Source organism: Lycorma delicatula, chromosome 1 (assembly GCF_047948215.1).
Source record: "Lycorma delicatula isolate Av1 chromosome 1, ASM4794821v1, whole genome shotgun sequence".
Lineage (NCBI taxonomy): Eukaryota > Metazoa > Arthropoda > Insecta > Hemiptera > Fulgoridae > Lycorma > Lycorma delicatula.
In genome coordinates, this window is record NC_134455.1 from 285,999,346 (window position 1) to 286,143,524 (window position 144,179).

General features: G+C 31.7%; 1 protein-coding gene across 1 annotated transcript; it reads left to right on the plus strand.

Moving 5' to 3' along the window:
- The first annotated feature begins 1,486 nt into the window (after positions 1-1,486).
- slou (homeodomain transcription factor slouch) lies at positions 1,487-48,157 on the plus strand. Its single transcript, XM_075354897.1, has 2 exons — positions 1,487-2,364; positions 47,362-48,157. The coding sequence occupies exons 1-2, from the start codon at positions 1,803-1,805 to the stop codon at positions 47,853-47,855; spliced, it is 1,056 nt and encodes a 351-aa protein (XP_075211012.1). The 5' UTR covers positions 1,487-1,802; the 3' UTR covers positions 47,856-48,157.
- The last annotated feature ends 96,022 nt before the right edge of the window (positions 48,158-144,179 follow it).

Sequence of the window (144,179 nt, forward strand, 5' to 3'; positions counted from 1 at the left end):
ATATAGGATTCGTAGTTTCCGATGAATAAAATTGTTTGATTTATTTACTAATTACTCTTTGATCTCTTCTGATTACTTTTTTATTTTTTAATTTGTCCGTTTAACGATTTCCGATTTCCTTCATCCCTATATTTCAAATACCTTCAGACTTTCTTTTCCCTTTAGCTAAGTGTTCATATTTCATATCCGTACATTATTACATTCTAAACATAGAACTTGAAAAGATACATCTTCAAGTCCGTATTACTTCATAATAACTATTTCTTTCTATTAAATATTCTTGTTACTATTTCTTATTAGTAACGTTGCAACATTGCTTAATTATATTTTTTGCCTGAAAGCTAAAAAAGAAGAAATTCGGTTATATATAGCGCAAAACACAAATTAATAAGACCGTACGTAAGAAATCTTAACAATCAATTAATGGATTCTAACATTACTCTAGTGATAATATAGTGCCAAACAAAATGATGCATCAAAGCCGACTTTCACGAAGAGACCAAGTTTTTCAAACTTTAATAAAGAAATAAATATAATTTATTAATTTTAAACATCAGCCTTGCGCCTGCGTAGTTCTCTAGGTCCAAAATAATAAAAAAAATTAATAAAATTAAAATTTTCTTTAGGTTTATTAATTTGTAATTTCGTTTTCTTTCCGACTGAAAAAAGTAATTTCTCGAAGTCACTTTCACCTCATGTCTCGGATCGCTTATTGTAATTAACAAATAGATAGATAAATTTTAAATTTTAAAAATAAGTGTAAGTCTGGATGCTGTGCCACTTTAATATAATATAATCAGAAGATAACTATCGTAAAAACTGAAGTTAATGTTAAATCTACGGACGATTTTGAACCATAATTTCTCTATACGTAAGTGATGGTTATTTTAATGCACATTTCTATGCAAAGTCTCCTTCAATAAAATCGTATCATACCATTTCGTCCCCTTCATAGATAAATCGGATACGAGTAACAATTAGATTATAGCTAGCTACGAGTAGATTACTACTCATTCTTATAGTACCATCTTTTTATAAAATATATGTAAACTGAGGAAATATAAATTGGTATATTTTGTTTGTTTCAGAACACCTGCTCCAATCTGCGAGAGTTTTTGGAATTCCAAAACTTCTACGATTAACATTTTAAACTCACGACTCAAAAAATATAATATGACTGTAAAATCATCTGCAATTAGTGTTTAACTTCAAATTATACGTGAAGAAGATAAGGTAACGTGAGTAAAACAAAACTACGTCATACAAACTGTTCAGCTGCAGTATTTCGGTTTGAAAAGATTAAGAGACTTATCTTCATTGAAACAAAGTTTTCATTTTGAGTAATCGAAACTTATTATCTTTTTTCGTAAATATAAATTTGTTGCTTAGATAGTATGAAGAACCTATCGATTACACTTATTATGTAAATTTTAACGGTTTAAAAATACTACTACTAGTAAAAGGTTTTCCTTATTAATATGATCGATGTAAATTTCCATGTAAGCCAACTGAAGTTTTACTATTTAATAGCAAAATACTATTTTACATTAGTAAATATGTAAAAATTTCGACGGGTGTCACTGGCTTATAGAGACTTACTTTAATAAAAATTTATACCAAAATGACATTCAATTTTCTTTCAAATAGTTCAAACAGTTATGTGTATTGCTTTGGTGTCATTTATCATTAAAATGAAAATACGTTCTAAATGAGAACATTTATCGTTCGGTATCGTGATGAAAGTATACTCTCGGAGGGTTATGCCGAATAAAAATTTCAAAGTTTAGTCAGTGTATATCATAATGACAATGATGATGATGGAAAGACTCCTGCAGCAGGATGTAACTACATCCCGGCCGGCATCACGGTCTTCGGATTCGAGATCGCCGCGTAGTTTTATGTTTACGGGCAGTTCCAGACTGTTACACCATCCATCTTCTGCTTTTCTTAGACCGGAAGATAAAGATGAAAAGGATGAGGATTCAGCCGGTGAAAGTCCTAAACCTAAAGAGGAAACCAAACCAGAAGCTGATTCTATGGAACTCGAACAAAGGATTTCGTCGGACGACGATTTTCTTACCGTAGACGATGACGTGGGATCTCCGGTCGATCTTACGAATCGTCATCGCCTCCTTACGCGTCTTACCGACCGAATGGTCTCCAGTCCGTCCTCGGTTTCAACAGGAGAGGAACGCGACAACGACACTTCTCCTCATCGTAGACTAGCCTTCTCCGTGGAAAATATTCTTGATCCTAACAAATTTACCGGCAGAGAGAAGGAACTCATACCTAGATTTGGAACGCCGCAGTGGAGACCACATATAGATGCTGTAAATACATCATCCGATGTAATGAATCAAGCAGGTAAGTTAACGATCTTTTGATGATAAGCTAATCTACCTTTCCATTAATGGCAATAATAATTCACGGTATATTATTTTCTTAAAAACGGTTAGTTAAGTCATAATTTGTACTTGATAATATTATATTCCTTAAAACAATATTTCAAGAAATTCTACACGGTTATACGATTTCTGTAGTTTATTACGTAAAATATTAATTTTATCCTGAATATTCATTTATTCTCACTTGCTGTGGCACTGACTATTGTTATGCAAGATAAAAATGCTACGAGTATAATTACAATATTTCGAACTCCGTGATACAAGGCTACAAATATTAATTTCTCATCTATTATAGGCCTACAAAAAAGAAACTACAATAGGACATCAGCCTTTTTTCTTCACCTTTCTTTTTCTCGATTAAATAAACAAAATTGTCTACATTCTTTTTTTGTTTTACTAAAACGCAGTTAATTAAGTAATGCAACAGGGTACGTTTGTATTACCGATCTTTAAAACAATAATTGTGAAATATATAACTATAAAATTATAAACTGATATACTTATCAAAAAAATTTATTTTTCTAATTAGATAGTAAAAAAAAATAATAAATCAGATAAATTTATGAAAATTCAGAATGGTTCCTCTCATTATGCCATTATTGAGATGTCATATGATATACTTAATTCATCATGATGTTAAAATAACTAAAAATGTAGGAACACACATTTAAGTCCTTACGTGGACTTTCAGTCCTTTTATTTCGACTATTATTTTAGCCAGTTCATTAAATTGAAATTTTAATATTTATTATCGGACTAAGTGTTTATATTACGGAAACAACTTTTACAAAGGAGAAAACAATAGACCTTTTATACTTTAATTTAGTAAATTTTACAGAAAGTAACTGCTGTTATATCATTTATTCCTTTAATTTACTATAGGTTTTTAGTCTTACTGCTATGATTTAAATAAGAGTTAGTATAAATTCATCCTTTGATCGCGTTAAAAACACTCTCGGTTCAGTTATTTTTGCATATGTTATGTGTATAAACACAAAGGCTAAGTAGAAAGATTCACCAGTAAAAGTTACTCTATTTAATTTACACCTGATAATAGTTGGGTCGTTATGACCACTGGGAAATAGTAGCTCTCATTCCAGTAAGCAGTGTCTGAGGCAGAAAGGGAATAAGTAATTTTTTTATTTAAACAGGTGACAAAGTTCATTATGTATTCCGCAAAGTAAAAAACAATAAGTAGCCTTTTTGAACTACATAATTGCTACCCCTAAAAATTGAAGGATACTGTACGTACATTTTTTTTTGTTAATTTATGCCAACAAATAAAACGTAAAATTATAAGGAAGAACAGGGAAAAAAACGGATATACGAGTCTGTTATAAATTTAAAAAACAAATCTAAGTTTATCTCAGTCTTATTGAAAATAGACTAAGTAATTTTTTAAATATCATTCTTCAATATTTATTTATTCCATTAGCTTTATTTAATTTATATATTTTTAATAATTCGACTTTTTTAATCGTTGGAGTAAATTTAAACTGTCGACAAAAGCAGCAGCAGCAGGTTTTCATTGAACTATCCGGCTTTTAATGAGTATTGTAGCGTGAACACCGAGTCGCTCGGTTGTAGTAATGGTGGTGGAAGTCCAGTGTCCAATGAACGGCCTTTCTAATGGCCGTGTTGAACAGGCTATCATAAAGACCAGGCCGCTCTCAATTGCGAGGTCTATTGTACTCTTTATCCAGCACCCATTGTCTCCCGGGTTTACGCGATACAAATTACACCCGTAGGAGATATTAATGCCCTTTGGTTTTTACACCGTGGATTATTTTTATAACTAATTTTATGCCCTAAATACAATAGGTTTCTCTTTCAGCGGATTCAAGTCTATTTTCAAACACAAAGTATCTACTATAAACACCTTTCATAAATTTCGTTTAGGCTATTATTTTATAAATACTAGCCATTACAAATGTACCGGGCTAATAATGTCGCTTTTGAATTATTACCGTATCGGCTATTATTACAGCAATAAAAAAATAATTTTCTGCTCCACACCGTTTGAAGAAAAAAATGACTCATAAAATACTAAAAAACTCAGCTTATACATGTTTTATGCTTTGTTCCATTTATTCTTTTCAGTTCTTAACATTTACAGAAACAAACTAGCGGTTAGTCTCTTTTTCCTTCTTTTACAAGAATGTTGATCGATAAAAGTATTTAATAATTTAATATATTCACTAATAACATAATATTAATAATTTATTAATATTAATAAGCTTGAACCACGTTATGTTGTTTTGTCTATTATCTTGTTTGAGGAAAGAAAATCTGTTCTTAAAACTACGATTATTTAAGATCAATTAACACCGTATTTGGACATCAACACTTAACATTTTATATATTTGTTTTATACTTATTAATCGAATCATTTTTTTTTTGAACTAATAATTAACTCTATAAAAATACGATTTTTATACGAAATTCTTTGTGTATATTAGAATCGCGGAATAAGCTATTTTATTGCTAAGGAAGAAAGTTCTTTTAGAACTTATCTCCGAGTATTGGAAGTTTCAAAAAATTTAAAATCCTTATTTCTTTATACAGATTGTTCTGCCAATTTTCACTTAAAAAGATAGCGAGAACATAATTTATTCTTGGGATATCAATTCAGTTTATAAATATTTTAAGTCGGTAACTCATTTAAATCAAAGCAAAAGTAGGTGGCTCTATCATTACATTTTATTGTCATTTTTTCATTTTTCTATTTTTTTTAGAGCAGCTACAAAAATATGTTTCTGTTAGTCACTGTGTAGATTAAAAAAAAAATTATATGCTATCCCTATTGCAACTACGGAGTAAATATTTTCATTTTTAAGAATGGTGACAGAATTTATAATTTGTTATTCGTACCCTCTGTACGGTAAATTGATGGATTTGAATAATCTGGTTACCATCGGTTCATCATAACGGAACTTCGACTAAAGCCTTGTTTTCCAGTAATATTTCAAAATAAACGGACTTATTATTGAAAGAAATATATAATTTTCTAAGCAACATCAATTACAACGAGAAACGGAAAGTCCTTCAGAAGTGCTTTGAAAAATGAAACGTTTTTAAAATTGGAAATAAAAATTTTAATTTGCGAGAATATTTAATATCATTTAGTAAATCTTTATTATTAGCCCGACAGATTATTTGTCATAGCTTCAATAATATTTTATCCTCATATTTATTCTAAGGTGTACAAACGCAAAATGACAGGTGTGAAAGTTGTTGGATGTTGACTTGTTGATATAGACATAAAACTAATAGAGATCTCACGAATTCTGCGTACAAAAAATGTTATCTACCGCGTACTTTATTATGAATATTTAAAAGCTTCCATAAAAATGACAAAAAAATATCTGTCAGTATCTTCACCAAACGTATTTTTAGATATCTCTAAACAGATCCTAAATCCTTAAACTTTATTTGGAACTCTCTAAATTATTCGATCGATTTTTGGGGGTTAAATGTTTTGGTTGTAGCTCCAATTATTGCTCATATTATTGATATTCTCAGAATAAATATATCTATATTGCAAACTATCCACTATTTCATTAAGTTATATATTAATCGTAAGTTACATCGATGCAATGAGAAATATAAAAAATGGCCAAATATTGATAAAAAAAATTTCACAATTTGTCACAATAACTACTGAGAAACTTCTTGAGAAATTTCTACTCAACTATTTGAAAGTTATTCAAATTAAAAATTTTAAAATTTGTAAGTTATTCAACGGATATTTATAAAATGGAAACTCTTAGAGGGAAATTCTTCTACATTTTCATTAAGATATGTTTTCATAAGTTCTTTGTAATTATGAAAATTTCTTCCAGAGTAAAATTAATTTTAAAATAATAATAATTGTTCAGATAAATTTTCGTTCTATTTGACACAGTTTACATTTCATAAAACATTAGTTTTTATTTCCTTTATTCTTTGCCTAAAAGAATCAGTGGGCGCACGCAATCTTAATTAATAAATCTTCGCTGTCTTGACTTAATTACTTAAATAATATCTTAAAAAACCGACAGAGAATAAATTTCAAACAAGATCATATGGAATCTTATCCATTTATTTCATTTATCGTAAACAAATAAAAAATAGACTACGAATTACATTTTGTTATCTACTGATTTGACTTCAAACGCTTATTCTGAAATATAAGGTGTATTTTATTAGTGAATTATATGATTTATTTTTAATTTTAAAACTATTTGGCATGAAATTCTACATACTGAGAGATGTATATGGTACAGTAAAGTTGTTAGAGTTTATTGTAGGTATTTTTTGCGGTACAATAATATTAACATGTTCATAATAATTATCGTTATTTATTTATGCAATTAAAATGACGTAATTATAATGTTAATAATGTTATAAACACTTATTTGCTTGCAATGCATGGGAAATTAAACGTTATTGATTAAATTTACATATTTGAATGTTGTGATTCTGAAAGATGAATGTGTCATTAAGAATGAACAATGAAATTAGTTTCAATAATCGAACAAATTTCGGTTTTTACTTTGTTTCATTCACGTGGGGTTCTATACCGTTTCCACGTAATCTTTTTAATATTTGTTTAAAAAAAATACATCTGATAGTAAATACTACTGTAGTCAGCAAATTTTCATGATCTACTGATGTACCACTTATTTAATAATATAAAATATAGTCTCTGTAAAAATTGTTGTATTCCATCTGTACTAATATTATAATCCTATCTTCTCACCAATCTATTTAAAAATGAAATTAATTTTTTTTAAAGTGATATTTGATATTTCTAGTCGATGAGTTTTAAAAATATAATAATGAATTGCTATTTATTTATTTAATATCTTCATATTTATTATTGATTCATTTTTTTTTTAATGTGATCTTTAATCAATTGAAATTAGAATTAAGCGTGCATTTTGTGATTTTACAAAATTTAATATAACCAGGAGGTTATTACACTCGTATTTTCCCTTAATCCGTTCTAGCAGATGATGGGACATTTGAGTTTTATCTGCAGAGTAATACATCTAGCCATTCCTAAGGTGATTCGTACAAAGTATTTTTGTGTAGCGATCAGGATAAATATTTGCGCTTCTGTTTTTAATTAAATAATATCACATACCTGTTTATTAAAGGCCACGAATTAATCTCTTTTATATGAAGTAAATAATTGATAAATACAGATTTTAATTTACTCTGATTTTATAAGGAATTTATATTATTAATTTAGTGTAATAAAATTTAGACACGCAGAAGAACGCAACAAAGAACTATTTCACTTTTTCCCCGTATTGCTTTAGAGCAATACGTTTTCTATTTCTAGTATCTTATATCAGATCACCTTTGAGTAGCGATTTTGCCAATAACAGATAAATAGAATAGGAATAAAATATAATTTTTTCTTTAAATGTTGACTAATTTAAGATTATTTACCGGCACTAAACCCTCGGACTATATTTTTATACATAAATTTGTTATGATTATTTATACCTTTTGGAGGTCGAAAAACTGACTGTATTGGAAATAGGTTTAAAAAGTGCTGGTATTTCATGGTTACTACAAGTAATTTATTAATTTCAGAAATTTTTAGGAAAATATTATGAAAAGGTAATTATATCATTTTTAAAATACTCTTAGTAGGTTTAATTTAAACCTAAAAGATACTATTTAAGGTTTAATTTGTAAGTAGTAAGGTTTAATTTATACTCTCACCTCTGCAGTATTGTCTGAAATAAATGGTTGAAGGATAATAACTTTAAAAATAACTAGACTAAAAATATTTTGATATTTTTGTTAAGTTCACTTATTCTGCTTATTATTACTATTATTTTAATTTTTTCATAATTTAATTAAAATGGAATTTTACAAAAGAGCATGTGAAAAAGTTAAACATAAAATTAGTTTTTTTTAACCTCCTTGACCACCGTTAGATATTGCTTCAGAAGATGAGATGAACGATTTTGTAGGGTGTGTGAAAATGCCATGCCTGACCGGAATTCGAACCCGGGACCTCCGGATGAAAGGTCGTGACGCTACCACTCATAAAATTATTACTTAGGTTATAATAACATATAAATAAATTTAAAAAAGTATTTTCTGCTGGATTTTTTTTCGGTGTTCGAACGAACTTCTGATACTTCTAATATAGAGAAAAAGTCTTTTGCATATTTTAATGGTGACTTACAGCAGTGAAGTTGATTTATGCTTATTAATAATTACTTTTTAGGACTTTTTTCCAGATAAAAGATCCGCTCAAGAATTTTTCTTCTTCTGAATAATAAGTAGCATATATGTAAAAGTGTAGTTAGATATCACCATAATATCGGACCGGAGATTTTTTGCATACCTTATTACAAATACACTGAAATATTTTGTTTAATGAATTTGTATTGTTATTTTATTATTTTTTTAAGAAATGCCATAATATTTTAAACTTTTATAAATTATGTTCCAACTAATTTTTACTGTATTTGTTCAGTTGTTTTTGTGTACACAACTGGATTATTTCTTGGGAATGATAAAAAAAATAAACAGATAACATATATTACTCTTTGTTTAGATATATTTGCGTATAAATTTTAAGAATTTTATTTTGTAGAAAAGAGTTTATAGGAGTGTGTTACAATTAAGTAATTTGAAATGTATGTTGTGTTTGTGTGTATGAATTCCAAATGTTCTTTTTTTATCATATTCTTTTTCGCTTAATATATGTTAATTATTAAAAATAAGTAGCTCAATACTTTTTTCTACAATTCATTGAGAAAAAAGAAAAAAATAAGCTGGGATAAAAAATACCTACCTTACTGTTAGATATAAATACATAATAATTGAATAAGTAGTACAATTTTTGTAGGTCATTTCACATTCTTACCGTTTGATCATTTAACATATTAACACTATTTTTTTGCATTTCCAGATGTATTAATTAGATTACATTGAAAAATAGAGTCTATAAGTAAAACGACTTAAAAGTTATTTCTTATTTTCTTAACAAATAAAAATGAAAATTATAAAATGAACGGCATTCTACTTTTAATGTGAGCTAGGTTTTTGTTACAGAAATTTGTGAGTATATTAGAATTTGGGTAGTCATATGATGAGTACTTGCGTTGAATCCCCAATCATAAGTAAGTTTTTGCTCATGTATTTTAAAAATAAACGAAATTCTCATTTACGAAAATGTATATATTTGCAAAGAAAATCGATTTTTTTTAGTTACCATTGCCTTAATCTATTTTCTGGTGTATTGTAAGTGATATTTAGTAGAGTAAATCATAAAAATCCAATTCCATTAAAAAACTCAGAATATTCTTCATTATGAGTTAAAACCGCCGATCCCGTGGCGGAGTGGTAGTGTCTCGGTCTTTCATCCGAGGTCCCGGGTTTCTTTTTAAAGTGCTCTAGAATGTGTTAAGAAAATTATCATTAAGAGATTATCGTTAAACTTTTGATCCAGTATTTAATTTAAATTACAATGATCTTTTTACCGGATAATTGGCTCTTAAACATCTAAATCACCATCTAGCAAATTATTATCGCTCAAAATACCAAGCAAATCAGAATGAATATAAAAATAGAAGTAATAATATTTGATAAATATTTTAAGTAGAAATGATTAAAAGAAATTTAAAAAAATAATTATAACTATTGTCATTATTATCATCTCCTGTAATTAATCCCATCTTTTACTCTTTTGTTAGCGCTCTTCAGACACTACACAATCATATCATTATTATATCTGTAAATCTTTGGTGCTGTGTTAATTTTTTTCTTTTCTTGAGGTATAAACTATTTGCCATTCTTTTAAATTAAAAAAAAAAAAAAACAGAAATATAAGAAAACCGATTATAAGTAAAATACAATTTTATGTTTTTAGGTTTTTGTATCTTTAAAAACAAGGCTTTCAAATTTTAACGCTTGCACCTAAACGTATAATTTTAGGCTTATAAAAATAAAGTTTCTTAAGTTTTTATTTAGTTCCTATTCAAATTAAAACGGAACAATTTATAAATTAATGGTAACTTTAGCTTTTTGGTTGTAGCCTGTATCGTCTTAATTACTCAAAACTTTTAACTTCTTAATTCATATAATCTGTACCATTTCTACTTCTATCCACCTACATTTTCTGACATTAAACAAACAGAATTAATACTTTAAATAAGATATTTTCTTTTTCTTTTACATCCTTGTATGATTTAGATTCATTAATTTATTAGTCTTTTCATTAAAGAAGAAACGTAGTGCCAGATAATCAGCCGTAACAATAATTATATTTCAAGGTAGATATTTTTCTTGTTAAAAATAACATGCATAGTAGTCTATTTATCTTTAATATTTTATCAGTTTTTTTATTATTAAAACGTTCTTTAAAAATTAAAAGAGTAAGTGAATTACATTACATTTGAAACAACCGATTTTATACAGATATATAAAAACCTTTATTATTACAATATTTTACCTATTTATTTGTTTGTTTATCTATGTTTTACATTGCTTTACAATTTAAATTATAATAATTTTATAATTATTATTTATTTGGGTATACAAACAGAGAGTGGGGTAATAAAAATTAAATAAATATTTTTTTCTTTTTTTTCGTTAAATAATTTTATAAACGGGCGTAATTGATTTTTTATTTTATTAATTTATTCACGCTTACAAACACAGATTTACTGTCACTTTTAATTGTAGAGCTATTTTTTTGAGGGAAGAGAAGCGATGAATTTCATATCGTGCGAAAGATTAACCGAAATTCGAATTTAGAACTTTCAGGATGTAAGGACAAGTCTCTACAACTCCGCTACGGAGGTCGGCATTTTATTTATTTTTCTAAGCGACAACAAGCCTACGCCTAATTGCACTTGAACAATTACAATGTCTAGAAATATATGAAAAATTACAAACCTGATTCGGTATTCGAACCTTTTAAACCGAGATTTAAATTGCCGTTTCATATAAACAATGGATACATTAATTATTTATGAATATTTTTTTTCTTTATGAAATAAATATTTAGATGATTCAGAATATTTATGAATATTTCAGATTTCTAGAAAATTTACTGAAAATTCATCATATTTGCGAAAACGTTTATAAATTTCCATAAAATAATTATAAAATTATGCAGAGTAAAATAATAAGATAGCACGTAAAAAGGTAAACTTAATAAACGTACACTAAAATGGCCAAAATGTTTATTTTCGGAAAAATCTAATTTTTAAATAGTTTTTTTTTTTTTTTTTAAGGCGAACGACTTACTATTATATAAATGTTGCATGTTATATAAAAGTGCAAGTGTATTGAGCGTTATTACTGGAGTTGTCAATTTGTATGTTTACGTGGTATTGCATCTCTTCACTGGTGCTAAACAAAAAAGTAGGCCTATTTGTTATTTTTGGTAACAAGCCTGCAGTAACCTTTCTTACGAGTTTTATAATGTCTCCATTATAATGTTTCGTTCCAGTTACTCGGTATTCTTTTTATTCTTTACCTTTGCTTCATAGTGAGTTCCTTTTCAGACACAATTCTACTTTCTATTTTCTAAATTAAACTAGTGTATATAACCGTAAATAGTTTATAAGTATATATATATATATATATATATATATATATATATATATTATAGAAAGAGAGAGAAAGAGAGAGAGAGAGAGTGAGAGAGTAAGTGAGTGAGAAAGAGAGAGGTATTTGAATGTTTTAATTTTCTGAAAAGAAATGATTTAAATGTAATTTTAATTATTCTACTTTCATTTATGAAATCTATAAATTTATAAAATTTAAATTTTGAAATTGTACTTAGAATGAAAAAAATAACTGCACAAGTCAGTTATTTTAGTTACCGCAGTAACTATAAATGAATGAGAAACTCCTTTGTATTTTCAAATAATGTCAAGTTACAGGAATAACACACAAAACTGAAAAAAAAAATTGATTTTAACACATATTAATCAAAAGATTATTTTGTATATCTTTCTGAATATTAACAAATGTTTTTGGATAGGTATTTTTAAAAAGTATGAATTAATTACAGTAGACCGTATATAGAAGATGATTTTTTCATTAATTCTTATAAATTGGTTTCGAAAATACAATTCTGCTCACTCTAAAAATACAGCATGAAGATTAAGCTGAATTAAATATTATTATTATTATTATGAGAAAATATAAAGAAAATAGCAAGTGCAGTTTGAATCTACTTTTATTGATTTTCAATATTCTCAAAATATTAAGTAAATGTCTACAAAAATATAGACATTTAACATTTTTTCTGCATCGATCAGGACGCTTATTAGTCTGTTGATCTATGAAAGATTACTCTTTAATTTCTAAGAAAAAAATTGATTTAGCATTCCAAAACAAATGCAGACCTAATTTTTCTAATCATCACATCTTTTTGTGGTGTACATATAAGCATTTTATGTTAGTTTATATATTAATTTTGTTTCACGTCGCTCAAGTAGTTATGTGGTGTAAGTGAGAACGTGATGGATCCATAACTATGGACACATCAGTTCGAAACCAAATTCATATACATATATTTTTTTAACTTTTTACTTAAATATATTGATTTATTAATCAATCCTCAGTAAACATTTTAGAATTGAAATGAAAAGTATATAACATTTTATTTCACCAATAACTTCTACTTTTATATATATATATATATATATATATATATATTATTGTTATTATACAATTATTATTTATTGTAAAACTTTCTTTACAATAAGAGGTTAATAATTAATAATAAATCAATATATTTTAATTAAAAACAAAAAGTTAAAAAAAGAGATGAAGTCGGACTTGAACCTATATGCCTTCCTCTTGTAAGTTCAAATATTTCATTTATTAAAATTTTATTTGGCTATACCTCCAGAACTAATTAAAATAAGTACCACTTATGATATATCGTTGAAAAGCTCTCAGTGAGAACTTAAGAAAATAAGAAATAGGACAGTTAAGAAAACGCCGAAAATCCACATATTTTAGATTTTGGGCTTTTTTGGACACTTTGGTCCAGTCGATTGCAATCAAAAGGGGAGGTGCACAACAAGATGTTACGTCACATGTAAATCTAAAATTTTAACATTCTACGGCTGATCGTTTTTGAATTATGCGAGATACATACACGCACATACACGTACGTAGAGACGTCAAGCCGAAACAAATCAAAATTGATTCAAGGATGGTCGATAGAAATTTCCATTGAAATCTGAAAACCAAACATTTTCGCGATTACAATACCTCCTTTACTTCGTACAAGGAAGTATAAATTACTGTAACTTTAATATATTACTGCCCTGTATCAGATAGGATAATATTTTACTCAGTTGAAAAGTTATATTTATTGTAAAAGACGATTTAACCATAGTTTGCCTTTTGGTGCGTATCGTGTTATGCTTCAATGATCATTTTGCTTTGAAAAATTTGGAATATTTTAACTGTTAAAAATTTTATTTTAGTAAGGTTAAATTGCACCTGTTAATAAATAAAAAAAAATAATAATAATAATGTTTGTTTCTCTCTCGGTCTGCATTTAATATTAAAAGTTATAGGCTAGGTCTTTATTTTACAGAATATAAAATTTTGATTATCGTAGCGATAATCAAATCAAGTTTTGACCGACAAAAATATACTGTAAAAATTCAAATGATAATGGGTCCTTTCATTTTATTCCACTGTAAAAAAATAGTTTTTGTTTTCAATTTGTTATCGGGTAAAAATATTTCATTGATAGAATATTAAATCGATTAGAAATGAAGAGATATTTGTAATGTTTATTTACATTTTTTTTAGCAATAGAATAAAATTTGTTTGGGAAATCAGATGTAATAATAATAATTATTTTTAAGCGATGCAACTTACTCAAAAAATCTAGACGGAGGGAAATCTCCAAAAAATTTGCAGAAAGAGAATTTAGAGGAGAGATACAAGAAAGTTTTGAAAACAAACATATAAAAGCAGTAACACACATACACACAAACACATACACAATTCCGTAATATATATACAAACCTTACGTTAAAACCACACACACTCAAAGAAGATATAATGGAGGGAAGCTTATTGTTTTAGATTTAAATTATCCGATTATAGTTACAAAACTATTTCAACGTGTTAACCATTTATGAGTTAAGGTTTAAAAATTTATATTATTTTTACGGGTTAAACATTATAAATATTGAATTATTTAAGAGTTATGTTATATCAGATAAATATAGAAATCGGCTTTAATAATACACGTATCCTTGTTAAGTAAATTTTCTTTACTTATGTAGCTATTTAACCCATTAACGCCATTCGTTTTTTCCTAGTTAATTTTACTATGGGAAGATAGAATTTACCGAGTAATGAAGGAAAATAATCCTTCTTTGTTGTCGCAAAAAAAAGCTATGGTTGCAGGTTTTAGAAGGGGTAAGACAAAAATGTATCGTGGAGGAAGTGGGATAAAACAAAACAAGGGCGGTCGGTCGCTGGAGGTTGGAGAGGGTCTGATAATAATGATAGAAAGACTGAGTCAACAGGCGATATTGTCGTCATAGCAACCGCATCCCCTCCACTCCCCCTTAAAATAGCGGAAGTGGGGGTGTGTATGGCTTATCGACTGAACTCCCGCAAACCTTACCGTAAACACCTACTCCGCTGTACCACCCCTTTTTACTCCACGGTTACCATCATTCCTCTCTTAATAACCGCGCACTCTGCACAGCAGTTACAGGGTTGTAAGTCCGACCACTTAGATGTTACTGAGAAAACCTCGGAAGGTTCTTTATTTCTTACTATATTCTTCTCTCGTCAAGCCCGTTTAAACTTTATAATAACACATTGCTTAAGAATTAACTTACAGAGAAACTTTTGGCAGAATGTAAGATAATTAGATGACTGAAAATTTAAAGACTAAAATGTAATTTACGAAAAAAAAACTTGCCTTTTATAGTTCAACATTTTTTTGTTCTTTGGTGCACGGATATGAAAGAAATGAAGAAAGGAAATTTAATTGAAATTATTTAAATTTGGAGGATAGATCTAAAGAAGTTACCTATCGGTTTCCCTATTCTCCGAATAACTATTTATTACTTGAGGGAAGGATGTGTGATAAGGAACCTGGAGCAAATCGTAAATTTAAAAATTAAATAATCCACAAAATTTTATAAGTATTTCTGGCCGAATTACTGTATATTATGGGGAGCAATAAAATAAAATTTAATAATATTTGCAACTGACGTTGTTTGGACTTACGTTCAAATACATATATTTAGTTCAAAATAAATTATGTTACTTATATGTGTGAAATATTACTATTATTAATTATGTTGGTAAAATTAGTAGGCAGCATATTTTATAACTACTGGTAACAAAAATTCTATATTTTTTTGTATCCTACTTTTCACTGAATTTCGCTGGAAAGCTACTAAAAAAAAAAAATATTAATCTTTGTTTGTTGGTCGCATTATCTACCGGCAAGGAATAAGCTATTCGGAATCAATTTTGGTGTGGTAATGAGTTTTACCAATAAAAACGTCGTCAACAGGTAACATAATCAGGGAAATCGGAGTAAAATTACATAACAAGCTTTATCATACGTACAGAGAGAGCTGGAAAAACTTAAAACGACCTGTTTAATAAAAACTCATTAAATGATGATTATGCTTACTTGCATATTAGAAGTTCAGCTCTGTCCAACCGACATTTTATTTGAAATATTATTCGCGCTTCTCTTCAAATAATAGAGTAGCTTGTGTGAGGAAAATTCAGTTTTATAAAATATTAGGTAATATTAATCCACAATTTTACATTAAATAATAATAAAAAAAACTAAACAAAAACCGTATCGACAATGTAACATAGACACCAGCAGCTCACAATTATTTTATATATTCTTTCTATAAAAGTTATTGAAAGGATTGAATATACATGATAAATTACCTTCCTACTTAGTCCACTATTAATTACAATAGAGTAATAAATGTCTGTGTTAAATTTGCCACCCACCAAGGAGCAAAAATAACCTCCGGTGGTAAGCTAAATAAAAAAGCACTATTTTGAAGTAGCACACTGTGCACTATGTCGTGTGGGGGACCACCGAGCCAAGAGTTGTCCGACCACAAAATGAAATACCTCCTGTTTCATGCTAACAGGTCCAGGGAGGCCATGTTCATCTGTTGAGCGACGGGCCAGAGAGAAGTAGTGGATGTTATTCTCATCTCGGAGTCCGGGAATGATGGTTGCTTCCAGGTGGATCTTCTAGTGAGTACCACAATACAAGGTCCTCAGACTGAGGCGAAAGAACATGACCGGAGCGTTGGAGGGTGAAAAAGAGAGCTCTCTGCGGAGCCGTTGTTTGTCTGCGCTTGCGTGGATGGGCGATGGTGATGAAGCACGGAAACTCTTGATCTCTCTGGCTCAAAGGCACCTCCTGGTGACGTGCAATACTTAATTGTGAACCCGAACGCAGAAGTGGAGGATCGGTGAGATATGAGGTTTAGTCGGTAGGGCGCAGGTACACATAAGTTCTCTTAATAACATGTAGCGGAACCTGCTAGCGAGTCCAACATTCCGTCCGTAAAAGGAGTACCTCAAACTCATCGGAAAAAATAGAAAAGTAAATAATAATATTAATAGAAGTACTATAATCTAACAAATAACAATAAAGCTAAACCAAAATCCTCTTTTACGCTGAGCTAATATTCAGCAGCTTAAATAACCGACTGCTTAAATATGAAGTATTGTGGGTAATATAAAATTAATAAGCATAATAATGAAAATTGCACAATTATTACGATTAGAGGTTTTTAATTTAAATTAATAAAAAATTCTGTAGGATAAGAGATTTAATTACTTTTTAGATCCTCATTTAAAAAGCTATAGAGCAATATTAAGTAACTAAAATAAAGAAACCATAATATTTTCAATGACTCTATTTCTAAACATTAAGTTTGGCAAGCTTAATTTACCTGTGGGAAAGGCAATAATTGCATAAAAGAACTCGGCATACAACTTAAAAACAATTAATAAAAATATTATATTTTTAAAGAATAAATCATGCAAATGAATCATATAAAATGATCTTTTCTTTATTTGATGTTACAAAAAAAGAAATATAAGATGCAAGTTGGTGTAAATGAAATAATTATATATATAAAAATAAAGTATCATAAACTGTAAAAGGTTTACTATAATAAAACCATTTATTATTTTTAACTTAATAAATCATTAGTTAATCGGAAAAATGAGGCTTGTTTGTGCAACAGAACAGTTACACAAAGCCTTTGTATGTTGCACAATATTACATAAAATCACATAAGAATAGCACAATCACAAGAATAGCACAATCACAAGAATAGCCACAAGTCAACAATTCACATATAAATTAAAAACACAATATTCAAAATACAATAATAATAATAACAATTATACATTCAAATACAAAAAAATAATAATAGAACTTTAAATACGGTAGCTATGGAGTGATAATAAAAACACATAGGTGAAAACATACAACCCACCGGGTTGGTCTAGTGGTTAACGCGTCTTCCCAAATCAGCTGATTTGGAAGTCGAGAGTTACAGCGTTCAAGTCCTAGTAAAGCCAGTTATTTTTAGATCGTGGATACCGGTGTTCTTTGGTGGTTGGGTTTTCAATTAACCACACATCTCAGGAATGGTCGAACTGAGAATGTACAAGACTACACTTCATTTACACTCATACATATCATCCTCATTCATCCTCTGAAGAATTATCTAAACGGTAGTTACCGGAGGCTAAACAGGAAAAGAAAGAAAGGTGAAAACATACAAAATCAAAAACACGATATTACTAATACATTTCAAATAAAACAATAAGTTATAAGTAATAATCCTTAAAAAACAACAATAATTTTAAAATCATAAAAGTGAGCATTACTACCAGGTTTATAATTTCGAAGAAAGTCAAAGAACCGGCTCAATTTTTTAACTATAACCTCATGTGTCGCCTCTACTATTACTCTAAGGGTAATAATCCATCGCCACGTAATCCTCTCTAATTTTTAATGAAGATCTTCTCATCTTCCCAAAAGCTTTGCTTATCCTGGAACTCCACTGCAACACTGGTACACCGCTCAATCGGAGACACGGTGGAACCAACCGATGTCACAAATTGTCTAAAAGACCTCACTGACCTGGCCTGGTTTCGTAAGACAACATGGTAACACGTGCAGAGCTTTTCATTGGCTTTTCATTGTGCAGAGCTTTATAAAAAAAAAACCAAGTCAAAGTATGTCCTTCTATCAGATAACCTGGAAAGGTCTAATCGCCTCAACATATCCTCTCTACTGCCGTCAACAAAACAATCTCTAAACTTAAAACGCATCTAGTTCAAGAATCTATTCTGAACACCCTCAACCAGGTCAGAGGCAAAAACTCGTGTACTATTCCACACCACGGTAGAGTACTCCAAGCGACTCCTCACCAAAGATTTGTACAGCAGGTTACAAGTGGAAATATTGTTTAACCGTCCACAAATCCAAAGGACAAGACCAAGGTCCGACGTGCTTTATTGACAATCCGAGCAACATATTCGTGATAATACAATTTCGTGTCAAATAAAATCCCGAGGTCCTCAACCAATGTTTCAGCAACAATAGCGTGTGTACCAATCCTATAGCTGAAAACGGAGCTCGACGTCTTATGAGGTAAAGTCAAGTGTTTGGTCTCTCAAAAATTTAAGGGCATACAATTGCGGTTAGCTCATTCAACAACTTTGTTAATATTCAATTGTAGCAACAGGTGATCCATACTATTCTTGATCGGACAATTTATTTGGACGTCATCCGCAAACATCTGAAAATTGCACGTCAAAAGATCCCCGATATCATTTATAAAAATAATAAAAAGAAGAGGACCTAAAACAGAGGCCTTGGGACACTCCAGACTTAGCCAAGAAGGATTCCTCAGACATCTGTCCACCAAAACGCACCGAAAAACGCCAGTCACGGAGATCATTGGACAGCCAATCAGACGATCAATTCATCAATCAGACGATCAATTGGACGTCAATTCAGACGATCGCTGAAGCCGAAGCCCTTGGTCTTTGATAACAACAAGTGATGGGGCATCTTATCAAAAGCTTTGGTAAAATCAAAATATATCACATCTACTTGACCCCTATGCTCAATTGCAATAACTAATCCTGCAAAAAGGCGGTCAAATTAGAAGCTGGTGAGCGACCTTTAATAAATCCATGCTGAAATGACGATAACATCGGGACAACATGGTCATAAATATGTCCAAATAGAATCCTCTCGAAGACTTTGGAAAAGTTACCGAGAATAGAAATAGACCTGAAATTATCCAGAGAAGGGACACCAGGCTTAGGTACAGGAGTAATAACTGCGTGCTTCCATAGGGAAGGAAAAGAAGAAGATGACAAGCTCCAATTAAACAGGGAAGCCGGATTAGGAGAAACAATCTCATTTAAACCTTTGATAACGAACACAGGAATCCGATCCAAGCCGACCGCCGATCTAGCGTTAAGATTGTTTATAGAACTGGATACGACAGAAGATGAAACCTTCTTCCGCAAATTAAGCTTCTTTCCGTAGATTAAGTTTGCGTAGGAAAGTCTTAGTATACTGATTGAAAATATTCACCAAAATGCTGACATTTCAACTGAGGATCAAAAATAGTCCGTCCATCGACAATAGGGGCTGGAGTTCTCACAGAGTTAGACTTCTGTCGAGAAATATGTTTCCAAAGATTCCTCGGATTAGAGCAAAGGTCAGATTCACACTTCCGAGCCCAAACTACTCTGGCATCCGCTATTGCGTACTTAACATCTCTACGCAGCCGAGAAAATAAGAAATAATCACCTGACAGACCAGAAGGTTTAAACCTGCGATGAGCAACCTTCTTCCTTTTGAGAAGATTAACAATGTTCCTATTGAACCAAGGTGGAAATTTGGCTGACTTAGGACGAAAGGCAGGAACATGTTTATCAATCGCTGCAGTAATTATCTTCTGTAAACCCAGAACCGATTCTTCCAAATCGACGGTTAAGAGAATATTACACCAATCAGCAAACTTCACATCATCATACAACGCACGATAGTTACCACGATCTTAGCGAAAAACCTGGCCCGTTTCTGCCACATTAACGGTTGCGACTTCAAGGATCCCAATTTCAAATGGAGGATGGAACTTATCAGGGTAAACAAGAGCCTCAGCATCTCTAGCGAAAATCCTGCAGTTAGTCAAAATTAAATCCAAACTGTTATTGTTGAAGAAAGGATTCGTTGTTTCGTGTGTAAAAATGTCCAAGTTCATCATGTCAACAAAATCAAAAACCAATCGGGCCTTACATTTAGCATAAAACCCAATATTTGCAGGAAGACTTCTAGTAGACCAGCACATTCCAGATACATTAAAATCGCCCAAAATACAACTATCAAAACATAAAATATCTACGTGCCTATACAGAAAATCAAAATATTGGTCGAGGAGACTTGAAGCTAAAAGCGGAGCAACATACAACAACCAACAGATTCTTCATGCCTGCCCGAATTAGCTCAATCCACACAGCTTCAGGAAACGTCTCGAGGTCCTTCCTTCTCGTACACCTAATGCTTGACTTTACAAGAATAGCCGAACCACCACCACGCTGAAGTAAAGAAGGAGCATAATCCTGATCAGCCCGAAAAACATGGTAACAGTCTGGAAACAGATTGACATCACAGTGCTCATCACTAAGTCAAGTCTCGGTCAAGGCAACCACGTCGAAATGAAAATCAATTAAGGACGCGAAAATTTCATCCTCTTTAGTCCTCAAACCACGAATATTATGGTAGATCATACTCAATTCATCCATCGCTACCGAGCTGCAATCCATCCTCCCGTGAACCTTTTTCTACAAACACTGGATCAGGCCTCAACGGACCATAAAATGGAGCCAACAGCATACCTACAGGCCAGACTTCAGAACGAACTAAGCTGTCAAAAAACGAGTTATACGAATCATACCTAGTCTTCAGACGAATACACTTAAGATGTTGAAAGTTGTGTTTCTCAAGCAACTTGGTGATATCACCAACCCCGGTTGAAGAGTTAAACATCGAAACAAAAAGCGCTTTAGTCTTGGGCTTAACCAAATTGCAGCATACGTCGCCTTTCCCAAAAACAGCTTTTTGAGACCTCGCCCTTTTCTTAGGGGTAAACGGAGCAACGGAACCCTCAAGAAGAGACTTTACTTTGGGGCCTTTACGCTCCTCAGAGCCAACAACAGTCCAAGCAGTCTTCTTAGCCACATCATGGGAGGCTGCAGTCAAAACATCATTCACAGGGTTCGCGGATTTATTTACAATGTCAACTGTAGCAGAATTAAGCCCCTCAGCATTTTCGAAATTCACATGCGAAGTGTTTCCGGAGGATCTCACTGCATCCTGAATATACCCAGTATCAGAACTCCGCACTCGTATCTTGTTGCCATTCCTCTTAGCCACATTAACTACAGAAGTAGCATAGTGAGATGGCAAGGAGAAGTTAATATTATCCAAGAGGTAGAAAATTCGTTACCACAACTAGGTCTAACCGGATCAGAAATAAGGTTAGCAGGCAAAAGAGAAGAAGAACCAGAGGAAAGAACATCTTTGTGTAAATTTCTACCTTGAACAACCATGCCAGTCATGACTACACTTCTTATTTCGCTAATCGAAGACTATAAATCAGAATTCTCATATCGAAGACGTTTAAGTTCGAACCTTACATCATTAAGTTCAGACTGGAGGGCACGATTTATTTCTAGAATTCCTTCGTCAACAGCAGACCGCAGAGATTGAAGTAAATCCTTATCAGCAATGATACCGCTCTGCTTATAACAGCTATCACAAACCAGCTCGGGTGGATTTATTGAAAGACTCGTATCATTCATAATACATTTAACACCTTTAACAGACAGCATATCTCTCCAAATAGAATCACTAACAGTACCATTATCAGATTCAACGTTTTGTCCAGCAGAAGTGTTATCATCGATAATGACATGCTTCTTTATGCAAGAGCCACATTTAAAATTCTTGCTCTGAGAATACAATCTATTCTCCTCCGCCGAAAGTCCTAAACATTTTTGATGATACCGAATTTTGCACACCACACAACGAAAATACTTATGTTTCCCAAAGAAAATCTCATCACATGATCAACGATCTGCGGACAACGATCCGCGCTGCCCGGAATCGTGACCAACGTATGAACCAGAAAATTAAAGAAAATAAGAGGTAAAAGACTCAAAATTTACACTTCTATACTACTGTAAAATAATAGAGAAATAACAAACAAAAAAAAAAAAAATAAATAAACAAATGTAAACAAACAGATAAACAGTCCTTAGCAACCAGCAAACCATTAAAATATTGCATAGAATGTTCTTAAATACATAAGATGACACAAATAATTAATCAAAGACTAGCTACAATCCAATAGTCAGATGAAAATGAGACTAGATGGCCGAGAAAAACTAGGTTACTTAGCAGAGCTAACCTTCCAAAAATTGGTTTTCCTGCAGAACATAAAGAGCTCAGGCTTAGGCCGAGAGCTTCTGAGAGGACTCTAACCCAATCCTTGAATGGAGTGGCTTATGGGAGTATCCGACTGAACCCTAAATCGTTTAGTTAGGCACCCACTAAAATAATAATAATAATAATAACCCTTAAGACGATATATCATCATAAGATAGCAACTTCATAATGGGGGGTGTAGTAACACTAATTGTAATTGTAAAAATATAGACCAGAATAATTAAAATATTTTACTACATGCTAATTTATGTAATTCAAAACAATTATATTTCTTCGAAATCTGTGTTTAAAACACAAACGTTCACACAAAACATGAAAAGGTGGTTAGCAAAAATAATATAATATACTACTTTAAGAAAATATAAATGTGTATAAGTATTTTTTTTTTGTTATTAACAATACCATAAGTATCTTTACAACTCAGAATCTCAACAAACCGCGTACAGCGTCAAATAATGACACGTATTTCTTCTTTTTTTTCAGATATGTTGATTAATAATTATTCAGTAAATAGTTTTAAGCCGAACTTTAGGATTGGAACAAAAATTGCTTTTCCTAGAGAACATAAAGAGCTCAGGCTTAGGCCGAGAGCTTCTGAGAGGAATCTAACCCAATCCTTGAATCGAGTGACTTATGGGAGTATCCGACTGAATCCTAAACCGTTTAGTTAGGCACCAACTAAAATAAAGATTGAAGATTGATTATTAATCGAAATAACAGATTTTACTCTGAATCTATAATTCTACTTACTGAAAAAATGTTACGAAAATCGAATTGGGGATTAAAATATAACCTACATACTCGTATTTTGAAGGTTATAACTATCCTAATGTTTTGTGTGTTCGTTATTAACAGGGCTCATTTTGAAGTTAATACTTAACACTCAACAATATTTTCATACATTAAGGTTCTCTCTCAGTGTCTATGTATATGTGAGAGTGAGCGCGCGCATGTATTTTCAGTATCCATTTTAACTTAATAAATTTTCCAGTCTTCAATTTTTTTTCTGTTTAGAGTTAATAACACTGATAGAAAAAAAAATTAATGTTTCTCAAGTGTGATATCATTTATTGAATTGCATTTTGCGTACATTACAAATCTCTAAATATAATTTTTCTATCACACTTAGTTTTAAATAAATTACGCTTCAAAAATAACTAAGAAAAAATATAGTTAAAAATCTGTAAAGTTTATAATTTTGCATGAGCATACCTATGTTAGAATGATTTCGGTGATGCTTTTCTTTAATTAATGGAGCTATACCTCTATAGCTCCAAAATTAAAGTCCAACAGTAAAAATCGGCTAGCATGTTAGTATTCCATTTCTCTTTATAGCGCAGCGGCTTTCCATCACCGAAATGTCTTGGTGGAAACATTCACCGAATTCGTCACTTACGTCTCCGAGGTTGTCCGGTAAAAATCCAGATGTGAGTGGGGGAAATGTATTTTCGAAGACATATTATATCCCATAGCTCTCTATGAAGTAAGAAGTTGATTAACAATATCGTGGTAATTGTCAGATTTTTGTTTGCTGAGAAAATGTTTGCAAACGTCTTTAAATGAAGACAAATTTGCACTTTCTACATTATTTAAAATTGAGTTTTTTTCCACTCTTTGGTAACGTAATGTTTATCCTTATCTCGGCTGTCCCATTCGCGAAGAAAGCACGTGTACTTACTATAGCCTAACAAAATAGCTATAACTTTCAAATCACTACATATGTTCCAGCTATGTTCATTTTTAATTTATTTTTTTAAGAACGTCGTCTTTCATCACATCGTCTTTCATCACATCGTATATCTCTTTCAAATTAATACCGCAAGCGATTGGTATCAAAGGATATTTGTTATCGTTGTGTAACAAGACCACTTTTAAACTATACTTGGACAAATCTATGAAAAGGTTTATCAACCTGTTCTAAGTGTAACATAAGCTCATCAATATTTGTGCAATAAACCAAATTATTTTCATCAATAAAATACTGAGAAAGTTCTTTTTGTCGGCTTTGAAAGCCCGAAATTTTTGTATTTTTTTTAAAGTAAATTCCAACCTTGCAGTTTTGGTCCCAGCAGTTCAGTTTGATTTTTTAATAAATTTAAATCCCTAACCAAGTCATTTAATTCACCTTGTGATGTATGATGAGGCTTATTGGAAAATAATTCAAAATCTAAATCATTGTTGTCTTTTTCATTACTGCCTGATTCTTCATCGCTGTTTTCGAAACATACATTCACAGGTGGCTCAGGAACTCGAATAATTTCACTGTGAGGTAGAGGCCTGATTGCAGATTGCATTGAAGGATATTTTACAGTGTTAAGATTTTTCGAAATTCCAGACACACTTGATAAACAAAATGTAACAATAGGTTACATGATCCTTTGGTTCACGCCAAACCATAGGTACACCAAATGGCAAAGCCTTCCGTGTACCTTTCAACCATCCTCTTAAATATACAGAACAATTAGTGTATACTATATGAGGAGCCCACGTCTTATCCTGATCATCAATTTTACACTGAAAATACAAATGATATGCTTTTTTAATTAAAGGTGTAATGTTTTTTTATTTGATTTTACGATAAAATAACCACATACATAACAAAAGGGATCCATATCATTTACACAATTTCAAGGCATTATGACACTGCACTGTTAATAAACTTAAGACAGAATAAGACGAACAAAATTAATTCATTCCTAAATCCAATGCTTAATACACACAACACAGCTATGTTTTCAGTTACATGTTTTGACCCACACAGATATGATAAATCTTGTCCATGAAGGCTCACTCTTCAGTATTATAAATGATGTCATAATGTAATGATATGATGATATGTATGATATGTATGATATGTCATAATTTATGATATGATTTAATTTTTTGTATAGTATTGTTTATTGACAGCTTAATTGACAAATATTGACAGACTAATTATGTTAACAAAATTAAACAATAAAAAATGAGATAATAAAATACAAATACAATACGTTAAAAAATGGAAAAAATCCTTTAATTAAAATTTAAAACTTTTTCAAAAATGGTAGGTTGTAGAAAGATTCTGAGTTCATATTCATTTTCAGCATCAAAAAACAGGTTAAAATTATGTATGAGCGTGTTAGGAAACAAAAATTATGTTTATCAGTGTAATTTATTAATCTCATTTTACCGTACCAAAACCTTCCAAAAAGTAAGAAAATGTTATTTTCTTGTAAATGGTCTTCCGTAAATCTTAATTTTCCCACCTCTTCGTTTCAATATACCCAAATTTAGCTCTCAATCTAAAAAAAGCCGTATGAAAATTAGTTTCTTTAAAACATTTTACTTGTAATTTATCTTAGAGTTAAGTATGCCCCCTCAATAAATTAAAAAATTAGGATATAACTAAATTTGAAAATTACTTTATTAAATATATTTATAACTTTTTTTAAATTATACAGTTCAAAATATACAAAAATTTTCTGGGCTACGACATTAAGATTGATATATTTATTAATGTATCAATACTATGAAATTATGAATTCAATATTAATTATTCTGCTAAATAACTTTTTTTTAACTTTAAAAATGTTATTGTAAATCTAAAATATTAATGAAAGCTCAATTGGTTTATACAAAAATATCCTTATATGTCGTGTATATCTTTAAATATAAGATATATTTATATCTCTGCGAAGCCGTCGTTCGTCCGCGCTTGCGTGGATGGGCGTCGGCGATGAAGCACGGAAAGTCTGGATCCCTCTGGCCCAAAGGCACCTTCCGGGGACGTGCAATGCTTATTTATGAACCCGACCCCGGGAACGAAGGACCGGTAAGATATGAGGTTTGGTCGGTAGGGCGCAGGCACAGATACGCTCTCTTAATAACATCTAGCAGAACCTGTTAGCGAGTCCGACACTCCACTCCGCCCGTAAATGGGGTTCCTCAGACTCATCGGAAACTAAAAAAAGAAATATATATATATGTGATAAAATTACAGGATAAATGTGTGTCCTTAAAATATAGTATATTCCATTCACATATTTATTGATAAAATGATGAAAGCATTTTAAGCAACAATATTAACGTTTTTTAACTGGTTTAATATGTGCTTCTAAATACCTCCATTTTTATGGGTTTGTAAGATTGCATTACATTTAAACAGTTAAAATATCGAACCTCTTTTTCTAATTTTCAATTACGTTCTAGAAGAAGAATTACTGCTATCCTTTTTGATCCACTTTCTTATACTACTTCAGAAAACTAATGTAATTAATACAAATTTATAACATCCTCAGAAACAGTTTATTTTTAAAGAATCGAAAAGATAGTGATTGAAAGAGTCTTAACTTGAACAAAATTGTAACCATAAATAAGTTATTACGATACATAAAAAAAAAATCATGATAAGAGAACGTAGGATATAGATAAGAACAGAAAATTATTAAGCAAATGACCGCGCGATTAAATAAAATCAGATATTCGAAAATGAAAAAAATAAATGAATTTTCAATCTTTGTTTCCTTGTAAATTTTTAGTAATGTTGTTAACAGAGAGATAAACATAATATTTGAAAATTAAACATACTTTAATATAACTATCTCACTTTATTTCATTTATTTTCATTAAAATAATTACTTTTCCAGTTGTGTTTATAATAATGGATTTCTTAAGACTGCTATTTTTGATTACTCTTAGGCTCATTACTTAGTTCACAGCCTGATGTATCTAAGCAACTGATATATAGGAACCAAGAAAGTTGGTTCCTCATGAGGGCACCGGAAGTGAGTTGTAATTTCTTGTTATGTTTATTTCCTCACTTTGTGGTAGATACATTCTGTTTATCATTAAGATATGATAAAGATCTGACTTTTACTTTTGAAAAAAGTTAATTTAATAATTCGGTTTCTACAGTTGTTGAATATTTCTTAAGTAGATTAAAAATACCTTTACGAAATTATTGTCACCTTCTTGTTTTCTTCTTCGCTGGCATTTTACGCATGATATTCTGTATAAATAGAATTTTTGTACACTGCTATCATTTAAGTTAGGAAACATTCCTTATCGAACCAAGTACCTCACTTGTATTCTGTGATTCCATTAAATACAGTTTAAGTACAAATTTTAGTAACAATATACGTTTATCGACCTTATTTATTTCGTTAATTTCATGAGTATCTTTCATGCATCACTGTCTGCTTCAAGTATTTTTGGCTGATCGATCCATTTCGTCTAGGTAAAGATCAGAGAATAATTTGAGTCGTAATACTTGGAGTAAGCCTGCCTTATACTATCACCTTAATCAAAGGCGGAACAACAAAGTTTCGGTCTCCGCAAAATTTAATTTTGGGCCCCTAGAAAGAAAACCAACTTGTATTTGGTTATATTTTTATTACAATATAATAGTAATACCCTAAATGATAGAAACTGTTCACAAAAAGAGACAGTTATACAAAATATCTCCTAAAAAAAATAAACTTCTAAAAACTATATTTTTAACGCATATTAAATATATAAAATTACTAAAGTGGCGTGTAAAAATGATTAATAAGTATTATTATCTAGTTATTGTTTTAAAAGGTGAACTTTTTTTCGAGATATTAAATTTGCAAAATCTGTTATGATACCTTTTTTCCATTTCGTTAGCAGCGTTTGCTTCTATTGATAAAAGAGATTATTAAACATTAAATTATATAAATGTTTTTCTCCAGTTGAATTGTTTCAATAATTTTTATTAGATTTAGAAGAAACAATGAACTGCACAGATGAAGTCCTACGCAAGAACTATCGCATGAAAATAAACAAGAATAAAACAAAAGAAATGAAATGTAGTAGAAATAACAAAGATGGACCACTGAATGTGAAAATAGGAGGAGAAAAGATTATGGAGGTAGAAGAATTTTGTTATTTGGAAAGTAGAATTACTAAAGATGGACGAAGCAGGAGCGATATAAAATGCCGAATAGCACAAGCGAAACGAGCCTTCAGTCAGAAATATTATCTGTTTACATAAAAAATTAATGTAAACGTCAGGAAAACATTTTAGAAAGTATATGTTTGGAGTGTCGTTTTATATGGAAGTGAAACTTGGACAATCGGAGTATCTGAGAAGAAAAGATTAGAAGCTTTTGAAATGTGGTGCTATAGGAGAATGTTAAAAATCAGATGGGTGGATAAAGTGACAAATGAAGAGGTATTGCGGCAAATAGATGAATAAAGAAGCATTTGGAAAAATATAGTTAAAAGAAGAGACAGACTTATAGGCCACATACTAAGGCATCCTGGAATAGTCGCTTTAATATTGGAAGGACAGGTAGAAGGAAAAAATTGTGTAGGCAGGCCACGTTTGGAATATGTAAAACAAATTGTTAGGGATGTAGGATGTAGAGGGTATACTGAAATGAAACGACTAGCACTAGATAGGGAATCTTGGAGAGCTGCATCAAACCAGTCAAATGACTGAAGACAAAAAAAAAAAAAATTAGTTTTAATTTAGAAAAAACCTTTCCGCTGTAGCCGCAGAGACTGATAATGTTATGAATAAAAATAAAGCCGTTAGATCATCTGAAAGACTTGACGACAATGTATTATATTTAACTATTAAGAGCTCGGCAAACTTTTCATATTTTAAATTGTGAAAATTTCATCCCTCAGCATGACAGATAATATTATTAACTGAATAGGAGAGTTATTTGTTAACTCTTCTGGGTGATTTGATTGAAGCGCCTCAGCAGATTTTAAAATTTCTGCATCATTTGATTTCACTAAATTTTCAGGTAGCATGAATGAAAATAAATTTGTGATATAATTTATTCCTTTAAAACCTTTTTTGAATTTGATTAATAACTAATTCTAGAATTTCATTAAACATATTTACCCGTAAATGCCATCTATATTATCAAATCTATGATCGTTAGATAATTCGTCAAAATGTTTTTTTACTATCGTTTGTCTTTTGCAAAGAAAAGTTGGAGTGATATTTCATTTAGCTGCTCCCTGCATTGCTTCATTTTTTGCAGAAATATACATATTTCTATGTTGTTGTAAATTCTTACACGCTGTTTGTAAAGATTTTGTTGCCGTCATAAGGTCTGATTGTAATAACTGGAAAGCCAAGTTTTTTCCACTCAAAATATTTGATAAAATTACGGAGAGGTAAACAAATTAAAATCTATTCATTCTGTTTTTAAGCCGAGATGCTTCTCCTCGTTCCTCTTTTTTATCACTTTTCAAAATTAATTCAGAAAGAGCTTTCAGTATAATAATAAAAGGTAATTTGATTGCCGCAAGAGAAGTGTATCTTCTGGCCCAAAGAGTAGGATTTAACTTTTTTTAATGTAATTTGAAACTTAGTTGTAAATTTTGATATTATAACCAAGAAATGTGTAAATGTTTTCCAAAGTTGTAAAAAATTCAGAAACTTCATTACAATTTTTTTAATGATGCATTACAAGCATCATTATTAACTAAATTTAAATTACGGGATACGCAATGAATGTACAGAGCTCCAGGATGATCATTTTTAAGAAGATCCTGGGCTCAGTTGTATGCTCCAATAACGTTAAATACCACTAACGTAAAATAACGTTTGCTTTATTATATTCTTGTCCCTACATTTATTTAATTTTAGGTTACAGTTTTTCAGAAAATTTATTCTTTCTTTATATAAACCTGACGCTGATTGATCGTGAATTTTAAAAAAATTTAACCAAAAAATGTTCTCTTATTTCTGTTGTAAGTGGTTCATCTCTTTCATTTTTAATAATTATTTACAAATCTAAATATTGAACTGGAATGGTCTTATTTTGTTATATCATGAGTTGTATCTATTATAATAGCAAAAAGTTTGATGTGAATCTTACAAGACTTCCTTGTACGCCTATTAAATTGCATATACACTTTTATGTTTAAAATGAGAAGTACATAACATTTTATTCATTAATAACTTCTGATACGTTTCATATTTTTGTTTTGTTATTATAGAATTATTATTTATTGTAAAAGTTTTTTTTTTACAATCAGAGGTTAATAATTATTAATAAAACAATACATTTAAATTTAAAAAAAAAAAAAAAAGTTAAAAAAAGTTTGAAATGTGCCTGAATCACATCAGGTTTGAAGCAATGTGCCTTCCCTTTGTAAGATCCAAATATTTCATTGATTAAAATTTTATTTTGCTATAACTGTGGAACCAATGAAAATAAGTATCACCTATGATATATCGTTGAAAAGCCTTCAATGAGGGCTTATTACTGCAGTTAAGAAAAAGTCCATAATTCAATATTCTTTTTGATTTTGGGCTTTTTTTGGACACTTTTTTCTAGTCGATTGCAATCAAAAAAGCAGATGCACAACTAGATGTTACATCACACGCAAATCCAAACTTTCAACATCCTACGGCTAATCGTTTCGTTATGCAAGATACATACGTAGGTACGTACAGACGTCACGCCGAAACTAGTCAAAATGGATTCAGGAATGGTCAAAATGGATATTTCCGTTGAAATCTGAGAACCAAAATTTTTCGCAATCACAATACTTCCTTTACTTCGTACAAGGAAGTAAAAAAGGTGTATTATTGATATCAGGTATTAGAATGGTTTTCAAACGTGTTGAAGGCAATAAATAATTTAATCTTGAATTTGATGATTTAAAAATTTGGTAGTTTCATGCGATTTTTTTACAACTTGCTTCGTAATATTATCATATTTTGATAGAAGTTGTACTTGGGTCAAAAGATTTTCATTATATCCTTCTTCAATTTGTATTTAATGGGAGCTCGCTCTGTGCAAAATATGACCAAAAATATTTTTTGTCAGTGTATTTTTAATCTAATATAAATCTGACAAAATTTTAACAAAATTTTGGGCCCCCTCCCTGTGCGGTATTTTATTTCCGCCTCTGACCTCAATATACGTGCTATCTGTTTCAAATTTTTCTTCAATCGCTGCACTATTTTATTTGTATATATTTGGTATTTATTAAAATTATTTCCCTTACATTTTATTCTCTTAAAAGAATGTTTCAAATAATATTTTGGAATTAATTATTAAAATAAACTCGTGAGTCTTTTATGAAATGAAACAAGTTGGAAGTATTATGACCCCGGTAAATACTATTATTATTATTATTATTATTACTTTTAGCAATTAATTAGTCGCAAATGATATAACAAGAGGCATAAGTCACTTTCAAAAAAAGGCATAAACATTTGTAGATTATCGAGCATTTATACCAGGTTTACTCGTAAAAGTGAGGAGTAAAATTATTTACCGTTGCCCTCTTTACCGTCTTCTTCGTCTTCAATTTGTTAACCTCAGGATTCGAATGCATAAGAAACGTTATTACTTTTAAATGTAGCAACTGATAAAACCTTCCTGCATCTCAGATGCTATGAATGCATCAAAATCGTAAGAATGTTAGAAACAGAAATATCTAGAAACAGGTAGCTTAAAAACAATTTACGATACTACTTCCTAATTTGAAATAAAGTTTTGTGTATACTTACTGGCTGCGCTCAGTAGGGACACTCTTTTGCTCAAACAAAACTAGGATATTTGCAAGAAATTATTGAGGGAGTGTTAATGGAATTTCGAAGTTAAAATAGAAGTAGAACGGAATGGTTAAATGAATTAGAACCAGTAAAATGACAAATGACAAAAATAATAAAATAAATGGAACTACGAACTTTCATTATGGAAATTTATACAGAGAATTAAATAAATAACTTTTAAATAAATGAATAAGCAGAGTGTATTTATCGCATACCAACTGGTCGGTCAATTGAACAGCAATCAAGCGGCTAGCAAATTAACTAAGGCTTATTAACATGGAGTGTTTTTTAAGTTATTTCAAATATTATATTTGAAATGGCGTTATCAAAGAACAACTTTTTTATTTTTATTTTACAGTCTGTCAGTGTTTAAATTTTATCTATTTTATTTTATAAAAATATTATTTCAAATTATTATTTTGTAAGATTTCCTCAGTCTTAGAAATCTTTCTCATTCCATAACTTCATTTTACATTTTGTTGGAATTTTTCTATTTTCAAATGTACAGAGTGCCTTGGAGTAATATTTTCCTTGAAGGGTTATTTAACTTTCTCCGTTGTAAAACTTATTTACATAATATTATAAACAATTTACCGTAAGCAAAAGTAAAAGATCTTCCTTGTCATTAAATTATTTTGTTTCACATCCCTTACAGTGCCATCAAAACACCTAACTGAATAACATATGACTGTTCAATCGAAAAAAAAAAATAATAGATATATTTTATTTTAATGAAACTTAGACTCCGAATATGAAGTTAATACATTTTATAAACTTTGTCCTAGACATTTTCACTTCTTTTACCGTAGCAAATCTCCGTAAATAAAGTTAGGGAAGCTCCCTTTGTGATTACAACCCTTGCAAGATTATTTCTTTATCCCTGCGGATTATTAATTTAACCACTTTGTTCTAAATCTCATTCGGTCTTAGTTATCAAATTATTTCATTTTGATAACAAAGTCAAGGGCTGAGGGCGCCCTTTTGAAGGGCTTACCATAAGCTTTGTAAAACACAAACGCTCTTTTATAGCTTTTTCGGTTGCATGGATTAATATTGCGGTAGATTATATAATTACTATTCGAATTTCATACAACAAGTTTGATCACGGAAATGTAATAGAATATTTATAATGCGATAAGTGTTGAGTAGATGTTTACCCCTTTTATCCACTGAGGTAATACCTTACTGTGGTTCCGGAGGCTAAACAGGTAAAGGAAAGATGTTTATCCTTGATAAAATAAATAACAGCCATAAATAAAAATTCATTTATTTGTTTATTTTTCTTTTAACCTAAGATTAAATGTCACAGTTTTAATTTTCACTAAACAATTCATTATGATAAAATAGTAACCTCATCGACCGAAAGTAACTTTCATAGTTATTATTGCTCGTATCGCTAAAGTAGGTTAATATTATGTAACTGATAAACTTACTATTTGTAAAAGTCAATCTGTAAAATAGATTAACTAATCAATAATGTAAAGTAAAGTAAATAATACATGTAAAGTAAATATTTCGGTTAAAAGAAATTATAATGAAATTTTATTGACTATAAAATATAATTGTAGCCTAATCTTATTATACGGCCTGAATTTTTCAATTTTTATAAAATTTAGAAACATTGGCCAACATACGATCACAAATGTATGTTTCAATATAGGGTAAGATAAGGTAAATGATACACGAAGAGGAGCTAATATAGGTTTTAAATTTTCAATAATGAAAAATATTAAATGATTTTCTTTATTATTCACTCATGTTTTCTGTCAAAATTAATAAAAACGTTTGAATTAGTAGAGAGACTAGTAAATTAAAGAAAAGAAGTGTCTTAAGAAATCAAAGAGTTTAGCCAGAAAATCTTTCTTCTGAATTAATACCTTGTATATTAAAGACGGGAATCATTGTTCGAAACTTTGAATCACAATTTTTTTTTTTAAATTAGGTATTCTTTAGATTAGGAAAATCTGTAGTAACTTTCCATTAATTTATATGTTTGAACTGTTTGTGAAATTATTAGAAACAGTTTGCATTTATTGTTTGTTTTAGTTACTTAATGGATTATAACAGCTGCATTTTATTTAATCGTGCACTGCTAAAGGATTACATAATAGTAAAGAAACATACAAGAAATTATTTATTTAATAACAAAAAAAAAAAATGTTTCTATGATCAGCAGTAAAGTAATTGTAAGGAAAGCATTGAACGCTTCCCTCTATCTATTAATGATTGTAAACATAACTCAACTTTTTCTTTTACCTGTGAAGTAGTAAGTCTAATGCCAATTAAATTTACATAAAATTCTTAGGTAATGATACAAACTATAAAACTGATAAAGATGGCTTATCATTTCATGAATCATGAAACAAGAGAAATAACACGTAATTACTTAATAGTAAAATACAGTAACAGAATATTAAATTTGTAAAGAACGAAAACTGTAAAAAACATATTCCACAACTTTTATACTATTCTGTATAGAATATACTTTTGACAGGAAAATGTATTTGGCACATTAGTTAACTTCTGACATAGCAATTTTACACAACCTATTCTTTAAATAAAATACAAACGTTTAAGTTTATTTTAGCTTTATATCAGACATATAAAGCTTTTTGTGCGGGTGTAAGCATTGAACCAAGACAAACGAGCTATTCCTCGGGGGAGATGGGAGTGGCCTGGAAACATTTCCTTGTTGACAAGTCCCTTTTCCTAAACGAGAGGGCCGAAGAGCATTTTACACACACAAATACAACGTTAGGAATTCTCTGTGGATTTATTTTATTTCATGTCTTCAAATGCTGTTTTCCGTTGGGATATAGAAGGATATAGTCTACATAAAAACATAAGTAAGGGAGAATCAATTAATTGTATTTTATGTTGCGCTTTGGAAATAATAAATATCATAAGCAATTTTTATTTAGTTTTCTGTAACTGAAAAAGCAGCCTACAAGAACGTACGAAAATAATATCGTATTTCAGTAACGTTTCCGATTTTTAAACTATGAAAGTAGGCACAACTGGCGTACATCAGTTCAGTAATAATAGTTCTATAATAAACTACTAGGCAAACTATTACTGTAGTTCGATAATAAACATCACAAAAAGTGACGAATAAATTTTAATTAATTAATTTTGTTTTTGAATTCAGGATATATTTTCTTCGAAACTGTAGTAAACTATCAAAGGTGTCCTGAGCACTTAATCGCTTAAACCATAAATGAGCTCCTCTGCGTTGGCACTGGTGAATGAGTGCTGACCCGCTACTTACAACTAGACCGAGATAACATGTTAATCTCCATACCAAATTTCATTTTGTTCAAACAGTGCCGGCGGGCGATACCTATACTTTATTTTTCATAGTTCTATGCTTATATAAATAAACTAAACTCGTGAGGGTACTGCCTAATAATTTTAAAACGACTCATTATCACACACACAGGCAGGTTGTTTATACGACACTCTTTAGAGTAAACGGTACTTGTCCCTAAATCTGAGTGTTAATGTGTTGCTTGCATTACTACTGTTTTCCGAGCCAATTAGAAAACGTTTCATGACTTCCTCTGTCTAAAACGGGATTGAACTAAGAATAAGTATTTTAGTTACTTCAGCGTACCGGCTAACACAAAAACTGACAAATATAACACAGACTGTAGGATGTCCTCCGGTTCCCGTTACCTTGCCATCGATCAGGGACAAGAAGATTGAGCAGCACCGGGTGAGTCCTATTCAATCGGCAGTACTTTCTTCAAGCATTATCTTTTTACTGTACCTAAACGTTAAGTACTATTATCAATTCCACCTAAGCGACTTTCTTCGGCTGAACCCATGGACACTTTGGCTTTATTATTGTAACATGGACATCCAGGAGTAGACAGTACCAAAACCACTCTGATCAGATTTTAGCCCTGCTAGAACGATTTATGAGTTTTACAGTGCATGGCGCATATCTTTTGTGATGGTACTTAATTTGATGTAACTGCATAAGCAATAAATTGTTTGCCAATTATGTTATACATAGGTATAATTTATTTTTCTAGATAAACATGGCGTTATCTATCTTTTCATTCTTCTATTGTGCATTAGCCTAATCGTTATTTTATCGAAATTCTTAAAAATAGAGCCACCTTGTTTTAAATTCATTTAAAACAATTATGGCGAATAAATATAAGGTAACTCATATTTATCCGCCATAATTGCTACACTCATTAATGTAGGGAAGGCTAATAAGAAGGCGCTCCGGGGGCCCGCATCTATTGTGGTCACAGTTAGTAAAGTGGGAGTGAGCTATGCTGACCTGCTTAAGTAGGTGAAGGGTGGCCTTGGGGAAGATTTAGTGGACGACGTCCTGTCATTTAAGAAACGACGGGCTAACTCGATGGAGATCCGTGTCGAGAGGAAGAGGTGCAGCGACTTGGTACACATGTGGGAGATGCAGTGGTGGGAGAATGATCACGAGATGTGCGTACGGGGTCTTTTCTCGTCAAAGGCCTGGATTTGGATGCTACTCCCAAAGAGGTTGAGACGGCGATCAGAAGAAAGGTGGGCGCTGAGGTACCAGTCCGAGTCTAGTTTTGACGGCCTGCGTTTGGTGATTCGATGAAGGAGACGGTCATGCTCTCGAACCGCGATGCCAAGTGGCTGGCTGGAAAAGAGAGTGTGCGAGTTGGCTGGCATTCCTGCAGGATTGAGCAGAGGAAGGACGAGACTAAATGCTACAGGTGTGGGGCTTTAGCCACAAAGCGGTGTATTTTTGAGGTCCCAACCTTTGTGACTTATGTTATAATTATGGGGGCACGGAGCAAAAGTGAGTCAATGTAGTAAAACCAAGAAATGTTTAGACTACGAAAAGAGTGTGCACTGGACTAGGAGCCGAGATTGTGGCCATCGTCAGCCATGAAGTGCCTCCAGATAAACGCCAATAGTCCGGACGGTGGTTCATGATTTGGTGTAGGCCACGGCAGTTGAGGAGCATGTAAATTTTCTGTTGGTTACGAAACCGAATAAAGGATCAGTATCTTCTGGAGTCTGGTTGGAAGATATTGACAAGGACGCTTCCGTACGGAGTGTCTCAAACAAGTATGCAGTCTTGGATGTCGTGAGAGGACGAGGATTTGTGGCTGTGGGCCTGACGAAGTGCATACTTGTGAGCTGCTATATATCCCCTTATAGTGGTGACGACCGGTTTGAAGCGCTCCTAGTGGATTTGGAGAATTTGGTGCGGGGAGAGGCCGGTGATACTCACAGGTGATTCTAATGATAAATGCATTGAGCTTGGTGGAATACGGTTCACCCGCCGAGGACACGCTCTTGCCGCAGTGCTTGGAATGTTGAGCTTGACTGTCCTGAATTAGATACACTGTCTATACTAACAAATGTTGGTCGAGGGTCGGGCTCTGTGATCGACATCATGGCGGTCCTCGACATGCTCCTCCCTCTGTAAATGCCTGGGATGTACTTGACAGCGAGTTTGTCAGTGGCTATCTGGCAATCCTATTCACAACCCAGTTTGAGAGTCCGGGATGTGAACACAAGTATCACAGGTGGAGGCATCATTATTTGCTGGTTCAGTGGCTGCAAGTTTGGACGGCCTGCAGATTTGGGGAACTGAATATTTTACGACGGTGATGAGAAAAGAGAGTGATAGAATGCGAGCAAGTCTTGGCTAGACAAGGAGGAGAGTTTACTGGTAGTCCGGGGCCATTGCCTCCCTAAGAACTGAGTTCCTTGGAAGACACTGTAACACATGAGGAGGAGATGTCCTGTACAAGTCGCAGAGGTGGACTCTACGTACAGATCTGCTCTAAACGGACTATGTCCCGCAATCACAGTCGCTAAGCAAGAGGCCTGGAGTAAGTTAGTGGATGATTTGGACTTCGATCCGTGGGGGAGGGCGTATCAAGTGCTGATGAAGCGTTTTAGTAAGCCCGTTCCGGCTTTGTCCAAAAGGCAGGGATTCGGGCGATCCACAGTCCATTTCCTATCTCTGAAAAGGATCAAACTGATGTTGTTGGCCACCAGGTGAGGAGATTTTGGGGTCGATAAGCTGCAAAGGGCATTTGCAAGGACCAATATCAAGAAGACATGAGAGCGCGCATGTCGTGTCAGGTGTGTTATTGAAGGGATAGGTGGGCGCGCATCCGTGGCTGGTCCTGGAAGTCCTGAATAAAGCGTTGGGTTCTGACAGCTTTCCCAGGCCCTAGAAGGGAGGTCGACTCCTTTTTATCACAAAGGATAGATAGTAGTCCAGGAGGACCTGGACTACTTAGTTGAGTTTCTTTCCCCTCCTGGAGGCGTCAGCGTTAGTACGGGAAAGACAATACTTCCCAGGTTGATGAAAAACAAAGAGGCGGATTTGAGACCTTGGCCTCCAAGACCAAGAAGGTCAAAGTGGCTCGTAAAGTTGTTCAGGCCTCAGCGTAGCCCAGGCGCTACGCTGATGTGTTAAAGTTAAAGCGGGAAGCCAGTAAGGTGGCATAAAAGCCAAAGGTTTTATTCTTCAACAGGGTGGAGAGGGAAGACCACGAGCAAGGACCTCAAACGCGACTTTCAGGTTGCGTAACTATCCGGTTACCTTTGCGGTAACCGGAAGAAGCTTTGCATTATGGACATAAAGGAGACCAGAAAAGTGCTGCTAATGGTTGCTGATAATAAGGAGTCTGTCCGAGTCATCACGGAGTCTCCGGCTGTTAAGAAGCATGAGGTAAAGGTTGACCCCAAGCGGTTGAGAAGGCCCCGGTCATAGCATATAACATCGAGCGGAGTATCTCTGATGAGGAGGTTTTGTCGCTCATTCGAGAGCATACCGATATCGACAAGGCTTCGTTCAAGGACTAGTGTAAGTTGATACTTACAGTTAAGTTGAATATTCGAATTAGGGGGTGGTCTCCACCAGAAGTTTGTGTCGGAAAGACGAATCTTCTTGGACTTCGCATCCTGTCGCGTTAAAGAGTACCTTGACGTACAAGCTTCAAGATCAAGCTTCAGATAGTAGATGGCTAGATCCATGCTTCAAATGTTGTAGGTTCAGCCATAAGGGCAAGTTCTATAAGTATGTTTCGGTCTGCGTGCATTGTGGTGAGTAGGGTCGCAAGCATGATGACTGTTCACAGAAGAAGAAGGCTGCGTCTTGATTCAACTATAAATGATTGCGCAAAAGTCATAGACAATCGGTCAATAGTAAGGAGTGTGGTTGCAACTTGAGAACTGTTGAGATGTATTTTAACTCTCTCGATGGTAGGTTCGTTCAAAGTAATACCCAGGGAGTCTATGCAGTCCAAGTTGAGTTAGGTGAGATTGCTGATAAACGGAGCCTGGATGTTCTTCTTTAACACCCGTATGTGGTCAAGGGTGATCTGTCAAGTCTTTCATTGGAGTATATTTTTCATTGGTGATAGCAAATCATCCGTATTGTGTAGGAAGTCGATAGATAATGCCTTCATACGGCAGGTCTCTGATACGCATCACGTCGTTGTTAAGCTTGCCGTAAATGGTTTGGACCTGGTCGTTGTTAGTTCGTACTTTCAGTACAAGGATCCCACTAAACAGCACTTGAAAAGCTGAGATGGAACTATTAGGTTCATAGCGGGTCGTCCTATTTAATAACTCCTATTAATAGGAGTTGATAGGAACGCCAAATTGCTTCTTTGGTACACTGGGATAACGGACGATGGCGGCCAATTAATCGAAGGTTTCATCGCGCAGCATCAATCTGTTTTCAATGTAGCCGGAAAACTGTTTATCTTCAGCTTAAGGACAATCCTGATTAGCGTGTAGTCTTGCTTGGGGATTATCGTCGGAAGAGGACTGAGTATTTTCATAAGGTTAGGTCTTCTAAACTTGATTTCTCGCGCTCTTTTGTGCGAGAGCAGGGAAAAAAAGACCGATGGGGTATTGTTTATCGAGTACTTGGTCATAAGCGGAAAAAATACATTCTTCTATCGGCTCTCTTGACCCAGGATGGTGTTGTTATAGATAAAGATCGTGTTCTCACTCAAACGATCTGCTTGCAGATGATGGTTGGTGAGACCTAGTATCATCGATGTGTCCGCAGGGAAGTTGTAGGTTTTCGCTCTGAGAGTCTTCAGACATTACTGAGGTGGAAATCCGTCAAGAAGTTTGCAGCCTGGCTAATAATAAAGCCCCCGGATATGATGGTATCACAGTGAAACTCCTTGTTTGCACGTTGTCGGAGGTTCTAGGTCCTTTGACTAGGGTTATTAATCAATCGGCTGCTTTTCGCTAGGCATTTCCCAGCGTGTTGGAAACGTGAAATGTTGAAGTTGCTCTTCAAAGGTAGTGACAAGGATCCCACTGTAAGTTCTTCTTACCGTCCTCTGACGCTCTTGCCTGTAATAGGTAAGGTTTTCGAGAAGATCTTGTACCTCAGCATTAATAGTAGGATGACTTCTAACCATATGCTGATCGACGATCAGTATGGCTTCCACTCCGGCAAGGGCATGGAGGACGCGTTTCTTAGGGTCCTGGATTTGACTTCGGCCAGCGAGTATAATTTTGTACTCGGCTTTTTTTTTTACATATCCGGGGTGTTCAACAACTTGTGGTGGCCCTTTACCTTGTTTTAACTGAATCAGCGTGGTTTCACGCTAAATGAGATTAAAATTCCCTCGAGTTACTTCAGCGACAGAACTATCGTTCTTCGTGACGGCAGTTTGGAGGTAGGAAAGACAGTGTCTAAAATTTGTCCGCAGGGCATTGTTCTAGGTCCAATCTTCTGGGTCGTTGTGTTCGATTCTCTCATGCGATTGCGGATGCCCAGTAGCTGTCGCATCGTAGCTTATGCCGACGATGGGCTGCTGCTGGTGGAGGGCAATTTGCGTGCTGAGATAAAGCTCGGAAAGTCACAGGCATGTAAGTTATTAAGGTTGTGAATTTTTCAGCAGAAGGTGGTTTTCAGTGCGGAGAAAACCACTATGATGTTCTTGAAATGTCGTCTAACTGCAACCCGTCATAAACGGTTGTGATGGACGGCCTTGCGATTAGATATGTTACCATTCAGCAGTATCTGGGTGTTACCTTGATGAGAAGCTTCTCTTCTCAAGGAGCACCTTCAGTTTTTAGCGAATAAGGCCATTGATATCTTCTTCGGGGTCCGAAGTATCATTTATCCAACGATTGGCGGTTGAATTATTGTACCATGCGTATTCTTTACAAAGGTGTCTATGAGGCCATAATGCTGTACACTGCGCTCGTCTGGGCTCATCGTTTACAATTCCAATGTTATAGGGATATTCTTTTGCGAGCCCAGCGTCTTCTGTTGTTAGCTGTTGTCGGTGATTACAGAACTGTTTCGCCAAATCAGAGGTAGTTGCTGTGGTCGCCGGCATAAAACCCATAGATATTTTACCTACGGAAAGTAGCAAGCAGTATATTTCCAGGAAGCGAAGCCTTCTAACGTCAGGGCGTATGCGAGAAACTGAAAACCAAGGTTTTAACTCTTGGCAAGTTAAGTGGAACCATTCTTCTACTGGTCGATACACGCATGGTATTTTTCCAAGTTTTAGGCAGTTGCGAGCGATTTGTTAGGTTTCCCCCAGTCGGCATATAACTCAATCCCTTTCGCCACATAGTGCTTTTAGTAACAATTTGGCTATGTTTAGGTTGGTTGACTCCGGCTTTTATCCGGACTGTAGCGTTGATGACACTGTGGACCATGTCCTGTATGACTGTGCCCGATACGAAGCTGAACGTAACAGAGTTGTTAGAGAATTTGAGAGAGTAATCTTCTTCTTTGATCTGCTAGCCAATTTGAGGAGTCACAGAGATTGGATAATTGCGGTTGGCTTCCTCCGTTTACTCGCCCTACGCAGGACGGCCAAGTGGATTTAGTTGAGTAGGATCCCGTGTGTCTAGGAACCGCCTGGACAGTTGATTGGACGAATGTGGGCGTATTGGCGGCGAGCCACAGTAGAGTAGAATTGTGGTGATAATTTAAATTGTATAAGCTGTCGGCGGAACGGCGACTGCACTGCCGATGGCATGGGTTACAATGCAGCCGTGAGGTGTAGCGGCGTTTTGAAGAGGGTAGATTAGGATGAGAATGTGACAGTGTAGGCGGAATGACTACACTGCCAAGGGCATGGATGCCGTGCAGCCGTCAGGTGTAGCGGCATCTCGACGATAGTTAAGCAAGTGAATGTCACGCGGGACTCTGGGATGGAGCTAAGTGGGAGTAGGAGGTCTGTTCTTGTGGATCAGACTGGAGTCCATAATTTAACCTAAGTCTGGAGTATGAACTTAAGTTGTATTCAGTAAGGAAATTTAGGACTAAATTTTGTTCTTGCGACAACATTTTTGCTGGTACATTAAGTTTAAATTTTCCTCGAATTACGAGACATCACGGAATTGTCTGAATGTAAGTAGAAGTAGCCGCCGGGTTCGTGCTTCCGCGAACTCGGTTAGCTAGTTCAAACGGATATGATGTAGGACATTCAAGATGTCCGAACGAGGCCTACAGCGATGGCAAAACTGAATTAATAAACAACCAATGCAAATGTCTACCGTGGCAGTTACATCGGTGGCATCTCAACGAGGCCAGACTTATTAATATGAGATGTAAGTCATAGGGCGATATACGACTCCCGTTAAAGCCCAACAGGGCAATTAACGAGGGGGGTGGCGAGCGGAACGTCACTAGGAGGTTGGGATGTTTATTTGTTCCAGTATCTCTGGAACATTATATTATGAAATGGCTTATTATTATGAGATGTTAAACCTAATCGATCCAGTTGCACAACAGGTGGATAGTGTGACATGATAATATTTACGGTCTCCGACTGCCCAGGCCCGTTGCGGGCAGTTGTCACGTTTTTGGGCTTACCCAACCTAGTAGTTATGAGGAAGACAGCGAGAATCTCGTTAGTCTAGCAGGATTAGGGAATCTTCGGCCATGGAAGGTTTCCAGGAGGTTAGAAAGTCCAGGCGGAAGAGCAAGCCGGAGCCTGTACCGACAAGCTTCTTCAAGGATGAGTCCAGTGCGATGGATACTGGCGCACCCACCTGGGTTAAGTCGACCCCGTCAGTCGAGTCTTTCAGAAGTGTGAAGGGCAGACCTGGCAGTTCTGCTTCGCTGGCTAAAGTAGTCCAGGAGAACCTAGACTACTTGTTCAAGTTTTGTCCCTTCCCGGCGGCGTTAGTGTAGGGTCGAGGGAGACAATTCTTCCCCGTCTGGTGAAAATAAAGGAAGAGGTTTCTGCGTTAACAGAAGGTTTTAAGACCTTGGCCCCAAAGCCCAAGGAGGTTAAGGTCGTGCCCAATGTGATCCAGGCCCCAGCGCAACCCAGACGCTTCGCCGATGTGCTTAAGACCAGGCGGGAAGCCAATAAGGCAGCGAAGAAACTGGAGGTAATCTTCTTGAACAAGGCGGAGGGTTCGAAGACCACGAGCAAGGACCTCAAGCGTGACTTCAGGGTTGCCCTTCGTGACAACCGGAAGCAGCTCAAGATATAAAGGAGCCCAGCAAAGGGCTGGTAGTCGTTGCAGAAAATAAGGAGACCATCTGAGTCATCAAGGAGTCTCCTGCTGACTAAAAGCTTGAGGTCAAGGTTGACCCCAAGCGGTTAAGAAGGCTCTGTGTCAGAGTTTATGACATTGAATGGAGCCTCTCCGACGAGGAAGATTTTCGCTTATCCGAGAGCAAAACTTCGACTTGGACGAGGCCTCTTTCAAAGATAAGTGTAGGTTAGTCTTCAAGACAGGCGAGCGTGTGCCCCACTGTATCACGGAGTTTTTGAGTTTGGGGCTGGTCTCCACCAGAAGTTCGTGTCGGAAGGACGAATCTTCGTGGATTTCGCATCCTGTCGCGTCAGGGAATATCTTGACATACAGCGTTGTTTTAAGTGTTGTAGGCTCTGTAAGTAGTTCAAGCAGTTCTGTAAATTATCTCCGTTTTCAAATATACGAAACGAAATATTCACTTGATTTACATTTGCAAATACTCTTCAGATAAACTTTTAAAAACCTTTTTCGGGGTTTTTGAATTTTAATATTTTAAGGAATAAAGAAACAAATTATTTTTTACATTTTTGCCGTTTTATACTACCACTTCTGAATCAATCTTTATGAGATTTGCTAACACTGTGATAGTAATTTATGTTTGTAATTCTGATTACATATTTCACGTGCGAAGACGCGACGGGAAATCTAAAAACCAATTAGGGGGGTCCTTTATTGACTAAACTGTTGCTCAGAAGAAATTACAATACACTCAGAGGTTTTAAAAACTGAACAGGTTTTAAATTTTATTTATCATTATTCTCACAAACATGAGTTTAATAAACATAAGGGTGTCAGGGTGTCAGGGCCCCTGGCTAGACGGGAAGAGCGTGCTTCACTTGCCCTGATCGCGATGTAAAATGCAAGTAACCATTTAGCGTGTGCGAAGCCGCAACGGAAGTGATAGTTTTTATATAATGTATGTATATATAGTACGCCTATGCATAATATTTTGTGGCTCGAAAATCTCCAAAATTACTAGACCTATTTCATTGACAGTTAATTATACTGTAGTAGATTATCTGAAGTTCTGCACGAGACAATTTTATGAAGATGGGTTAAGTCGTTCTTGAGTTATTTGTAAAATTTTAGATTAGAATCAGTTCATACTGTTCCAAAAGGAAACAAAATAAAACAACAAAAAGTCGATCTTCTTGCGCTGAACTGCGCAATAGTTTTTTTTTTAATTGAAAAGTTTTAAACTATGATCTCTAAATTAATTTTAGCGTTACTAGCAAAGTAAATACTAGAAACTTTTATTAGAAGCTGGTAATTCTCCCCCCTCAAAAAATGACACTAATAAATAGCATTAAGTCTATACACAACATTCTTTGCATCTGCAAATATTATTTATTAAAAAAATATTAAATAAAATACTTCTGATAAAAACACAACTTTTAATTTCTTCTCCTATGAGCTTTTGTAATGAAATAATGTTATAAAAAGTAACAGATTAGATATTTTGGTCTAGCTGCACTTGACACGAATTATCAGTTAATATTTTCTATATTTTATAATTTAGGTAATTAAATTAAAATTTAGGTAATTAAAATTTAGAAGAAAATTATTGTTACCAAGTTAAGGAATTTTTCGTTCTAGAATATGTGGATAAATTTACATGATATTAAGTCAATAAAGCGTAATTGAAGTCATGTTAATTAATAGTTTAATAATTTTATAGTTAACCAACATCTCTGTTCAACAAAAATCTTTAATCATTTACTGAAGATTTTTCACGTATTTGTTGCCGGAGAACGATATCTATCTCATTCGCTCCTATGTAAGTTTACTCAACCCAAAGAGTTTAACACGACAGAGAATTATTCAATTTATTGAAATTAACCCTTAATACAATAAATGGAAATTAATTTTTCAGTGTTGCATTAAGGAAAAAGTGCAGTTAAATCAATGTTTTATGTTTTGCTTTAGCTGGGAATACGTTTTCAGAACGGGTAGTGGGGAACCATGGCGGCAAACACTTAAGTGACTCGGGAGTTAATTAGGTTTAATTAAGGCGAGGAAGAAGGGAAGGGGTAATTAACTGAGGACTTATCGCTGGTTGCCAACTGCTTACAACGGATTAACATCTACCGACGCAATCTCCCCTCACTACTCCCCGCTGTCTACTGCTACTTCACCAGCCATACCTGCTTTTGCTATTGCCTTTACCTGCCTACGTCTAATTTAATTTGTCTTAAAACTTCACAGTTCGTGTTAATTTAACTGTAACCTTTTATGAAAAACACGATAAACGCATGACAAAAAGTTAAGGAATAGGAATTCTGCTACGAATTCATATAGAAATCTTTATAGGCTTTTTGGATTAAAAAAAAAAAAAAAAATCATTAACTTTTACGCTTATCGCCGATGAATTACAAAAGAAATTTCGTAAACGGTACAAAACTCTTTTAAACCTAAAACATTTATAATTTTTAATAAATAATCTCATAATCAAGACTGATTTGTTTTACTTTAACATTTCAGAATCCTTTCAGAGTTTGGTTGAAAGATTATTACAATTTTCCTGTAAAGTCGATAATCGCAATTTATAAAAATGGTTGCCACTTAAAAATTTAACAGCTTAAATTAGTATTTTGTTTGTCTTTCTGGTATGTTTTAGCATAAAATATTACCAGCATTTATTTTTTTAATTTACTAAGCATTTGGCATCGTTGGTATTAATATAAATACAATTGTATAAATTAAATTTTCACTTACCAACAATTTAAAAATTGTAAATCCTAATACTATTAGAGCTGTTACTCCATCTTCAGGAATTTTCTAAAAGATGTTAATTTAAATTCAAATCAATAATCGTTTTTAAATTAAACTGTTGTGTTCGTAATAGTAGTCGCAAACATCAAACATGACGTTACTGTTTTAGTCATGTACGAATTAATTTTATTCTTGACGACCGACTATTATTTATTTATCGCTAAAAAAATATTTTAGACCATTGGTAAAATAAAAGCTGGTAATATTATTAACATTATATATCTATTTTTAAAAACACACTTAAGGATCTTAGAGCAATTTTATAATTTTATAAAAAATTAAAAGATTTAAAAAAGTAATATGTTGCTTACATCACCATATTTTCAGATATAAATGACATTTTTCGGTATGTTTTATGTACCCTTATTCTTATTATGGTTTTAAAAAATTTGTTTGACTAACTATAACTTTTTTTCTAATAAGTATGCAAAATGCCACAAATCAAAAAGGATTTGTATTTTTAAGTGATAAAATCTTATTTCTTGTAATAAATATCAGTTAAATAAGACAAATTTTAATTTTAAAGTAATATGTAGGTTTTTTCTATTAAATAATTTCTAATTCTATAAAACGTTTCTTTTTAGGGCTTCAGCACTACGGGGAATCAAGCCCGCTTGAAGAAGATGAAGTCAGCATGTCCGGAGAAGGAGCCGTTAGTGATACCAGTGAAGATCGCGACAAGAGAGCTGTTGGCGGAGGTAATGGAAAGAAATCGGGAAACAAGTCGGGTTTATCGGCTAACAGTGGCGGTAAACCTAGAAGAGCACGAACCGCTTTTACTTACGAACAACTCGTCGCTTTAGAAAACAAATTCAAAACAACGCGGTATCTTTCCGTTTGTGAGAGACTAAACTTGGCGCTCAGTCTTTCTTTAACTGAGACGCAAGTAAAGATTTGGTTTCAGAACCGCCGAACAAAATGGAAAAAACAAAACCCTGGAATGGATGTCAATAGCCCCACAGTTCCTCCTCCCGGTCCCGCAACTGCTCCTCCTTTTTTTCATCCGCTCGCGTACACTCCTCACTATCCTCCCGTTCAAACGTACCCCTATTTCCATCACTTACCGCACTCTTCGTGAAGCTCTAACATAAACTAGTTCATTTTTACGAACATCAAGAAGTAAAATGAATTTACGCATTTCTTACGTTCCGATGATAGTCTTCACTTTAAAGTGAATTTGTAAGTGATATGTGATAAACTAATGGAAAATTAATACATTCGAAGTGACATCAGTGAATGATGATTTAATGTTAAGAATAAGTGATCATTAGCATCGATTGAAAGAAGTTTTTATCGTATATAAAGAGATAAAAAACATAATTTTGTTTTTCATGTATTTAAAAAAGTTACTGGAAAAAGCAAAAACAAAAAATAGTTTAGACTTCCCTAACACGAAATCCATTCCAAATTTATATCGTTGGTATTAATTTTCAAAATTCTTGTCTATCAGTAGCCTATTTCTAAATAATTTCAAATAAAGTTGCTTAAAGCACTTAAGTAAGTAAAAGATATTTTACTTTTCAATTGCATTAAAAAATTTAATAATTCCAGTTCATAGGTTTTATTTTTCAGTGCATTTGATATAATAAACGACCTCTGTAACATAAAAAGAGATTAATTAATGATCTTGTAAGTATTTTTTTTTTTCAGAAATAATGATGCAGTAAAATTTTTCAACGTAATTTTTAGTTTTTTAATAACAATGGAAAAAATAAAGATTAGAAACATTTGTTTATTAATATCCGTAACATACACTTTATTGATAAAAATATTTGTGAAGGTAAAAAAATAACAAAAAACCTATTCTCGTTATTCACTGAGAGGTAATATTTTACTTATTTTTAAACTTACTGCCTAAAGCCAAATTCTTAAATTTTATGGATAGTTTTTAAAGTATGAAAATATATTTTTAATATATTAATGATAATATACAAAGTATTATTTATATTTGAAAAGCTTCTTTAATTTAGCTTTAAAATTGGTTAATCATACAAATGTATAACAAACTTTAGATGGTTGATCATCAATCAACTAACTTCATATGGTTACAACGTACTGTTCTTTTTTTTAATTTTAAATTGAGATAAATAAAATTATTTTGATGTAAAGCTACTAGTAGAAAATCGTTTTCTGTTGCAAACAGCAAAATATTCCTTTAATGGTTTTTCAAAAAAAAAGTTTGTAAAATACTTAATAATAAAATACTTAATGAGAAACATTTCAAAGGAGAACTTATAAAATTGCTATTAAAAATATTCATTGAATAATTAATAGTAATTATTATTAGTGTATTTCCATTTATAATTTTATTTCATACACGTAGATATGTTTTTAATTTAAATTAACTGGAAGATATTACAATAAGAGGTTATTTAATTATATTTATAATGAATAGCTATTTTAATCGATTTTAAAACTTTTGGAGTAACCCATATTGGGTTTGTCCGGCGTTCGAAAAATAAAAAACGCTTTTGTTTATATAATTTGTTTTAAAGATCCTTGTACATACGATACTACGCGGTAGTTAATCTGTTTTTCATTTCAAATTATTTTTCATTCATATAAATGTACTATTTATTTTTATTCTTTGCTTACCGGCAGCAGACTTTATAATGAAAGGATACGTTTGCCGCTCTTCATAGAGTGTGAGTCTTTAGCTGCAAGTTTTATTCTTATAAATAAAAAAAATTGTTTATAATTAGTTATTTAGTACAATATTTAATGAAACGTTGCGACTGTATTTGTGTCTCGTATAAATACAACGCGTACGGATATGTGTTGTCAGTTTCTCAGTACATTCGTAAATTTAGTTAAGTAATCCATATTATAATTAAAAAAAAAAAAAAAAATGAACATAAGTGTTTATATTCTTAAGAGAATTTACAATTTATAGTTTCTTTAAATTTAGGAAATTGCAAGAAGTTGATCTATAAAAAATGAAAAAAAAGAATATGTATGAATATTATCTAACTAATAGTTAGGAAGATAATCAGAGATGTTTGAAATTGTTTTTTGTCGTTTAATGTAGTATATATTACTTTTTAATCTTACACAGGCAGGTATTTTTTCAATCATCTTTTAATTGAAAACATCAAATTTGAACGAGAAATACTGCAAAACTATTATTTTTCACAAAATATATTTCTGACAAAAAAATCAATTTTTATTATAGTTTTATATTTAGAACTGATAAGTTAAATTTTCCAAGTTACAGTAAGTGGATAAATCTGATAAAAACGATTTATTCTTTCAAAATTAAATTTTTTTAGAGACTATCAGATAAAATGAACTGAAAGTTTTAATGTATTATATAAAATATAAAGTTAAATATTTAAAAAATGTTAACCACCGTTCTTTGTGTAAACTTAACAGGATAATTTTAATTTTCTAAAGTTTTTGTACTCTCAGAAAATCTATGTTTTTAGTTATTGTCTTTCATTGAATTTCCTTTAACAAGCTCAATTTTCCAACTCATGTTTATTTTTGAATGCATGGCTTACTGAGAAGAGTGAGGAACAAAGTGGTTTCCTTTGTCTTCTTTACTGAGCCAGACATAATACACTGTTGTCCATTAGCATGTCAATTCCATTGAAATGCGGGTAATATTCAACCCTATAAGTGAAATTTCAACTCCGTTTATTACAGGGACTGGCAGTAAAATGGATACATTGATTTAATCTCTGATTAATGTTCCTAACAACTATGATTCTTTATATAAAAGAATCACAGAAATAAGAAATTCTGTTAATTATAGTATAAATCAACAAATTAATGTACCCTTTTTGCAGGAAAGAATGTATTATACACAGTTTCTCCATTCACTAGGGGAAGAACTATATTAACGAAAATAATATGTGTATTGTTGTACTTTACTTATTCGTCTTTCAAAGTCATGTTTTAAAATAGTGTTAGCAAGCTAACATTTTTTGAAGAGAAGTTAAGATTTGTTTTAATATATAAAACTTTTAAAATAAATTATATTAGATCGTAAACTAAATTATGACATTAATTGTGTATGTAAAAGATAAATTTTAATTTATCATTTAAAAAAAAATACAATTAACAACAGTTTGTTACTTCAACCCGATGTGATCACTTATCTTTTATTATTTAAAATATACGAATAAAGCAATATTTTTACTACTGAAAGATATAATTTAAGAGTCTTACATATCATGGAGATTTTCTTTTAAATAATAATTGATTAAATTTTTTGATTGAGTTTGTTATTCTGAAGATTATTCAAAGTGAGAATCTATTATAGAATGATCGGTACAGTATTTTGATTTAAAAAAATTATCATAAAGTTTATTTTATCTTATAATATCTAAAAATGTTATTAATGGAAACCATCATTTTCAAGTTTTTGCAAAAATTAAAAAAAAAACATCCATTTTCATTATTGTGCTACGTTAATTGGTGCTGGTAGACATTAAAATTATCATTTTTGTTTTTACCATTTAATCTTGTGAAAAAAAACCTTTTAATATTATTTCAATACTTGAGATTTTTTAATGTAATATAAAAAAAGTTACCGTATGAATATGCCGACATAAAAATTGCAGCATATTATAATACAAGCGTATTACTAAAAATAATCTTACAGTGTTTATGACATAAATGTGTTATTAAAGAGCCGAGAAAAGATTCGCTAAAGTGTATATTTAAATATAATTATGTAAAAAAAAAAAAATAAATAAAATTAATGTATTATTGTTTTTATTACGTATAATTTAATGTGTTTGTTATTAAGATCGATTATTATAGTAAGCTTCAAGTGTTCATCATTATGTATATAGCTACAATGAATAGAAAATTCGATTTTAAATTGAATACTTTTTCATTTCCTTTTTAAGATAACCTTTTGTAATTCCGAAAAAAAATAGTTAGCATTTAATAAATTAATTCTACCGTGGCAAAAGCTTAAAGGCCAAAAGAAGGAAAATGACTACACACAATTAATTAATAACCCCGTTTTTTTTTTTTTTTATTAAAAAATGTACAACTTTTTAATGTTTATAATGAAGAAAAGATGTATTTAGTAAGATACATATATATATATATAAAACATTTACAAGATCCATTTAATTTTCTTAGTTCAGATTATTCAACTCAGAAAACCATATATATTTATTTGATAAATCACATCATATTTATTTGAGTAATAAATAATGTTACATTATTCAGTCAAAAAAACACATTTTTTACAATTTAATAAATGTAGGTTTATAAATTGCAGTTAATTTTTAAAAAAACTTGATTTATTTTTTATTTTAAACAGTATAAATATTATACAGAGTGATTCAAAGAAACGGGAAATTTTGAAAGTTGTGTTAGTAGCCGCGGGAGATTGGTACCACTTGATAAGTGGCGCCAGCCTCTCTAACCTAACCTGCCATTTAGTTGTCATGGATCCTTGCGATGGTGCGCAACGTGCATTTGCTATCAAAGCGTTTTACAAAAACAATGACAGTGTGGAGGGAGCGCGTAGAGAATTTCGCCGTCATTTTAATCTGGGACGGCACGGCCGTGTTCCATCAGCACATGCAATTAAAACATGGATATATAATTTTGAGGAAACTGGTTCGGCAATAAAAAAGAAACCCCAGGCCTTGAGTGAACCGTCCGTACACCACAGAATGTTCAAGCTTTACAAGATGCTGTCACACGAAGTCCACATTGGTCAATCCGTCGTCTCTCAGCATCTTTACAATTGCATAGTTCAAATGTTCGAAGAATGTTAGTGAAGGACTTGCACTTCCATCCATACAAGTTGCAGATCGTCCAGGAACTGAAACCGAACGATACAGTTGTGCGAGCACAATTCTGTAATGTAATGCTTCAGAAGATAAATGATAACGAAGAGTTTGTTCACGAGTTTGAGTTTGAGTTTGTCCACATCTGTGGATGTCAGACGAAGCGCATTTCCACCTCAGTGGATTTATTAACAAGCAAAATTTCAGATACTGGGCACAAGAAAATCCTACGCAGCTACACCAGCGTCCGTTACACAGCCAGAAAGTGACCGTGTGGTGTGCTATGCCATCTTACGGTGTTATAGGCCCTTATTTTTTTGAGGACGACAACGGTCTTGCGATTACAGTGACGTCGGCTCGTTACGTAGCCATGCTTGAAACCTTTGTTGTGGAACAACAAAAGTAATTTCCACCAATTCTTAACACAGCCTGGTTTCAACAAGACGGAGCAACGTCACATACTGCACGAATATAGATGGCAGCTGTACACCGATTGTTTGGACAACGTGTCATTTCACGAAATGGTGAAATTAGATGGCCTCCCAGATCGCCTGATCTCTCAGTTTGCGATTACTTTTTGGGGGGGTCACCTTAAAAGCAAAGTGTTCCACAGTAGACCTGCTACTGGAAGAACTGAAGGCAAAGATCCAAGAAGCAATTGCGGAAATTCCAGTCGAGATGTTACGTCAAACCATGAACAATTTAACGAAGAGACTTCGTGAGTGTTTACGTAGAAGAGGAGGTCACCTGCAAGATGTCGTCTTTAAAAAATAAACTAAAATATATATATCCTAAAATGGCAACATTTGTACAATTACATAAAATAAAATTCATTTTCTAAAAAAACATTTTTCATTAACGTTATTTAATTTTTTAAATTTCTCGTTTCTTTGAATCGTTGTATATTGACCTGTTTTCGAATATTAATTTTAAACTTGTGTGTGAGTGTTTATATCATTATAAAATATATATACACAATTTAATTAATAATAATAATAATTAAATTTAATTCTGCTCATTTTTTCTTTCTTGTAAATAGGCAACTCCGCATTTTGAATTCACTTAAAAATAAATTGTTTCAAACATATTATGAGAACAAAAATATTGATAAATACAAAGATCAAGCAATTTAACATAAAACTAAGAAAATATAATGATAAATAAAAGAAAAGCAAAAATTTCAATTGAACATCTGAACAATAACAGTTGCCAAAGTTTGCCTCCTAACCTTTCATAGATGGTTCACATTTTAGATAAAAGTCACGAGCAGGTTCTTTCCGTTGATGTATCACATTCAGTTTATGTGTAATAAACAACAAAATTTCTGGCGATTGATTTCAACTTTATTAAATAAAACAGACTATTAATATTTTGTAGAGTTCTGAAGATTATTATTATCTTATTTAAGAATAAATTTGTATTCAAGTAAATTAAAATTTAACAATATTATTCGTGTCAGTAATTTTAATTGCCGCTTAAATCAGCTAAAACTTGTAGGAAAGACTTCAGGAAAAGTCAGGTACTATCTGTTTCTGTCTCTTTTGGTAAGAACAGGTTTTCATCCTTAAAGATTGATTTTACTCCTAGAGTAAAACGGAATTGTTATGTAAAAAAGCGAAATATTTTGTTGTTACGTAGTAAATTATTACAGGATAACTCAATTACAATAAACCATTTTGTTATAGTTTTCATTTAAGGTAAAAAAGAGGTTAAAATAATACAAAATATAAAACTTTATTTCACAAATTTATAAGATTACGAAGCAAAAGTTTTTCCTGAATTTTGGCATCGAAACCGCTTGGCAATGAAAAAAGCTGCAAAGAGAGGGAGGATAATAAATTTAAAAAAAAAGTTAATTTTGTTATTATACTGTCAAAATAATAAGGATAACGTCAAAACTACGGAAAATTTTTCAAAGTATTTAATAGTTGTAAGAAAAACTATTTGTCTATTATTGTTTAACATACTACCAGAAAAAATACAAGTAATTAAACAGACGAACTGCAATTTTGAAGAAAAAGAGTTGAGTTTTTAAAATTATTATAAATTTTCATTTAGCGCATTCTTATAAATACCGGTGCTACTCATCTAATAGTTACATAAACTTTTCGAGGTAAAATTTCATATCTTTATCGATTGTGGTGGTGGAATGATGAAGATAAGTGTTAGCCTTCTGTTGTGGGAGGTCGATTGAGGTCCAGCGGAACCAGTTAACGCTAAAAACACCTCAATATACTCCCACCACGTTAATGTTTGTAGTCAATCGTCAAGAAATGCTAGTCGGAGATCCAGGCAGATCACAGCCACGTGTACACTTATTACGCTAACAAGGATGCAGCTACATAAGGAACCTCAAAGTAAGAAAGTTACAATGGATAAGTCAAGCTTCCTGTTACCAGTCAATCGCTCAATGAAGTCGTTGTTAATCAAACCGGGTGTTAAGACATGTTTAGCTGGGGGGAAGTATCAAACTAAGAAAGGAAAAGAAAAGGCACTAAGTCTAGCGGTTGGTAAGGGAAAACTGCGTGGTGAAACTGTCTCGAAAGCTATTTTAGCATTAGATAAATAATTATTTTAAATGATTAACATATTAATGTATTATCTATTTTTTATGTGACCTTATTAAATGCCTCATAAATTTACAATTTATTTTTCGTCTGATATATCTAAAGATTCAAATATTTCTTAGCACTCAATTTTTGACCTATGTGTGAATGACATTACAAAAAGTTAATATAAAACATTTCACGTTAAAAAATGCAAGTAAAATACAAAAACACATCAAGGTTATGTTAAACTTAACGTTTGTGTAAACTTTGGCCAAAAAATGTTATACTAAAAGCCGTACATACATTTTATAAAATTTTCTAGCAATTAGAAAATTAATGTGCACAAACTCCAAAATCACTACGAAAAAAATCAAAACAAAAAAACACAAATATTCATTCGGTAGCTACGTTTAATTATCTCATTGCATTCAATGGAATATAAACAATTTTATTTTTTCTTACTTAATTGTATAAGCGTGAAGATATTTTTTCCTTAGATGCCTATTTTTTAAACATCCATCCTTCAAAACGACATTTCTTTGTTTAAAATTGCTCCCGCTATTATTCTAACAATAATCTAGAAAATCTGTTAATATTTAATTAAATCAGTTCCCGAATATAAGTCATTATCTCATATCCTGGAAATATAGAATCGTTTTTTATTTGTTTAATTCAGTCTTATCTTCTAAAATTTTTATATTGAAGGTAAATCAAATGTAGTTTTGATTTTGTGATCGTACGGCATCTATTATAATGCTATGTTATTGTAAGCGCACTTAAATTTTTTAAGATAAGTGAGACGAGACTCGATCAACAATGAAAAAAATACTTACATGAAAATCTGCATATTCTTACTTCAAAAAGAAAGATTTTTACAGACAACTTAATGTAATTTACTGTTTATTTTTGTTTAATATTTTAGTGCAACCTTTGTGAAAAAAAAAAAACATTATGTTATGGATGGATTAAAAATATTTATTTTTTAAATCGGAAGAACTGGTTTTATCAATTTGTTTTAAAGATCTCGCTATGTCAGCATAGTTCAATAATTCTTTCTACGAGTATAAACATAATTCGTTCTTCACAAACTAGAGCATCGTTTGTAGATTAGGTTAAACTAAATTAGTTATCGTTTGTAGGCTTATCTTATAATTTTATTATCACTGAATTCTGCAATGTCCGAAATATTAATTTCTCTTGGTATTAGAAAAAAAAAATATATAATAGTTAAAATATATATATATAAAATGAAAATATACATAAAACTGCCTTCTTACCGCAGTCTTTCAGCCTCAGACTGCTTCGCTTACTCCAAGAACTAGATCCGCCTGCCCCGAAGATCCTTGAAAAGGGAATAGGATGCGGCGCCTCTTGGTTACGCGCGTCTCCAGAGATCGTATACTTACAATCTGGATGTCGTAAACGGGAAAGGTTTCCAGTCTGAGAGACCAATTTAACAACATGGCTAAGAATTACAATGGGTATACTTTCATCTACACAGACGGGTCTGTCCCGACTGACGGATGTGGCTGTTCTATAGTACTCCCTGACACCGAGATATTATATAAACTTAATGCCTGTTGTTCTATGTTCTTTTACGAGGCCTTTGCAATTTATTCCGCCTTGAAAGTTATAGAAACACGCAGCGATAACAGCTTCCTAGTAATTACCGACTCTAAGTATTGTTTATGTTTGTTGTTTTATATAATCCTACAAAATAGTGTTACTTTAGTCGCTAATGACTATAATTTTTGATGCGACTGTAAATAAAAGCATATATATATAATAAAATATCCTTCGCATAATATATCATTAAAATTTAAGTTTGTTGAACCAAAATAAATTCATTTTCTGTTCAAATTTTATTCGTTGACATCATTAAGATACCTCTTTAAAAGGCTTCGCCCACGCAATCTGGTTACTTAAGTTTCCGCCGCGGTCAGAGAATTTTTAGCCGGCGAGGGCTCGCTTCACTCGCCTTTTCTGTCTAGTAAGGGAGTTCTGCCCCTATATCCCCCTTTGTTCATTTAACTCACGCTTGTGACAATAATAATGACAAATAAAAAAAATTAAAGCCTGTTCAATTTTTAAAAACTGCTAGTGTATTGTAATTACTTCAGAACAACAGTTTGCTCAATATAAGACCCGAAACTTTGAATCATCTAAGAATGTGGGTTTCGAAACAGTCGGCTTCCATTTTAAAATGTTAGTTATAACTGATACCAGTACTTAGTAGGGGTAAAAATGTATTTTGCGTAACCCGACAAACACCAAAACGTGACCGAAAGGGAACCGAAAGGAAGTGACCGTTCTTCATTTCTCATATTTTTAAAAGTTTTTTAATTACTTTTGTTTTACATTTTTTAGTCAAGTTACCAGAGGAAGGTGCAGCTAGTCGCATCGAAGATTTAGTAACAAAGTCTGTGTTAGTTAAGCCGCCGCGCCTTACACCATCACACACCTTAAAAAATTGAAATTAATAATAGAAAACGAAAATAGTTTTTAGATATTTATCTAAAAAGTATTTACTTGCCCCAGTCTAGTGAATATATCGATTAGTATAGCCTGAAATTGGGAAAATCTTTGCAAAGATTGTTCAAATTATTTGCCTTTTTTCACCTCTTTCAAGATCGAATTTCGAGAAATCTAGAAATTAGTTTTCAAATATTCACAGAAAGGTTGCCCAAACCAAAAGTCAAGTTAATATTTTCATTTATTACCAAGAAATTAATATATATATATTAAGTTTCATTGTTATTACATTTTAATCCTTTGAACAAGAAATTTCAAAAAAATTCTTTCTTAGTGTGCACCTTTACCGTACAAGAACAAATTTTGATCAATTTAACTTCAGTAATTTTTGTTGGGCGTTGAATGTCAGTACGGAAAAGTTGCTTTATAAGTACAGATTACTTTTTAAATAACAGTAATATATTCGTACACATAACCGTAATGGATATGACAGTAGAATCCGCATACAGTAGTTACAACGTTAAAAGTAATAAATTATTTAGTTTCGTAACGATTGTGTTGCTACTCTAAATTTAAAAATCGTGTTATTTAAAACTATATTTCGATGGTAGATATATAAAAGTATTTTTAAATACTATTTTTACAGCTAAGTTGATGTCTGTAACTTAATAACAACGACTGCAGTCTAAAGGGATCCTTCATAGTCAGGTTTTGTAAAATTAAATACCTTACATATTCTTTATTCCATGAAGGATTAATTTTCTTAACACATGAAAATAAATGATATATGTATTAGCATATCGGGAACCATAGGTGCGGTAATATCGTTTCGTTATTATTATCAACTGTGAAGATGAGTCAATTAGATATTTTGCAAACAAAAATCAACTATTTCAAAATTTCTCACGATAAAAAAATCTGTAAATTATTACAATTTTGAAAATAGGTAATAAAATATAAAAAACAACAAGGAATATAGAAAAATAAGTAGTTTTAAATTAATATAATATAATTTTTATTGAAATATTGGGACGGGATTTGACTAATTACAAAAGGGTATAAACTCCACCCAAATGCTGACAATAATAACAAATATTATTTTGGATAAGATTTAGAAAATACATAATGGAATAACAATTGATAAATTTACTACTTCAAGTCAAAAAAATATAAATATGGCAAACACGGAACAAAAGGTAAAATAGAACTGAAAGGATGCCATTACACAAGGGTGAAATGAATGCATGTTATAGTAGTTCATACTGCACACACTTGTACTTTTTTGTCTGATATTATTACATATTCTGCATAAAAACGATAAAATAATTGCCATGCAACGTGTATTCGGAGTTATACTTTTAATATCTTTGGAATACATAGTATATAAAAGGGTATGTTTATATATATATATATATATATATATATATATATATATATATATATAATATTTACTATAATATAGTATATAATGAAAATATAAAATATATATATTTTAATTTATTTATTTTTTTGTTCAGTAACAATTACAATTAAAATTGGCTTTCCTGCAGAGCCATAAGTAAGTCTCCTGACAAAAACACGTGATAGGGAGGTCATTAAGGAACGCCCAAAATAATTAATACACAATAAATACTTGCAAGTAAACTTAAATTCCATTATGAAATTTCAAGTTCAATCATAAATCACAAAATATTAATTTCAGCACTACATAGTCCACAAAAACAAACATTAATAACAAAGAATAAAAAGAAATAAATCAAGAATAAAAGGAAAGAGTAAAAACAAAGAAATTAAAAACGATACTACTAAATTTGTTAGAATCCAAACTGTTACGCAGTCCCTAAGCCGAGTACAAGGACACGTTTCAACCGTCGGACGTCCCTGCTATTATCAAGTAAATTAATTGCAAAGTTGTTTACATGATTCTCAAGTCTCTGCAGGTATTTGTCAGGGCGCTGCCGTGCAACCTCGCGAACCGACGAGAGCTCCAGGTAATCGTGAACCCCATCATTCTGCGTGAATTATGGTGCTTCGGCAATCACCCTCACTACTTTGTTCTGGAATCGTATAATTTCCATATTACTGGTACTAGCCGTTCTCCGCAATTGTACCCTGTACGTCCAGATTGGGCGCAGAATTTTCTTATAAATTAAGATCTTGCTGGATAACGTGAGGCCTGAGTTCCTCCGTAGCAACCAATGTAGTTCCCTGTACCTTGCGCTCAGCTTTTTTCTCTTCATCCTCACGTGACACTTCCACGTCAAACGCCGATCCAGGTGAATGACGTGTCTCAACTTACCTTGATTAACCTTAACCCTCTACTTTTTCTGCCACGTGCAGACACGGTCTAATGCCATTTGTAGGTCCTGTTAGGCTAGGCCTGGGTCTTTGTTATCGGCCAGGATGGCGACGACGCAATCCTCCAGGGCTGGAATGTCTGCAGCGAGTATGTAATACAACACAGGGCCCAGCACAGAGTCCTGAGGGACACCCGAACAATCTCAAAGAATCTCGTCTTTACATTTCATCTGAGCGAAACGCCCTTCAAGATAATACCACAACACTAGAAAGTAGGGTTGAGGAAGTTGTAATTTAACTTTCAGAGCAAGCCATCTGGCTTGCTCTGCATTCCTTATCAGAGGCCTGTTGAATGTCTAACAACGCTACCTAGCATAATTTTCTCTTCTCCAGACATCCACTAATGACAGTGTGGGATTGTTCAATTGTGGAATTGCCACACCTGAAACCAAACTGGTGGTCCAAAATCATCCCCTTACTCTCCAACACTGGCTGACGCCTGTGCAGCAGTAGCTTCTCAAACAATTAGATAAGACAGGTAATAGGCCTATGGGTCTGTAAGAAGAATCATCCTGTACAGACATCGCGTATATTAGGAATCTGTTTAATGCTGTTCTGCGAACATCTTTCTTCCCAGCGGAATGAAAGGTGTCGCAGGTGGTGATGATCTTTTTACCAGGGAAGCCTGCTCCCTGGTTCCCTAGTTTCAAGATCATCACCACCTGTGACACCTTTCATTCCGCTGGGAAGAAAGATGTTCGCAGAACAGCGTTAAACAGATTCCTAATGTATGCTATGCCTTTAAGGGGTAGCATGACAAGCATTTTGCGCGTTACTAAGTCAAAGCCCGGGGCCTTCCTTAGTTGACTAATTTCAATATCTACATTGTAGAGTGTGGTTTTATCGGGAATCTGAATGGCATTGGGCTCTCAAGGAAGTCATCAGTATCTACATCGCCGGGGCCCTCTTCATCGTGGGATCAAAGCGTAACCTCTAGGTGAGAAGCAAACAGATTGACCTTCCCTTTGTCCGCCCTCGTCCATGATCCAGTACGCCTCTGTAGGGCGAAGATTGATTCTGAGGATCGCTGAGGTCACTTTGTAGCCTTCCATAAAGAGCATACATCTTCATTCAAGTGAGAAAGACTTCCTATGTACATCTAGAATGTCTCTTCTCTGATAGTCCTCAACAACCTCCTAAGCCTCCGCACCGTTCTATTAAGAAGAGTCCTGTCATCTGGCCTTCTGAAACGCTGCCAATTCCGCATTCCGCCGAAGACGCCGCTTCGAGACAATTAGTTCTGTCACTTCCCTCGGATAGGTAATGCCTCTGGCTGAGTGCAAATCTTCAGGTGTAGACAGCCATGCACTCTCCTGGATGACCGACGTCAAAGGTACGTCGCGTAACCAATATCCTCGCGGTATCGAGCAGAAACGGGTCAGTCAGTTTCTTTTCGATCCAGCCTGATAAGAAACCCAATCCGTTCGTCTCGTATAAAGAACAGATCTCTCTTTGCTTCTCGGCACCGTCGTGCTCAATGCAAGGAGAACGGGCTAATAGTCCGACGGTAGAAAACCACTAACCAGAGTGTATGCAGATGATGTACCTGAGGTGACAAAAAAGTCAAGCAAATCCGGGATCTTCGTCAGATCTTCGTGCGCACGCGCAAACACCCACACACATACACACACATGCGCGCGCGCGCGCATATATATATATATATATATGTTAGTGCGTGTAAATAATAATTAATAAATAAAATTAGAAGAATAATTCGTTATAAATGAAAAAAAATTAAAATGAATATCTTTTAAGAATCTTAAAATAATTAATTGTCATTGTATTATTTACTTTAAATTCGAATACTTTTTAAATTTATTTTAACGTTTTCATTAATCATAATTAATGACCAATAACGATTAAGTATATTATACAAATTTTTCATTAATAATTTATTATATATATACATTTTTGTTTTTGTTTTTTTTTTAATATATTTTCTTGATTTTAATTTATTTTTAATAAGATTAATCCAAAAAAATCAGTAGTTAAAGAAAATTAATAACTTCATTATATCACGTGATGCATGCATGGCACAGTGCTTTCTAGTGTCCTTTACCAAGATTTGGAACGACAGTTTTTTATTAATGTTAGTGTCAGAAGTTATCCCGTGAAAGACTGGTTCTGCTGATTATCTAAGTATTTTTTTAACTTTAAAATCTAAGTACTCTTATTCTATTAAAACAAAATTATATACAGTCCTATTCCGATTAAACCGCAAAGAAAATTTCATGTTACTTATAACAATTTACTTTACCGGTGCGTATATTATTTTCTCTACATCAGTAAATAGCAAAATATTATTACGCTTTTTATTTCTACGGCTACTAATATAAGTTTGTCTTCTTTGATTTGGGTTACTTCCGTATACATGTTATTTCTGGAATATTCTTTTATTCTCTACCACACCGTACCTTTTCTAGACACATACTTTCTCTCTTCATTAGTTCCCCATCATTTGTTAATTTGTCAACATCCTTTGTCAAAGAAGTAAAACCTCGATTAAGGTTTAGTAATAAATTCGTAGCTATTTTTCATTAAGAAACTGATATCTGTCAGTGTTAATATTTAACATAAGTAAAATAATAAAATTAATTAGTGTCATTCTTTCTTATAGATTTAAAATGAAATTTATTAAGTCCTTTGGATTATAATATTAGCAATTATTATTACTATTATTATTGTTATTCTGAAGAATATTCTTTAATTAGACTAAGACTATTTTTTTTATCTTACTGTCTTAAATATATCATCAATATAATTCTGAATTAATTAAAATTTTTAATTATTTGTCAGACATGTTAAAAATTAATTGTTTTTCTTTTTTTTATTAAAAACATCTGCTGATTGAATTAGTTTATTACATTTTTTATAGATCTTTTGTTAATACTTCCATGAAAATATTTATTTCATGTTCTAGAATTTTTAACTTTTATTTACTGCCTATCTTGCCTACCTGCCTATCTGTAATGTCTTAATTATTTAGCTCCATCACCAACAACATAATCCATTATTCCTAAAAGAATTAATGAATATCTATTAAAAAATAGAGCGTCTTTTCGTAGTAATGCAAACGAAAACTATCTTGAAATTCAATCTGATCTTTGTTCCGTTTTAGATTTAAATACAAGTAAAAGTCTACACTATAACGATTTCCACTCTAACTTGGTCGTTTGAGATCGATTTAATTGTCATTTTGTCTTAAATTGATGGGCTTTAGATTTTACCTATAAAACATAGACTAATTAAATAATTTTTACGGAAATAATACTTATGTAAATATTGTGATGACTGTTATTTTGAATTTATAAAAAAAGAAAAAACACAATATTTATTTGTTTTTCAGAGATAGTCAGATTTTGCAAAAAATCAGGTAGGTGGCTGATGCAATTGAAAGTTAATACCAGTATCTAAGGATACCTTCGCTCTTGATAAATGTTTTTGGAAAAAAAATCTGACTTTCGTATTTAATTACTGTGATACGAATTTCTCTTCAATAAAAAGAGTCTTATAGTAATAAAGTGTTTACAAGCGAGCATTTGTTGTAATATCTTTGCCATATTTTAATGTTCTAGATTATTTTTCAAATTATGTTGTTTATTAGTTAAATTCTCTAAAATATTATCTGAAAAAATTTTCATTACTTTGCACAATCATGTAAACCACTTTGCAATTAATCTACTCGATAACAGTAGATACATATACAGTATATACTCGATTTAAGGTCTACGTAACAGTTTAAGGAATCTAACACCGTCATGCTTAGTGGTGTCGTATCTAATTTCTTGTTACTTCTCTCTTTCTTTTTATTCTTTGTTATTAATGTTTTTTTGTTTTTTTTTTGTGGACTTTATGGTGCTGAAATTAATGGTTTGTGATGTATGACTGAGCTTGAAATTTCATATTGGCCTTAAGTTTACTTGCAACTATTTATTGTGTATTACATATTTTGGGGGTTCCTTAAGGACTCCCTTATCAGATGCTTTTGTCAGGAAACTTACTTATGGCTCCGCAGGAGAGCCGATTGTAATTATAATCGTTATTGAGCAAAACAAATTACTTTGCACAAAAACAGACAACAATCTAATACGATAAGTGAAATGCTGTTTATATATTTCTAATTTGAAGACATCGGATGCAAATTTTTTAATGCATGTACGATGTAATGATAATAATAATAATATTAATAATAATAATAATAATAATAATAATAATAATAATAATAATAATAATAACAATAATAATAATGTAGGCATGCATATAACCCCTTTTTAGGGACATATACTTCATCCGCAAATGTTAACAGGAAAAAATCCAACATTGGGATTGTGCATTCTCATTCTTTTTCTGAATATTTTATGTTGTAATTTTTTCAAAACATCTTCGTTATTAGAAAGAAAGAAACTTATAAATTTTAATGTGTAACCTGTAAGTCGTAATCGGATGAATAATCACAAAATTTAATATTGGGGCAAACTGCGGTAAACATTTGTTAATATAGGAAGGGTGAAAATTCTCGTGCACAATTTAACTCTCCTAATTCTTTTAGCTGAACAAGATGGTTTACTTTCAAATCTTAAACATGGTAAAATGTACATGCTGCATTATTTTTATGGTGTAGAAAATTAATCAACAATCAACCTGTATTCAAGAAGGTAAACATTTTGGAAAATGAAAGTGAGGAAGAAAACAACAATTTAAACAAATAGGTTATTTTTAACAAGTCAAACAAACGACCCAATTTCTAGATGAAACTCTCTTTATCAAAGCAAGATTTCACTTACTTTGTGTGTATTTAAAATTCTCATACCTTTAGTCATGCTAATCAGTCAACAGAAAATAACTTGATTTTAATAAGTAAACGTCAGATATAACAAACTGGTGGCTGATGCAATCGAGAGTAACTTTGTTTACAAGTTTATAATTTACTATAATTGTTAAATATACAAAAAAAAAAATCAATTTATCCTTTATTTTTAATGATCCTTACGTTTCTTAAAGAAATTAAAAAAATAAATGAATACCCCTTTTATAAATCTATCCTGCTATCGTAATTTGTGTCTACGACATATTTCAGGAACTTATTTTGATTATCAGGTTTAAATATTATCTAATCCATAATTGGTTTTATTTCTATTGACGCATTGGATATATGCAAGTTTAAAAGGATTGGATTAAAATGTTAAAACCTCTATTTGGTTGATAAAATAAAGCAATACTATTTTATAAACTAGTATGAAGTCTTAAAAATTACTTGAAACTAAACTACATTTGATTTTTTTTATGAATTTTAATGTGAATTGAAACTCCTTTAATCTTTAGAGTTCAGTCGGCTCCAGAACTATCAACATTAGAACATTGTGTACTTCCCAATGATCACCCAAAGTATGAATACTTTCAGAAATCATTTAATGTAAGTTTAGTACACCAAAATAGTTGGACCTTCTTTACATACCTATTGTTACAGTGATCTCCGCTACAAGATCAGATAATGTTTCGGTATATTACTTAATAATAATAATGCTAGGTCTTCTTTTGGTTCTACTAGGTAAATTAGAAGCGTTCTCATTAAAAGGATACGAGTAAAAATCCAAAATCCATTCTTAGATTTTTCTGTGCTGATACTCAAGTTCAGACGTCCAGCCCTTTCTTCTTGAAAAGAGTGATGAACCTTCAAACTCCATCCTCCACGGAGCGTTATACAATTTATGAACGTACCGATTGCAGATTTAAGTCTAAATGTGGGATGCCCTTTTGTCTTAATTATGACAGAATACAAAAGATGTGAAAATTGAAATAAATTACGTCCTGTTAATAACTTCTCATTTAATCCAGATTAAAATAAAAAACACCCAAGGTAGATATGCTGACCGTTCTGATGGCTGAAGAAAGAGCTGTCGAAGTTGAGTTACAGGGAACTAACAGATGATTGAACACTCTAAATTGTCTCAAGAAAATGAACACTTAGCGTGAGAAAAGAAATTAAGTTGCGAGGAGTAAAATGCCATTACGTATGAAAATAAGGATGAAAATATATATTTTTTTTGAAATAAATTTTTTTAAATTGTAAAAAAAATAGGTGATGAATCAACGATTTAGAAAATTATAGATACTTAAAAGTAACGAAGTCCAATAAAGATATTGTAAGATATGTGTGAAAGTGTGTAAAAATAAGGTAGACTCTGTCGTGAAGTGTAGCTTCTCAGTTTCAGTCTTTTACTCGGAATATCCCATGCTTGAATCCCGGGCAAACATTATTTTTCATGTACTACGAAAAATTCCATTCCACATTTCTACTCAAAAATTTTATAATTATGAGATAAATTAACCCAATATGTATATATATATATTTTTTTTTAATTTAAAATTTTTGTAAGTGGTATGAAAATAATAAGACATAATTAAATTAAAATAGCAAATGAGGCATTATATAATAGTTTAACCGTTTTCTGGATATATAAATTGTTAACTGTGAAAAACTTACCTAATAAGTTTAGATTACTTAAAAAAATTAAAAATAATACTGTTTTCAGTGATATCTATATAAAAAATAACGATAAAAATTCTATCAAATCGTAGTTTGTGATTGTTGCTAAGTAAAACAGCAATTATGCAGTTGGTGAATACTTGTACAATTGATAATTAAAAAATTTACTGTATAAGGTAGAGCTAAGTTAATTAAACATAAATTATAAAATACTAAAAACAGATGACAAGAATTCACTAAAACATAAACAATAATTTTATCGAGTACGTAACAGAATTAAAAATAAATGTTACTATCAATACTAGTAAAATATCTTTTTTGTCTGTCTGTTTGCATTTAAAATTGATACCTCACAGGGGACCATAAGTAAATTTAAGTCATGATAATCAGGTGAATAATGTTAACACATAAATAATGTTAGCACATAAGAAACAATCTTTCAATTTAAACAAATCAATATTATGTATATTCTTTACGATAATAGAAAATGTTATTTAATCTGAAAGGTATAAAACACCTCATAGTTTTCAATTACTTAAGTTCAAAGATTTTTTCACACTGCACAAAAATGTTTCATTAAAATAAATTACTTTATTCGTCTGACTAGATTAGAGGTGGCTAACAGGAGAGTAGACGATAAAGACAGAAGATGTCGACCACAAGATGAAAGTAAAAAAAACGATGATAGATGACTGAAAACTGTGAAGTCTTGAAACAGCAAGGAAGATAGCGTATAAAACATTTTGATAGCGTATAAAATGAATTTTAATAACTAGATACGCTAAAAAATTATTATTGTTTTATCTTTTTGTAGCTTTTATAACTTTATTAATACGTTAGAAATTTAAGATATTTTTATTTATTATAAAGTCTCTTTGTTGAAAGGTCAAGCAGAAATCAATAAATATAATCATAAATGTTATTTACACCCTTAGTTTTTCAGTGTTAAAGCTAAACATAATAGTATTTACTAAAATTAATATTTATCATAAGTTAATTTATCTGCTGAATTCCTTACGTCTGGAAGGTCCTGGATTGAATTCCTACCACGCTTGGCATTTTCCTTAACAAGAAAATTAATTCCTCACCGTCAAATAAAGTTACGTAGAAATAGAAACTTTACTTAAGTAAAGTTAAGTATTACATACAAATTGAAACTGAATAAATTAGTAAATACTGGTGGTTTCATAAAAAAAATTATATATAATATCGTACTGTAAACTCTATTTTCAACTGATTTAACGAAAATGTAGGATAATAAATTAGCCTAATTACAACCCAAAGTTCATTCTTATGTCTATAATCTTAAAAATCGTGAGATCAACTTTCATTAAATTCCTTCCAATTAACGCAGAAATCTAAAAGGCTAAGCAAATAATATATAAGATGTATTAGGCACAATTTTACCACGTAATAATAATAATAAATAAAAAGGATAATAAACAACTTTATTTACATAAAACAGCTAATATTTTTGTATTTAAATTCGTTCATTCATTTATTAACCGATAATATACTTAATTACATGATTTATGAGTCTAAACAGAACAATTTCACGCTACATAAAACGGAAGATAATTTTGCACAAAAAACCTTTAAGAAATAAACTAACACGAATTTGAAAGATACACGTGTACTTTCTTTTAAATAAGAACAGACGTTCACTAATAATAAATAAAAAAATATGCATTTTTAGAAAAATTAATGGCAAGTGAAATCTGTGTGTTATTCAGAAATCTCTGTTTAATAATAACAAAAAAAACATTTTTAAAGGTTGATACTTTTTTTTTATTAGAACTAATTGTGAGATTTATCGAATAAATTATTCTAAATTTATTTCGCTGTAATAAATAATGTATAATGACTGTTAACACAACATAATATGTACAATTTATGCCTGTGTATGTGCCTAGAATTTTTATAAATCCCTCTCATCTCTCTTTTTCGTGTCATATTTTGTTATTTTTACATCTAGGTAGATAGTAATAATCTTCTGAAAGTTATAATCTTGTTCTTTAATTAAGAAATGTTGTAAAAAGAGTAATTTTTTAATAGACATAAAGCAAGTTATCGTTTTTTTTTTTTTTTAGTTACTCTGCTTATTAGTTTAAAACCCCGGCAATTAACGATAAAAATTTCAGTGAGTTCATGATACAAATTTCTGCTCGTTTTGTTAGATAAAATACCAAGTTTATGTAGCTTATTCAGTGCTGCATTAAAGGAATTAATTTAATGATCAAAATGGAGTTTTGAAATAAAATTTAATCTCTATGCGGAAAGAAAGCTAAAATGAATTGGATAACAGCGTAAACAAGGTTCCCTGCTTTAAACGCTTATCTTAAACTCGCTAGTCGTTCCTCTCTGTTCCTGCTTTTCCGATGCCGGACGGAGATTTTATTGATGTAGTCAAAGTCCTTAATGGTATTCAAGGATTATAACACAATTGAATGGGGTATGTCTGCTCAGGGCCCTGCCTAAGAGCATTTTGCAAAATCAATTCCGTTGTTTTGCGATTCTCCTGTCACTTAGAAGCCCCGCCGCCCCTAATCGGATCACACCCTCCAAATTTCTCGCTCCAGAGCGTTCAAACCCCTTCGTACACTTCCAGCGCTCAGTCTACTTTCGTTCTGCTGGCCTTTACACATCATTATGCTGGGTTTCAGCATTAATGATGTTTTTTTTTTTATTAATGTTAAAACGTGATTGCAGATCAAGGCGCTTCTCTTTTAAGCCGAAAGAGTTTCTACAAAATTATTCAAACACAAAAAATAAAACGTATGTATTTACAAACTCTGAATCTAAATAAATAAAATCAAATTTATCCGTATTTATTAAATAACTAAGCTTACGTATTTTATTTGATCACTACATAATATTACTAAAGTTGTTTATTATTATTATTATTATTAACGCTATATTAATACATTATGGCTTAAATATGCACTATCAGTAGAGATGAAACAACCCCTAACTATCTACTATCTATTAATTGGTAACTATTTAATTTAATAGTTACCACTGTACGTTGAAACTGTGTATTTTGTGATAAAAATAAACAAATCCACTACAGATCTACTTTAGTTCGTAATTAACATATCTGCGATTTAAAAATAGTTAGCCGTTTTATTCATTAAGCTATAGATTACAAATAAACGAAATTAAGTTGGTTTTTAATTGCATATTTTATTATAATCGTAACTAAAAACGTATTTTACAACTTCCCTTTTTATTTATTAATTTGTTTTTCTTTCGTTCAACTTATAGTAAGGAGTAATATAAAAAAGAAAGTAAATAAAATACAGCTTGTAAAACATTTTAAAAATTTCTATTTTTTTACGATAAATACTCGTATTAATATTATTAAAAAGAAATGTAATGTATGAAGTTAAATAAACCAAAACTCTTTAAGGTAAGTATCAAAACATGGTAATGTTATGACTGGGTGGGCAGTAACCCAGTTCCAGGTAGAAAAAAAATTCAGATATAATAAAAACGAATAATTAAACTAAAATCGAGAATATAAATTACAGAAGTTGCAAAGATAGATTGATTATTACCACGGGTAAATTATATCGCACAAAAATATGAAAATGTTACTAAACAATTGTTACTTTACACTCAATCCTCTTTACGTCAAACTATCATTTAACTCCAAAACTCGCAGGAACAACTGGTCAATAATAGACGCAAACTGTAGACATTTTTAACTTTTCCCCTAATACTAGGCAAACTGTTGTAGTTTCTTACTCCAACCATATTAATTAATGCTATTACGGTGTTTTAATTGTTACATATTTTATAATAATAATAACTAATTTCCAATTAAATCAAGCATTACAAGCTTCAATTATTATTCTATTTTAATAAAAATAAATTTAGATTACTTAATAATACCATTTAGACAACATTCCAATTATTATTGGAAATTAGTTATCTCTAGAGGCAGCCTGTTTCAAAGATTACCGGCAATATAAATTAATAAATATAATAAGAACAAAAATAAAACATCAATTTAATATTAATTTAAAAGAGGCAACAAGTGGCATTCATCCTAAAATTATCATATAAGGTATTTCCCAATAAAGAAATATAGAATTCCACTCAATTAACATATTGGACCCATATTACTGTAATGGAATTCGAGCAATCAACCATTCTAATATAGAAGACAAATATCATATCATGATGATATCATCACATCAGTTGTACGTTACTTACATTGAACAACATGAAAGGCCAAAGCGATTAACATGCATCATCAAAAAACTCAAGCAATCCTTTAATAAAGTCACCAATCAATCAATCTAATAAGCATGGTAATTGGTCAATTGACAGGAAGAAGAGCTCTGGATCATCCATTTCAGATGTTTTATTCAAATAGGATCTTTTTCTCTTTTTCTCTGATATCATCAGATAATAAGTTATAGATGCAAGGAGATCATACGATCTTTTGAAATATATACTTTTTGGAAAGGGAACAACAATTTTTCCTTATTTCTAACAGACTGTACAATATTATGATCTCCTTCAGTACATTATTTTCTTAAACAGAAGTTATCCATTAATTTAAGAATGTACAATTGTCTTATAGGTAATATTTTTAACTTCCTAAATATAATATGGATGAATTTAACTCAGGCTCATTAGCAATCCACCTCAGAATACGTTTTTAGATTATAATTACTGGCTCAATAACTGATTTATATGTACCTCCTCAATATATTATTGCGTAATTGATTCTGGACTGCACAAGGGAAAACATTTTCATTATACAAAAATTATTTTCAAAAAACCACAACATTATTTTCATTTTAAAATAACATTTTCATTATATAATTTTGACATATATCTTTTAATTAATAAAACTTTTTTATACAAAACCAGTAAGATTACTAACATAATTAACATGAATTTTTCCTTGTCAATTGGCTATCTAAGATCATTCCAAGATATTTTACACTATCAACCTTAATGATAAATACACAGTTACGGAATTTTTCACCCATACAATTTACATTATAATATTTTAAATGATTACTTACATTGTCCCTAGATCTTAAATTAAATTCTATAAAATTTGTTTCTTGAACATTTAAAGTAAAAAAATTCAACGTTAACCAAGTCTTTATGTATCTGAGATCTCTGAAAATATTAATATGTAATTGCTGAATTCAAATTAATCGACAGCAGATTGCCATATCACCTACAAAGACAACCACTTCACCTTTACATTTTCCATAACAAAGATCTTTCACATATATAAGAAATACGACGTGAACAAGGACAGATCTATGTGGAACTCTATGAGTAATTTACCTGACCTACTTGGTACATTACCTAATGTAACTGACTGAATTATATTTTGCAAATATGTTGAAAACCACTACTTAACAATCCCTTAACAATATGGAAAAATTACTCTTTTTTCCATTTTTATATAGTAAAATTGAATGCTCCACCATATCAAAATTTTTTGTATATCTAAGAATAGTTCTACTACTTTCTCATTATTTGTAAACTTCATTTATATCAGAGATTAGTCTAATGATTGCCTTTTTTGAGCTACGACTTGTACGAAAACCATACTGATTTTGAATAAAAGTTTTATTTCATTCAAAAAAATATTACTTATTTTACTATTGTTTCGAGTACTTTTGTAGTTGGTGATTAGCAATTTTGTCTGTAATTAGAAATCAGCTTAAAATATCCTTTTTTTTTGGAATCGGTACAAAAACTGATTGATTTAAAACATTGGAAAAAATACTCTTATAAAATGATTCATTAAAAAGGCTAATTTTTCTGAAATCACACATATAATTTCTTTAGAGTTTTATTATTTAAACCATCAAACCCAACAGAATATTTATTAATCATTGATAATATTATTTTCTATGTTTCAAAACAATTAGTGGGTTTGGGATAAAGAGACTTTGTAGAGCTTGATATTGTAAAACTTTCATTTACTACCGATGATATAAAATTCCTATCAGCTGTGACCTGTATTTCATTATTTAATTCTCTTTTTACTTCTGAAAAACATTAATTAAAAGAATTAGGAATATCAGTATCAAGCTCACGTATTTCTCCACCTCGGCTCCAAACATTTTGTTAATTTTTTCAGAATGAAAAAATCATTTAGAAATTTATTTTTATACCTAATATAGTATTCTTTTAATCTAGTATTATAAGATTGTCTACAAGTTTTCTTATATAATTTGTTCCTCTTGCAAGTCCGATTTAGTAACATATCAGTTATCCATGGTTTATGATTAAATGTTCTGGTACTTTCATACAAACTTTGACTTCAAGTCTTATTATGTTCATTTAGTTTATTTACAAAAAATTGAAAAGCTTCATCAGCATTTTTAATCTCATATATATTTTCTCAATTTAAAAATGAAAGGGCGTCTTAATTTTTGATATTTAGATCTAACAGTTCCTTCAATATTACCTTGTTTTTTTGGATTTTTTTTAATATTATCTAACAGATTAGTTTGTTACTCTCATAACGAATAATAAGTAATATTAAACCTGAACTTTACCATAAAATTTAACATATTTATGATCAATACATGCACATGATAACGGTTAAGTAACACTATTAATATAGGAATTAAATCCATAACCTTATAGTAAACAACTATACTGAAATACATTATTTTGTTTATCAAGTAAAGTAAGATTAATGTCCCCCAACCATTATTATATTATCACTATTTTCCAAATCAGAAAACACCCTGTTTAATTCTTTAAATAAATATACATTCCGAATAACGATGGAATCTATATAAAGCAATAATAACAAATTTAAAACCATTTAAATAGAAAGGTATTAGCAGACTATTATCAAATGTCATATCAATTGATTTTGTCTAATACGTACATTGTACGGCTTGTACGGCCTTTCATTTTCATTACAACTAACATAGCTATATAACTATCAATTCTATAGTTGTTCAATTTACTTTCATTGATGCAAACTTCGGCAAAACAGTAATACCTGGAAGACAGCTAACATACGTTACATTAAAATAATTAATGAATAAATCAAAATTTTTCTTACACTTCTGAAATTCTGAGGAATTAAAGATACTTTTCCCTCACTTTCCAACATTGTACACACTACATTAAATTGTAAATGCTTTTACTGTTTTCAATAACAGGTGAACCGTCAACCTTATGAATAAAACATTTTCCATTTCTTAACCAGAAATACTTGCTTCTTTTCTCCTAGTTTGCCTTCCTTACCAAGTAACAGACATTTCGTCTTCCCGGAAATAATGATTTATTTATATATGAAGGTTCATCCATAGTTCAATTCATGTCGAGTAGAAAATCCCTTTTTAATATTTTGTTTAAAAAATTTTCCTATTATCGGTAAGGGCCTCTTGCTTCAACTTTGATTCTCAGACAATCATGCTTCAATCATCTCTTTCTTGAGATCACATTACAAAGCCTCGCTAAGTGAAACAACAATTTCTTCCGTCTTTATCAGCAGTTTGTGGAACACCATAAATCTCCGCATAATTTAAACAGGAATATTGCTCAACATCTAACAATCTATCTTTTAGTTCAATTTTTTTTTTCTTTGGGTACCTTAATTTCTTTTTCAAACTTTTCAATTTACTCATGATAAATCTTTGTTAATCGCTCTTGTTCTTCCATTATTTTGCCTTTTTTTAATTTTTCCACGACTGAATGACACCTATTAAATTATTGATTTATTTCTGTTTTTATTTTTTAATTATTTCAATAGGCCTACATTGTATACTATTGTTTCAAGGGCCGAAATTCATCGAAGACTTTCGGTACAGTACGGGAACAGTGTGTTGCCGCAACGGAGTGTCTACGAATGGATTGAAAAATTCAAAAATGGTCGCACAAGTGCTACGCACGACAAAGGAGCCGGACGACCGTTTACCGCCACAAATGAGGAAAACATTGAGCGTGCACGTGACATGGTTTTCTTAGACAGACAAGTAACTACTAATGAAGTGGCACATCGTCTGCAAATTAGTTACAGTTGTGCCTACGAAATCATCAACAACAAACTTGGGGGTCATAAAGTCTGTGCAAGATGGGTCCCAAAATAACTCTCACAGTTGTATAAACAAACGCGCTTGGACATCTGCCAAAAAACATTTTGATCCCTATGGTAACGAGCCAATCTTCTTAGACAGAATCATCACTGGTGACGAAACATGGATCCATCATTACGAGCCGAAGAGTGAACGGCAGAGTATGAAATGGAAACATTCAAATTCGCCCTGCAAAACAATGTTCAATACACCACCATCCGCAGGAAAACTGATGCTTACGGTTTTTTGGGACTCACAACGCCCAGTACTGGAACACTATGAGGAAAGAGGCATGACAATAAACAGTGCGCGTTACAGTGAGATGCTTACTGCCAATCTGAAGCCTGCAATTCGAAGCACACGCCGAGGACTGCTGTCGAAAGGTGCTTTGTTGTTGCATAACAATGCCCGTCCACATACTGCTGCTCACACTGCTGAAACGTTCCAGAAACTCAACTTTGAAATACTGGCTCATCCTCTGTATAGTCCTGATCTTGCCCCTTCTGGCTACTTCTTGTTTGGTCCACTCAAAGAGTCATTAACGGCCGTCGATTTACCTCGGACGAAACAGTGAAAGAAGCGGTGCATTCCTGGCTCGCAGCTCAACCAAAAACCTTCTTTTATGAGGGCATCAGGAAGCTTGTGCAACGATGGACCAAGTGCGTTGAAAATCAAGGGGACTTATTTGAAACATGATGTACTTTTAAGTTTCCTATTTGTATTGCAATAAAATTTATAACCACGTTGCGGATAATAATTGACTTACCCTCGTATATAAAAGAATCCATTTGTATATTATCAGAAAATTTGTTCGAAATGTTACTTTTTTTAAAACCAAAGTAATATTTTCAAACGAAAATTTTTTCAATGGTTTTTTTTTTAATAAAAAAAGTTTTAGTTAATTTGAGAATTTGTAAAATTATATGGTATAAGTGAAAATATTATTGAATTTTTGTATGTACCACACAAGATACCTTATCTTTGAAGCTGCTGCAAACTGAGTTCATTCTTCTCTACTTCTAATAATGGTTATAGATACAATAAAATATATCATTTTTGGATGATCACTATTTATTTTAGTACTTCAGTTATCGCTTATTTTTCCTGACTTTACATGTTTGATGATACATTGTGGGAAACCAAAATACGTTACGTATTATTTCAGTAGATTGGTCTAAATATTTTACTCATAGAAAAAAAGTTGTGGAATATTATCGAATCTTTAAATTTTTAAATATATTGTTGGGTTTATGGCTAACGGGATCGGATTCATTTTAGTTATACCTATTAAAAGAAAATGTTTAACTCCCCTAATGAGGGGCCCTGGTAGATTAATTTTTGATGATTCTAGATAGAAAAATTTCTTGGGCTCTTTTTCTGATTAATGCCTAGCAACCGTCAAAGACTGCCAAAAAGAGAAATATGTAACAAGTAATAAAAATTCAAAATGTTGATTTGTAGATTAATTTATAGGTTGACAAAATATTGGATATCATGTGTTCTCTTTGAAGGATAAAATGATTCAGTTAACGCTTAAATTCATTATTAATTAATATTAACATATGTTAATTTTGGTGAAACAAATCATTTTCAGTATTAATAATTAGTCTTACATTCCGAATGGTGTCCTTTTTTAATAGAAAATTTCCATTCGTTACATTTTGCTTTCTTGAGCAAAATTCAACGAAATAGATCTAACATAGTTTCTGGTTCGAGATCAAGGTAAAAGATGAATTAACAATAATAATTCTGTAGCAGAATTTTGTTCACCTTAACGTCTAAAAATTAAAATGATAAGGTCAACTAAAAGCAATATGTTCATACTCGTAAAATATTACATCATATAATTAAGTGCATAAAAAATGATAATAGTAAATTTATTCTTCTTTTAACCATACGTATGTGTAAATGTAATGTAGTTTCAGCTATTACTAAAAATATCAAACACATCGACTAATCCGTGTCGCTTAATTGATATTACCTGTTGTATTTGATTTAGACCGTTTTACTAGACTTTATTTAAACTGAAAAAGCAAAAGAAAAAATATTTGAGTCGTATATTTAGTATGCAAAATTGTGATTTATTGTTATTGTTTTTATTACTCCGATTATTATTGCTATTGTAGGGTAGACGTATGAGAATGAGAAATTGGATAATACTGAGAAAATGCAAGTGGGATACACTAGAAGTTGCGTGGAACTGGAACTGGTGTCACAGACAGACTGAATTAAAAGGTAGTGCTTATCATATAGATGAGCCGAGGCAGCGCTCGCCTGTGAAGAATCTTCAGCCCGACCGTGAAAACGGATTCTGAATTCAATCGAATTAGCTTATTTATACTGAAAAGGAGAGGAGAACTTACTCTGTCCACCCCTGGTGGAACCATCCAACCGACCAACAACCAGCCCTCATACAAGCGGTGCCCATTATATCGCGTTCAATAGCTTCATATCTCACACTCAACTCCCAATTACTTCTAATAATATAGATAGCCTTTACTTCTATTGCCTCAAGATATTTTTAAACTTAAAATAACTTCTTAAAATCTGATGTAAAATAGGGAAATTAGGAAAAACAACGCGTTAGAAATTGATAAACAAGGTTAAATTTTAATTAAAAAGCAATCGGTTCAATTAGTAATTTTTCCGTTTTTTCTTTAATTTATGGAAATTTTTTATAGAAAAACATTGTACGTAATAAGATTGTTACTTAAAAACTTTAAAAATTAATGACAATAAATATTTTGAAAGATTTTAAAGGCAGCCATCCTGTACTTTATATCATATATTGATTGTTTTCTATTGAGATCGTTTGCTATACCGGTTAATATTGCAGTTATTTCAGTTTCGATAATCTTTTTCCTTTTACCCTCTGAACAATAAATTATTATTTTTTCACTTAAGATGTTTTCCGTATGAGATATTCCTTAAAAAGTAATAAAGAACAATTATATTTCCATATTCCGTCGTATTCGTATTACACGTATAAGTATTCGTGTAGTCGTTCATCATAACCAACATTACTGGCTGTCAAACAATAACAGCAAAAAGTGTAAATACATTGCATCATTAATTAAATTATTAATGGTTTCCTTTTAATTATATTATCTATACTAGGACAGATGTCATATCAGAGGTTTATGAAAACCAATAGAGTATCAGGGATCTACCAACAGTGAAAAGTAAATAAACGAAAGTAAAAATAATGTGTACCTTTTTTACGGCTCACTATCATTCAAACTGTTTTCTCTCTGTTTTAAAAGCTCATATTTTTTCCACTAAGTGAAAATATGTGAGAAGTCAGTCAAGGTGAGCATGGTAATGTGAAGATTTTTTTTGTGAATAATTTAAAGTAAGTTCTGATATTGCACTTACTCAACATTATATACATTTCCTACTGCATGTAGTAACAAGCAACATGCATCTGTATTACCATTTAAAGAAGTAAAACATAAGATAAAGTATTTCCTGTACTGCTTGATAGGACGCTAAAAAATGTGTAAATAAGTTTTAATTTAATTGTAATTTTATCTTCAAACATAAACATTTTCTATGGAATTAAAATATCAGAAAACATCTACTTTTGTTGAATTGATTATTTTTATCCTGTATGTATAATTTAATTTTTATTATTATTATTCATTATTAAATAATTTTTATGGGTGTTCACGAGACAACAACGACTACCAAAAACGATTCCAAGAATAATAAAATTAATTAGACCATAACATGCTTTTATGGGAAAGTGAAAAGTGAATTGGTTCCCCGTTGCCTTGTTACAGAACCGTTATAACCCTGCAAATATACGCTGAACCCACTGAACTTCAGATGATATTCAACTGTTCAAGTGACATCTTCAGTTTATCACGTCAGCAATCGGATATATAATGAATTTCAGTAGTTTCAGAAAAAGAAAATCTGATTGGTGATTAATTTACTTCAGATGTGTTACAACCACAATACGATTTAAACAGATATTTTACAGCAACAAAATTATGTACTCCTATAAGAGAAACACAAAGTATTACATACATATTCTTCTCTCAGTAGGAAATATTTCTGTTCAGTAATAAGAATAATTTTTGGTTTTACAATTATCGTATCTAAAGTAGTACTGCTTAAATTACTTTTGTGAGATATTTTTTAACATTTAAAAGAATTTCAAGTTGATTTTAATCTTTAGTTATATACCGCATAAAAAGTGTAAAAATTTCACCAAATACAAAACTTTGAATCAACTGCATTTGAACCACTACGAAGGTATATTTAGTAGCAGCTGCGGTTTCTAACAGCAAATGAAAATATATTTAGCTTTCAATATTATCAGAAACCGGATGATTTACGATGCAGTATAAGATTATTTTTTAATGATAGAAAATATATACAGATATTTTTAAGGAATTTCTATAAAAAATGTCATATCTTTTATATTAATATAAAAATACGTACAGTTTAATAACGCACAGTTTAAAGTTTAAATAACAATTATTTTAAATCCTAAATATTTAATTTAAATGTATTTTATATATATATATATATATATACATCTTATATTTGCAACAGGAGATGTGTTTTGGTAGTAGGCAATTGATGTCGGTTTCATTCCAAAACACAATTCTATTCTTTAACTGGGTACTGGTTCCAAAAATCATTTATATTTCTCATTAAATAAAATACAAATTTTGTAGGGATTACGATGGTACAATTAAGTACACTTTAAAATTTTGACATTTTGGGGCCATATAATCTTTTTAAATACCGTCTAATCTTTTTGCTAGTTTGAATCTCTGTTGTAATAACGTATAAAGCATCATCAACTAGAAAGTGAAGCAACGTTTAAGCAGCAGTTTTCGCCAGTAAATATTGGAGAATGATCTATGACATTAGTAATTTGCACTCTAAACATAAACAGATGGCGACGTCTTTATCTCGCAATAATCATTTTTAAGAAAATATATTGTGTTTTATGTAACACATTATAACAGTTTTTAATTACACATTTTAAAAAACTGTCATCAATTTTCTCAAGGCACGTACAATCCTACCGCGCTAGAAGTCCAACAGAGATTACCCTTAAAAATGGAGACAGCCAGTTGCATGTTACTGGCTTTACAATGAATGTCAAGTAATTATGCCAGGAGAACACTTATTGAATCACAGCGCAATAGGTCGTGGCGAAATCCATTCCCTAGACATTAAGTGCTATGAGTATGGCATACAATTTAGCAGTAAATTTACTACATTGTGAAAAATTAAATACGAAAAGTCTGTGGGTGGCTCACCTTAATTTTAAATAAACCAAACACTGGAACATATTTTATAGGCGTTGTAATTTATGTGAAATATACTCCTAAATATTTTTTTTTAAAAAAGCAGAAAAAATTTATACAAAGCAGTAAAACACACCTTATTAAAATATTTTTTTAATAAACAAATAAATTTTTGAGTATTAAAATTAAAAACATTATTCAGATTGGTTCAAAATAATACGTTATGTAGATCGCGACAGAAGTGAGAAGGGTTGCTAATCAATGGATTAAATAAAATAAAGTTTCTAGAACGGTTCGATTACCTGGACGGATCAAGGGAAACTGTGGTAAAATCTTGTCCAGAGCAGCATCACCAATTACTTAGTTGTTTAAAAGAAAGAAGAGAAAAAATGTATATAAATATATATAGTTACAAAAAGGGTTATGTCAGTACTAATATTTAATCAATTATCAGTCAAGTAATTTATTGTTACTCAATCGTATATTTCATAAACAAGTATGAAATATTTATTATAATAATAATTGATATTATTATCATTAAACTCTATTTAGTAAACAGAGTAGATTCCCAGTTATCCAAAATAATGTTAACGAACGGATTTTGAATAACCCGGATTTACGATGTTAGAAGCAATAATATCCAAAGAAAAAAGCTAAAAAAATTAAGATATATTTTATGCAATTAAGAAAAAATAATTTTTAAAAAGAAAGCGATTTATTAAAATTTCGTTTAAAAAGATAATATATGCTAAATATAATGTTAATTAGGTTTAATATAATTACTATATAAATTATTCTAATTATTATTATTTAAATCAAATATTTTCTTTTAAATTTCTGTTTTCTCTGTTATCTTGGAGCTATTTCACGCCATCATTTAATAAACAGTACATCATAGGATGATGATCTATGACCGTTTTAACCAAACTTTACTAAGTATGAATGAGAGAAATTTTAACGCGTAACTTTTAAAGCACGGTTAAAAGGTAATTAACATATATGCCAATATGCTAATACGCTGGAAATTTTTTACTTTTAACGTATTGAACGTCTCGCTAGCTGCCACCCATCATCATCGTCTGAAGATTTTCTATCCAAATCCGGGCTCAACTTCCGCTTCTTATGTTCTTAATATGGCAGCCACTAAGTCTTGATCAATGAATTCCTGTACTTTATCGTTCTAAACTTACCTTTAATGAATGCCATCATCTTTAATATAGTCCCCCTAGGAGTTTCCTTTACTGACTTCAAATTTATTTGATTTTTATTCTATTTTCATAAAAAATTGCTTCACAATTCTTTGAATGTCACAGCAGCAATTTTCTTCAAAGATTAAGCACACCGAAAATATTTTTTCTTACGAACTTTTATCTAAAATTAACTAACAGTTCATAAGATAATGTTGTTTGAAAAAGAAAAAGGCCGTTTTGGCTTACTGTTTGAAATATAATGAATGAACGATTTTACACAAATATTTAATTCACTTATTTATTTTTCCAAAAATTGCAAAATAATTTCACAATTACTATAAAAATAATAAAAAAAGCCGAAATTAAAAATAATCATTGTAATACAATTTTTTATACGAAGAAATTTAATAACACTTAAATCGCATAAAAATTAAAATTAAAAATACAAATGTCATTGACAATGATGGAAAAAAAATACTAAACATAAGGGAGTTCTTGCTCGCAGACTAAAGCAGCCGTATTGTATTCATTAGGCTATTACTGCAATGGTACAATGTTACACTATTTAGGAATTTAAAAATATATAGTATAGTAGCAATAAAGTACGTATTAAAAAAAAACAATGTATTCCTGTACATCAAGGTAGAATGCGGTAAAGCTGTTCAATATTTTCCTTTGTTGATGAAAAAATGATTTATTATCAGAATGTTTTTCAACTAACTGTAAAATCTTTTTAATAAAAAATTAAATGAGGTTAAATTTTCCTCCAAATAAACAATATTTGTTTTGAAAAGTATTATTGGTTTCAGATTAATCAAAAAGTTAGCATTAGTCAATATTTTATGGTAAGAAGATCTATCATCAACAATCAGCATCCGATATCAATCTAATTAACTTTATTTGTGAAAAACTATAACATTTTTACTGAACTCATACAAGCACTACCTTAAAAGGAGATCCCATTTTGCAATTTATACTATATGGTAAAAGGTATATTTGGCGCCAATCAAATTTAATAGAAAGAAAGTAGTAACATTTTCTTGAAGAATATCGGAATTATTTTTTTCAGATTTTTGTATGTAACTTCCCAGATTAAGTCCCATGAATATTTATCCAAGATTCTTTATTCTAGTGCATTCATTACTTCATCGTTTTGTTACTACAAACAATCCTATCATTACTGTATTCCCTTCCTTAATAAATTGTTATTAAACAATATTATTATCATGTAGCAATTTATAATCCAGAAAATGACGTATTTTTTTTTTAGTTAACATTTGAAGAACAAACTTTTATCATTGCATTAAAACAATAAAGAGATCTCATCAAGGTAATTTTGAATTGATATGTAATAATTTAATCAGTCAGATTATTTTCATTATAAAACAGAGCTTTTTCAACAAGGTTTATAATTTGACCTTTGAAATTAGCAAAACCAAGATAACAATAAATATCAGGAACGGAAATGAATGAAATACTAAAAAAATATCATCAAATTGCAACATTTATTTTAATTTTAATACTGCTCTACCCAATTTCGAAGAAACCCTTAATGGTTTTTCTTTAAGGATTCCAATTTTGAAAGTGCGTATTTTTAACCTTGAAAATGAAACTAATTGGTGGATAAAAACAGCTTGAACTGACCTGGGGACTAAATTTTTCATTCAACTTGAATAAAAATAATAAAGGTATAGAAAGAAAATCAATAAAAATTATTGATGAAATAAGAAGAAATTACATCTCGGCTGATAATTTACGATTGAAAAGTAAATTATGCGAAATTAATACTGGACTAGAAGAATAAATAGTATGCAAAACTATAAAAAAAGTAAAAAAAAATATCATTTATGAAAAAATTCGTTTAACTGTAGGTTCAACACTGAAAGGTAAAAAGATATTCCACAAAGAAAGATGTTGTGGTCATTAGACAAGATACGGTTGAAGAAGAAGTTTGGCTGGACTAGGGCTGCCCTCTAAGGCTGCCGTCTCCAACCATTTAAGTAGTAAGATTCCAATACTACATAATTTAAGCTTTCACGTTGACATAACAAATTATTCCTGTTATTTGTCTACTGTGGATTTATTTTGTAAATATTACTTTTGTTATTAGTTTCATCTCTTCTTGGGAATATGTAACCAAAGTTCTTTTCTTCAGAGTTGGAAAATTTTACTAGTTTCTTCAGACATTTCGAATAATCCGGATTTTGTTTGAGGCAGGACTCATTAACTGGGATTCTACTGTGTGCCTCCAAGATATTAAATAGATAAAATAAGAACAGAAATTTGTACGCGATAAATGAAGATGCAGAAAATAATTTTTTCTTTTAAGCAAGAATATCATTTCCGTAATTATAACCCTATTGATCAAATAGAATTTTAATTTACAAAAATATCAATTTGAATTGCTTCTGCGCCAAACAGTGATCTGACAAATCATTTTAAACATGGAAGCTCTAAGAGATGGTATATTTTAAATAAGACTATATGTACACTTAATAAATATTTAATAATGACCAAAAATTAAAACATAACGATTTATTTCGTTTTGTATTGCAAAGTATCAAAATTAATAAAAAATTCTGACTAATAAGTTTATCTATAACCAAAGGGGGAAGAAGCCCGCACAGGGGCACTTCAACTCCATCTCAACAGTATGTTTTTTACTGACTAAACTGTATTAGATTTTGTTCGTGGAACAACTTATTTTCGTTTCTTTTTAAATGTGATATTATTTTTCTCTGTATGAATGATTGCATTTTTAGTATATTTTAATAACATGACAATAAATTTATAAATTAAAGATTGAATCGTCTATGGTTAAAATTCAAAGTTCTAAAATTCTTTATTACGTAAATTAACTTTACATCTTTCATCTTAACTTTTAACTTTTTAACTTTTAACATTTTCATCTTTCACCTTTTTAGTAATGGTAAGATTCACCTTTTTAGTAATGGTAACGTTTTAGTAAAGTAATTAATATATTTATTTGATTACGTTAGGCCTACTGGTTATCATAACATTTGAAGCTCATTTTGACGTTTTTGACGAGATTTTATTTTTGTTTTTATTTTTTTTTAAAAGAGGAGACTGTAAAATATAAAAAATGAAACCTACACTGTGCAGCACGGTTACATAGCTTCACCAAATTATAATCACGGTTTATTGTAATGAGGAGAAAAAAACACAATAAAAACTGCGTGGTTTTGCTTTTACAAACTAATAAGAATACAGTAACATAAGTCGTAAAGTCTTTATAGTCTAACTTGTTTAAAACTCAATTTAGCTTCCCGACTGAGTTTTTGCGGTGAACTGATATAAGCAAAATATAATTTCAGATTATTCTTTCTCAACGAACGCTCACGCTTTAATAAAATCCTTTCAGTAAGTTTTAACTTAATGTTAGTATATGGGTTTCCCCGAATTTTCTATTATAATATTAAATTTGAGTAAAAATAATACGTGTAAAATAAATTTAATTTTGTTTTTTAATTTAATATTTAACTGATGTGTACTCTCAAATTCATGAATTTTTTCGAATTTTTTTTTCCAATTTAGAAACTTATCGGTAATATTAAAGTAAATTAGAGTATAATTACTATTACACTCCTATTTTAAACTAAAGTAAACGGCAGTAAAATTCTTCTACTCGTTGAATTCGTTCAGTTTTTAATTTATTAAAAGAGAATAATTAGCCTAATTTAATGAGATGCAATTAGAATTAACTAAACTGAACAAAATAATACAACTTACTACATCTACAGACACAGACAACACACACACATATATAATACTGGAACTATTACATTAAAATCTGCTAATAGTAAATCAAATTACAACAACGTAATAGAATAATGGAGTAATTTTTCGTTAAGGATTTATTTAAATTACGGAAAAGGTCAAACGCCGAATTGCAAACGGGCAAACAAAATTCCTTCTTTTTTTATAATTAACAATTATAAAATAAATCAGTTTTCTGAAATTATTCAGCATTAATATAAAAAATTTATTTCTAACGTAATAATCTAGTTGACAGCGTCATATTTACTGATGAAAGAAATGCAAAAAAAATTCTTCCAGTTTTACTCCATTAATGAGAAAAAAGTCATAAATGAATATTAATGGTTGTATTATTCTATTAAGCAATAATTTTAAAAAAAAATATGTATTTTGAGAAAGATTAATAATTTTTGTAATAAAAGTAAATTAATTATTAAAATTATTGATTTTTATACAAAAAAGAAGAATTCTGATATAAAATTCATTTTGATATTGTTAAATGTTTCAGGTTACGATAACGTCTCAACGTTTCAGGCAAAACATTAACGGCGTTATCATGATCGTTGAATAAACAGTACCACAAAACAGAAGATGGTTGAGAGATCAGAATGCTAAATACTACAGCACTTTCTCTCAAAGCACTAATTAGACTGGTACAGCGAGGTGGTTATGAAGTGGCAATCGGGGACCGCTCATTGGCTAAATCATTACGGTAGCCTAGCAACCATCTACTCTGTTTTCTCCCCCATTGTTATATCTTGTTCAAGCAGCAACCTCTTCTTGTTCATGAATCCCACGAACTAGTATTCTTACCGCCATCCTTGACAAAATCTTTGTATATACCTATTAATGCTAACGTTTCTTCAAATTACGAACTCTATAACATAGACATAATCAGCTGATCATAAAAGTAAGTTACTCTACAGTAGTGTCTTTTTAAATCTAAAAAGAATCTTAGTTAAAGAAAAAAACAGTTTTTGAAATTATTTTTGATAGTAACTAAATAATATTTAGAATTACTTTAATTAAAAATATAATATTTACCGCGTGTACCCTAAAATGAATTTTTAATATATTTTCATTACGTTATCAACAAGGAATTGGGTAATAATCCTTACGCCTTAATATGTTATTTACTGTTAATAATTTTATGCATATAATTAAGCATTCTATATTATTTTTATGATAAATAATAAAATGAATTCTCTTTAGGTGAGTTAATATGTTATAATATACTTGAAATTATCTACTTTTTTAAAATGATGTTAATGGAACAGAACAGGTAACTTCAGTCATTAAATGTCAGTAAATTAGTCATATAACCCAACAACAGAGTTAATTAGACACAATAAAATAATCTGCATTATAAAATTGGTTTAAATTATAATTAATTAAGAAAATTATAAATTACTTTCATACAAAATTATAATAATAAAAATCTGTTTATAAATTTGTACATTTCATCCTAATTTCTTCTGACAGAACTGGAAGGATACAAGATTTATATTTATAAATAAAACATTTGTTCTCCATTCCTTTATGGTCTATGTTGAACTTTTAACCTCATCAAATTTACAACATAACTCTGTAATTATCATTTGTATTCCAAGCATGTATTCGTTTATAGATTTTCTCACTTTCAATCTTCTCTAACCAAATTAGATTAGTAGTATTTAACTCTCCGGCCAAGTTCGCTTTCCTTTTCAATTTTCATTTTTCTACGAACGATTTGAACAAAAATGTGGGCAGACAACAATCCATGGCTCAATCCTTATACGTTTCTCTTTATTCATCTTCTTAAGTACTTGATTCTTGTATAGAAAAATCTTCTCTAAATTCAAACCATATTTTCATCAAAATATTAAGTATTCTATTTCGACAAATGTTCTCAAATCTCTTCTTAAGATCTAAAGATTCCATGCAGGCCAGCAGCTTTACTATTATTCCTCAATCTGTTTTCAAAAATTAATCTGAGGCAAAATTGCCTGTTTTGTACCTTTTAAAATCAACTGATCTTATCTTACTACATCTTACAAAAGTATTACTCACTTCTAAACTATCCTAATTAATATTTTCTATTAACAATACTGTTAGAATGGTAGCCGTGATCGTCTTTCGATTCCTTCTCTCTTACATATAATTACAGTCTTTTAATTTCTAAAATAATTCCCCACTTCCATAAGTTATATAATAATCTGTGTAATCTACTTAGTCTTGCTGAAAGTGTTTATTTGACGTACATTATTATTCTTACTTCCCGATTTTAATTTACATCTTACAGCGAGGATTTTATGAAAATATTATCTCAAACAGAGTCTCTTATGAGATCATCTATCATCAAATAATTGTTTTTTCTCCTCTAACGGCTCATCGCAACATTTTCCTCCTTCTGTATAATTGCACTACTTATCAGCTCTTTTTTTCACGTTCAGCAGGTTTTGGTCCACACCTTTGATAGTAATATTTTTCTGTTCATTCCCTCATAATTTCTTCTGTTACCAGTATTATTTGCGATACGTCGACCTTTCTACAAGTGATATTTTCTTCTTTAACCAGCATATCTTTCCATGATAAACCATTGCTCCCTTTTTATTTCACAATTTGTATTCATTTTTCTAAAGACCTATTATATTTTGTTGTATTCAAAATATTTCTGCCTAGTAATTTTCTACATTTGACTCACGATTTCACTGTATCTTTTGCTTTCTAATAGCTTTTTATCTTTCTACTAATGTCTTATTTTCCGGTCTAGTTATTTCCTTCTTTAATTCATAAATTCTTTTTTTCCGTTTTCTACTATCAGTATCCGCTTTTCCTATCATTTACAAATTTATTTGTATCCTGTGAATTCTTCTTTTTTGTTTTACAACTTTTTTTTTGTTTACCTCCGTCCCTTTTCACTGTTATTAGTTTCTCTTCAGTCTTTAAGCCTCTTACGATATGAACGAAGTCGAGAATTAATTTTTAATTAAAGAAGCTAAAAACCATAGATGCCATCGATAGATGACAAAATCATTAAAAAATTATTATATATATTAAAAATAGTATTAAAAATGTAATTTCGTTCTTATTACAAAAATATAATAGGAATAAATTTACCCTCAATTTTCAGTTGGTTTCCCATCAGTGAAAGGAAATTGTATTTTATGCTACCTATAACAAAAAAGATCAAAAAATTAAAATTAAAAAAACTGAGTAAAAGATTTTTCTATCATTTCTTGGCTTGGAAGATATTTTATATAAAATATACTGGAACTGAAGTTGATAAAAGTTTTTCTTAAAGATCTTCTGAAAACATTAGTTATGAGAAAATTTCTGTATTAATGTTTTTTTTCTTCAATTAATTTTTATTTTTTTATTTAGAAATTTTCAATTGATATAAAGATGCCCCCTACAGAGTGGAGAGAATATGTGTAATGCGCTACGTTTTTGAAAGTGATACTTTAATTTGTAACACTGTACCAAGTCTCAACTATTACAAGTGAATATGTACGAGTACCGTTCACTCCTCGTTCCCTCTCTCTCACAAAACTATCCAAACACAGATATTATGCTTATTAGTAGGATTATTAAACATTCTTCTATTGTGGTCTAGCGGTTATGAAAATTAAATCATTTTATCTAACATAACGACGAGTAACTGAGTAACTTAATGGAAATATATATATAAATCTTACGTTGATGTATCACCAAAGTTTTCTTGTCTTCTCTAATTTTACAGCAATTGTAAGATTACTTCACCTTGAATTCTTACCTACATTTACTCTTCTCTTAAAAATAGATGAAACTACATTAGTTCAAACTGCGTTTATTGAGATTTTGTCCCCATATTAAACTCTTAATTTTAATGTCCAATATAGGTAATAATTGACATTCTAGGCAGAGACCTGAGGCATTGACCAAACCGACCTTATTTAATCGTAATTCGGTCTAGGTCAGTATTAAGTAATATGATAACGTCATATAACACTAATTGTAAAACTCAGTATATCTTCACTTTATTACTTCTTTTTGGCATTTCAGTGAACGGAATAAAACATAAAAACATTAGGCTTAAAGCTAGCTCAAAATCTAAAATTATTATTACTAAATTTTATTTCGCGATTACACAGAATTAACAAAAATACATTTTGTAATTAAAACGTTTAAAGAAGAAAGAAAAGACGATGAAGGAGAAAGCTGGAAGGGACTTTCTTGGATTGCAAGGGTTTTCAAGTCCTGTTTCTTTACGGCGTACCGATGCTAACATTAATGATAGAATCATTAGAAAAATTTCACTGTACATTCTCTCAAAAAATCTCTGTGAATAGTAAAAATATTTCTTGTTTATATGTGGTATAGAATAACAGTGTAGAGGCAAATAAAAAATTGTAAACGCCTTATTCAAAAGATAGAGCACTAAGAAAGCACTTTAAGCCACCTTAAAATGAATTGCATTTATTTTTTACTGGTTTGGGAAATTAATAAAATCTTCTTGACTTGTTAGCCGTTAACAGTGTATAATTAAAGGTAACTGTGTAGATAGTCTGGGATTAGTTAGTGAGAGTGCTGAACATTTAACCGTATAACACCATTGGCTAGACCCTTTAGCTTGAATTCTTGGCATCAGATTAACTAATATAAAAAAAAAAATAATATATCTATCGAGAAAGTTATCAAAAGATGAAGAACCAAATTTCAGAAGATATTATGCAGAATTATCTTACTACACAAGATACTATACTATACAAGATACTATACAGATTCATTTCCTGAAGAACCCGGAAGGATACTACTAAACCTCTTTATATGTTATATGCGCAAAGAAATATGAAGGTGATCAGTTTTGTAACTAGGCATAATACGTTTAGGAAGCATTTTAATATATGAACTTCGAGAGAAGATATAATATGTAAGTTGTACCAACAGTCCAATAATACAACAAGTAGCAGTAGCTGTTTACTCCTCGAATTTGATGAGCTTCAAATCAAAAATAGCTCTTTGAGCATCTTTTCAGGTACAGATTTTCATTTGATAAGCCAAATTCTCCGTTCTATTAAAGTCATAAAACTACTCCGTGATATCCATAGTGAAGAAGTAAAGTTTCAGCCTTTCATCCGGAAAATTTCGGGTTTGCATGTCGATCAGCATGGCATTTTTCAAACACATTGAAAATGTAAATGGCAATGTAAATGGCATTTTTTTAAATATTTACATTCTACAGTCTTACAAATAAGCATCTAGGCTATGAGATGAATTAATCACACAAAAACACACTTAACTATAATAGGATGAAACAGATAAAATTGCATAAAAAGGTTTTTAATTTAAGCTACCGAAATGTAAATCTGAACTGGGGTTATGTATAACGATTAGTTTTTAATATTTTCTGAAACATTTAAATCATAGAATTTTATACTTCCGTGTTTAAAACATTGTTTTTTTTTAATTTTTCGTAAATGTATCATTTACACACCCTCGTACTCTCTTACACTTGGATTTTCGTATACATACATGCATGTGCGTGTGTAGTGGTTTTACTATTATGAAGACTATAATTAGTTTTGCTTTCTTTAATTATATGTGTGAAGAAATACTGCTTTACTCAAATGAGATTTAAAAAAATGTATATTTTATAGTAGAAGTAAATTTATTTATTTTTTTATAACGTTTGAACACTTTTCTCACAATTGTTGATATTCACATTTTTTCAAGAGGTAGAAGTTAAATAGTTGTTTCAGACCTATGTCTAACACGAAAAGAACTCCTTCGCTGTTATTTCAGCCGTTTTCTTCCCCAACAAAATTTATTGCAGGAAGTGTATTTTTCTCCCACTTTATTCTCCGCAGCTACACTTCACCATTCACTCAAGAGTATTCTTCTATATTCACACATGTAGGCGTAGAATACGTACGTAAACTTCTTTTTACCTTTCTTGTGTACAGCCTTGCTCTTTTCATATCTACTTTTATCTAAACACTTGTCCTATTTATTTGAACATCGTGGAAAACAGAAAGTTTCACCTATTTATTATTATTTTTTACTTCATTTTTAATTTTATTGACGATTTGATGTAGAATTTCGTGTATTTCTGACCAAATAGACTATTGAATATCTGCTCTTATTTCACCACTTTAAAAACAAACGACTAATTAATAATACATAATAACTTAAATAATACAAGTATTTTAAATTAGTAATGGGAAATATGTGTTAGTAATACATAAATATGTTAATACACAAGAAAGTAATGTAAACCATGAAAATTATTCTGTTTTACTTTTAAGCGAATACCTTTTTACAAAAGGTTTTCAAATAATTTTCAGAAATACTTTTATTCTGACCTTAAAACTATTTTTTTTTTGTTATAAAAAATATTTGTCGTTTATAGATATGTTATTTTCATAGTACGTTTTACGCTTAATTTATACCCTCAACTGTAATTGCAAATATGTATTAGAAGTTTACAATTCATAGTAGTCCTTATTAAAAAAAATTAACATTAATTTTTTTCAAACGATAATAATAGTTGAAATTTTTAACGTTTTTAATTAATCAGATAAATTCAATATTACTTCCAAGACTTTTTTTATCTACCTCAAAAGATTGGATCATAAGTTAACAGACTACTTTATATTATTACTCTTAAACAGCACCGCTTAACTTTACATCAACAGTTTTTACGATTATTCCTACTTCAAACCGGATTCTACTGAACTATAACAGTTAGGGTATTTATTCATGCTAAACTAAACATACCATGTTTAGTTATGCTAGCAATTAAACCACTACATTGGGGTTATTAAGTGATTTTATTTTGCTTTAGCATTCTTGAATCTGTTTTAAAAGATCTTTTTAAACAATTATATAAATAAACGCAATCAATAGCCCAGACTATTGCAATCAATAGCAATCAGGTACTTGGTTTTTACGATAAATTCATCAGATATATCTCTTTTAACCTTTTTTTTCTTAAGAAGAGAGAAAACGAGCAAATGCACTTGTATAATATTTTGCGTATATTACGTATTTTATGTTTAATTTTAACTTTTTGAATCAAAATCAAATCTGTCATTTGACAGTTTGATGCTATTCTCCATTTTTTTTCAATTCTCTGCTAATTGTTTAAACTCTTTTAACACATTTATTACATCCTATATCATCACTTTTTTGTCCATTTCCGAATTTTGTCTTCTTCTACGGTCTTATCCGTTCACCCTAAAGAAAACCATCAAACCCTTAATTAAACCTGGATATCTAAATTCATGGCCCACTAATTTAGTTCGTCTCTTAATATTACACCACAAAAGTCTCTTTTTATATTCGCTTTAAGCCCTATACTTTGAATTTTTACTGATTCATCTAATTTCAACATTCTCTTTTAACAAAACCTTTCAAAGGTATTGAATGCATCTATTCTTTTACTAATACTATTTTATACTTACATATATATATTATTTCATTTTTAAAACCTATTTTGATAAAATAATTATTAAAAAAAAGATAATAATAAATAAAAAACCGACTATTAATTGTATACATCTATCTAGAATAATTATAAAAACGAACAAAGAATAGTTTTCTTTCTTATTTTCAAACAAGTTTTCTTTCTTTTCTTATACACATTTTTTTCAGGATACTGTAAGTTAGTTAGCGATGTAAAATCTAATATTACTTCTATATTTTAGTCCGATGCTAAGAAATCTTATTAACAAAGAGGAGACCATTAAATTCATCATCTCATGTAACCTATATAGGCACCCGACTACAATATAAAACGTTGAAGTAATATTAAATTTCACATCGCTGACTAACTTAATGTATCCTGAAAAAATGCCTGTAAGAAAGCTAAATATTCCAGTAATTAAATTCTCACTTTAGATAAATATTCAATTTGAGTGTATATTGATGAAATTTGATCGTTATAACAACAAAAATGGTTAAAAATAAGTTATATAGAATTGATTCTACATAACTTTGAATTTGTATTAATTAATGTTAGATTCTGTTCGTTTTTCTTAATTATTCTACGTGAGTGTACAATTAATTAGTAGTGTGTTTTTTTTTAATAATTACTTACTTAGGTCTTTTTGTTGTTTCACTATTAAATATACTAGTCATACAGAAGCGATAGTAGTACAAAGTTATTTTACTTTTTTTATTTTTTTAGAAACGCGCTATTTAAATACAGATTTGAATGTTAATGAATGATAATATACATGCATGTATATTACGATATTACATGTATATTACATGTATATTACATGCATGTATAATCACGATGAATTCTGATTCTTTTTGTTGAGCATATTTTTCGCTTATATCTCGAGAACGAAGAATTATTCTAAAAAATCAGACGAGGCAAAAGTGTTTTTTTAACGTTTAATGGAGTACTGTCTTTAACATTTGTAAATAGCGTAAATTTTAAATCTTTTTCCTCAGTGTAATTCCCCGCCTTTTAGTTAAAGCAATTTAAAATACCGATGTTACTTCCAGAACAAAGACCTGTCACCACCCAAAAGTTGGTTGTAATTGGTTTATGTGTAAAACTACAGAAGGTAACAAACAAACTTACATTAGAGTTAAATAAAATATCATTCTTTCTATGAACGTAGTCGGGTAAAAATAAGTCTAATTATTAATTAATTGCTATTAGAATAATTTTTTTACGACCCTAATTGTCTTTGGTTAATCTTAGGTTTACCAAGAGTAACTATTGTTTTAAAATAATTGATGAAAGTAGTTTCAGATTATTCAGAACCTCCATTTGACATTTAAGGTAATTTATTTTTCTTTTGAGTTTACGTTAGCTTATGAATTAATATAACCATATAAATTTAGAATCAATTCTATTACACTCATTTTTAACCATTTTTGATGTAACGATCAAATTTCATGAATATGAACTCAATTGAATAATTATCTAAAATGAAAATTTAATTATTCGAATAATCAGTTTTCTATGAAACTAATAGAATTGTGTGTGTTTTAATTAAATACTTGATTTATAGTTAAGGTATCCCAAAATATTTACTGCCAACATGATTAAATAAATAAAATTCAAAACAGTTAAAATACTTCTTTTAAACTAAATATGCAAATTATTAAATTTACAGATTTCAAAAGTCTTGCCTGAGGTAGTCTCCGTGGATTCTAGGGTATATACAAATTAATAAAAAATTTAAACTGGAAAAAACATTTTCAGTTTTCTCAAATAATCTTGGTAGTTTTCTCTTCCATATAACACGGGATTCATTCCATTTTTCTGTTTGCATTAATCGAAGCCCTCAATCTCTTTTACACTAAGATTTTAAAAATAGATTTTTGCAAATAAGTTACTAAATAATAAGCTAAAAAATTGATTATTTTATTAGCAGTTGGATGGTTGGTTAACTAGTATTTAATTATAAAAAAAAAAAATAAAATATAATTAAATTTGGATTTTTGCTAATCCATGGAGGAAAATAATTGTCGGTACTGGGAATGCAGAATAGGGTAAGAAGGTATTAACGGAGCAATGTTTCCACAGTACGTAGTTATATGTAATTAAGTTAGTAACAAAATTATGTTTAACTTAAATATTCTGTAAAAATAACTTAAAGCTATTCGTATATAAAATAAAAACTTTATATATAATGAAAAATTGTTGATAGATTTCTTGTCGCTGCTTCGCTAGTGAAATACACAATCAGAATTACAAATAGTAATGACTACCACAATGAGGTAGTCTTATATTTTTTTTTTTTTTTGTCTTCAGTCATTTGACTGGATTGATGCAGCTCTCCAAGATTCCCTATCTAGTGCTAGTCGTTTCATTTCAGTATACCCTCTACATCCTACATCCCCAACAATTTGTTTTACATACTCCAAACGTGGCCTGCCTACACAATTTTTCCCTTCTACCTGTCCTTCCAATATTAAAACGACTATTCCAGGATGCCTTAGTATGTGGCCTATAAGTCTGTCTCTTCTTTTAACTATATTCTTCCAAATGCTTCTTTCTTCATCTATTTGCCGCAATACCTCTTCATTTGTCACTTTATCCACCCATCTGATTTTTAACATTCTCCTATAGCACCACATTTCAAAAGCTTCTAATCTTTTCTTCTCAGATACTCCGATTGTCCAAGTTTCACTTCCATATAAAGCGACACTCCAAACATACACTTTCAAAAATCTTTTCCTGACATTTAAATTAATTTTTGATGTAAACAAATTATATTTCTTACTGAAGGCTCGTTTAGCTTGTGCTATTCGGCATTTTATATCGCTCCTGCTTCGTCCATCTTTAGTAATTTTACTTCCCAAATAACAAAATTCTTCTACCTCCATAATCTTTTCTCCTCCTATTTTCACATTCAGTGGTCCATCGTTGTTATTTCTACTACATTTCATTACTTTTGTTTTGTTCTTGTTTATTTTCACGCGATAGTTCTTGCGTAGGACTTCATCTATGCCGTTCATTGTTTCTTCTAAATCCTTTTTACTCTCGGCTAGAATTACTATATCATCAGCAAATCGTAGCATCTTTATCTTTTCACCTTGTACTGTTACTCCGAATCTAAATTGTTCTTTAACATCATTAACTGCTAGTTCCATGTAAAGATTAAAAAGTAACGGAGATAGGGAACATCCTTGTCGGACTCCCTTTCTTATTAGGGCTTCTTATATAACGAATTGTTATATAAGAGATCGCAAAGAAACACACGTTAAATTGTTTCATTTAGTAAAAACCTTTGATATTTTAGTTTCTTAAAGTAAGCGTTCTCTTTTTAAGATTTGGTTGCTATAATTATTATTTTTTTATATATATTATAGATATAAATAAAATTGCAGTGTTTTTAAATGAAAAATACGATTTTCAAAACCGTAAATTGAGAATGTTTTTTTTTGCATGGCGTAATTTCTTAATAAAGACAAAAAGGTAACTGAAATTTATGCAGTTTTTGCCAAAATGTAACTAAAATAATCAATCCTACGTTATGTTTTTTTCAATTTGTATATATATTTGTGTGTGTGTGTGTGTGTGTGAAATAAATATAAAACCTTCACTGGTGTCATCTTAAACAACTTGTTTAAAATATATTACTAAAACACAGCCTCTTTACAGCCTCGCGATGGATGCGTGGCAGCAAAATGGCACACCACGACTAAGAGTAGGTCTTTGTATGGATTTATATAGGACTTGGGGAGATGGTACGCCTCTAGTTCGTTTTTAAGGGCAACGGGTGCCCAAATTCTCTCCAACCACGTGAATTTAAACCAATATTTGTTTCGGTTCCGCCTGACAGGTGATGAGCTGTGCGTTTGTATGGAGGTACAGTCGACTGCCCAGCTCTTGTATTATGTTCGACTGCCCAGCTCTTGGGGAGGCTAGAACTCAAGCCACCCTGGAACTTAGAGGTCAAGGGAAAAATTGGCCACTCACAAGCGATGAGTCAATGTGGCGAGAGGCGCACTGTCGGACCTGGTGGGCGTTCCTTGATGCCGTTGCTTTGTTCAACCGGCATCAGTAATTTATCTAAGGGAAAAACTCCTACCTCGCTGCTGTGGGAAGCTACTCGAGAATTACGGCTGGCCACCAGCCAACTAAAGCTCCAAGCGCTTTAAAATGGTGGACAGGTGCTTGCTGGGATTCAGCGACCTAGGCGTGGCAGCGAATTGCGGTCTTGACGATATAAATTTATTTATTGTAGTCATATATATTTTTAGTAGTTGACATGGTGCTCTTACCCATTTAATCATGTATGACAAGTGAGCGGTTGGGACACGTAGGCCAGTAGTGTATGGCGCCGCGCTTAGGCCGATCATGCTGTTAGAAAAGCTCTAGTTGCTATTAGGACAGTGGTCACTGAACTGTTTCGTGGCTCAGTAACCGTTTGTGGCACAGACATTAGGTCTCATGCTTTAGGGCGACCGAATGAAGTGGTGGCGGGAGAAATCCCAAGCAAACCAAAATGTGAACTATTCTAGGGATTTTGAAATGTTGTTATCTTATGTTTTACGATTTCTTAGAGCGGTCCCTTTATGTTCAAATATTTTAATTACTGCTAATTTATGCAATTTGCCATAAAGCAGATGCTAATTTTATTATTTTAAGATGAATTTTTACGTTTCTGGGTTTTAGTTTTTAATTAATTCTTAATTGTCAATTTTTAAATTTATTTAATTACAATCAATATATCATATCCGGGCGATAATAACGCAAAAGCTTTTTCGCCCAGAAAACAAAAACATTAAGTTTTATAATCGTTTCTACTACCAGCATTCCGATATTTAAATCGTAAATAATAATTTAAGACTTAATAACTAATTTAAGTTGGCTTATTAAAATTAAATACAATGACACTGATAAACATAATTTTTGTTTCCTAACATGTGATACATGATTTTAATCTTTTTTTTTTGGTGCTGCAAACGAATATGAACTCAAAATTTTTCTATCACTCACCGTTTTTGAAAAATGTTAAAATTTTAATTAAAGATTTTTACTTTTAAACTGATTGTTACTTTTGTTTAACAAGTATGTCTGGAATTTCTAAAAAGTCTAAACACACTGTAAAATATCCTTCATTGCAATCTGCAATCAGGCCTGCACCTCACAGTGAAATTATTCCATTTCCTGATCCACCTGTGAATGTATGTTTCGAAAGCAGTGATGAAAAATCAGGCAGTACTGAAGAAGACAACAATGATTTTGATTTTGAATTATCTCCCAATAAGCCACATCTTATATCACAAGGTGAGTTAAATAAATGACTTGGTTAGGGATTTAAATTTATCAAAATGTCAAGCTGAACTGTTAGGATCAAGACTGCAAGGTTGGAATTAAGTTCAAAAAATTCAAAAATTTTGGGCTTTGGAAGCCGACAAAAAGAACTTTCTCAGTACTTTATTGATTAAAATAATTTGGTATATTGCACAAATATTGATGAGCTTATGTTTCACTTAGAACAAGTTCATAAACCTGAGGACTGGCGCCTTTTCATAGATTCGTCCAAGTATAGTTTAAAAGTGGTTCTACTTCACAACGGTTAGAAATATCCTTCGATACTAACCGCTCATGGTATTAATTTTAAAGAGACATACAATGTGATGAAAGACGATGTTCTTAAAAAAATATTGCTAGAACATATGTGGTGATTTTAAAATTATAGCTATTTTGTTAGGTATGCAGTTAGGCTATAGTAAGTACATGTGTTTTCTTCGCGATTTTGTGATTTTTCTGGATTTTTGTGCATCAGGTAAAAATTTCAGGTTTAAAGAAGAAAAAAAATTTCATCAGGTTTAAAGAAGGAATATTTATTGGTCCTCAAAAAAGAGAGTTGGTCAAAGACGATGTATTTAACTCAGTGTTAAATAATGTAGAAAGTGCAGTTTTTTTTTTTTTGGTTTGTTTTACCTCCGGGTTCACAGTCAATCAATTCATTCCGCAGAGGATGAGGTGAATTTTTCACTTCAGAAAGTGCAGCTTGGGCTTCATTTAAAGACGTTTGCAAAACTTTTCTCGGCAAACAAATATTCGACAATTACCATAATATTTTTAATCAACTTCTTACTTCATACAGAGCTATGGAATGTAGTATGTCTTTGAAAATACATTTCTTTCACTTACATCTGGATTTATCTTAAGTGAAGTTAAGGGCACTTAACTTGATATAAGGGTATTAGAACCCTTATATTATACTAGTGATTTAGATAAAGCTAAAGAGAAGTTAAAATTGAAAGTTTCACTTTAAACATTGAAATATTTTGCAAGTTTAAGCACACCGTAGTTCTAAGGGTTACTACTACAACTTATTTTATATGACATTAATATATATTTCTTATTGTTTAATATGAGACCCTTGAAGTATTTTCATGATGCTATAAACTGTTTATTCTTGCTAGTGACCAAAATAAAACATGTTAAAACATAGAATTATAATTTGTGATGTACAAATAAAGAAGCAGTTGACTAAGTCGATCGTTAAAGAGTTTATGCCAGCGTTTAAAGAGAAAAGGATAATGAAAGAAGAGTGACAGTACAGGTCTGTAGAGGATATTAATTGTATTAACAAACATTTGCAAGATAAGTCTTGTGCTTACAGTACTTGTCACAGCAGATTTCCGATCCGAAGCGAAAGCGATTTTCTGAGCACAAATTTCTTGGAATCGGAATTTTTTTAGATTCGGTTAAAAGCGAGTAAAGGACGGAAAGAGTAGAGTAAATTAATGGCTATTTGATGGATTTTTTAGCAGTATACTCTAGTTCTTTTGTGTATGTGCGTTTGTGTGAGCGCGGGCTCAAATGTATGTGTGCAAGTACATTTTTGGATTGTAATTAGATGTCAGCATGATGTGTTAGCTTGTTGGAAGTCTAAGCTAGTAGGCGCGGTCGCGGCTAGGGTTATCAAAAGGGGAGAAGGGTGTAGAAGAATACAGCACCAGATGGTCGTTCCAGTCTCTAGGGAAGCGTGCACATTATATCCCTAACTGCAAACAACCCCCACACAATTGTTGTGTCGAACATCAATTATTTCTCATTATTACCCACATCCACAACTCGGTATGGTCTGTTATAACCTATTTGCATTGGAGAACCAAGAAATTCTATCCGATTTATTACACAATTAAGCCTTTATTCTAGTTCAAGTAATACACGTCATTTGATTTCACCATTTACTTTATGACATTGGATTCGATTATATCAACGCTTAGCAGTGTTTTCCAAACAACTTAACGTGATTGCACTGTATACATTATGTTATGAAAAGCACACACTTACATACGAGGATATTGGCTTACCTGAATACAAAATTATATCTAGATTCGCTTAATTCAATTTTATTGACCAGCTCTTAAACACGCTACTCATAAACATAAACCTACATTTTCTCTGTATCCACACACGCACAGATATGTGCCCATTCTGTATAAACAATATATGTAAATTTCAATACCTATTATAACATAATATTTAATATTGTAATTAATATATATATAACTATTTTAAGATGTTTATTTATTCAGGATCAAACTTACAAATTGATATAATGGATAAAAAGGTAACTTCGTGGATTATCTTTATAAAATAAATAAGTCCGGCAATAACAGTAAGCATATTAATATAAAAATTAATAACAAATATAAATCCCACACATTTGACAAATTACAATTATTGAAAAAGCGTATAAGAATGCAAATTAGTGAAAAAACAATTTGTTCAGAAACAGTTATTGATTTTATCAGTATTGCAGTATTCGTATATACACTTGTAAATATACAAAAAAAATATTGATTAATTTTGTATATAGTATTAGTGCTGTAACCGAATTTTTATAAACGAATATTATAGATGTCCCTTTCTGTAATTTTGTATTTCCTTTTCTATATTTCTTTTAAATATAGAAAGATGTTTTTTTAATCCAACGATATATTACATTTATCAGAGAATAATCCGACAAAATACGTCAAGTTAAATGAAACAAAAAATTTTTTTGAAGAAGAAAAATTAACTAAGGCCTCCTTAAAAATATTATCATTCATTCCCATAATTCTGTGACTCTTAGAAATCTCAATCTAAGCTGTAAACTGACTATCCATATAACTACTGAAGGAATAATTAAATGAAAAAAAAATTCCGAAAAGTATTCCGTGAATTTAAAATTCTTTTCAATACAGAGTTGAACTTTTTTAACAACAATAGGAGTGATATTGACCGATTCCGACCAAGTATAATTATATTAACTTGGAAACTTCCATATTATCAGTCCAACTCTATTATTAGGTTGAAATTACTTCAATGTAATAACAGAAGTACTACTCCCTTCTGTATGGATACCTTCAGTTGAGAAGAAACCCAAAATTGAAGGTACTTATCATTCATTGCTATCAAGGAGTGAAAATTCCCTCTGCTGTTAAATGAGTGCCTGTAAGAATCAGCCGGTCAATAACATAACATTTTTTTAATGATTTACAGCATTTTTCAGCGGAAGTGAGTAAAAAAGGCAATCCCTCAAAATTTCCTTTACTCGCATCACTCGAGGTGAAAAAATATTCTGCGCTTATTTAATGTTTTACAGCAGTCTTTAAACCACTCTGAAAAATATTTTAAAATGAAATAAACAATTTAACGTGAATTCTATCAGAGGATGAGACATTCACTACCTCAGTTTTGGAGTATATAAAGTTATTCTTATAAAATAAATAAATAAATGAAATAAAATAAAAATTATAATAGAAAATAAAATTTTACTATCTAAACTTACTGGAAATTTAAAATATTTCTTGTGTAATTTTTTCTTACGTTTTCAATATTTGTAAATTTTTGGTCGAATAATGTAGTGAAATCTCATTCTTCGACCGATGAATACTTACGATAAATAAATTATTTTCGTTTATATATTTGAAATAAAACAGAATTACGTATTCGCACCAAAAACTAAAATAAACCAAGTTTTTACAGATCGTATTAAAAAGAATGTTAACTAGCACAAATTGAAATACGTGTTAAAAAACATTCTTGATGAAGTATAGAATTGTCTATTAATAGCTAAATCTAACTAAGAGGAAGGATCTACATATGACATTCATCAAGACGTAAATCATTAGTTTACGTTAATTGACAATAAGTAAGCTCATTTTTCTAAATGATTTTGTTTTAAAACATATGATAAATTAAGATTGTTTGAGTAAAAAGTACTAATTAGAGTCAACATAACGACTTCATTTATTAAATTTCTTTCTTTTAACTTCTAAGCTCTTTTAAATGTTTTCTCTTTTCTTTACGTCACGTTTAACTGTCTGATTTCTATTTTCTCTAATTTCTTAATAAGAAATTATGGTAATACCATTGATCTATGATTAAATATCTCTTTTGCCTAAATAATCAAAATTTTGTAGCTTATTCAAATTGGAAAACAAATATTATTCAATAAGATTTTTAGTCTTAAAATCACCCGTAATTCATCTTCAAACTGTAAGTCTGTCAGTTCAGGCTATATATGTACGCAGAAAACCATCTTTCTAAATGTATTCAAAAACATTTGTCGGTAATTCTTTTTACGAGAATACGTAATTGAAATTTTCATTTGACCTGGGAACCTACACTACATTGCTTCGTACATTCATTATTATATTATATTGTTTATTTCATAAAAAAAAAAACATATGCAAGTTACGTGCAATATCATGTGTAACCGATGTTGCTCAACATTTTACAGATAAAATAACTTACATTATTGTGGGAGCAACATACTCTGTCCAGAGGAACACCAATTTTGATTTTTAGCTTCAAAAGTTGCAAAAAGAGAAATCTACCTAAAAACTATCAACTGTAATAAAAGAAGTAATCATCATTTTAATCTACGACCTTATAAAACCTATATACATTTAATTTTTTTTTTAAGTGGCTTTATTTTAAAATAATTTAAATAGATGTTTGGTTGTACACTCATATCTCTCGGTGAATTCAGTGCAAGTAAATGTTCCATTACAAAAAAATCCAAACAACTTCACATAAAACAAAACCATTAAGTATACGAAACTAAACTGTATTAATCTATCATTATAAAAATATATAACCTATTGTAGCTTGCATTTTAGGTGATATTATCACAACCTAGGGAGAGAAATACATCCTCTGAAAGAAAACTGCAAACATAATAATATTTGTTTTTATATAGGCTAGCTGATATTGCACAAACTAGTGGGTACAATTCTTAAATTGAAAAATTATGTTATAAAATACAAAACAAACGAAAGATCCTTGCCGCAAGCAAGCAAAAATATAAATTGTTTTCCAATTACATACAGCCCACTCAATCACATCATGAAATAAACCAAAAATAATCTTACAACCGTCTAATCATATTAAAAACATATAGCTTTATTTCAGGTACACCCAAGATGAAACAACGATTTTAGTATTTTCATCGCTCAAAATACACTACTCAGAATATAAATACTAACTGAGTATGATTAACTCGCTTTGTTGATGATTTAATAATAACTTAAAATACATATTTTGCAAACAGGTAACAAATTAAACGAGGAATATTATTAATATAAAAACAGATCAGTCAGCTTATCATTATATGTTATACCTAATTCAAGCCACAATATTTTTTTGCATTCAGCCATTTGACTGGTTTTATGCAGCTCTCCAAGATACCCTTCTGAGTGCCAGTAGTTTCATTTCGGTATACCCCCTACATCCTAAATCCCTAACAATTTGTTTTACATATTCTAAACATTTGTTACATATTCAATTTGCTGCAACACCTCTTCATTTGTCACTTTATTCATCCATCTGATTTTTAATATTGTTTTATGGCACCGCATTTTAAAAGCTTCTAATCTTTTCTTCTCAGGTACTCCGATCATCCAAGTTTCACTTCCGTATAATGGTATGCTCCAAACATATACTTTCTAAAATGTTTTCCTGACGTTTACATTAATTTTTGATGTAAACAGATAATATTTCTGACTGATGGCTCGTTTTGCCTGTGCTATTCGGCATTTTATATCGGTCCTGCTTCGCCCATCTTCAGTAATTCTACTTCCCAAAAAACAAAATTCTTCTACATCCGTAATCCTTTCTCTTCCTCTTTTTATATTCAGTGGTCCATCTACATAATTTCTACTGTATTTCATACTTTCGTTGTGTTCTTATTTATTTTCAGGCGGTAATTTTTCAATAGCACTTCATCCATGCCATTCACTGTTTCTTCTAAATTGTTTTTACTCTTGGCAAGAATTACTATATTATCAGCAATCTTAGCATCTTTATCTTTACATCTTACACTGTTATTTCGGATCTACATTGTTCTTTAACATTATTAACTGCTAGTTCTATGTAAGGATTAAAAAGTAACGGGGATAGGGAACATCCTAAAAAAGAATTTCCTTTTTAACATTCTCTCATTCTTCTTCTATATTTTTTACCTTACATTTTTTACTCAGACATCTTGCATGTCCTCCTCAAAAATCTTCTTTGCCACCTACTTTGTAAGGACGTGTAAACCGAATAGAGTGAGATTCCTATCGATTTTCGAGCGAATCGGTTTTTCTCAAGCTTCTCTAAATTCTACCGATTCATCTGACACTTTTTTTAGGTTTTTAGACCCCCAATTTACATTTCATTATCACTAAATTATAGTTGCTATCAATGTCTGCTTCACGATAAGCTTTCCAGTCAACGAGTTGATTTCTAATTCTTTGTTTAACCATGATATAATCTATCTGATACCTTGCAGCATCACCTAGCTTTTTCCATGTGTATATCCTTCTATTATGATTTTTAAACTGGGTGTTGGCAATTACTACATTATACTTTGTGCGAAACTCAATGAGTCGTTCCCCACTTTCATTCCTTTTGGCCACCCCGTGTTCACCCTCAATATTTCCTTCCTTGCCTTTTCCAATGCTTGCATTCCAATCTCCGACTATTATTAAATTTTCATCCCCTTTTATGTGTTTAATAGCTTCGTCAGTTTCTTCGTATACAGACTCTAGCTCATCATCATCATGGGCACTTTTAGGCATATAGACGTTGTTGGCTTAGGTTTTGATTTTATCCTTATTACAATGATTCTATCGCTATGCATTTTGAAATACTCTACTCTTTTCCCTATCTTCTTGTTCATTACGAAACCTACTCCTGCTTACACTTTATTTGAAACTGAGTTAATAATTCTAAAATCACCTGACCAAAAGTCATTTTCTTCTTTCCACCGAACTCGCTTATTTCTACTACATCTACATTTAACCTATCCATTTCTCTCTTTAAATTCTCTAATCTACCAACCTTTTTTAGACTTCTGACTTTCCACGCTCCGACTCGTTATTTTTTAATTTTCTGGTGACCCCTTCCTTAGTAGTCCCCACTCGGAGATGCGAACGGGGCACTAGTTTACCGCCGGAATATTTTAGCGAGGATGCCGCCTCCATCTTTGTTACATGAAAATGCAAAGTGCTAAATTTTCTTGGAAAAAAAACAGCTGTAGTTTTTCATTGCTTTCAGCTGTGCAGTACTCAGAAGATTGAGTGATGTTGATATGGCCGTTTAAGTCCTCCTACCTACACGCTTATCAACTACTGAAAGAGTTGCTGGCCTCTTTCAGGAATCATTGCTTAGTCTCGCTCTCAACCGATACTTCTCTGATATGGTTGCACCTTTGGTCCAGCTACTTTGTATAACTGAGCACTCAAGCCTCCTCACCATCGGCAAGGTATCATAATTCATAGAGGGAGAAGTCCCAATTATGAGATTAAAATTTAGTCTTTACATGACATTATGAAACTACGAACCCTTATTTATTTGAAACAAGAGTTACTACCTGAAAGGCCTTTTTAAATTCTAATAAAAATGGAAGACTCGTTTACAAAATCTGATAAAGAATTATGCAATATGAATAAATCATTTTTGGAAGCTTCAGGGAGAAAACGAAAATCGCTTTCATTCTAAAATAGTTGCTATGAACTGTACTTAGAAATAAATTAAATTGAAGCTTATTTTTTTAAATAACAAAAAAATTAAAAATTTTCTATTTTTAACATCTTTATATACAAAAATTTATTTTTGTTTAAAAAATTACACTAAACTCCTTAAGGTTGCTAGCAAAGAGTATTTTTTTAATCACTGTGTATAATATCAAATGATGAAATAGTGTTTTCTTATTACACATTTAGTTGTTTTACTGATGATTGTAACACGTATCGTTTAATATGAATGAAGCTAAACCTTCCTATCCTGAAGTATGCTTTTATAATTAATAAATATAAGTAATTTTACTTTATTAAAAAAAAATACCTAAAGTCTAGAAAGACAAATGAAAAACTTAGATAAGAGAGTTAAAATTAATAAGAAAGGTAGATTTATTAAAAAGAACCGCATCAAAGAAGATTTTTATTGTAGGAGGGCAGCAGCATTTTTTAAAAATAGTTTTGTAACAAATAAAACGTTTTGAAATATTTACTTTCACTGTTGTATTTTATAATAATACAAATACTTACTTCTGTTTTTGGATTTTTTATAAATACAATAAAGTTAACAGTAAGTAAAAGCACGCAGCTGACGTAATAAGGGCTGAAAAAAAAGAATTTAATTTTCATTATTAAAAAGAAAAGTAAAAGTTAATTTGTTGTAGTGTTATATAAAAAGAACCAGATTTCAGAAGTTTAAGATATGAAGGGTTAGCTACTTAGCTAAATATATTAAGAATAGAGGGGAAAACTTAGAGGGTAAAGACTGTTTTAGAGGAAGAACAATTACGTACAAAACAAAACTTCAAGATTATTCTAAGTAAATATATTTATAATAAATTTAGTTATATATTAGACCGGAAAAAATAAAAAAAAATAACAGCAAAAATCTACATAATAATCTACATCAAACGCGTCGAACGACGGATGTCAACAGAAACTTAAATTGAAATCCTAAAATAAATTTATATACGTTTGAAAAATAACTTAAATTGGCTGAAAGGTCGAACCGTTTTTGGTTTATTTTCGCTTTTTAATTTTTTTGTTTTGTTTCTGATTGTTGTTTACCGGAATCAGTATAGGTTTATGATAATTATTACTGTAAAGAAATAATTTTTTTTTTGATAAGCATAATTTAATAACAAAGCCTAATATCAACACAATTTTAGATTTAATTATTTACATCAGTAAATCCTGTTTTAAAAATAAAATAGCCTCTTACGCAAAATATTCTCGTTTTTATTTCATTATAATTCATTAGTTTAATTTTCTTTTACTGTGAACTAAAAACTGTTGTAACACTAGCTTTTTCTACCTTCCTCTTATATGGCCTCTTCTTAACTATATTTCGCTGCTCTTGGAGAAGCTATATTTAACTGATAAAACGTCTAACAACTTAATGTCTACAGAAAATATTTAATATATTGATAGAGCAAAATTCATTAGAAATGATTTCTTGACATGAGACGCGTAAAACAAATAATATTTTGACATCAGTTAATTCCTAGTATTGTACATAAAGTTTACGAATATAGCTCCACTTTTTATACGGTTAAAATTTATCTTTAAAGATCGTAAGCTTATGCTTTATCGATGGCATACCGTACAGTATAAAAATAGTCTGATGTATTAATGTGATAAAATAAATATTTAATTTTTTTTTTTAACTCAGAAATCAGATCTATGGTTTATAAAATACCGGTTGATTGGAATAAAATTAAATATTTTCCCCGCGTAATACTTACATGTCTATCAGAACTAAAACAGGTGCCGGTCTCGGGGGTTTAAGATACGTTACGACTTGTGAGTGTTTAATAGGATTCTATTGTGATCAATAATGCATAGACCCTGAGAACAAACTTACTCCCTTCAGCCCTTCTAGTCTGGCATGGCAACACTTTTTATATTTTCAGAGCGCCATAAGAATCCCTAAGGGCTTAGTAATCTTGATGTACTTTCAAATGGTTTGTAGTTTCAGTGATGCGTCAAATCGTTTGTTAGCTCCCTGAACAACAAAACGGTTTCATTACATGAATTATTAATTTCTTTGTTTATTTCCATTTAATATTTTGGTTTAAAATTTTACAATTTTACATAACTAAAGAAATTGCTTGGTTTTCATCATTTCTTTGTTATTCATATTAATGTTTTTGAGAAATGTAAAAAAAAAAAACTTTTTTTTCCATTAAAGAGATCTTTATTAGTAATTTATTTAGTTCTAAAATACTTATACAGTTATTGTTTGCATCTATAGGCTTTAAACTTTATCTTAATGATATATTAAAAGCATACAGCTTTGTATATTTATCTATTCTTTGACTAACATCTGTTCCACTTCTAAATAAAATAGTTTTAATTGCAATATTAATTTTGATATTTCCAATTTTCTTAGTCATTCCGACACACAATAGAAGGGAAAATTTCTCCGATGATTTTTATAGTACGAGGGCCGTTCGGTAAGTTCTCGGCCAGGCGAAGAAAACACAAGATTTTTCAGAATTGTTTTTATTTTTCAATCAAATCACCTTGCAATTAAATACATTTAGACCAACGACTTTCTAACTTCAGCCTTAGTAGTACCTTTCATTTGTTCAGAAATGAAGTGTAATACTCCCCAGTGATGGTCCTACCTTTATCCAGCTATTCTACGAGCATCACATTTCAAAAATTCCAGAAAACCGTAGTCATGAGTCTTCCTGCAGATGGAACCGTTTCTTATTAATTTTTTTTGTGCAATTTCACCTGATCCCATCGACAGTTTTGCCTGCTGTTTTGTCTATGGCGTTTAATGGTGAATCCATGCTTCATTTACTGTTATAAAGCGTTGAAGAACCTCAGCGGAATACTTTTAACTATGTCTAAACATCCTTGAAAAGTGTTCAGTCGAATGCGTTTTCGGTTGACTATTAATAAACGCGGCACCCACCAAGTGGAAAGCTTTTTCACATACAAAACATGGTTTAAAACGTAGAGGACACGGTCTAGTAAGATGTTTTCAATATCATCAAGCTAGCGTGTCATTTCACTTTTACTTCAGTCGCATATATTTTAATTAGGCGTATTGGATTTTAGAAAGATTTGTCGGTGGTAGCGGGTTTTGGAGCGTTCGCTATCTTGAGTTGGTGTATGTATAACCACGTTTAAATTCAATAGACCATCATTTATCGTAGTAAACGAATGGGTAGATTCCTTTTAGAGTGTAATCCAGCTGTTTTTTTTTATATCCTTCATGATTAAACTTTTAAAAAGTGTAGTTTATAAAAGCTCAAACTTCAATATTTCTCAGAAAATGTCAAATGTTTTTGGCTTTAATCAACAAAGAAGGAAATAAATTCACGCGTCTGAAACTTCACAGCATGTTATTAAAGATCATACTTCAAAAATATCGTAATCATTTGCTCATGCTTACTACATCTCTGTGCTACTCCGAGTACTTTCCAAACCAACATAGTATTAATAGTACTTTTTGCAAATGGAAATGTTTTACAAGATGGAAAATACACAACAGAAACTTTTATACGTTAAGCTCCTGATTAAATAGAGCACAAGACGATATCTAAAATGCTCCTTGCTCAACAGAAAATCTCACCTCAGTGCAAAATACAGTGCAGAATAAATAACCGACAAAATAATTAGATTTCATTACTTGCATTCATTCACAGATTCAAAAGACAAACATTAGAATCAGTTTGTGGAAATTCCTTCGTAGAAAGAGGATTTCATATCTATCTTAATTTTTACATTTTACACTGTTACACATAATAAATAGAGTTAATATGTATAGAGCACATTTTTTCTTAACGAAAAAAACTAAAAGTATTGATAAGAGTTACTTCAATGAGAGTAATTGATGTTAATACAGAGGCAGACGCTGTGAAACAAAGTTAAGGTGTTACTTAAAGAACAGAAGGTATTTTGGATTTCAGTGGACAAGGCCTGACAAAATAAAACAATATGTCTGAGAACACTTTTAACAATCTTTTAAAAATATTAAAGAACTAAGATTTGAAAAAAACATACGGATTGAATTCAGGATTTCCTTGTTTTTGACAACGGTTTAAAACTCTGTCATCGGTTTAACTGACCTTCAACAGTTAAAACCCAGAAAAAATTATTATTACTATTTATCGGGGTTTTGTGTAAATATTCTTTTTTAACGTTTTTAATAATTTTCTCCTTTGTTTCTGCCTTCTCTATTAATTAGGTATTTTATTAAATACACAGCATACTTGCTCATCCATCAGTAACTAATACTATCAAGTATTTTTTTTTTATATTAAAATAAATAAATGTTTTAAGATAAATATTTTAACCTTAAATTTCAAACACATTTTGCAAACTATAAATCTGGTAATGTTTTTCAATAATTTTCAAAAGTACTTAAATTCATGTACTGGTATAAAAACACTTTATTGACTACAGTTAAATGTAGATTGTATATTATTAGAAAAATATTACGAGTTATTACTTCTTATCAATTTACTTTTTACTTTACGTTCTCCTTGTTAGTTTACTGATTTATACAAAATACAATAACTGGAAAGAGTCTTACATTATTATAAATATGAGTAACGTTAAAAAAGGTGCTAGTGCATAATAACTTCTTATTTTAATTATAAGAAGTTCAATTTACGTTAGTATTAAGCGGAAACCTTTCGACAATTATAATGTTGTTTACAAGTCTATAATTTACTGCAATCATTAAATATACAACAACCAATGAATAATCTATTCTCCATTTTTAATGGCCTTTATGTTTCTCAACAAATTCAAAAAAATAAAACATGTCCCATTTATAAATCCATCTTACCATTTCGTAATTTGTGTCTATGACATATTTCAGGAACCAATCTAGATCGTCAGGTGTAAATATTTGTTAATCCAATAAATTAATTGTGTCGATAAAGTAAATTCAATAATAAATAAAAGTAACAAATCTGCTTGGCAAAAGCTTAAAATGAAACCAGCTATTTTAAATATGACTAGTTTTAAGTTAAGTTTTTTAAACATGGCACAGTTGGTATATAATATTATTTATATATAAATAAATGAAATACAACCTTACCAACGATTCGTCCGCAGTCTCCTTTCTAGTACTTTCCGTCATTCGACCATCCTCAGGGAAAGTTAATCTTCAATTTATATCATTAAAATAAAATGATGTACAAAGTAAATTTAAAATCACAACAGCTGGTCGTCATAGTATAAAGTTAGTTATGTCTGTTATGTAAGAAGGATGCAGTTGTTATGAATATTAGTTGTTTTTTTTTTCTGAATTTTTATGGGCATCGACTGCTAAGGTCATTAGCCCTCGCCACAATCTTTAAAAGAAACTACTATCACCATCTGGATCGTCATATGTAAGGGTGTAAAGGGCCCTTACATTTTATTTAAAAGCACAAACTACACAAAACATTTAAGACATAAAGACAAGGACAATCACAAACACTTATGGGGTGTAAAGGGCCCCAATATGAAAATTTGAGATAGGTTCCCAAAAGACCATTAAATTAAAATTAAAATTAAAACTTATCCTACCATATCTTTCTTTCTTTCTTCTACGAGTCTCATTTATAGTTTGTTTAAGCACCCTCGGGGCGACCAGAACCGCCGTTGAGCAGTATATCAGTCGGGCCAGGGTGCCGTGGCAGTTGAATCCTTCTTATAAACAGGCTATAGGCATGCACAGCGTACACCCGCAGCCTCGCGTCCTCAATCCACCCTTGAGGGTCCCCCATGCCATCATCGGACACACCCCGACTCACTGCTCTTGAATGCAGGTGAGCCAAAATGGCCTAAGCAAGAGGGCTACCTTCCGTCACTATACGTGCCACGTTTCAAGACTCCCTCATGTATATATGCATACATTTAAAATTAAAATTAAACTTATCAATACCATTTTTTCTTTATATATATGTAAACTACCGCTTAGAGTTACTTTTGTCACAGCTTTAAACTTTCATTTTTATAGACTTTTAAGAAGTCCACTGGCGTGTAAAAATGCAACTATATTTTCTTCATTTCCATTATCCAGATCAGCAGTAATATTATTTCTAAAACGGAACCTCTTTCTGAGGTCCTCATATATGGTACACTCTTCTATAAGATGCTTGATTGTCAGTGTTTTATTACAAACACCGCACATTGGTCTCACTTCGCCGGTTAACAAATATAAATTTGTTAATCACGTATGACCGATTCTAAGTCTGGTCACCGCTACTTGTTCACGGCGAGTCAACTTATAGTCGCTTTTCCATTTATAAGGAGAAGATTTTACTGTGTTTAATTTTGTATTTAATCTCCCCCATTCAGCATTCCACTTGTTTTTTACTATGTTTGTTAGACGGTTTTTAACATCTGCCATTCTTGCAGGAAATGCATCCAAAACATCGCAGACTGTTGCCTTTCAGGCAGCTTCGTCTGCGATTTCATTACCTGTAATACCAGCATGCCCCGGAGTCCATACAAATACGCATCGCTGTCCTCGTTGTTTTAGTACGTATAAAATGGACAGGATGTTTGCAATTAGGACATCCTTAATGTTCTTGTTCCGAATTGCGACGAGTGCACTTAATGAATCGGAACATATTAGCACTCTCTCTTCGCAATAGTGTTCAGTGTAGCGAAGAGCTTGCTGAATTGCAGTGAGTTCTGCCGTGTAGACACTGGCCACATCTGGCAGTCTCCAAAAGTGGGCTTCTTCATTTACATATATCGAGCATCCAACACCATGTTCGGTTTTAGAACCGTCAGTATAAATTCTAATATGTTCTTCGTAACTACTGACGGTTGACAAAAATTCCTGCTGGATGATCACTGCTGGTTTCTTTTTTATTTCTCCTTGAGAGAGATCCAAACTTGTATTAACCGCTGGCAAGAGCCATGGCGGTATTTCTCTAGTAGAAACTGCCAATGTATCTGGAATGGCAATTTCATATTTATTTCTTAATTCGTGGTACCTAATTCCGGCTGGTCTGGAATAGGTAGCACGACGTTCGTATAATGCAGCCATGGGATGATTCGTAAACAATTTATTATTTATATGAGCAGGGAAAGCCCATATATTTGCTGCATATCTTAATAAGAGGATCTCTCTTCTATAATGTAGTGGCATTATTCCGGCTTCAGACATCAGACTAGCCGCCGGACTTGTGCGGAAAGCACCTGTTGCGTATCTTATTCCGCTATTATAAACTACGTCTAACTTTCTTAAGTGCGACTTTCTAGCGGATGAATATACGATACATCCGTAGTCTAGTTTAGATTGAACCAATGCTTTATACAATCTCAATAATGTATATTTTTCTGTGCCCCAATTTAAGTTCGATAAACATTTTATAATGTTTAGGGCTCTTTTGCATCTATCACTCAAGTCCTGTATATGTAATCCCCATGTAAGGGATTTATCCAATACTAGTCCTAAATACCTTACGCTGTCTTTATATTGTATTGGATTATCATCAATTGTCAACGGAGGACTTTGATGAGGAATTCTATTCCTACAAAAGTGTACACAGCACGTTTTTTCTGGTGAAAATTGGAATCCATTATTCCTTGCAACTTCATTTAGAGCATTGATCGCTCGTTGCAATTTGTACCTCACCATAGCAGTCTTGTTGCTGGCATATACGATTGCCAGATCATCAACATAGACGCTTTTGCTGATTTCTACTGGAATGGCTAATATCAATTTATTAATCGCAATGGTAAACAAGGTACTGCTCTACGGCGAACCTTGCGGTATGCCATTTTCCAAGATTCTTTCACATGAATATTCATTGTTGACGCGTACTTGGAAGGTACGGTCATTCATGTAGTTGCTGAGCAGTATAGGCAGATTGCCACGAATGCCCCATTCATGTATCTGGAGCATTATACCATGACGCCAGGTCATATCAAAAGCCTTCTGAAGATCAAAGAAGACTCCAACTCAATGCTTCCTTTTAATGAAGCTGTTATATATAACGTCCTCTAAGCTGATCATTTGATCAGTGGTAGAATGGTATTGCCGAAAACCTGCTTGATACGGTGTATCAGGTTTTCTTTTTCCAAAACCCAGACGAGTCGATTATTAATCATTTTTTCCAATATTTTCCCCATAGTACACGTCAGAGAAATAGGACGGTAGCTATTGGGGTCTGTTAAATTTTTATTTTTCTTTGGTACTGGAACAACATGAGCTTTTTTCCACTGCTGCGGGTACGTTCCATCCCGCCATATTTTATTATAAAGTTCTAATAATCTGCGCTTTGCAGTGGAATTCAGCTGCCTGATCATATTATAGTGGATTTCATCCGGACCAGCAGCTGTGTTACCTGATTTTTCCAACGCTTTCGCGAATTCTTCCATTTTAAATGGTACATTATAAGAGTAATTATACTCAGTTCTAAAATTTAGTAGACCTTCGGGTTCTTCTTTTTTGTTTCGAATTCCTTCCTCGTAGTTGGCCGTTTTGCTGGCCTTTTCGAAGTGATTGGATAACAGCTCTGCAATTTCATATGGAGTATCTTTTATTTCATCTTCATCTTGAAGGCTAGTTATGGGAGATAAAATCATTACGTCCACAAATCGCCTTCACTTTCCTCCAAACATCTGATACAGTAGTAGTTTTGTCGATGGATGACACGTATTGCTGCCAGGATCGTTTTTTCGAATCTATCATAAGACGTTTTGCATACGCCCTGTATTTCTTAAAGGCAACAAGATTTTCTATACTAGGACGCTTCTTAAAGGCGTTATACGCCCTTTTCTTTCTTTTTATAGCTTCACTTATTTCATCGTTCCACCATGGAACGGGATTCTTTGTAAGTTTCCCAGATGTTTTGGGAATATATCTCGATGCCGACTGAATTATTGCATTTGTTATGGCGTCGACATCGTCTCCGATAACTCCAGTTGTTTCTGGGAGTATCGTTCTAGCTGTGAAGCTCGTCCAGTCTGCCTTATCAAATAACCATCTTTACTAGTTGTCTTTATTAGTTGTTGGAGGGAGACAGTTTAAGCATCCTGATAATTAATAATTATTTGTTTAAATAAATTATCGTCCTCGAATCTGGTCTGTTCATTTATTAATTTATTGTTACAATAATATATATTGAATTTTTCGATGATACTGCTTTTATAAAAGTTGTTCGAAATATCTATTATTTTAATAAAATTATCGGGATTGTAGTTGTGTTTATTTTGTAATGTGTTTGCATAATTTGATTTATCCAATTATTCTTTCTAGAATGTTGTTAATAGGCTCTTTGGCTCTAATAGAAAAAGAACGGTTGGTCATACTACATATTCTAAATGGCAGTCTTCACATTTCAGACTACAGACTCCTTGTTTATGTAAGATATTTATCTTTTTGAAGTTTACTATTTAGAGTATTTCTCTGAGGTATTCCTCAAAGAGATATGGTATACTATCAATAAAAAATTTATGTTTAATGGACTGATGCAGAAAATTTTGTAATAGGAAATTCTGCAATTCCCGACCCTGCAAGCATGCCATTTAGTAATTCCAACCTGTGTCAATCCAATTCTCAGTTAATGGCAAGTAAGCCCAGTCCAGACTTCCGAAGCGTTAAATGCATGCAAATAAGGGAATGGAATGTGAAGATCAGAATCCCGAAACAATGACTCTCAGTATTTGTATAACGCTCAGCGCGTTATTGATAATAAAACAAAACAAAAACACTTTTACTTAAAATTTCGTATTTATTATTATGTATTAAAATTTATTGCAAATATTATCAATAAATTAATATATACGAACATTAAAAGACTTGAATAGTCCTATTCGTATATATAACAACACAAGCGACTACGGCTCAAGTCCTATTCTTTTCGAAAGGGTTTATCGTAAATAAAATTTTTAAAACATATATAGTTTACATTTTACACTTTTACCTCTAATAAGACCTAATACCTGCAAATTACTGCGCAGTGAAGGTGAGAAAGTGATAGAAAAATTATAAAAACTGGTGTGTAATATTTACGAAAAAAATGGAAGTTCTGTCAGACTTCAAAAAAGACAGTTATAGTCATGATATCAAAGAAAGCAGGAGCAGATAAATGTGAAACTAGATAAATATAGAACTATTAGCTAAACTAGTCATACATCTTAATCTTAATTAGAATTCTGTACAGAATAATTGAGAGGAGTGTGGATAAGTGTTAGGAGAAGACCAATTTGGTTTCAAGAAAAGTATAGCGACAAGGGAAGCAATTTTAGTGCTATCAGATTAATAGCAGAAGGAAGATTAAAAAAAAAACAAACCAACATACATTTATAGACTAAGAAAATGTATTCGATAATGTAGACTGGAATAAAATTTTCAGCATTTTATAAAAATTAGGGTTCAAATACAGACATAGAAGAACAATTGCTAACATTTACAAGAAGCAAAGAGCAACAGTAATAATTGAAGAACATAAGAAAGAAACCGTAATAAGAAAGGGAGTCCGACAAGGATGTTCCATGTCTCCGTTACTTTTTAATCTTTACATGGAACTAGCAGTAATGATGTTAAAGATCAATTTATATCCGGAGTAACAGTACAAGGTGAAAAGATAAAGATGCTAAGATTTGGAATAAAAGAAGGAACAATGAACGGCATAGATGAAGTCCTACGCAAGAACTACCGCATGAAAATTAAAAAAGAACCAAACGAAAGTAATGAAATGTAGTAGAAATAATGAAGATGGACCACTGAATGTAAAAAGAGGAAGAGAAAAGATAATAGATGTAGAAGAATTTTGCTATTTGGGAAGTAGAATTACTAAAGATGGACGAAGCAGGAGCGATATAAAATGCCGAATACCACAGATGAAACGAGCCTTCAGTCAGAAATATAATTTGTTTACATCAAAAACTAATGTAAACGTCAGGAAAAGATTTTTGAAAGTATATGGTTGGAGCGGAGCTTTACATGGAAGTGTGACTTGAACGATTGGAATACCTGAGAAGAAAAGATTAGAAGCTTTTGAAATGTAGTGCTATAGGAGAATATGTTAAAAAACAGATGGGTGGATAAAGTGACAAATGAAGAGGTATTGCGGCAAATAGATGAAGAAAGAAGCATTTGGAAAAATATAGTTAAAAGAAGAGACAGACTTATAGGTCACATACTAAGGCATCCTGGAATAGTCGCTTTAATATTGGAAGGACAGGTAGAAGGAAAAAATTGTGTAGGCAGGCCACGTTTGGAATATGTAAAACAAATTGTTAGGGATGTAGGATTTAGAGGGTATACTGAAATGAAACGACTAGCACTAGATAGGGAATCTTGGAGAGCTGCATCAAACCAGTGAAATGACTGAAGACAAAAAAAAACCCTACTAATTAGAGATAATATGTATAGACTACATTTTTTCTCAAGTTAGCTAACGGTATAACCAATGTCGTATTTATTTTTTAACAATATAATAAAATGGATTCCATAGTTATTTTCAGCTTTTAGATATCTTCATACTTTCACAAAGCTATGGATTCCATAGTTATTTTCAGCTTTTAGAAATCTTCATACTTTTACAAAGCTATGTTGTCTATAGAGCAATGTAGATTTTATAGATATAATTTACTCACCGAATGATATAAGGCCCTTTTTATTCTATTCTGCATTTCTTCAGTGTTTTAAACTGTAAGTTTCTTTACAATCAAATTATTCGTTTTAATAAAATTCCTTACATTTATCTTTTCTTTATCTGAGATAAATAGATCATTTACATTCAATTTATGAAAAAATTATTACAGATACCTTTAAAAATAATTCATGATATTTAGCTTCTACGCACACACACTTTGGACTTGATGCGTGTGGTTCATAATTCGAAGAAAACATGATGTGACTGTTGTAACCAGTTAAATCCAGTTGGTTTGGATGTTATATAAGCGAAAAAATGTGCGATTTCATCATTCGCAATCTGTCATTGAACGTGAGTACATCGATTTCTGTGAGATCATAACCTCTTCACCAATTACCAAGTGCAATTTCATCTTAAGTAGCAAGGTAATTTTTAATTTAAAATGTGATTATGGTACTATTAAATAACTTTCAAACAAATAAAAATTTAAAAAAAACGTAATATAATGGGTGAAAAAAATATTAACACCTTTTTATTAAAAAAAAAACAATGTTACAATGATAAAACGTGAAAAGACTGCATGCTATGGTACGCGCAAACAATGCGAGGTGTTATGGGAAAATCCGTTCACAGGTACAGTTATCGATGGTAAGGAACTCTATTTTGGAAGATTACCGAATGGGGAAAAGGAGGCAGATCATACACGGAATCATTCAAGTGTGAGCTCTGCAAGTGTGAAAATGGATGCCATAGCATTTATTAACGCAACAATGATGGAGATTATTTTCTAAAGAAGCTACCGTTCAAGAGGTTCGCCGATTTTCAAATCGGTGTAGGCTACGTACTGTTGGATATGAAAAAAATATTTACTCAATACGGTGAGTTCCGTATTTGCATAATATTGTACGACAGCGAAGCGGATGAACTGGGTTGCTTTCAAACCTAATACCTAAAGACATATACCAATAGATTTACCAATGACAAATTGACCGTTGTAAGAAATTTTTTGATGAACTTAACTAATTGTGGAAAGAAAAAATAAAAGGCGGTGGCGACGATTTCAATGAGGATATAAAAGTAAGTTTGTAAAATCTTGCAGTCGACGAGTGTTTGTAGGCTTATTGGAGAGAGATTTCACTCTAAAAAAATCTCAACGAATCACAATTGCTACCTCCAGAGTGGTGTGGAAATGCAACTCACACAAATGTATTTTTTTGTGGTGGTAAAGGCAGCGATAACATTATTTAAAATGAGTAAATGTAATTGATAACAAGGGTGTGATTGGTGATAAGCAGGTTGAAACATGTTTGTGCGGTTGATAAGCATTTCCTGATTTTTAAAAAAATATAATGACTAATTTGTTTTTGTTCTTATCGGAGCCGAGTTGATGTGTATGGTAGATAAGATAATATGAATTCGTAGAATACAGGACGTGATTGTTGATAAGCAGGTCGAAACATGTTCGTTTCCTTTAATGGATAAGGAAGTGTGTGTGAGGGTAATAGGAACGGGTATAAATTTGTTGCTCCTAAACGTGCTAGAATCATTCTATAGCCACCCGTTGTAGAAGAAGCATCATGTCTGTTCCGTCGAAAAACGAATTTACTGTACTTCTGAAAAGACGACTTCAAATTTAGCTTACACCAAGAACGTGGGTGATCTCGTTGTTGGAAAACAATACGAAATAAAGTCATGAAGGAAGGTGTCAACTAAGTACGGTAACAGTGTGATCTGTTTGATCGAGGCTGACGATAAACTATTTAATGTTTTTCTTCCGAGGAGATTCGGAGAAGCGATGACCGAAGATGACTTCAACTGTGTTGTCGAAATGAAGTTACACCTAGCATTCAAGGGCCAAATAGGAAAGCCGTACGATATCGTATTAAAAAAAAACTATAAAATGTTCAAAAAATAGTCCTTTTCAGGATATCACATTACGCAAACAACACAAAATTACACACATTCACAAAACAAAAACACTTTAAACTCCTATACAATAATGTAACTATTGTTTTAAAACAATATTTATTTACATTTATTGAATGCAGTTATTCCAAGGCCCGTAACACGATATGATATTGGATTTATCCACTCTCATTTGTGTTATAAGTGGTGAGGATAGTGCTTAACAAAATTTCAATTGGATGCAGTACATTGTCGTATTTTTAGAACGTTAGCTATACCGCTTTTAGTCCGGTAGTTATTTCGTATTAAAAAAAAACCTCTCGCAGGTGTCTTAGTCGTCTGGTTGCTTGTCGATAATAAATTCATTTGTGCTTCTACATTCGACGTGAATGGTTGAACACCACAGGACTTAACTAAAAAAGGAAAACAATGAATGTTTCATCAACAAAATGTTTACGGCTTTTGTGTTACAACAATTTTATAATAACTATAGAGTGCCACCGTTCGTCATTATAAGAAACGTATAGAAAAACGTTAAGTTTCCGGTGTAAAATACCACATGAAAGTTTCATGCCGGTAATGTGTCTCGAAAGATTTTAGTTCTCAAAGATTTACTTTCAGACTGGTTTATGTCGTTCTAAATCACTGTGATATAGGTTCGGCTTGTTGTCATCAGAGTCCTGAATTCGTAAGCCAACAAGACGTAGATAACGTCGAAGAGGTGATGTTAGAAATTCACATCTCAGAACAATTTGAAAATGTATCAGAAAATATGTCGCTTCTAATCATATAAAATATATCTGTCAGGATATCACCATACCTATCAGATGAATTTTTAATTCACTGAGTTTTAGTGGGAAGACTGGTTGTGGAGTGGGAGAGTCTAATAATATGATGCAACTGAGTGAAGTAATTAATTTTTTGAGAAACGTTCAGGGTTTAAACGTTATAGATTGGTTTAGTGAAAACGATGTTCGCGTACGCGTTGATAGCCGACGACTGTCGCCTAAGTGTTTTAAACTGAAACACAGTTACGTATATATTGTCGATTTTTCGAATACTAATTCGGAAATGGTGATAACCTGGTCGTAAAAATGGTTTTCAATGATAACAGAAATGGACGAAATTATTATTATTGCGAATTTGAATACTGTGAAAACGCTATCGCTTTTATAGACGGCGAAGAGATAAGATTTCTGGGTTTTACGGTAACGATGGTAACGTGAAGGCATTCAAAATAAAACTTACTCCGAATATGACGCTGGACGCGTTGACTTTAAAAGATCTTAATAAATATTGTCAGAAAAATAACGTACTCGCTGTAAATGTGTATGTAACACACGAAAAACGAAGAACCTCTCATGTCGCGACTGTTGGAGAAATTTTTTACGACGTGCGATGAGACCGTCTGTTGTATCAAAGGTGACGCTGATACACAACCGCTGTTGGTGGCGTACGACACGGACGAAAATTCAGACATTGAGAGAAAATTCGATATATGAGTGAGCGTCAAATCACTTCTTTTTATTTTATACTGTATAAGAATTTTAATACAAAGCACAAAGAAGGCGAAGAAGAAAACCGTCCATCGATTCGAATTTTTTAATTTATAAGATTTTTAAATAAGTCTTTTTAAGGATTACATAAATAACACAAAAAGTCACACGCACACACACACACACACACACACACACACACACAAAACAAAAACACTTTAAACCCCCAGAAAGTAATGTATTTACTATTGTTTTATTTAAAAAATAATAGTTTTTACAATTACTATATATAGTGCTTACAAGGCCCGTGATATGATCTGATATTGGTTGCAGGCACTGTCAACCCACCGGGTTGGTCTAGTGGTGAAGGCGTCTTCCTAAATTAGCTGATTTGGAAGTCGAGAGTTCCAGCATTCAAGTCCTAGTAAAGCCAGATATTTTCACACGGATTTGAATACTAGATCGTGGATACTGGTTCATTGGTGGTTGGGTTTTTCAATTAACCAGACATCTCAGGAATGGTCGAACTGAGAATGTACAAGACTAGACTTCATTTACATTCATACATATCATCCTCATTCATTCTCTGAAGAATCATCTTAACGGTAGTTGCCGAAGGCTAAACAGGAAAAAAGAGGGTTCCAGTTACTGTCAGATTATGTTAAAAAAGGTGAGGAAAGTGTTTAAATAATATTTTATTTTACTATCTTAGCATACATTATCATACACAGAATACTGTCTCTCTCTTTCCATCACATCCTGTTTTCTTTGAATTATCAACAACACATATCCAGTCTAAAGTGTGTGTGTGTGTGTCTGTGTAAGCGAAACGATAAATATGCAATTAAATCTACCTTGTTATCACGTTCTGTCGAACAGGATTAAACATAATCATTTCTTTTAACGATTGTCACCCGTCATCTCCCCTCTGTCTGCGCATGCGCCAGCAGTGCAACGCGATTGGTCGACAGGGCGTGGTGCCCCGGGCAACGCGCCGCCGCATCGACTTTAGACATTAACACAACCGGTTGATACTTTGTCGAGAGCCACATCTCACACAGTGAACATATTGCATCGGTTCACTAACGCACGGACGCGTAGATGCCATCTCCCGGTGCACAGTCTATGACGATAACTTCAGGCAAGCGCGGTGACGACTCTCGGTGCACCACGACGACGACCAGGAACATCCTCGAGGTTCGTCCTTACGAGGGAAAAAATTGGCAGGGCGGTCCGCGACCTCCGTCGTTTCGTCGTCGTCTACGTCATCGTCATCCTTGTTGTTATGTCATCGGTGACGTCTCCCGGTACAGCGGCCACAACGCCATCACCTTCATCCTCTCGAGGTAGGTCTATTTTTTATGTTATGTTGTGGGGACGGGGTATCATGTTCTCTCAATCAAGATTAAACATGTTCATTTCTTGTAATAGTAATTGCCCAAAACGCCGCCGCCGCATCAACTTTAGACCGTGTCGATCGGTTTTTTCTTCCGTTAAGCGCCGCATTTCGCACGGTAAACATCTCTACGTCGCTCCGCTGACGCACGCACGCGCAGACGCCACCTCCTTGTGCACGATCTACGACGAGATCCTCGCGCGCACGGTGACGCCTCCCGGTGCATCACGACGACTTCTAGAAACATTCTCGAGGTTCGTCTAAATTTTTATTCATAAACACATACACCCACACACATACACACACACACACACACACACACACACACACAGACTAGTATGACGTTAAAACATGACGACGGCGGCGGCAGTGGCGGTTATAAGAACTAACAAAAATATAAAATTATTTCGCGACTTATGTAGAATAAATTTCACTCTCTCAGTCGGCCACCCACTGTAGCCGAACGGTTGAATACGTCAGTCAACAACACCACCTAGCAACCAACATTCGCCCGTTCAAAACCTAGCCGACCCCCCTTTTTTCACTTTAAGTATTACTATATTCATTTACTTAATTCTACTGCTCAACTATAAGTCAATAAGTCACAAATCCAACATGGCCGAACACTACCATCTTGGATTCGTGATGTCATCCAAAATGGCCGACAGCCGCCATCTTGAAAATGACGCCTGAACTCCTATTTCCGTACTACTAGTATCTACTATATCATATATTTTACAAGTATCCCTCAGGGAACGTGAAGAAGTATTGGAGGACTAGTAGACCTAATATAAAAGTAACTGGTTTGTGAAAAAATGACTATAAACTGCCGTACGTTGCCAGCAACAGGTACGGTTTATTTTTCTTACCTTTTTTTATTTAACCTATATACCATAACACACATAACCATCTACTATACATTAGTGATAATAGTCTACTTATGAACGAGTAATTTGAATTCAAGTAATATTTATTTTAATATTAAAACAAGCGCCTCACTTTTAAAAATGTTTCATTATTATCATTTTTTGTTTTTCTATAATGAAATGAAAACAGACATATTTAACCTTCTTATAATATTTTCAAACCCACTAAGAGTTTTTAACATGAAAATGTAGCTTAAAATAATGCCTGGAATTAATACTAATATTAATTTTGTCCATTTTTTAATACTTAATGCAAAATAAAATTTTATTTTTAGATATTTTACAAGAAAGATTATTTTTAATCACGCTGTGATTAAAATAATTCATCTGTTTTATTTTTTTAACATATTATTTAATAACTTTCATATCACGAGGTAACGGGATAATGTGAAATACGATAGATTATATGAAAGAAGCAGTTGATATGAGGTAGAATGAGTAAACCTCGCACCGTGTGAGTGACAGTTTTCTTGATGACGAAACACGAGTCTTGATGAAGAGGGTGCAAAATGTCAACGGATGTAGGGTCGTTACTCCAGGAATGAAATTGAACACCACACTCAATTTCAGGTTTGTATTTACACCGATAACCTCAGGGGATGTATAAATTAATAGAATATCTTTTCCGTTAAATTTCTCATTGCATCCACGGATATTCTGATATCTATTATCAAAATAGCAGAGATTAGATCTTAACGGTTTCAGTTAATGAACAACTAATTTTTCATCATAAGAAACAATTCCAGATAATTTTAAAATATCAAGGGATTAATTATGTTAAGCCAGTTTCACTGGAATCAATTTTTTTTTATAGAATTAAAATTAAATTTTAACAAAGTGTATTTTAATTTCAGTATGTATTTTTACCTTATTATTCTGTACTAGGAGGTTTATATAATAGAATTTAAATATAATTTAACAGTGCAGAGGAATAATATGAATCTTAGAAAGATTAATTTCATTAAAATGATTATTAGTATATGTTTAAAAATATTCAGTTTACGGACATTATAGAATATATATGTTTACACTTATTATGAGGCTCTATTTATTTATAATGCAATAAAAAATTTATTTCATAAATTTTTTACTATTAACAGTTAATTTTATCAGATCTTTAGAACTCTTCTAATTCATTATACAATACAATTCTGTAATTTATCATATTATTAAAAATATTTACTATTTAAAAATTCCGGTAGGAGTCGAACCAAAATAGTATGATAGACAAACAAGAAATATCTGGATACTTAGAGTAGTGGCATTGTATAAGCGTTTGTATTTTCAGTATTATTATTATTATTAATTTAGATTAATGAAATTCAATTTACATTTACTTATCACCCTCTTTGTCTGAAACCTACCATTTACAAGAGATTTGAAGGTGCCTTACTGGTTAAAATTCAGAAAAGTGTTAAAATTTGATGCTAATATTATATATAAGATTTGGTCTGTCTCATATAAAAACTGTTTCCTTAGGTTTTTAAAGTTTCCCATTTATCTTTTTTATGAACTGTAAACAGTACGTGTGGGTTACAGCATAAGACCGCCATTATGTCTTCGTATTAAAAAATCTTCTCTTCAAAAAAGATAACTTTATATTATAGAGATAGTGCCTCTCGACCTCTACTCGGTTGGGCTAGGTTTAAACACATTCTGGCTTCTCCATATTGGGTTGTAATGACTGATAATAGTTAATCTCCATGCAGAAAGAAGGAACACAGCTGGAAAGACAAAGACAAAGCTCTAGATTTAACAAAGATGCTCAAGATATCTGGGATTTCCTTTAATCTACTAAAGCAAATAAGTACTAATAAATATTAGAATCTCTTCTTAGACAAACAAAACATACTCTTTGAGTTGAGATTATACATATTAACGTAAACACACAAACCCAAAAGATTACTCAATAAAGAGTTTTTCCATGTAAAAATGTTTAAAAATTTGCAAAATCATTTAGTATTATAATTTTTTTTTATTAATAACTTGTTAGACTGTTTTATACAATTTAGTGTTTTATTATTAACAAGAAGAAATGAAAAAAATTCTTATTTTTATTTTTCATTTTTTTAATCAGACGTCACGAAAGATAGCAAGTACACAGATTTTTTTTTTGAGTACATCATTGTTTTGGTTTTGCTGGATCCGCAATTAAGGATTTACTCAACTCCAGGGGGTGCCATCTACCTCGTCGCGAACTAAAGTTCCCTCCAGGTAGTCGGGATACGGTCTTTTAATTATACGCCATGCTTCTAAAGAGAGGACCCCAAGGGATCCACCACTGGAATTCCGGTCTTGACTCCATGCCTCAAATGGGGAACCCCAAAAGGATCCCCCACCGAGACTACGGTCTTACTTTGCCACCCTCCCCCCCACCTAGATGAAGACACAAGCAAGTCTCCGTCCAGTCAACGAGAGTGTGACACCTGAGCGGCTCACTAATCCTGAACGGGGCTCTCCCAACCTTAGGCTTTCCACTAACAAAGGCAATGCGACTCATATTCTGCTGCTGGCTCTGCAGTCTCGACTCCCAAGCGAATTCCCGCAAGTGTTGAATAGCGAATATTTAGCCTCCATTTACAGTCCTTCCGGAGGTGCCCCGCAACTCCACAATTAAAACAACGCCCCCTTTTGTCGGAGCCGCTACAGGACCCTGCCCGGTGTCTATGCCCCAGCACAGATAGCATCGTTCCTTGGCGAACCTTCTCGAAACCTGACAAGATACCCATCCTACACGAAGTTGACCAACTTCTAGCAGTTCCTGGGCCAAAAGTGGTGGGACCGCCATCGTTGCCACCTTAGTTTCCACATACGACGGCCTCAGAGAGAGGATATCAATTGTGATCAAATCCCCAGCACTCTTCCTAATGTCACGTAACAAATCCTCCTCCGAGGTGAGGGCGTCGACGTCCTTTATCAGCAAATGGAACTGCTAAACCCCCCTACCAGGTTTAACAGTGGTACCTTCCACCTTGTTCAATATCTCATCTTGATAGCTACGTCATCAGTATCCTGAACCCTTATGTGGAAGTCTTCTCCCTATCCCCTACGTGCCGACAGAATGTTGGACTCTCATGGTGACACAGATCCTTTACTGTCCGGAGAAGATTCGAGTACGACCATCCCGCCGCCTTCACCACGACTATTGCGGTTGGGGACCCCACCAGCACCAACTTCTTCCAAAGGCCCATCGTTTAATGCATACCGGCAGCAATATTAGGTGATAGGTTGATCGATGGCTAACATTACACAACATGTCTTGTAGTCAAAACTTTCAGATGAATCATCATGTCCAACATGCTGTACTATGTCTCTGACAACTTTCTGGTAATCCACAACAGCCTTAGATGAGTTTTCACCACATAGAAGAACCACACCAGTTTTTGTTACAAAACATGTTTATGTTTTTACATACTAATATTTGCAACTTATAATTGCGAGAAGTGTAATATATTTATTAAATGTGGACTTACCGCTTCTAATAATCCAATGATAAAATTCAAACTGAAAATGAAATACCAAAAATAGTTGTAAAATTTTGATAAAATTTTAATGTATTTTTTCTCAGATGTTTGTAGCTACAAGTAATTTTCATGTATATTTCTATAAAAAATATCTTTTACAGATTAAAGCATTACATATAACCTTTTTCATTTTTAAAATACTGGATGGAGAAAACAATCCGCATTAATGAAATGTCAAATTCTTACTAAAATGATCTGTTAAAAATGAATTATAAAAATGGTTTTAAATCGTTTTCTGCCAAAAAAAAGAAACACACCCCTTAGAATATCACGAACTTTCAAATTTTCGGAATCTATTCTCTTTGATTTATCATTTTCAGGAAAGCTCCATTTTAACAATTTCTTAATTATAAAAAGCTCTTTGAGAATATTGTAAAATACCAAAGAAAATAGGGAATATAAATAAATTACAATCAGATCTGTTTACGGAACAAGTGGTAGTGTTAATACTTCTTCAAACGAAGGTCTTCGGGCTTGATTCCTGGTGAGTGAATCGAATTTATAATTTATTTTTACTAATCCATATATTGTAAGTTATCATCGTGGAAGATCATAAGTTAATTCATGCTACTCTAAAATAACAAATTTAAAAAATTTAGAATAAAAATAATCGATTTAATTAAAAAAATTATTGTCAAATAAGTTTTAAAAAATGAAAGATTATCTTCTTACGATCACTTCTTTTTCTCTTATGTATATTTCTACCTTGGCGGCACAAGTTGTGTAAGTTGTAAGTTTTCACGGCCCTGATTATTTTTCCTCACTTATCTTATAATTGTTTCCTCCGACCACCTCAGTATTCCAAACTTTTCTTCCTCCTTTTCCATCTACTTTCCTCCTTGTTGATCCTCCGGTGCATAAAACTTTACGCAGTATGTGACCGAACAAAATTTTTACTCTTCCTATCAACATCAGATTCCTCTTTTTCACCGTCCTTAGTACTTCTTCATTCTGTCTATCTACATTGTAACCAAATTTTTACAAATATCTCAATTTTTATTTAAAATTACAGCTTTTCTGTTTCTCACTCTCATATATCTTTTCAACAATCATCAGTTAATGCATTGATTAAGTAATTCATCAATAATCAAATTAATTAATTAATTCTGCACTTATTATTTATTTTATTTTTGGTCATTAATTTTTGAGATTTAGCTTTAATTGAAATTTTTGTAAAAATCAAATCGGTTTCTCCAGAAGATAAAAACATTACTGAAACATGAAATAGCTTTAATTCGGAATAGAATTTCTTTTTATCTTGCAATATTACAAATACTCTTTCGATAGTATAACTTTTGTTACTAATTTAATCTTTTAAAAGGTTATTAATTTGTTACTGAATCGTATCACGATTAATATGATGCAGTATTATGAGAACAGGAAAAGCAGCAAGAGAAGCAGAAATAACAGGAGAGTCGGTTTGGAACGGCGTGGCCATTAAACAGTGTCTGCTCAGTTGAACTGTGGACTTTTATAACAAGCTGTTTCCACAATAGCTTAGCTCCCCTTCAATAGAAACGTATAGCGATCTTCAGAAAGTATCTAAGGTGAATCATCTTTCATTCATTACACATTCAGTACGCAAGATAAGCTTTACGTAAAGAAAATCAGGTACTTCGTTAAAACCAATATTTATCTAATCTTCTTCCTGCAAACACGGGAAATAAATTTTAAAAAGTAAACTAAACAGTAAATTTTACTTAGTAGTTTGTAGATTATTCAAAGCAAAACCTACAGAATAATTTTTAAATTACATATATTACTTGGATTAATTTTAATTTCTAATTACGATATAGAGCATAGATTGTTTACTTAAAAAACTGTCATTAAAACGTAAAATCTTATTATTTTATTGCCTACGGTTTAAACGTTTTATATTTCTTTGATTGATTTCCTCAGAAGTATAATATTTTTGTAAAAGATTTTACAAATCTTTTATTTAAATAATAAAGACAATCTCTTGTCTTTTATTTAAAGCAGACAAGAGAAAACATGGTCTCTCTTTCTTTTGTTCTCACTTTCTCTCTAAACATCTTCTTATATATAACTCTGGCTGTCTGTCTGTCTGTTTGTTCTCGCATCACATGAGAACCAACCGATCAATTGCTTTCTAATTTTCCATTTGTTTTACCCCAGGTAAGATTTTAAGTCATAGACCGTGGATCTAGCTCCCTTGGAGATGAAGTTGTAAATGAAAGATATTCATTAAAGAAAAATAGATTAATTTTTTTACTTCACTTTTACATTTATGTCACCTTGGCATCAGAAATAAGATATGAACTTTTGTCATCAAAGGTAAGTGTTTTTTAGTTACCATAGTTACTACTATTCTGTTTTCTGTAATTTAGTTCCTTTTTCAGGTCTTTATAAAGCACGAATAATTTAAATGTTATTCATCATTATTATTTTCACAACTATAAGGGTAACGAACAATATGTGAGTCTAGGAGGTGGAACTTTCTGAGTAGTCAGGAGTGGCGAGCAAAACAGACGCTGGGGAAATGGTAAGCGAAGCGAGGTCTATGGAAGCTCTTTGCAAGCTCTATGAGTTCCAGGGGGCTCCATCTCTTAGTCACCATGTTAATTTAAACCAATATCCGTTTCGGTTCCACCTGGCAGCTGATGAGCTGTGCGTTGGCGGGGAGGTCCAGTCAAATGAACACCTGATGTTTGAGTGCCCTGCTCTTGGGGGAGCCAGAGATCGGACCACCCTGGAACTTAGAGGTCAAGGGGAAAATTGGCCACTCACAAGCGGCGAGAGCCGCATTGTCGTACCGTGTGGAAATTTCTTGATGCGGTTGCTTTGTTCAACCAACATCGGTAGTTAATCTGAGGAAAAAGACTCCTACCCCACTGCTGTAGGAAAGTAATCTAGAAATATGTATGGCTGACCACTAGCCAATTAGGTTCCAAGCACTTTATTATGGTGGACAAGTACTTGGTGGCATTCAATGACCTAGGCGTGGCAGTGAATCGCTGTCTAGACGAAATAAATTTTAATTTATGGATATCATATATATTTTTAGTAGTTGACGGTGTGCGCCTACCCATTTTAGCAAATATGTGACAAGTGAGCGGTTGGGACACGTAAGTCGGTTGTGTACGGCACCGCACTTAGTCCGCTCATGCTGTTAGATAAGCTGTAGGAGCTATTTAGGATACTGGTCGCTAAATTTTTGAGGCTCAGTAGCGGTTTGTGGCACAGACATTTCGTCTTATGCTTTAGGGCAACCGAATGGGGTGATGGCGGGAGAAATGCTAAGCAAACCAATCTCCTGGACAGACGGGAATGGCGAGAGAAGCAAGCTCTACGCCCCTGGGTTAAGCTCCGTGATTTGCCTGGGCCAATTTGAGCCCCGGGGATCCAATTAGACGGGCTATATAAATATATATATATATATAAGAAGAATTAATGTGTACTTTCCTAAAGTGTCTAGCGATATTCGATTTAGTTTTAGAAACAAATGCAGAGGATAGAAGGGTAGGGGAAGGCAATGATTATAATACATGAAACTTTAAGGATGATTAAGGATGAAGCAAATATTTTAAAATTAGAAACTGAAAAAGATGAAAATTCCACTAATATAAATAATAAAAACAGCGAACAATCATTAGTATTGAATAACTTTCAAACGAACAAAATAATGTAAACTATTGTACAAAACTTGAGATGAATGATCAAAACTTACAGAACGATACAGTTGGTAGTCAAATGAACTAACTCAAAATCTAGAAAAACAGAGAAAAAAGTAGTAAATTATAACAAACATCAATTACATAAACAATCCAGTAAGAATGAAACATTTCGTTGATGAATTTTTTCATAATGAAAATTTATCTTAAAAAAATGTGAAATAATAATATATCAACATCAAAATTTTTTACAGTAGGTCTATTTTAAAAGTTGAAATAGAATGTTTAAAATGAATTAATTACAAATAGCTTAAACTAATCATTACAGGAATCCAGGATATGCTAAAAACAGAATTTAAGAAGATTGTTTCAATGTTGTTTCATTTTACGAGAAGTTATTTCATATTAATAGCTCCAGACGATTTTATCGTAAACTATGTAAAATACAACAACAAAAAAATTACATATTACTCAGATTAGATAGGGACACCTTATTGACCTTGAACTTGGACTTGACCTTATTTAAAAGTTATCAGTATTCTGCAAATCGAATGACCTATTTTTGACCCCACCAGTGCAAAGAGTAGAAAATTTTACATCGAATATGTGGTCACGCATATGACCTTGACATTTTTTGAAGGTAACACGTTTTTGAAGTTCATACAATATTACTTGAATATCTATATTCCAGGTCATTTATCTCGCAAACAATGGGAAAGTGCATAAATATACTTTTACACTAGCATATAACACTTTCTCTGATGGTTAGCCGTATGATCTTAAAAAGGTAGGTCCTACATATGACCACTATATTCTAATGTAAAATTTTTGTTCTTTTCACTAATGGGATCAAAATTAGGTAATTCCATTTGAAAAAATCGTGTTAACCTTGAAATATGGTCAAGATCAAATACAAGGTCATCCCGAAATGTCCCTCTCCAATCTGAGTAATGTTTATTAGGGCCACTTTTTTGTATTGTGCGTGGTTTACAAGAAAATCGTCGTCGATTAAAAACAAATACTATGTATTAAAATACATACACATATACTTTTGTAAATTTACTAATATGTTATTTAAAACGCTCTACGTCAAAATAATCCATTAATTCGTTTATTAAAACAGTGAATCTAGTTCTTTAAAAGAAAATAAATCTATTTTTTATTTCTATGAAAAATTTATTTATTGAAATTTATTTCCAGGTTACGTAATCATGATTTTTCTTTATCTAACATGTAGGTAAAGAAATTAAATTCTTTTATTTAAATAAACGTTTCCAGAGAGTAAATATTTTAGAAAATTTATTTAGTAGAAATTTTATGTAACCTTTTATATCATCACAAAATTTGTACTTCCTTGTATGAGAAGTAAAGGTTGTATTGTGATAGCAAAAAATTTCGGTTTTCAGATTTCAACGAAAATATCTATTCTGATCATCCCTGAATCCATTTTAACTAGTTTCGGCGTGACGTCTGTACGTACGTGTTTTCTCGCATAACTCAAAAACCTTTAGTCGTAAAATGTTGAAATTTTGAATTTAGGACAACTGTAACATCTAGTTGTGCATCCCTTTTGATTGCAATCGATTGGACCAAAAGTGTCCAAAAAAGCTCAAATCAAAAAAGTTTGATTTTGGACTTTTTCGTAACTGCAGTAATAAACCCTCATTAGAGCTTTTCAACGATATATCATAAGTGGTAATTATTTTCATTTGTTCCAGAATTATAACCATATAAAATTTTAATCAATGAAATATTTGGATCTTTCAAAGCGAAGGCACATCGGTTCAAATACGATTCACTCCTTTTTTTTTTGGCTGTTTTTTTTTTATTTTTTAATTTAAATACAATGATTTATTAATAATTATTAACCTCTAATTGTAAAAAAGTTTACAATAAATAATAATTAAATATTAACAACAAAAAATAAAAAAATGAACAAATATCAAAAGTTATAAAATAAAATTTTATGTACATTACTTTAAAAAAAAAAAAAAGTATATATGCAATTTAATACGCGCACAAGGAAGTCATGTAGTGGCCACATCACATATTTTACTTTGTGGTATGTCATCTGCGGAATACTGGAAGAAAATAAAAATTAAAAAATCATATTTATTCAGTGATTATTACATTTATTTCATTTACTACGAACTAAATTTCTTATTAAAACACAACATCGCCATTTATTCCAGTGCTTCTATCGCAGAGTGATAAAACGAGATAAATTATCCTTTCGGTTCGATGTAAAGAGGGAAAAAATTTATATGCGCTTATTCCGATGTTCCTCAGAATTTTGAGGCTTTTGAAATTGTTTATCCTTCAGTAACATACATATCTTAGCATTGCGATTCGCATTTTTTTAAATCCACTGATAAACTTATGTCGCATAATACAGTTCAGAACGCCTAAAGGATGAAGCAAAATAAGTGATGTTTTAACGATCTTTTTATTTAGATAATTTGTTTCCAATACAACCTTTATTCTGGGTAATCCTAAAAAAATATGTCACTTAAACTTGGAAATTATGCACCACACCATCTTCAAGAAATTACGATCTGCAATCAGCGAATGTACAACATTATTTTTATTCTAAAAGCAACGCTAGTAGCGAGATAATTAAAAATATAATTGATTTATTTGGCAAAATTGTTTTTCACTTTGCAATATAAAAATAAATATTTAAAATTATTATATTAATAAAAATCCGTTCCCAGTTAACATTTATTGATTTGTTGGTTATGTCTTACTATGTTGCTTGCTATACGTCTTTGAACTAAATATAAGCCAACAAAATTGCGCATGTAATGTTAAAGTAACCCAGTGATTTACATTAAAATTTTATTTTTCAAAAACAATTTGATAATATATTTTTAGATAATTTAATTTATAAAAAAATGTTTAGTAAATCTTAATTTTTTTTCTTTTTTAAATAACCTAATATATACAAACTAGAGTACTCTGTCTCTACGGGTTACGGAATACAGTACCTGGAAGCGAATCCTTAGTAAAAAATTAAAAAAAGAAGCATTTCCTAACAAAGAATGTCGTATTAAATTTTATCTACTTTAATTATTTTTCTCTAAAATATTTTATTAAAATTCATCCGCAGTATGTAAATTACAAAAAATATTGTTAATATTGTAAAAATATTGCTCATCCATTTTAATGAAAATTATATGGTGGTTTGTTCTTGGCTAAAATTCATAGTCGGGTCGCATCGCATGATTTCTTAACTAATCTCTAGAAAACTTGGATTTTTAACATAACTAAAAGAGAAAACTCTTTGAGAAAGAAAACTTCAAATCTGCTGTACTAATCAAAGTTGTTGACAGTATTTTAGAGTTTTAAGAAAACAAACTTGTGTAAATTTGTTAAATAGTCTAGAATTAAGTTCTTCCATACCTAGTGCAATTCATCCTCCTGTAGATGCATGAGTCTCCAGAATATTAGAGGTCATTATGGTCTTCGCATTTGAGTAATACTAAACTTGTCAAGTAAATTTTTAAACACTTGTTGATGGACAAATCTGAAAATCATCGTGTAACTATTACAACCGAGAGCAAGAGTTATAACGGGCATTGTGCTGTGAAATAACGACTCAAAGAAAAAATTTTAAAGAGAAAAAAATATTTTCAGTGAAGATCTAAAACAAAGTATAGAGAATACACAAGAATTTTAGGTAAACAGTGGACGGATACAGAGCTTCTTAATGCATGGCTAATAACTGAATTTAATTTTTAATCGGCCCCGATTGGTAAAGTTCTTAAGATCAATATAGATAACCTTTGTGATTGGAAAATTACAAGTTAAACTTTCAGGTGTTTTACTGAAATAATAAAAGAAAAATATATTAAATATAATAAAGTAATAATTAATCAATTAATCAGTTATGTTCTTCTTTGAGACAGTAAATTCTAATCTATTTGCAGTTAACCACAGTTTTATAGTGTAATTTTTTTCAGTGGTGATTTGGTCTTGAATTAAAAACTAAATTTCATATAATTTTTCACCAACATCCTCCAAGTGGACAGTGAACTACGGGTTGGATAAGTTCATTAGGACTTCCTCCTAAGATGTAATTTGGACATCTGGTGATCATCATTACGAAAATTGACATCTTCACACCATATTAATAGATTTTCGTGAAAATCTTTGAATATAGGTTAATGTTTTGCTTATTCTGTACAATTCATAACTGATATCTTGAGTATCTAATATATCGGATGTTCAAAAATGCAGTTTCTCAGTTACTAAAAAAATAACAGTTAGTAAAAGTAATTAAATTAAAATTGTTATAAATTATATGTTAAATACATATTTGTGTAATTGTCATCTTTCTGCCCTTTTACGTTTTTGGTAGCGTTAAGAGAATGAATTAGGAATTTTCTTCAATAAACTTTTTGTATCAACTGGTTCAATAAACTCAGGAAATTTATCGTCAGCTGAGTTTTCAGACCACAGCTTGAGGCTTGATTAAGTTCACTTGGATTTTAAGAATTTAAAGAAAATACGACGTCTTGACGATTCCCTAGGATAAAAATCGCATTGAGTCAAACAAGACAAATATGGTGGTTATTCCAATCTTCTTCAGCTTCTTTTTCATTCTGGAAAAGTTTGATTGAGGTAGTCTCTCATTTGATAAAGATGAGGAGGTGTCCAAATTACTGCCAAACATAGGAGCGACCAACCTCTAACATGGGTTGTTTGATATCTTGGTAATATGTACGTCTTTTTTTTTTATATGTACGTTTTGGAGAACACAGCTGACGTCGACGGGATAGGTTATCTGCATAGGAGCTCTGTGATTATAGGTTATATTTTGGTATTTTTCGTTGCTACTTATGGTTTTTCATTTCTTAAGTTTTTTTGTTTGGGGATTTATGTTTGTGTTAGGTTGTTTCAGTTTTTAGTTTGGTTGTTCTGCTTTCTTGGTTTAGAATAAATTTTTTTTGCAATTTTGAACTTAGTCTAGCGTTGCTAGGGACTTTTTTATAAAGCTGTAAGTCTGTTTACATTTATAAGTTTGTTTACATAGGCTTATTTACATTTGTTCATAGAAAGTTTTACTGTTTTCAAGCTGGCCGGCCCGCATCGGTCCAAGGAGATGGCCCCATCAGAAGGAGTTCACTGCTCTCTCTATCTCTGATAGCAGTGGAGCTGAGAGTTTTGCTGACATGGTTATGGAAGAGTTACGGCATGCGGACCATTTAATTTCCAGGTGTTCTGGGTAAAAGGCGGAGGATAAGCTGATTCGGTGGAGGCGTAACACTGTCAATCCGGTAGTCTCAACCAGTGGAGACCTTGAGAAAGGTTTTCTGTTTCTTCTGACTACGTCCGATGGCGGTGTGGGTGAACAGCGACGTTCCTTTACAACTTCGAGAAAGCGATGGCTGTATGGCTCCCCGCCTACTGGTGAAGAGCTGAAAAAATCTAAGGCTGGTGGTTGGAATGATCTTTGTTTGTCGGGTGACCTCTTTGACTCGGAAGGGAGTGAATCCTTCACGGACGTCTCTTACATGGAGGAGGATGTACCAGAAGGAGAAATTAGTACTGCAGGATCCGCAGAAACGCTTTCGTCACGGAAGTTGCTGTCAACATTACCTGATGCTTCTCTTGCGTGACGTTAAGGAGTTGAGCACTTTGGTTAAGCAACATACGATTACCAAGGTACAAAAAAAAGAATGCTCTTACCGAATGGATAGGAGTCCAGGCGGATGGGGATGAAGCATTTTGTTCATCTCTTCAGTTTGACATAAGCACAGCCATCTAAAGGCAAGAGGATACCGCCGGGTCCACCTACCTCCACAGTCATAGTTAAGGCAGAGGGGAAAACCTATACGGACCTCCTCCGCTCCATAAAGGATGGTGTGTCGTAAGTGGAGACGGGAATTTTTTGTGCAAGGCAGGGTCAGGGAGAAGACTTGCATTTCTGGGTGCAAGCTGACGGTGGTGTTGCAAAACAACTCAGCAGAGACATTGTGAAGAAAGTCGAGGGCACCACTGTGGCATTAACTGGGAAGGGCGACAGGAAGACTCATGTTGTCAAGGATTTAGACGTACTTACAACGAGGTATGAAGGAGCTTCGTAAGGTCATTGGGGAGTCAGTGTTCGTGGAAATTCAGTCTATGCGGCCGGGCTACGGGTCAACACAGGTGGTCACTTTGACGTGCCACTTCTCTTGCGGAGAAATTACTATCCGACGGGCGCATCCGGATTGGCTGGGTGGCCTGCCGGGTGACTCGACGTGTCTCAGATGACCTTTGCTTTCGGTGTTGGGGTGTGGGACATAGGCCCAAGTTTTGCCTTGGCCCAGACTGAACTGGTTATTGTGTTTCCTGCAGTATGACCGGCCACGTGAGGAGGGACTGCATACAGGAACTTCGCTGTCTGTCATGAAGATCGCACGTGCATGCACTCTGAGGTCAAGGATGTAATTTGCCCTCACCTGCGCCAGCACAATGAATATGTACATCGCTGCGTTGTGGAATCTGCAAGAACAGCCTCATCCGCGAGAGGTAGGAGGCTTCGGCGTCTCATCTTCGATGATCGGGTGGGAACTCTCCTGCAGTCTCGTTGGAGGAAAGTATGACCGTATTCCCGGCGGGGATCCCTTTGTGGTTCCTAGTTAGAGGCGAGGCTTTAAGACCGAAGTCCCAGTGAGGGGTACCCTCTGGGATCCCCTCATTTGAGGCATGGCAAGCAAGGAAGACCGAGTCTCCGCTGCCTAGGCGGGGCCTTGTGTCCTTCCGAGGTAGTTTGAGGCGATGACACCCCTTGGAGATGAGCTTATTCTTGGTCGTGAATCCGGCTTCAAGGGGCGGGGAAATCGACGGAGAAAAAAAATATGTACGTCTAAAAAGTCTTATTAAAAAGTCTAAAAAGTTTTATTAAGTCTCTTAAAAAACGCCTGGCAGGATGTTCTGGTATTTTTTAAGATGGCTATATAATTTTTTTGAGATTTTAGTTATTCATGTCGCAAAATCGTTACGGTTGTGGTACTTAACATCTTTTACTCTATTCAAATGGAAGACTTCATGAACAGAAGTATTTTTCACTATATGTTATAATTTCTTAAGAAACGGTAACTCTTAACTCGTCTGCTAACGTGCTAATTATTACTATCGTTACAAAATGATTTCATGATATGAGGAAATCATCGTTCTTCTGAGGGGTAAATATAGTAACGGTAAAATATATAATTTGTAACAGTAGGCTCTACTAGTGGTAAAAGTATATTACGCGTATAAATTACTATTTTTAAATATAAGTAATATTACATTATATATTATTATAGTTTGTAATCTAGATTATTTTGGTGATGAGAATAGACACCTTAGATTAATTAAGTATAGACAATATTTTCTGATTATTAATAATAGGCATAAAAATGCACACTAAATCATTTTTAATTTTTTATTTATTAATATTTGATAATGTGTTACCGGATATACAAGTGATGTGTGAATCTATTATTGTTATTATTATTTCCATTAAACATCAGTAGTCCTTTAAATTTTTTTAACATAAAATTTACTTTTTCGGTGACGAAGCATAAAGAATGTCTGATATTACAATAATAGTTCTGGATACGCCAGGCAGGTTAATTACAACAAAGTCTACCGCAATTATTTAATAAAAGTGGAAGTTGTTGGTTGTTAACTTAACCATTTGTGTGGAACTTTGTGGAAAAACATACTTTGGGGAAATGAGTATTTCTCGTTTAAAATCACCCTCTAAAACTTATAAAAAAAGTTGGAAAAGGAGGGAAAGAGCCAGACAAAGTAGTAGGAAGGGGTGTATCGCGGTTTATTTTAGAGGCGACTCTTTAAGTGGGTTGTAAAAAATGAGCTCAAGAAAATGGCGAAAAAAGAGGGTGGAAAAATCTTATTAAGTTGACGATGAAGTAGGAGGTAGCGGAAAAGTGGGGTGGTTGTGCTAAATAATGTAGCAGTTTTATTTAGCCTCTTTAGCTGCGGAGCCGACCGCCAGGGGCGCTGCTTTCTTGCGCACTGCTGAACTCAAATATCACATAAATATCTGATACAGTATATATTAATGCACTATACTACTTCCTTGAACTAGTTTTAACTTTCTGTTCGTTCTCACTTATTATTCAACAGTATAAAAGGTCTTTTCAACACCTGTCCACACTATCAGTAAATTATTTTATGCTGTATTTTTAAATTAAATACGTTACAGAATATTACCGGATCATTTATTTAGTCTATTCTTTTCAGCTCAGTATATGAGGAATAGCGTCGGGTAATTTACTTAAAATTCGTGTAACACGTGGAATGCTTACATGCACATAAAAAATATCAATAAAAACTTAGATAAGAATTTCTTAGTTGGACCACTAGCAACATTTATCTCACTGACTGTTAAAGATAAGTATTTTAAATCATTTCACGTACTTTTAAACTTATAAACTGTATGCGCAAACAGGTAATCGACTTAATTATTTTGCAGAATATTATTTAAGCTAATTTTTAAAACGTTAAATTGATGTAGAGTACATTACATTATGCTGATGTAGACATCATCATACCGAAATGTACAATTATGTACAGGGCGTTTCATAATGTTCTTAGGAGTTACAAAAATTCAGTACAAAAAAAGTATTTCACTTACCTAAAGTTATACGAGGTGATCCAGGGACTTAAACAGTTTTTGGTAAAATCTATAAATGTTCAATATGTGCTCCTCTGGTGACACGGCACACATCAACACGAAAGTCTAGCTCTTACCAAACTCGTTCTAACATGTCATTTTCGATAAAGTTGATTGCATTGATTATGCGGTCCTTTAGCTCAGCGATATCGTGCGGCATTGGTGGGATACACACCTTATCTTTCACGTAACCCCAGAGAAAGAAATTACATGGCGTGAGGTCTGGTGATCTTGGTGGCCACAGCATAATGTGTTGGTCTTTTTCAGACGCACGTCCTATCTAGCGCCGAGGTAATATTGTGTTAAGGTACTGTCAAACCTCATTACGAAAATGGCCAGGACAACCATCTTGCTGGAAAATGAAGTCGTTGAGTAGCCGAGGCATAAGCTATAATATTAAAATATCCAGGTATATCATGCCGGTTACTGTCATTTCCATAAAAAACAACGGCCCATACACTGCCTCACGAGAGATCGCACAAAAAACGTTTACTTTCGGAGAATCCCGAATGTGTTCCACACAAGCGTGTGGGTTTTCAGTTCCCCAAACTCCCACGTTACGATGGTTTACTTTGCCGCTAATAATGAAAGTAACTTCATCGCTGAAAAGTATCTTGTTTACAAAAGCTTCATCTAACAACATCTTTTCCTGTAACTGTAAACAAAAATCGAGCCTACGTGTTTTATCTCCATCAGAAACACGCTGGATTAATTGAAGATGGTACGGTTTACATAATAAACGTTTACGGGGAACTATCCACACTGTTGTTTTCGGAATTCCTAATTCTTTGCCTGAAGCCGTAGTCAATTTTGACGGGGTGGGAATGAAACTTGCACATACACGTTCGACATTGACTTCTGAAGTGGATGGACGACCAGTTGATTTTCGCTTGCACAAGCAACCACTTTCACTGAATTGTTTATACCATGCACGAATTGAATTGTTACTTGGTGGCTCCTTACGAAATTTCAACCGAAACGCACGTTGCACAGAAATTACTGACTTTGACAAGTGAAATTCTAACACACAAAACGACTTCTCGCTTCACGCGGAAGCCAGTTTCTTACTGTCGACGCCTAACGAGCAAATGGTTTATTAACTGCCTAGTATACGTCAAAAAAATCTATTTGAAGTACTCTTTCGTACAGTATTTGATTTTATTCTTATGAGTGAAATAATTTTTTGTTAATGAATTTTCGAAACTCCGAAGAACATTATGAAACGCCCTTATAATTTGTCTGGATAAAATAATGTGTCCCGACAAATATTTAGGGACTTATTTTATAAATAATTAAACCGTACATTATTAGACATTGCAATATGTACATTAAAACTACAGGGAATCAATAAAACTGTTTACTGCGATTAAGTGTCCAGTCTTTCTTCTTGAGTGGAGATGATTTCAGTTGATAATATTCGGTGACAAGGTGTCAATAGAAAACTTTTAGATATCTGTTATAGGTGTTACATAATTTTAAAATTATAGGTAAATTCTATTAGTGCACCAGACTAACAATGTTCACAAATTATTGTTACCTTTAGTGCATTTTTAATTTAAATATAGAACTATTTTTCAAATTTACTCTTATTAATTAATTATTCTTTTATATTTTATTATAAAAGATACATCTGCAAGAAGATAGGTTCAGAAAGAAGAAGTTACAAGTTCAGAAGGAAATCCTTCTTACAGGATACGATTACAAAGGAGTTGATTAGGATGAATAAAGAGAAAAATGATTGGACTTACTAAGTATTAAGGAATTATAGTTCTGGAAAATAAGATTAGATAAAAACAGTTCCAGGACTAGGAAGATGATTTAAATGGACAAAGAAGAAAATTATTTGATTCGAGCTCATAAAAGTCTTTTTATTTTTAATCATTACATGTTTTTCGTACTGCTACAAACTCCTGACCTTCATGAGACTTAATGTATTTTTAGAAAGAAATAAGCTATAAAACACTCGAAATATGAATAAAATCCTGCAAATAAGGTGGGAAAAATTATATAAAGATAACTTTAAAATACTTAAGGTATACTAAGGTATACTTTAAAATCAGGGTCATGTGTCGTTTAATTACGTTTATATTTTATAGTTTAAAACTGAAGTATTTGGGAAGTAGAAAAAAATAGGCATAAAATTATAATATAAATGCTCTTTTGCAGTGAAATTAAAATTATAATTTATCTTGACTATTTTAACCCTGGTCAGAAAAATATTTCCCTAAACATAGAAGAACCAAAGAGAATAAAATAAATAAAATCAAAACAATAAATTAAAAATAATTTTATTATCTTAAGGAACTATAACACTCTTGAAACTTAGTGACATCCAAGTGATATAGTAACAACAGCTCAGTCTACTCTTTATAACAAAATAAAACTGTTATTGATGAATATTTTGTTATGCTGACTAATCGATTTCATAGATTAAGATCTCTGATTAATATTTTTCGTAACCTATACTTCAAGAAGTCAGGTTTAACCCGGTCAGATTTCAACTTCAGTTTGGTTCTTTGCAGCGATAAGATACAGTTTTCGAATAGATCCATAGTTAAAACGCCTCCTGAAAATCACACATACATCGAAAACGCAGTGATTTTACTGGTCTCCAAATTTAACTCCGGCAAGTTATAAGACATAGATCGACCCGAGGATATAAGGAAAGGGTGAACAATGAGAAAGAGACCCATCTATCTCTTAGAAAAATTGCCAAAAGGTACAATGGAACCCGCCCAAACTACGGTTCTCCGTAGCTGTTCTAGATACTGGGTGCTCTTCTAGTACAAAATTTTGTAGGGTTGGAATATCTCTTCTTAGGAGGTACAACCTACCATTTATCAACGATTTTTTATGAGCCAAATATATTCTGAAAAACTGATTTTACTCCAAATACTAAAGAACTAAATGATGTCTCAGATTCATTAACAACTTTCGTTAGAACGTTATTAATGAAGTTGCTGGTAAGTTTTCTCTTACCAGCTACTAATTCTGTCGTGACTGTACCAAAATGCGAATAAGAATAAATTAAAATTACTTTTTATATTAGTGATAACACGTTGAAAGATATAACCATTTGGATTATAGTTAAACTTAAAGTGGAAAATTATTTTACGTATATTTGTTTCTAATCTTTGTTTTTTTTGTGATAAGTGCGGTAAATCATAATGGTTGTCAACGAGCTAATTTAAGGTACTATTCACTCCTAAAAATTGCACAGTCATCCAGGTAAAAATTGCCATATTAAGGAATGTGACGAGGAAGAGATTTGTCGATAACTTCATCAACGGGCCGAGTACAGTATTGTACATCATAATTTCAAGGCCACTCAAGTGGTATCCAGCAAACAGCTGACGCATTTGTCGTGAACATGTAAAGAGTGAAATTGTTTAATGGCATTGAAAAATAATCATCTTTTTCTCTTCGGATTTAATACCAACTCCTGAACGTTAATTATAAATTGGTAGAAATCAATAAATCTACAGTCGCATGATTTGATACATGTCTAGAGCGACAATTTTCCAGTTTCACCGGGTTACTTATAAACACATTTTATTATTAGCAATACTTACACAGATAATGATGATGATACTGTTGCAGTTATTACTACTTTAATTGATTTGAACTCAACCCTGTTAAATTTCATTTTACGTAAAGTCCATCTAATACTAAAATTGCGTTCTAGTAAAAGAGATGCTGGTTGAGGCGCTTTCTTCCTCAGAAGCGCAGGCTATAATGCTTGAACAAGGACGCTGACAGGACACAAATAAATATTTTAAGTTTGTATTCCTGCACAATATGAAAAGTCACCTGGCATTACTGCTGTGTATTATCATTAATATATATCTAATTGATTATAAAAATAGATCTATGTATAAAATATCTACACAATAAAAATTAGTCAAATTTCTTAAAGTTATTTTATCTGCACTTTTAACAGTTATTGTAGGGTATTCATTGTTCGTATGCATGCAAATACGAGCTGAACATTCTAAGTTCATATATGACAATGGAATACGTTTATGTTGTGGTGCGCATATAAATATACTTTTTTTTAAAAATAATTTAAAGATGTTTTGTAGCGACTAAATACTATTTTTATTCATTTAATTTTCATAAAGCATGTTATACAACAACTTTCATGTCACTATAATACATTTAGCAAACGACTTATCACAGATCTGAATGTTTTGTATAAAATAGATAAGAATTAAAAGAAAGTACGTATAAAAAATATATTTTTTAAATTACAATATAATAGGCTTTAAATAATTTGAAGAATGGGAAGTTACCCTTTAGAAATTAGTGTAGTCGATACTGAACAGATATCGATAGTGGACGAGAAGGAATCGATACAGAGACAGGTGCAGCCGACTAATAGGATTGGAGAGCTCATTACCATGTGAATGCTCTGCGTCGGGGATTTTGTCATTTTCAATTAAGCGTTCTCCACTCCCACCCTTCTGTGTTTGTCCTGGAAATCATATCCGTATTTGTCTCTGGACTGAGCTGCTAGATCGCTTTTCAAAACATTTCTTTCAAATTCCCCTTGCTCTTAGATTAAGAATCATGTAGTTATATTAACTCGAAATTTTTCTATAATCCTCTACAAGTTTTATTACATTGTTTATTCAGCATGTAACGCGATACAAGTGTATTTTATATTTCCTTGGTTCAACAGTTATTATTGTTTATTTTAAACTTCAGCTGTATGTGATTAAGTATCTCACTTTACTTGTGTTGATAGATGAGATGGATTATTAAAATCTATCATCAGTATAAATATTTGTCTATTTTAATAGCATTATAAAGAAAATTATATATTATTTTCTACTTTTTATCATTACTAAACCTAATACTTCATCTTAATAAACATATTAATAAATATTTTTGTTCCATCCGATCAATTTATGTCGTTCTATATAGCTAAATATGAAATCACTATATGTTTTAAAAAATATTTTAAATTCTCTATCTAAGACAGCGCTTGTTGTAGTGTTATCTTCCAAAAAATTAAATTAGTATCAACTATGACCTTGATGAAGAGCAAAAACATTGAAAAATAAATACTCAGTTTCAGTTAAGTAGATTTAAAATAAATGGAAATAATTTGTAAAGTTACTTTTATTTATGTTTTTGTATTTATTTAGGAAAATTTACAAAGTTGCTAATTCATATAGACCTGACGCGTAAAATAACAATCACTGGTTGTTTTATGTTTACCATTTATGTACCCGTTAAAATGGAAAGAATTCACAAACCAAGACCTATATTTAATGATCGATTAGAAATTTTAAGACAGTTTTTACATGTAATGAACAATATTTATATTAACTTTTCTGTAACAATGAAAACATAAATATAAGCTCACAGAATAAACTTCATTTGAGTAGCCAAACCACTAGCAGGATCAGCATACACCACTTTTTGTGTAATTCTAATATAGAGTGCGTTTTCAGGTTCTCAAAAAAAAAAAATTACTTTTAACTACAAACTGATCTAGTTTTATTTGTCATTTTAAGATTGCGTACGCATAAGTGTACGTAAAATAACGTCTGAATGATCTTTTATAAACGTTGTTAACTTCCAGACTTAATCGTTGCCACTATTTATTTTAAATTTGTAATTAATATTTAAACAATTTAAATAATTATCTAAAAATGTATATTAATCTCGAATGAATTATTCAAATAACGTATCTATGAAATAAATTATGTAATCTTAAAAATTGTTTGAATTTCTATAGTGTGTGTTTACGTATTATAAAATTAATTTTTTATAATAATTTTTTTTTGTTCCATTCCGATCAATTCATGTCGTTCTATATAGCTAAATATGAAATCACTACATGTTCTAAAAAATATTTTAAATTCTCTATCTAAGAATTGCTTTTAGAT

Excerpts from the sequence above, each read along its gene's own strand:
- slou (XM_075354897.1), top strand. The coding sequence starts at position 1,803 with ATGACAATGATGATGATGGAAAGACTCCTGCAGCAGGATGTAACTACA. Across the intron at positions 2,365-47,361 it reads CGATGTAATGAATCAAGCAG|GGCTTCAGCACTACGGGGAA; the intron begins GTAAGTTAACGA and ends GTTTCTTTTTAG.